Here is a 121,896-nt window from a genome sequence, read left to right on the forward strand (position 1 = left end):
CAGGCAGGCAGACAGGAGGGAGGGAAAGAGTCAGACAGGCAAGAGGGAGGGAGAGAGAGAGTCAGACAGACAGGAGGGAGGGAGAGAGAGAGTCAGACAGACCGCCATATTGTTTCCTCCATGCATCCCTGGTGGGAGGGACTAAGGGTACATCCCAAGTCTCTTAATTGCATCCCCGTTTCCCTCACTTGGGTCCTTTCCTTGCGTCTTAGTCCCTCCCACCAGGGATGCATGAAGGAAACCATGCGAGGAGAGAGGAACGAGGAAATATGTTTTAAGAGACATGAGACGTCCTTTCCTCAGTTGCGTCACGTGAAGCGACGTCTGTTTCTGATGATGGTGCTGATGATCACAGCTGATCAGCTGATCAGTCGGCTTTAACAGCTGGAGAGACTTTAGATAAGTTTGTGTCTGTTCACATGATCACTGTACTTAATAACAGTAACTAATAATACTAATAACTAATAAAGACACACAGTAATCACCACTGTAGAGGTGTTTCTCTCTGTAGTCTGTTAACAAACTGTGTCCTGTGTTCTGTTTATAAGCACAGGATCCATTTCTACCGGCGGAATGCGATCGTCTTATTTATGAATTATTTGCGTCTGTACGTTTTGAAACTGTGACTGTGACTCATTATTAAATAACCCAGAATATGATTATTGTTTCTCTTAAATGATAAAACTCATCAAACACTCAGGAATGATGTAAAAAGTGTTTGGTCTCTCAGCTCTCTCTGACTTTAATTGTATTCATAATAAAGTTATTGAGGGAAACATCAGATCATGAAAACACAAATCTTTCTAATAAATGTAGAAAGTTGTTTGTGGTCCTTTTGTTGTTCAGTCTACAATGAACATTTATTTAAACCAGATGGTGAATCAGAAACCTAATCAAATATAAACTAGAGTTTATTCTGTGATCTGTCTTCACTCTGGTGTTAAACTCAGTCAGTCAGTCCGATCGGCTGCAGCGTCCAATCACATGACTGATGAACAATGAGGGGGCGTGTCGGCCGTTAAAAGACTTCCTGGAAGTCTGTTCTCGTGGTTCCTCAGAGCTAAATTAGAGCTTTGGGACGGCCGTCAATATGGAGGAGCAGAACAACTTCCGGTTCAATCGAGGATCGAAGAAATGACAATTAAGAGACTTGGGATGTACCCTCAGACAGGAAGGAGACAGCTGATCACAATAAAAGAGCTACAAGGAGCTGCCTCAGACAGACAGGTAGACACACAGACAGACAGACAGACACACAGACAGGTAGACAGACAGGTAGACAGACAGACAGACAGGTAGACAGACAGGTAGACAGACAGACAGACAGACAGACACACAGACAGGTAGACAGACACACAGACAGACAGACACACAGACAGGTAGACAGACAGGTAGACAGACAGACAGACACACAGACAGGTAGACACACAGACAGACACACAGACAGGTAGACACACAGACAGACACACAGACAGGTAGACACACAGACAGGTAGACAGACAGGTAGACAGACAGACAGACAGGTAGACACACAGACAGACACACAGACAGGTAGACAGACACACAGACAGGTAGACAGGCAGGTACCTGTGCCTCTATGATCTTCTGCTTGGAGTCCACCACAGCCTGCATGTCAGAGTGATCCTTCTTCAGCTCCTCCTCTACGGCCATCAACCTGCAAAGGTCGCAGGTCAGACAGGTGAGAGAGACAGACAGCTGTACAGACAGACAGACAGACAGACAGACCTGCTGATGATGCTGTTCATCTGGAGATCTTTATCGTCCTGCAGCCGCCTCAGTCTGCTCTCTGTGTCCTCCAACCTCACCTGAGACAGACACACACACACACACACACACACACACACACACACACACACACAGCATGAACACAGTGTCATCAGCTGAGCTTTTCTACAGGTGAGTGAAGCTGTTCATGGTGTGTGTGTGTGTGTGTGTGTCTCAGGTGGATCAGGGATCAGGTGACTCACCTGGTACTCCTGCAGCATGCGTTGGTTCTGCTGATCCTGGACCAGCAGTCGAGCTTCACACTCGTCCTGACGCATTGCTGCAACTCTCAACTTCTCCTGCAGCAACGTGATCTCCTGCTGGTACTAAACACACAGAGAGAGAGTCAGAACCAGTAAGACCAGTAGAACCAGTAAGACGAGTAGGACCAGGAGAACCAGGAGAACCAGTAGGACCAGGAGAACTAGGAGAACCAGTAGGACCAGTAGGATCAGGAGAACCAGGAGAACTAGGAGAACCAGTAGAACCAGTAGGACCAGTAGGACCAGTAGGATCAGGAGAACCAGGAGATTTGCCTTCAGAAAAAGAGACGGACACTTTTCTTTCCAACCAAGTCGACAGTGCCGGCCAAAGGACGACAATTCCGAAGAGCCCCCTCTCTGCCTCACAGAGACAGAGTCTCTGTGAGGCAGACTGTGCAGCGCTAGCAGCCAGCGCAGCCGAGTGGATTCACCGCTCGAAGGACCGTCGGCTACTAAAAGCACCATTAAGAAGTCATCTCATCGTAAGGCTTACTCAGGGTGTCTGGGCTTAGTTAGGTCATTGTGTATATTATCTTGTGTGTTGCTTAAGTTACTGTGTCATTTTATAACTTGGTGTGGATGCTCAATAATCGCCGAGATTAACGACCGAGATCGTTAATGTTGTGTAGAAGTTCCTGTGTATTTCATGCTGCTGCAAACGTGTTGAGATGATTCACCGCTGGTGGGGCCGGAAGTTGTCTCATCGGTTCAAAGGTCAGAACCGCGACTGGGCGAGTCAGAGATCTTCAGCGACATTTCTGTAGATGAGAGAACAATCTCCATATTTCACCGCGGTGGTGAGGATCTGCTTGTTTTGGAGGATTTCTTTGTTTGCTTTCTCTCTTCTTTTACTAACCCACACACACATATAGCGTTAGCTACATGTAGCTCTGGGTTGAGCTAACTACCTCAGACACGTGTAGATAACACAATCTCTATTGTCTCGCCCCATTTTGGAGACTCGTGCTATTTTGTGGTCCTCCATTTAGGCAGATAGTTCTATCTATCTCCAACGTGACGTAGCCACGTTTTAGATTACATCATACGTTGCCCGAGCTGTTTATAGCTTCTCCCCCACACTCGCATATACACACGCACACACACACGCATACCCACGCATACCCACACACGCACGCACACACACACGCACACATGCACACACACACACACATGCACACACATGCACACACATGCACACACACACACACACGCATACGCATACACACACACGCACACACACACACACACACGCATACACACGCACGCACACGCACACAGTCCTACCACAGATTGTTTGTTGATTTAAAGATAGCGTGCTCATAATTGTATAGTATTTGTTGTTAGCTTTAGATATTATTTGAATAGATCATTATTATCAGAACTTAATAAACTCTGTTAAACTTTAAAGAGCAGCTGTCTGCATGTGTAACGTGATTATAGCTGATATCAAACCTTCACTGTTCACTCTGAATGTGGAATAGTACTTTGACTGTTGACATTGTGAGTGAATATTAATTATGAGACTTATGCCCCTGATGTTCTCAGGGTGGAGCCCCATTATTATTAATACTTGTTAATAATCTTACTGACATTAATAATTATATTGATGTCAATAATTTAGTTTTTCATGTTTTATGATAACTCAAACACGCTCCTTTACGTTCCCAACACCCAGCAAGACCAGTAAGACCAGTATAACTAGTAGAACCAGTAGAACCAGCAGAAATAGTTGAACCAGTAGAACCAGTAAGACCAGTAAGGCCAGTAGAACCAGTAGGACCTGTAGAACCAGTATAACTAGTAGGACCTGTAGAACCAGTAGAACCAGTATGACCAGTTGAACCAGTAGGACCTGTAGAACCAGTGAGACCAGTAAGGCCAGTAGAACTAGTAGGACCTGTAGAACCAGTAGAACCAGTAAGGCCAGTAGGACCTGTAAAACCAGTATAACTAGTAGGACCTGTAGAACCAGTAGAACCAGTAAGACCAGTAGGACCTGTAGAACCAGTATGACCAGTTGAACTAGTAGAACCAGTAGGACCTGTAGAACCAGTGAGACCAGTACGACCAGTTGAACTAGTAGAACCAGTAGGACCTGTAGAACCAGTGAGACCAGTAGGACCAGTACGACCAGTTGATCTAGTAGAACCAGTAGGACCTGTAGAACCAGTGAGACCAGTACGACCAGTTGAACTAGTAGAACCAGTAGGACCTGTAGTCTCTTACCTTCTCTATGAGGGCGTCGTCATGGCGGTCGTCCTCCGTCTCTCCGTAGGACGATGCAGAGTTCATGTTGAGCAGCCAGGCGGCCGTCCGGTCCAACGCACAGGGAGACTGAGCCTACACACACACACACACTGTTACTACATGTCAAAGGTCAGAACGGGTCACCATGATTAAGGCGTTACCTTAGCGGCGGGTCTTTGTTTCTCGGGACTGTCTCCTTTAGACGACGACGACGTCTGTCTGAGGCGCGACTGGCTGCTGCTTGGCCAATCGGGACTCGATGACATCATGCTGCCAGAGGCGGGGCGAGTAGGGTAGGCGGGGCCTCCGCCGCCGCTAAGCATGCTGGGAGGAGTGCGACCTCGAGGAGGTCCAGGAGGAGCGGAGGAGGGAGGAGGAGGCTGGTCGATGCGTCTCTGAGGACCTGAGGTCTGACGAGAGGGGGCGGAGCTACCTGAGGGGGAGGAGCAACAACAGTGACATCATCAGGAAAGCTGAACATGTATATATCATTATATATACAGGTGCTGGTCATATAATTAGAATATCATCAAAAAGTTGATTTATTTCACTAATTCCATTCAAAAAGTGAAACTTGTCTATTATATTCATTCATTGCACACAGACTGATATATTTCAAATGTTTATTTCTTTTAATTTTGATGATTATAACTGACAACTAAGGAAAATCCCAAATTCAGTATCTCAGAAAATTAGAATATTACTTAAGACCAATACAAAGAAAGGATTCCTTCAAGTGAAGGAGTTCAAGTATCTCGGGGTCTTGTTCACGAGTGAGGGTAAGATGGAGCGGGAGATCGACAGACGGATCGGTGCGGCTGCAGCAGTAAAGCATATGTATATATATATATATATATATATATATATATATATATATATATATATATATATATATATACATAAATATATGTATATATATATATATATATGTATGTATATGTATATATGTATGTATATATATATATATATATATATATATATATATATATATATATATATATATATATATATATGTATGTATATGTATATATGTATGTATATATATATATATATATATATATATGTATATGTATATATATGTATGTATATATATGTATGTATATATATGTATATATATATATATATATGTATGTATATGTATATATGTATGTATATATATATATATATATATATATGTATATGTATATATATGTATGTATATATATGTATGTATATATATGTATATATATATATATGTATATGTATATGTATATATATATATATATGTATATGTATATGTATATATATGTATATATGTATATGTATGTATATATCTATGTATATGTATGTATATATATATATATGTATGTATATATGTATGTATATGTATATATGTATGTATATATGTATATATGTATGTATATATGTATATATATATATGTATATATGTATGTATATGTATGTATATATATATATATGTGTGTATATATATATACGTATATATATATATATATATATATATATATACGTATATATGTATGTATATATATATATACGTCTCTGGATGTTCAAACGTGGACGAAGCTGAGTGATTTGAGAACCAGCTGGAGAAACAGGAGGAACTGAACAACAGAGATGAGGTCACATGATGAGGTCACATGATTCTACGAAGTCATATGATGAGGTCACATGATCCTACGAGGTCACATGATGAGGTCACGTGATCCTACGAGGTTACATGATGAGGTTACATGATGAGGTCACATGATCCTACGAGGTTACATGATGAGGTCACATGATAAGGTCACATAATTCTACGAGGTCACATAATGAGGTCACATGATGAGGTCATATGATAAGGTCACATGATTCTATGAAGTCACATGATGAGGTCACATGATTCTACGAAGTCACATGATAAGGTCACATGATTCTACGAGGTCACATGATCAGGTCACATGATCAGGTCACATGATGAGGTCACATGATCAGGTCACATGATGAGGTCACATGATCAGGTGATCTCAGTGGATCCTGGTGGTGGTCTTACCTGTGAGGGTCTCAGACAGAGCTCGTCTTGAGTAATCCTCTCCACTGCTGCTGCTGGACATGGCCGACATGGCCGACATCCCCCCCCCTCTCTCCCCCCCCCCCCAGCCCCACAGACATCTGGGTAAGAAACGCCGGTTTGGTTGCCAAGACGTTTTCTGTCCCCTGCGACCCCCCTGAGCCGTCCGAGGGCGTGGCGTCCGTCGGTTGTCGCGGCGACGTGGCGGTCATGTGATACACGGGATTCTGGAAGGAGAGGGGGAGGAGCCCCGTCCTGCGCTGCCATTGACCGTCTTCGAGGCCGTCGCTGGGGGAGGAGTCCTGCAGGTCGACCAGAGACAGGCTGCGGCTCTCATTGGTCAGATCGGGCCCCTCCCTCCGGCCCCCGTTGGTCATTTCAAAACCCGCTTCGTTCTCATTGGGCTCAGAGTACGAAGAACTCGCCGCCGGAGAGCCCTGCACACCTACAGAAAGTGACATCAGAGGTCAGACTGAGGTCAAAGGTCACACACTGAGGTCAGCTCTAATAAGGTTAAAGGTCACCTGATGCCGGCTGCAGACTGGATCCTTTAGTGACGAAGAACAAGTCTTTGTTCTCTGGAGTCGGAGACGGAAGTCTGGTGAAGTCCACCAAACTACACACACATTATTGCAGTTATTACAGTGTGTTACTACAGTGTGTTATTACAGTGTGTTACTACAGTGTTATTACAGTGTGTTACATTACATTATATTACAGCCATTTAGCAGACGCTTTTATCCAAAGAGACTTACAATAAGTGTATTCAACATATTCAAGAGAACTACTAGTCACCAGAAGTCATAAGTGCATCTCCTTTAAACAAGCATCTAAGAGCATAAACCAGAGCAGAAGTACAGAAACAAACTAGTATGAATACAGTAAGTGCAATAAACTAATATGATTACAATAAGTGCTAAGTGGAAGGCTCAGGGTAGTACTTACTATAGTGTGTTACTACACTGTGTTATTACAGTGTGTTATTACAGTGTTATTACACTGTGTTATTAGAGTCTGTTAATACAGTCTGTTATTACAGTCTGTTATTACAGTCTGTTATTACAGTTTGTTATTACAGTGTTACTACAGTGTGTTATTACAGTGTGTTATTACAGTGTGTTATCACAGTGTGTTATTACAGCGTGTTACTAGTGTCTTACTACAGTGTTAGAACAGTGTGTTATTACAGTGTTTTATCACAGTGTTATTACAGTGTATTATTAATACAATGTGTTATTACAGTGTGTTACTATAGTGTGTTATCACAGTGTGTTACTACAGTGTCTTATTACAGTGTCTTATTACATTATTATTGTGTGATTGTGTGACTTTGGTGAATCGTGATGTTGTGCGTTGTCTATAGACATCTGTATTTGATATGAACCGAGCTAAATGCTAATGCTAACAGGACACATGATACTAACCCTCCATCCAGTCCGACATTGCCCTGCAGGCCAATAGAGGGATTACAAGCCGCAAGAGGAGGAGAGAGGGGCGGGGACAGGGGGGCCGGGGACAGAGGGGGCGGGGACACCACACGCTGAGGCTCTGGAGACGACACTGACACGCCCCCGGGATTAACCACGCCCCCGGGGTTAGCCAGAGCCGCTGACACTTCTCTGATTATCCGAGGTAGAGGACCGAGCTTCGACAGGCTCGACTGGAGACAGACAGACAGGTACGGGAGAGACAGATGTCAGATTGTCACCACTCTCTGGTCTGCCGGCTAAATATAAAGCTATAGCCAGCAGGAGGTTAGTTTATCTTAGCATAAAGTCTGGAAACCGCTAGCCTGACTCTGTCTGAAGGTAAAAACATCCACCTGTCAGCTCCTCTAAAGCTCACTGATTCACATGTTGTATCTGTTTGGTTTCATCTGAACAGAAAGGGAAATATGAAAAGAACTGGTAAGGTAAAGAAGTCCTGGGTCACCTGATCAGGTGTGTTACCTGATCCAGCTCGGTCAGCAGGGTGTGCAGGCTGGACAGCTCTCGGCCGAGGTCGATGTATCCATCGAAGCCGGCGGTGTGGTTCAGTCCGTCAGGGTTTGAGATCTCCTGCAGGAAGCGCTGCATGCTGCTCCACTGACGCTCCACAAAGTCATTCATAAACAGCATGTACTCCTCTTTAGTCCCGAACCTGCAGCCACAGGTAAGCAGTAACACGTACAGGTAACATGTACAGGTAACACGTACAGGTACACATACAGGTAAGACGTACAGGTAACACGTACAGCTAAACATACAGGTAACATGTACAAGTAACATGTACAGGTACACATACAGGTAACAAGTACAGGTAACACGTACATGTACACATACAGGTAACACGTACAGGTAACATGTACAGGTACACATACAAGTAACATGTACAGGTACACATACAGGTAACACATACAGGTAACATATACAGGTACACATACAGGTAACATGTACAGGTACACATACAAGTAACATGTACAGGTAACATGTCAGGTACACATACAAGTAACATGTACAGGTAACATATACAGGTACACATCCCTTTAACAGTTAAAAGTACACATGCAGGTAACAATTACAGGTAAACAAACAATACAGGTATTCACCGACAGGTCAAAGTATTTCACAAAAATCCCAATAAAAGTTCCTTCACAGTAAAAGCACCCAAGCCTCATCAAAATAAAAGCCCAGACTTACTTGCTGAAGTTGGCGAGGTTCTGGATGACTTTGGCGATGAGGGTCAGAGTTCTAGCAGAGCGTTCGTCGGGGAATTCCTGCATCAGGTCAAACAGTGACGGCGACATCACCGCCGGACACAGGAAGCGAAGGAACAACGAGGCGCTGATGAGACGCTCGCTGATGTCTGGTCGACCTCGGTTACTGCACTCCTGTCGCCATGACGCAAAAACCTCCTTCAGCTCCCGGGGGAAGACCCTGAGGTAGTTAAAGGAGTAGTTAAATGGATAGTTAAAGGAGTAGTTAAAGGGGTAGCTAAAAGAGTAGTTAAAGGAGTAGTTAAAGGGGTAGTTAAAGGAGTAGTTAAATGGATAGTTAAAGGAGTAGTTAAAGGAGTAGTTAAATGAGTAGTTAAATTAAAGGAGTAGTTAAAAGAGTAGTTAAAGGGGTAGTAAAAGGAGTAGTTAAAGGAGTAGTTAAAGGAGTAATTAAAGTCGTAGTTAAAGGGGAAGTTAGAGGAGTAGTACAAGGAGTAGTTAAAGGAGTAGTTAAATGGGTGGTTAAAGGAGCAGTTAAAGAAGTAGTTAAAGGGGTAGTTAAATGAGTAGTTAAAATGGTAGTTAAAGATGTAGTTAAAGGAGTAGTTAAAGGAGTAGTTAAAGGAGTAGTTAAATGGGTTGTTAAAGGAGTAGTTAAAGGAGTAGTTAAAGGGGTAGTTAAAGGGGTAGTAAAAGGAGTAGTTAAAGGAGTAGTTAAAGGGGTAGTTAAAGGAGTAGTTAAATGGGTAGTTAAAGGAGTAGTTAAAGGAGTAGTAAAAGGAGTAGTTAAAGGAGTAGTTAAATGGGTAGTTAAAGGGGTAGTTAAAGGGGTAGTTAAAGGGGTAGTAAAAGGAGTAGTTAAAGGATAGTTAAAGGAGTAATTAAAGGGGTAGATAAAAGCAGTAGTTCAAATGGTAGTTAAAGGAGTAGTTAAAGGAGTAGTTAAAGGGGTAGTTAAAATGGTAGTTAAAGGAGTAGTTAAAGGGGTAGTTAAAGGGGTAGTTAAAGGGGTAGTTAAAGGGTACATCATATCATACAAAGTGTGTGTTTTCACTGTGTGTAAAGGGTTTGTACAGGGTGAATACAGTGTAAGTCCAGTGTGTGTACAGTATGTTAATTGTGTAGAGAGTACTGTACAGTGTGTGTACAGTGTGAGTACAGTGTGTGTAAGGTACAGTGTGTGTACAGTGTATGTACAGTATGTACTCTGTATATATCTGTGTACCTGTATGAGTCAAGGATCTTGCAGAAGGCGAGTTCACAGCACATCCTCAGGTTAGCCTGATGCTCTGCGAGGTCAGAGGTCGCACAGCGAGATGGGTCGACTTCACAGTTCTCATCTGACTCATATAAAGCTTTAATGAACTCACCTGAACACAGAAAACACAAAGAAATATGTATATGGTTAGGGTTAAAGCAAGACATGACATCTAACACACTTCTGTCCAGAGGATCTCTCTGAGGTTTTTTGTTGTTTTTGGAGAGTTTTTCCTGGACCGATCAAAGGCCAACCTATCACAATAATAAACATCTCTGTCACAATAATAAACCTCTATATCACAATAATAAACCTCTCCATCACAATAATAAACCTCTCCATCACAATAATAAACCTCTCCAACAATAATAAACCTCTCTATAACAATAATAAACCTCTCTATCACAATAATAAACCTCTATATAACAATAATAAACCTCTCCATCACAATAATAAACCTCTCTATAACAATAATAAACCTCTCTATCACAATAATAAACCTCTATATCACAATAATAAACCTCTCTATAACAATAATAAACCTCTCTATAACAATAATAAACCTCTCTATCACAATAATAAACCTCTATATCACAATAATAAACCTCTCTATAACAATAATAAACCTCTATATCACAATAATAAACCTCTCTATAATAAACCTCTATAACAATAATAAACCTCTCTATCACAATAATAAACCTCTATATCACAATAATAAACCTCTCTATAACAATAATAAACCTCTCTATCACAATATAAACCTCTCTATCACAATAATAAACCTCTCTATCACAATAATAAACCTCTCTATAACAATAATAAACCTCTCTATCACAATAATAAACCTCTCTATCACAATAATAAACCTCTCTATAACAATAATAAACCTCTATTTAACAATAATAAACCTCTATATCACAATAATAAACCTCTATATCACAATAATAAACCTCTCTATCACAATAATAAACCTCTCTATCACAATAAACTGGGGTGTTGGGTCACGTTTTGTATTTTGTGTCATTTATCTTGTTTAGTGTTGTGTTTACCGAGGGCGTCCTGCAGGTACTTCTGTCCAATCAGCTTCAGATATTCTTCGATGCTCTTTGTTGCCAGCGTGTTCTCTCTGAAGATCAGCTGGTCATTGTCACGGCAACGGTCCACCTCCGACATCATCAGGTCTGTCAAAAAGTCCTGCAGAAAGGTCGTCCTCATTCAGTCCAACAAAACTTTATTTAAACATCCTGAATGTGCAGCAGTCATGTGATCCTGTATGTGGTCTGGTCATGTGATGGACTCTTTTTCATTTCATTGACTACCACTAACATTTAGAGGAAGTTTACGTTGGACTTTTATAAAGAGAGTTAAACTCTCCCACTCTACTGCCTCTCAGTTGTTCTTTTAAAATAAGACAATGGAACAACATTTAAAAAAAACTCTAAATTCACGAGTTCCAGGTTTTCAACACACATGAGAACACTGAGAGATGAGTTCACCTGGAAATACATGGGATAATTTACAGTAATGGTTTTATTTTGAAGGAGTTCAGGTGTAGTGAAGGTGTGATGATGGGCGGGGTCGTGCATAGTGGGCAGGGTCATGCTCCGTGGGTGGGGCTACCTTGGCCTTCCCCGTGCTGTGCAGGATGTGGACGAGTGCAGAAGCGAGCTCCTCTTTAGCTCTCAGACTGATGGAGGCTTCCAGAGTGTTGCAGAGCAGCAGGTAGTTGGAGCTGATGTACTCTGCGAACTCTTTGTACTGTTCCATCGGCAGGATGACGATACTCTGATACCGAGCTTTGACTCGCACCGTCGGCACAGACGACTTAGCTGAAACAGGAAGCAACATGAAAAACTGACTAAAAGTTCTTGTTTGGAGTCAAACTTTCTTCAGTGAACGCAGTGAACCTCTATGAAGATCTACCTACCTCGGATGGTACTGGGCGTACTCAACGAGTACCACTTCTCCACCAGCTGTCTGCCGCTCACCATCGCAATGGGAATGTTGACCAACCCGACGTAGCTGCTCTTGTCCTTTTTCCTCTTCCTGTCGGTGTCTTTGTAGAGATGGAGAGTGATGGAGGCGACGGACGGCAGGCTGCTGAAGTCGAAACGTTCTCCCCAAAAGATGTTGTCAGTCTTCAGCTTACAGGACGTCCGAGCATAGAGACTGTCATCCAGACACAGCTCACAGAAGTACCTGTAGGACACAAATACTACTGTTAATACCACTGTCATCTAGACACACCCTCTACCTCTATATGTTAGAATGAAGTGGATCAGGCTCTAGATGAACTGGATCAGACTCAAGATGAACTGGATCAGACTCTAGGTGAACTGGATCAGGCTCTAGATGAACTGGATCAGACTCTAGATGAACTGGATCAGACTCTAGATCAGGGGTGTCAAACTCATTTTCACTCTGGGCCACATCAGCATCATGGTTTCCCTCAAAGGGCCGGTTGTAAATGTAAGACTGTATAACTGTAACTACTCCCTAACATATTGTTAAATAACTGTCTCTGCTTTTGATTATTGTTTATTCAAGTGTAAAAATATTGTACATGCAGTTAAATAAATGTAAAATGATATTTAAGCACATTTCTGTTATTATAACATAAATCATTTTAATTTCGGGTTAAGAAACCCACATTACTCTATCAAAGATCAAACGTTCAAAGAAAATAGCAAAGACAAATATCAAACACAAGTTATTACATTAACTTTGTTCAAAGCTATTTTTGTCACCTCTCTGCATCACTAATGTCCCCGTCGTCGTCCCGTGCATGGCAGCTACATCCAAGAGCTCCTCACTGAGATCAGGTCTTATAAACATGGATAGATGCTCTGTGTCCGTGTTGTCTGTGCTTTCATCAACAGCTAATGAAGAAGACGAGTACCTGCTCGTCTCTTCGGCTAGCTGTGTTGTTAGATTGCTGCTAGTTCCTGAACTCGGTCTGCGATGGTGTTTCTTCACAAACTGACATTTGTAAAAGTCTGTATCTGGTCGGAGCTCACCTGCTCACATACCTTTAGCAGCACTGGGCTGTAGCTTCTGTAAATATATTCTGCTGTGATTACAGTCTGCCTTTTAATTCTTGGACAATTTGATGTTTTTCTTGGAGGCTAAATTTAGCTCCGTGTTTGGTGTCAAAATGCCGACGTGAATTGTATCCTTCATCACCGACACGCATCATAGCACAGAAGACAGACCCGTTTTTCTCCTTGAAGCACAAACATGTTTTCACTTTCCCATCTTAAATTACATTTTCTTGCCTCTGCATCAATTTTTCTCTTCATGGACATTTTGGGATTATTTGTCGATCTTTTTCAACTCAATCACATGTTGGAAAACCGCTTTACGGTCTGTTCCCTCTCCTGTCCACCTGTTGTGATAGTTTTAATGTCGGTACACAGACAACATGCTATCTCATAATTTCAACTTTCTATCTCATAATTTAGACCATGGGGATACTTTTATTTTCAAGTCTAACTATTTTTTTTCCAAAATAAAAAAAAAAAATCATTTTTTTTTTTCTTTTTTTTTGCTGCCGGATTCGCCGGGCCTTGAGTTTGACACGTGTGCTCTAGATGAACTGGATCAGGCTCTAGATGAACTGGATCAGGCTCCTGGTCTAGGATCACCTTTTCTTTGCAGGCAGGTCTTTGGCTTCGATCACCCAGACCGTGAGGACGTTCTCCAGCCTCCTGCTGTTGTCCTTGTTGGGATGCACGGCTCTTCTCAGGTTCTCCATCCATTTATCTCTCTCCGCCGCCGACCGACACGAGAAGCACTTCGTCCCCGTCGAGGTCGTTACCTAGGAGACACAGGGGTCAGAGGTCAAGGTCACCAATTTACGGACACTCCGGGGGGGGGTCCAGTGTGTGTCCAGTGTGTTGTGTATGTGTCCAGTGTGTTGTGTGTGTCCAGTGTGTTGTGTGTGTGTCCAGTATGTGTGTGTTGTGTGTGTGTTGTGTGTGCCCAGTGTGTGTCGTGTATGTCCAGTGTGTGTGTCGTGTGTGTGTCCAGTATCTGTCCAGTGTGTGTCCAGGGTGTGTCCAGTGTGGGTCGTGTGTCCAGTGTGTGTTGTGTGTGTGTTGTGTGTGTGTCCAGTGTGGTCCGTGTGTGTCCAGTGTGTGTTGCGCGTGTGTCCAGTGTGGTCCGTGTGTGTCCAGTGTGTGTCCAGTGTGTGTTGTGTGTGTGTCCAGTGTGTGTTGTGTGTGTGTCCAGTGTGGTTCGTGTGTGTCCAGTGTGGTTCGTGTGTGTCCAGTGTGTGTTGTGTGTGTGTCCAGTGTGGGTTGTGTGTGTGTTGTGTGTGTGTCCAGTGTGTGTCGTGTGTGTGTCCAGTCTGTGTCGTGTGTGTGTCCCGTGTGTGTCACCTCGAAGCAGTAGTCCTGTCCCAGGAGGGAGGAGTGAACTGGTTTGATGACCACTGATTGGTCCATCCTGAGCTCCAGTGATGACACGCAGCCGGCGCTTAGCAACGACTCCTGACTCCCACAGTGAAGCCGCCGCATCACACACCTGAAGAAGAAGAAGTCTGAACCACGTCCTCAAGAAGAGTCACTAGCTGCTGCTAGTATAGCATAGCATAGCATAGTACAGCTTACAGCTGGAGAGATGAAGAGCTCATTGTTATTTTCTTCACTGAGAGAAACTGAAATATATTTTCATCTTCTCCCGACTGGCGTTAGAAAGAGTTTCATTGACAAATGGTTCGTCCAATCAGCTGCCAGTATTTTCTGAGCATCATGAGTCTGAGTGTTAAAGGGTTTGTCCCATTTTCACTTCATCAGGATTAAAAAACGGTATCGACATCTTTCACACCAAAATATGAACATATGATAATGCTGAACAGCTGTTACACACACACACACACACACACACACACACACACACACACACACACACACACACAGGATGATCTACTGTTCCTCCGTTAGCTCGATAGCTTTTGTCATTATCTTAAAGAGCTGCTTAATGTTAGTAGCTTACAGCGCTAAGTCTTCTGGGATATCTGTGTGTGTGTATGCTGCTGCTTCTCAACCCTGTTTAGCTAAACATGTTGGCTAACATCGAGTGTTTAGCCTAGCCACATGCTAACATACCAGGCTAACTGTGTGCAGACTGAAGCCAGTCTATCACACACACACACATACACACACACAGAAACGCAGCACGTATAGTCATGTAAATCAGGTGGAAGACGCCAACCCGCCAACACACATGCACACACACACACACACTCTGCAGCCCATTTATCTGTTCAGAGGACAAAGGGTGTTTAATGCGTGCAGAGCGTCGGTGCAGATACTCACCAAGCATCCTATGTGAATGGTGAGGAGGAGGAGGAGGAGGAGGAGAGGGGGGGTTATGGATGCATGTTCTTCAGCAGCAAACACAGCTGCAGGAGGAGGAGGGGAGAGGAAGAAAGATGGAGAACTTGCTGATCCTGATGCTGTTTGGTCGAATGGTCGAAGGCCTCTCTGCCTCTGTCTCTCTGTTAGTTTGCTGCTGCTGATGCTATGCGGCTTCAGCTCTCTCTCTGTCACCAGTTGCCCCTCCCCTGCAGTGAGGCTGCCCTATTTCCTCTCCTCTTCTCCTCTTTCCTCTCCTCTATTATCATTAATATTATCAATATTATTATTATTATCACTATCATCGTTATTATTATTAATATCATTATTATTGTTATTATAATCATTATTATAATCATTATTATTATTATTAATAATATAATTATTGTCATTATTGTCAGTAGATGGGTCATGGGGGATGGGGTCATGGTGGATGGGGTCATGGTGGATGGGGTCATGGGGGATAGGGTCATGGTAGATGGGGTCATGGTGGATGGGGTCATGGTAGATGGGGTCATGGTAGATGGGGTCATGGGGGATAGGGTCATGGTAGAAAAGGGGTCATAGTGGATGGGGTCATAGTGGATGGGGTCATAGTGGATGGGGTCATGGTAGATGGGGTCATGGTAGATGGCGTCATGGTAGATGGGGTCATGGTGGATGGGGTCATAGTGGATGGGGTCATGGTAGATGGGGTCATGGTGGATGGGGTCATGGTAGATGGGGTCATGGTAGATGGGGTCATGGTAAATGGGGTCATGGTGGATGGGGTCATGGTAGATGGGGTCATGGTAAATGGGGTCATGGTAGATGGGGTCATAGTAGATGGGGTCATGGTAGATGGGGTCATGGTGGATGGGGTCATGGGGGATAGGGTCATGGTAGATGGGGTCATAGTGGATGGGGTCATAGTGGATGGGGTCATAGTGGATGGAGTCATGGTAGATGGGGTCATGGTAGATGGCGTCATGGTAGATGGGGTCATGGTGGATGGGGTCATAGTGGATGGGGTCATGGTGGATGGGGTCATGGTAGATGGGGTCATGGTGGATGGGGTCATGGTGGATGGGGTCATGGTAGATGGGGTCATGGTAGATGGGGTCATGGTAAATGGGGTCATGGTGGATGGGGTCATGGTAGATGGGGTCATGGTAAATGGGGTCATGGTAGATGGGGTCATAGTAGATGGGGTCATGGTAGATGGGGTCATGGTAGATGGGGTCATAGTGGATGGGGTCATGGTAGATGGGGTCATGGTGGATGGGGTCATGGTGGATGGGGTCATAGTAGATGGGGTCATAGTAGATGGGGTCATGGTGGACGGGGTCATAGTAGATGGGGTCATGGGGAATGGGGTCATAGTAGATGGGGTCATGGTGGATGGGGTCATAGTAGATGGGGTCATGGTGGATGGGGTCATGGGGGATGGGGTCATAGTAGATGGGTCATGGTGGGTGGGGTCATGGTGGATGGGGTCATAGTAGATGGGGTCATGGGGGATGGGGTCATGGGGGATGGGGTCATGTGGGATGGGGTCATGGTGGATGGGGTCATGGTGGATGGGGTCATGGTAGATGGGGTCATGGTGGGTGGGGTCATGGTGGATGGGGTCATACTAGATGTGGTCATGGTAGATGGGGTCATGGGGGATGGGGTCATGGTGGATGGGGTCATGGTGGATGGGGTCATGGGTGATGGGGTCATGGTGGATGATCTCGGTAGTAAACCGGCACCGGGGGGTCAGCGCTCATAGTATCGGCTCACCTGGTGTCGGCGGCGTTCAGCAGGTCGGTCTTCACGCTGCTGGAGCGACTCAGTTTGGGCTGAGAGCGAGTCCTCCAGAGACATGCTTCAACCTCCGGGAGAGGAAACCCTGAGGAAGAGGAAGAGGTCATCATGAAGTGTCTTATGATGCCATAAACACACTTATAATGGATGATGACGTTATCAAATATCAATACAGAAAAATATCTGATGCAGCTCCAAAGTAAACAACCTTACATCTGATCCAGAGTCACATTAGATGTGACGCACAAACATCATCACCATCATCATCATCACAGGAACCTTCACCAGAAAATATTAGAACACATTTGATCTCATTTATTGAAATATCAAATATGTTTCATGATGCTAACTCCAAAATAGCTTCCAAAACATCACAGGTAGCCAAAATTGTTAGTCACTATTTTATTCATATATATTATTATCACTATAAATATTATACATTTTTATATTATTAAATATTAGTATCAGAATCAGAACCGTTTATTGTCATGGTATGTTGAACATACAAGGAATTTGACATGACGGGAGGTGCATAACATTTAACAATCAACAACAATCAACACAGTGCAAAGTAGAAACATTAAAATTTGCAGAAAGATATAAAATAAAGTGAAATATTAAATAAAGTGCACAAACGAACAGATAACAGGACTATAAACAACAAACAGATAACAGGACTATAAACAAGTGAGATGTAAGTGTAGTGTAAAAGTTTTGAGTGTATTTAAATAAGAACCTAGAAGGGATGTGAAGGGGAGTGACCGGTAGGAAGTTGTCCTGGGGATGACAGAGTCAGTGGGGGACCCGGGCTCTGTTAATGAGCCCGACTGCGGATGGGAAGAAACTGTTCATGTGGCGTGAGGTCTTGATCCTGATGGACAGCAGCCTCCCGCCAGATGGAAGGGGTATGAACAGTTCATGTCCAGGGTGAGAGAGGTCGGCTACAATCCTTCTTGCTCGTTTCAGGGTCCTTGAAGCGAACAAGTCCTGGAGGGACGGCAGATTGCAGCCAATTACCCTCTCAACAGAGCGAGTGATGCGCTGCAGTCTGCCCTTGTCCTTGGCAGAGGCTGCAGCGTACCAGACTGTGATGGAGGAGCAGAGGATGGACTCAATGATGGCTGTGTAGAAGTGCACCATCATTGTCTTTGGCAGGTTGAATTTCTTCAGCTGCCTCAGGAAGTACATCCTCTGCTGAGCCTTTTTGGTGATGGAGCTGATGTTCAGCTCCCACTTGAGGTCCTGGGATATGATGGAGCTCAGGAAGCGGAAGGAGGTTCATCAGGAATTACAGCACTGTCGCTTCCCCACTCACTGCCCTCACCTCCTCCAGGATTCCTTTCCTGTGGACTTCTGCAGCCAAAGAGGCCTTCCAGAACCTGAAGTCCAGGTTCACCTCAGCACCCATCCTCCAAGTCCCGGATCTGGACAGACAATTTGTGGTGGAGGTGGATGCCTCCGACATAGGGGTTGGGGGTGTTCTATCCCAGCGCTCGGCCACTGACCAAAAGCTCCATCCCTGCACCTTTTTCTCGCGTCGGCTTTTCCCAGCCGAGAGAAACTATGACATTGACAACCGAGAACTACTAGCAGTGAAGTTGGCCCCGGAGGAGTGGCGTCACTGGTTGGAGGGGACCAAGCTCCCATTCCTGGTTTGGACCGACCATAAGAACCTTGAGTACATCCGCACGGCCAAGTGACTCAATTCCCGACAGGCCAGGTGGTCGTTATTCTTCACACGGTTCCATTTCACGCTCTCCTCTCGCCCCGGGTCCCGCAATGTCAAGCCTGATGCCCTTTCCCGTCAGTTCCATGGGGAGGAGGAACCTACCTCTGGCTCCTCTTCCATCCTTCCTGCCTCCTGTCAAGTAGCTGTCCTCACCTGGGAGATTGAGGAATCAGTGAGGGCCGTGACTAGGGGTCAAGCCAGTCCCAGCGCGTGCCCTCCTAACCGTCTGTTCGTCCCTCAGGGCCTTCGGTCCGACGTCCTCCAGTGGGCACTGGAGACTTGCCTGCCACCCGGGCATCCAGAGAACCCAGGACGTTCTGCGGCAGCGTTTCTGGTGGGTCTCATCAACGCCTGCCCAGTGTGCAATAAACATAAACTTTCCCACCAGGCTCCGGCCGGCCTCCTGCAGCCTCTCCCAGTGCCTCATCGTCCGTGGTTCCACATCTCTTTGGACTTTGTCACCGGACTACCACCATCTAATGGCCACACCGCCATCCCGACAGTGGTCGACAGATTTAGTAAGCTGGCCCATTTTATTCCTCTACTCAAGCTCCCATCTGCTAAAGAGACCGCTATGCAACAGCGGCTAACCGACACCGCACTCCTCATCGGCCCTGTCGAGATCGAGAGGATCATCAACCCAGCGGCAGTGAGGCTCAAGCTCCCCAGAGCCATGCGCATCCACCCCACGTTCCACGTATCTAAGGTCAAAACTGTCCGGGAGAGTCCCTTGGTGCCGGCTACTTCGTCTCCTCCACCTCCTCGCCTCTTCGAAGGAGGTCCGGTATACACGATTCAGTGGCTGCTGCTCTCCCGCCGCTGGGGGCGAGGTATTCAGTACCTGGTGGACTGGGAGGGATATGGTCCAGAGGAGAGGCAATGGGTTCCGGCGCGTAACATCTGCGACCCCGGTATCATCGCCAGCACCCAGAACAACCTTCCAGGACCAAGACGCCTGCCAGGAACACCCAGCAGGTTCCCGGTGCAGACAATAAGGGCCCTTCCGGAGACGAGGAACCCTACCTCTAGATCCTCTCCGCCCACCCGGCTGTGGACTCTGCGGCCTTGGAGGAGTTCTAGACTCACAGAGACATGTAGACTTACAGACATGTAGACTCACAGAGACAAGTAGACTTACAGAGACCAGTAGACTCACAGAGACATGTAGACTCACAGACATGTAGACTCATAGATATGTAGACTCACAGAAACATGTAGACTCACAGAGACATGTAGACTCACAGAGACATGTAGACTCACAGAGACATGTAGACTCATAGATATGTAGACTCACAGAGACATGTAGACTTAGAGACATGTAGACTCATAGACATGAAGACTCACAGAGAATCACTTCACATCACTTCTCATGCTGTAACACAATATACCTGTCTGTCTGTTTGAGGACCCGTCTGTCTGCAGCAACCTGAACCATCTGACTGACTCTGAATGTGTTTCGTCATGTGTTGTTTAACTCCTTAATTGCATTAACAGATTATCACCTGTCTCACTCTCACTGCTTTTCTCACACACACACACACACACACATTCTCAACTGGTCTGGCTGCAGGACCCACCATCCCATCCTTCAGGACAAGCCGCGACCCAAATGTTCAACTTCTCAAATGTCTTTGATGTAAAGATGGATCAGTCTGAACCTGAGCTGAACATGTCCTCTAGTCGTAGTGTAGGAGCTCTCTAGTGCAGAGAACTTGTTACTGTCAGTCCCCGTCCCACTTGTTTCACGTAAACCAGTAAAACGGCTTCATGCTTTCTTCTGCCAGAACCTCGCTGCACAAATCACACTGAGGTTTTTCCCTCTTTCGTCCTCAATGTAAGAAAATCCATATCTCATGTAGTCGGTGTCGTACTTGCATTTTTCTCAATTAGCATAAAACCACTGTGTGGTGTTCTTCTATGCTGTGAAATGGCACGTGTATATTAGCATTACAAGGCAGTAACACCAAATACTGTTAAGAAGTGTGAATAACTCCGCTGCATAAAAAGACACACTCACTCCATTCTCACACAGAGACAGAATCAGGAGGTCAAAGGTTTTATTGCAGAGAAAGCTGGCAGCTGATTGGTCAGCTGAAGTGAACAAACATACAGTCATGTGATCAAAACAACCTTCCAACAGGCCAATGGGAGGAGAGCACAGTTACCGTGGCAGCGTGACATTTTAATGTCTGTTAGCACTGTTAGCATTCCTCACTGAAACCAAAGGGCTGTGTTAGCTTGGAGCTAACCTCTGATGTCATGTATTCATTGATGTTTGCATAGATACAGAATGTGACAATAGTGCAAGAAAACATACAAGAAGCACTGAACTCTGGGATTTGTAGTTCTTATCAGATTCAGACAGAAAATATTTCAGAGACTTGATTAACAATTATTGATTATTGGAAGAGGAGGAAGGGGAGGTGAGGCAGTGAGCTGTTTAACAGCTGTGCGCTACAGAGCAGCTCTGACTGTTTAACATGTCAAAGAAGAAGAAACATAAACCACAACTACTGAGAGTGTGCGTGTGAGTCTATGTGTGTGTGTGAGAGAGAGTGTGTATCTGTGTCGGTCTTCGGCTCTATTTAAACTTTTTGTTCTCACTAAATACTGTTTCATTATTTGATACGCGATTCCTCAGCCGGGACAGATGTCTCACTGCGGTTTACGGGGACAGACGTCTCACTGCGGTTTACGGGGACAGACGTCTCACAGAGGTTTACGGGGACAGACGTCTCACAGAGGTTTACGGGGACAGACGTCTCACAGAGGTTTACGGGGACAGACGTCTCACAGAGGTTTACGGGGACAGACGTCTCAGGGTTAGGATTGTCATCTCCTGTCAGATCCGGTTCATTGATTCTGGATTAAAATACTTTTGTGATGAAATAAAACATTTTTATAAACACAGAGACCTGATCAGGTGGTTGGTCAGGATGTTTGGACCAATCAGCAGATGTCTCTGTGAGCGTGGAGGAATCAAAGCGTCTCGTCTAACCTAATAAGGTGTTGTCCCCTCCCACTCCAGCAGGTACTGGACCGTCCCCTGAGGAGTGACACGTCGAGCCAAAACCTGGTACCTCTCCCCATTGGTCAGTCGGCCCGCCACTCCAAAATACGAGGAGATGGAGGAGTGGAGGAGGGAGGAATCAGAGGATATCTGGGAGGCGTCAGACAGGAAGTGGGAGGTGTCTGTGGTCAGGTGGTTGATAGCTTCTGGCTCCTCCCCTCTGAGCTCCTCCTCTACCTCACTGCGATTGGCCCATTGACTGTAGCTGTTGCTAGGCAACTTCCTCTTCCTGCTGCCCACCCTCCTCCTGAGAACAGAGAACAGAGGTCAGATATCACAGAGTACAACGGAGAGACTTCCTGTAGACCAGACCGGCACAGAGTACAGGGGTACACTAAAACGTGACAGAAAACAATTAAGCCCCCAGCAAAATAATAACTATATTTTAGAATGGGTTAACAGCTGGTTACCTGTAGTGATAGGTGGGTTAGTTAACAGCTGGTTACCTGAAGTAATAGACGGGTTAGTTAACAGCTGAGAACGGGTTAGTTAACAGCTGGTTACCTGAAGTGATAGACGGGTTAGTTAACAGCTGGTTACCTGAAGTGATAGATGGGTTAGTTAACAGCTAGTTACCTGTAGTGATAGGTGGGTTAGTTAACAGTTGATTACCTGAAGTGATGTACGGGTTAGTTAACAGCTGAGGAAAGGTTAGTTAATAGCTGGTTACCTGTAGTAATAGACAGGTTAGTTAACAGCTGAGGACGGGTTAGTTAACAGCTGGTTACCTGAAGTGATAGGTGCTGCTGGTCGTAGCAGAACCTGACGTGGAGGCATCAGTAGAGTCCTGATCAATACTGACCGATCGACTGGAGCCACTGAACAACAACATGAGGTTATCAGCTGATGTCATTGATTGATTATTGATTGATGTCTGCATCATTGATCTGTGTCTCACCTCTTGAGGCTCTGAAGTTCATCCAGACTGAAGTCAAAGATGTTCGCCATGTGATGGTGAGAAGTCCAGCTGTGGGACGACTGGTTCTACACACACACACACACACACACACACACACACACACACACACACACACACACACACACACACACACACACACACACACACACACACACACACACACACACACACACACACACACACACACACACACACACACACACACACTTTAGTCTTGTTTATGAACAACAATAAACAGCAAACAGTAGAAGAAGAAGATCTAAAATCTTACATTAGGAATCGCATCTTCTAGGAGCCACTTGGACTTCTTCTTCCTCCTCTCAGCTGAAGCACTGCAGACACACATCCTGGTTTAGGACTAGAACGTGGACCACATCCTGGTTTTAGGACTACACACTGGACTACCTCTTGGTTTTAAGACCACAAACTGGACTACCTCTTGGTTTTAAGACTACCTCCTGGTTTTAAGATCACAAACTGGACTACCTCTTGGTTTTAAGACCACAAACTGTACTACCTCTTGGTTTTAAGACCACAAACTGTACTACCTCTTGGTTTTAAGACCACAAACTGGACTACCTCTTGGTTTTAAGACCACAAACTGTACTACCTCTTGGTTTTAAGACCACAAACTGGACTACCTCTTGGTTTTAAGACCACAAACTGGACTACCTCTTTGTTTTAGGACTACCTCTTTGTTTTAGGACTACACAGTGGACTACCTCTTTGTTTTAGGACTACACACTGGACTACCTCTTTGTTTTAGGACTACACACTGGACTACCTCTTAATTTTAGGACTACCTCTTAATTTTAGGACTACCTCTTCATTTTAGGAGTACACACAGGACTACCTCCTGGTTTTAAGATCACAAACTGGCCTACCTCCTGGTTTTAGGACTACCTCTTTGTTTTAAGATCACAAACTGGACTACCTCTTGGTTTTAAGACCACAAACTGGACTACGTCTTGGTTTTAAGACCACAAACTGGACTACCTCTTTGTTTTAGGATTACACACTGGACTACCTCTTTGTTTTAAGACTACCTCCTGGTTTTAAGATCACAAACTGGACTACCTCCTGGTTTTAGGACTACCTCTTCGTTGTAGGACTACCTCCTGATTTTAAGATCACAAACTGGACTACCTCTTGGTTTCAAGACCACAAACTGGACTACCTCTTGGTTTCAAGACCACAAACTGGACTAAATCTTGGTTTTAGGACTACACACTGGACTACCTCTTTGTTTTAGGACTACCTCTTCATTTTAGGACTACCTCCTGGTTTTAAGATCACAAACTGGATTACCTCCTGGTTTTAGGACTACCTCTTCGTTTTAGGACTACCTCCTGGTTTTAAGATCACAAACTGGACTACCTCTTGGTTTCAAGACCACAAACTGGACTAAATCTTGGTTTTAGGACTACACACTGGACTACCTCTTTGTTTTAGGACTACCTCTTCATTTTAGGACTACCTCCTGGTTTTAAGATCACAAACTGGATTACCTCCTGGTTTTAAGATCACAAACTGGACTACCTCCTGATTTTAGGACTACACACTGGTTTACGAGAAGAACTACCGTATTTTCCGCACTATAAAGCGCACCGGATTATAAGGCACACCTTCAATGAATGGCCTATTTTAGAACTGTTTTTATATATAGGGCGCACCGGATTATAAGGCGCATAGAATAGAAGCTACTACAGTCAAACGTTTGACTGGGGTTGCAAGTGGTGTTGGACTAGGAGTAAGCACAGTACCGGTGTTTACCGCGGTGCGGCTTTGTAGTTTACCAGTCGTACTGAAACATTTTGACAGAGCGCCGTGTACAACCAGTATGGATCAACCAATTAACCAATTGATCCATATATAAGGCGCTCCGGATTACAAGGCGCACTGTCGTTTTTTGAGAAAATTAAAGGCTTTTAAGTGCGCCTTATAGTGCGGAAAATACGGTACCTGTTGCCTTTCTTGTGGCCCTGCCCTCCATCGGTCTGAGCACGCTCAGGAAGGAGTTTGGAGGGGGGGTTGGGAGGGACTCTGGTCCTCAGACGGAAGATGCATTTCCTCTTCTTTATCTCCTTTCCACACAGAAACCTCAACACAAACACAGTCATTAATACTTCTGATCACATATATTGATGTAAAGGTCAGAGTTGTAGGAGGATTCTTACTTGCTCTTGTATTTATTCAGAGCATCTAGCAGGTGCTGCCCCCTCTCTGCTGGAGGAGTGTTAGACAGCTAAACAACAGACAGGAGGGTTAGAATCAGGACCTGGGAGTCTGGTCCAGGTTTAGTTTAGTCTAGTCCAGGTTCAATTTAGTCTGGTCCAGGTTCAGTTTAGTCTGGTCCAGGTTCAGTTTAGTCTGGTCCAGGTTTAGTTTAGCACAGTCTGGTCCAGGTTTAGTTTAGCACAGTCTGGTCCAGGTTCAGTTTAGTCTAGTCCGGTCCAGGTTTAGTCTGGTCCGGTCCAGGTTTAGTCTGGTCCGGTCCAGGTTTAGTCTGGTCTAGTACCTTCCCGAGTTGTAAGTGGTCCCAGTTTGCAGAGACTAAGGTGAGGATCTCGTCCAGCTCAAAGTATTTCTTCTTGCTGCTGACTGACAGGTTGTAGAGAACCAGGTGAACCAGGTCCACCCACCGGAGGGACAGCCGGCGGACGTACTCGGATCCTTTATTACACACCGAGCACAGGAAGAGGTAGAACCTGAGGAGGTGAGACAACATCAATCACTGTCTCACTGCATCCACAGGAGGTGAGACATTATCAAACACTGTCTCACTGCACCCAGAGGAGGAGCTGTCTCACCTGTCCCCAAACATCATGGACTCCTGCAGACACTGAGTGCAGGCTTCATGGAACCACTGCTGACACCTGAAGCACTGAAGCATCTTCAGGTACCACCTGTAGACACAGCACAGGTGAGTCAGGTGAGATGTAACAGTGATGAGTGTGTATGTGGCTCTGATTGGTCGGTCTTACTCTCCGGGGCCTCCGCAGTAACAGTAACACTGCTGCTGATTGGTCCGGTGCTGTGAGTCCCAGTCCAGAGAGTCCAGGTCGTAGAGTAAGACCTGCTTCATGGCCGACAAAGCTTTGGCTATCGGACCTTTCTTTAGAGCACCTCCTTTCTGAGGAGAGACAGACGGGTGGTCAGACAGAGAGACAGACAGGTGGTAATTAGATGTTATACTGTGGACCTCCTATCATATGAATGTTTGTACCCGGACAGCCAGAGCGAAGACACAACGTCTACAGAACCAGGGACTGATGCTGCCCTCTACAGCAGGGAGGTGGCAGTGCTGGTGGAAACCTGGGGACAGTCAGAGGGACAGTCAGAGAGACAGTCAGACAGAGAGACAATCAGAGACAGTCAGAGGGACAGTCAGAGAGACAATCAGTCAGAGGGACAGAGAGACAGTCAGAGGGACAGTCAGTCAGAGGGAAAGAGAGATAGTCAGAGGGAAAGTCAGAGAGACAGACATTCAGAGGGAAAGTGAAAGAGACAATCAGAGAGACAGGTTGTTATTTACATACCATAATATACTGTAACACATATCAGTGGGCTTAAATCTATAGTCATGTGACAGTTGACTAGTTTAACCAGCTGCCTGTCTCACTTACCAATGCCACATTTCCCACAGATGAGGATCTGGTTGTTTGGGTTTGATTGGCTGTCAGAGTTTGGCTCCGCCTCCTGACACACAGAGCAGCGAGGCTCCTCCCCCGGCACTCCAGCTACAACATGATTGGAGGAAGATTGTCATTGAGTGAAGAGCGACATCAGACGGACACAAGCAGATGGTGCGACACATTGACCATGTTGATGTCTCTCTCTCTCTACCTGTCTGTCTGTCTCTCACCATGTTGATGTCTCTCTCTCTCTACCTGTCTGTCTCTCACCATGTTGATGTCTGTCTCTCACCATGTTGATGTCTCTCTCTCTCTACCTGTCTGTCTGTCTCTCACCATGTTGATGTCTCTCTCTCTCTACCTGTCTGTCTCTCACCATGTTGATGTCTCTCTCTCTACCTGTCTGTCTCTCACCATGTTGATGTCTCTCTCTACCTGTCTGTCTCTCACCATGTTGATGTCTCTCTCTCTACCTGTCTGTCTCTCACCATGTTGATGTCTCTCTCTCTCTCTACCTGTCTGTCTCTCACCATGTTGATGTCTCTCTCTCTCTATACCTGTCTGTCTCTCACCATGTTGATGTCTCTCTCTCTCTACCTGTCTGTCTGTCTCTCACCATGTTGATGTCTCTCTCTCTCTACCTGTCTGTCTGTCTCTCACCATGTTGATGTCTCTCTCTCTACCTGTCTGTCTCTCACCATGTTTGATGTCTCTCTCTCTCTCTACCTGTCTGTCTCTCACCATGTTGATGTCTCTCTCTCTCTCTACCTGTCTGTCTCTCACCATGTTGATGTCTCTCTCTCTCTACCTGTCTGTCTGTCTCTCACCATGTTGATGTCTCTCTCTCTCTACCTGTCTGTCTGTCTCTCACCATGTTGATGTCTCTCTCTCTCTACCTGTCTGTCTGTCTCTCACCATGTTGATGTCTCTCTCTCTCTACCTATCTGTCTGTCTCTCACCATGTTGATGTCTCTCTCTCTCTACCTGTCTGTCTGTCTCTCACCATGTTGATGTCTCTCTCTCTCTACCTGTCTGTCTGTCTCTCACCATGTTGATGTCTCTCTCTCTCTACCTGTCTGTCTGTCTCTCACCATGTTGATGTCTCTCTGTCTACCTGTCTGTCTCTCACCATGTTTGATGTCTCTCTCTCTCTCTACCTGTCTGTCTCTCACCATGTTGATGTCTCTCTCTCTCTCTACCTGTCTGTCTCTCACCATGTTGATGTCTCTCTCTCTACCTGTCTGTCTGTCTCTCACCATGTTGATGTCTCTCTCTCTCTACCTGTCTGTCTGTCTCTCACCATGTTGATGTCTCTCTCTCTCTCTACCTGTCTGTCTCTCACCATGTTGGATGTCCTTACAGAGGACCCAGAACTTGGAGTTGTCCTCAAACGTGACGAAGCAGCTCTGTCGGGGGGGGCTTACCTGTCCACCAATAAGAGCACAGATATTTACACCAACCAATCAGAGATCAACACCAACCAATGAGGACAAAGTGTGTTTGTATGTGTCTTACCCTCTGTATCTTGCCCAGGTAGTAGAGTCCATCGGACCAATGACAGAGGACAAACTGTCCAACACTCAGACTGGACTCCGCCCCCTCTACCGGGCTCCGCCCTCTCCGACATGCTCCGCCCCCTTGAGTTACCTGAGGCTCTAGACCACAGAAGGCTTCAATCAGGTCCTCAAACATCCTGCAGAAAGAGAGACAGGTAGAGAGAGAGAGACAGAGAGGGAGACAGAGAGAGGACGTCTCACTCGAATACGTCTCACTAATAAACAGCAGAACCGATAACTCTGGACCTCATCAGTACTAACGTCTTATCGGTTCCTCTTTAGAACAGGGTATCGGGGGGGCATCCTTTAGTCTTATATTTTATATATTTATTAGAGCTGGGCAATCAAACTATTTACAACAGTGACAATATTAAAATACATATTGTCGAGTTTTTAAAGTGTCTTTGTTTGGAATATGTTTTAACAAACATAAAAACATGACGTAGATAGGTTTGCAGTTCTCAAGGTGTATATTTAAACTGCATCTCTTACACACATGAAGATAAAGTTATGAACACCGGCTGAATATCTATGATCAGAATCATTATAACTGTGTTATAACTGCTGCTGTGTAAAGGGAATACTGCTGCTAACAAGAACCTGATGTGTTTAAAGTGTTTAAACCAAATGTTATTGACCTTTAGTTCATATAGCAGTACTTTAAAATAAAAGTGCACAAAACACTAACAGATAGAGACAGACAGACAGATAGAGACAGACAGACAGACCTCTCTCTGTCAGTTAGACAGATTGTGGCTGTGATTCATTCCTGAACTGTCAGAGGGGATTTTGACATATCGCATGCTCAGAGCGAGACACACGTTTAACCGACGTGTTAACTACGACCCCCCCCACCACCACCACACACACACACACATACACATACACGTACACACACACGCGCACACACACACACACACACACACACACACACACACACACACACACACACACACACACACACACACACACACACACACACACACACACACACACACACACACACACAATAACGGTGTGTACCGACATGAAGCTCCCGTTTACCGCAGAGAAGCTGTATATGTAATATAATCATATACTATAGAATATTTAATATATCATATATTTGCATCGCGTTAATAACATCACGAGCCACACCGAGCAGAAGACGTTATAATACCTGTCTCACGTCCTCTGGTCCGGTGTGTGTCCACCTGTCCTCCGGTTCTCTGAGCCACAGACGTGGAGGTTGTCCTCCACTGTGTCTCCGTGTCTTCACCGTCCTGTCTGTCTCTGTCCTGTCTGTCTCTCTCTGTCTCTGTTTTCGTGGCGCTAAACTTCAAACTTCGACCGCCGCCATTTTTCACTTTTCCCGCGAATCACAGGAAGAGGTTTTCCCCTCATTTGCATAGCGTCATCACCACCTCCGTCATCAGCGTCGCTGTTTTCACGTCACGCGTCATCACCCGGAAGTAGCGCACCGCTTCGCCCCATTCAGCACTCCGTCCACTTTTTAACACATTTTATCGGTTCAACTTTTATCTTTTATTTTGAAAGTGACGGAACTACATTCAATCATTTATATTTATTTTGTTCACAAAACGTTATTTATGTGATGTAATCAGCTCCAGAACAACAGTTAATAAAAACCTTAAATAAGTTAAAGTTTTCTTAAACTATGTTTAATCAATATGAGCTCATAGATTATTGATCATCTTTAATGAATCAACATTCACATCAATCAATGTGAGCTCATAGGTTATTGATCATCTCAATGAATCATCAACATTCACATCAATCAATATGAGCTCATAGATTATTGATCATCTTTAATGAATCATCAACATTCACATCAATCAATGTGAGCTCATAGATTATTTATCATCTTTAATGAATCATCAACATTCACATTAATCAATATGAGCTCATAGATTATTAATCATCTCAATGAATCATCAACATTCACATTAATCAATATGAGCTCATAGATTATTAATCATCTCAATGAATCATCAACATTCACTTCAATCAATGTGAAAAGTTATTGATCAGAACAAACACAAGATAAATTAAATAACTCATTTATTTAACTAATCGTCACATTTTATAAAACACACAAACAGAATGATGGGTTCAAAGTTTAGGGTCAGAGAAGGAGTCAGGTTTAAGGTTTTGAGGTCAGATATAAGGGTCAGAAGTCAGGTTTAAGGGTCACATATCAGGTTTAAGGGTCAGAGGTCAGGTTTAAGGGTCAGAAGTCAGGTTTAAGGGTCAGGTTTAAGGACCAGATGTCAGGTTTAAGGGTCACAGGTCAGGTTTAAGGGTCAGGGGTCAGGTGTAGGGGTCAGATTTAAGGGTCAGGGTCAGGTTTAAGGACCAGACGTCAGGTTTAAGGGTCAGGGGTCAGATGTAAGGGTCAGAAGTCAGGTTTAAGGGTCAGGGGTCAGGTTTAAAGGTCAGAGGTCAGGTTTAGTATCGGGTCAGGTTTAAGGGTCAGAGGTCAGGTTTAGTATTGGGCCGTATCTTCATCTCAGTGAACCTGAGCGAGTACTGCCAGCCCGTCCAGCTGGACCACTCTACACCGTCAGCGTAGGAGGCATGGCCTCCTCTCAGGTACTGCCCGTTGAGGTTGGAGGTGTGGCAGTTACGGTACCACCAGGCCCCCTGGTAGTAGGCTGCACAGTTGTTCTCTGACTGGTCCTGGTCCCGGTCTTTGGTGGTGAACTGCATCCCAGAATGCTTCAGGAGAGAGTCACCTGAAGGACAGAAGAACACCTGGTAGTCTCGTGTGGTGCTGTTTATTACTACATAGACCAGCATCAGTAGTCTTACCTGTGTCCCTGAGTACTGGTACACATATCAGTACTAGTGTTAATACCTGTAGTCCCTGAGTACTGGTCCATGTATCAGTACTAGTGTTCCTACCTGTGGTCCCTGAGTACTGGTCCACGTATCAGTACTAGTGTTAATACCTGTAGTCCCTGAGTACTGGTCCACGTATCAGTACTACTGTTCCTACCTGTGGTCCCTGAGTACTGGTCCACGTATCAGTACTAGTGTTCCTACCTGTGGTCCCTGAGTACTGGTCCACGTATCAGTACTAGTGTTCCTACCTGTGGTCCCTGAGTACTGGTCCACGTATCAGTACTAGTGTTCCTACCTGTGGTCCCTGACTACTGGTCCACGTATCAGTACTAGTGTTAATACCTGTAGTCCCTGAGTACTGGTCCACGTATCAGTACTAGTGTTCCTACCTGTGGTCCCTGAATACTGGTCCACGTATCAGTACTAGTGTTCCTACCTGTGGTCCCTGAGTACTGGTCCACGTATCAGTACAAGTGTTCCTACCTGTGGTCCCTGAGTACTGGTCCACGTATCAGTACAAGTGTTCCTACCTGTGGTCCCTGAGTACTGGTCCATGTATCAGTACTAGTGTTAATACCTATAGTCCCTGAGTACTGGTCCACGTATCAGTACTACTGTTCCTACCTGTGGTCCCTGAGTACTGGTCCACGTATCAGTACTAGTGTTCCTACCTGTGGTCCCTGAGTACTGGTCCACGTATCAGTACTAGTGTTAATACCTGTAGTCCCTGAGTACTGGTCCACGTATCAGTCATGTCTAGTGTTCCTAGACATAGACTAGTGTTCCTACCTGCGGTCCCTGAGTACTGGTCCACCTCCAGCGGGTACCCGTCCTCATCAGGGTTCACCGAGTCTCGACCAACGGAGAATTCACCGTAAAGAGCAAACGCTGTGGCGTTGTCGAAGTCAGACATGTCGATCCGTAATTCATACCCACCGGATCTGGTGAGGGAGTAGATCTTCTGGAGACCTGAGAGACAGACAGGGAACAGACAGGGAGACAGACAGAGAGACAGACAGGGGGACAGACAGGGGGACAGACAGAGAGACAGACAGGGGGACAGACAGAGAGACAGACAGGGAGACAGACAGGGAGACAGAAAGGGGGACAGACAGAGAGACAGACAGGGAGACAGACAGAGAGACAGACAGAGAGACAGACAGGGAGACAGACAGAGAGACAGACAGGGAGACAGACAGAGAGACAGACAGGGGGACAGACAGGGAGACAGACGGGGAGACAGACAGAGAGACAGACAGGGAGACAGACAGGGAGACAGACAGAGAGACAGACAGGGAGACAGGGAGAGAGACAGACAGAGAGACAGACAGGGGGACAGACAGGGAGACAGACAGGGAGACAGACAGGGGGACAGACAGAGAGGCAGACAGGGAGACAAACAGAGAGACAGACAGGGAGACAGACATGGGGACAGACAGGGAACAGACAGGGGACAGACAGGGAGACAGACAGAGAGACAGACAGGGAGACAGACAGGGGGACAGACAGGGAGACAGACAGGGAGACAGACAGAGAGACAGACAGGGAGACAGACATGGGGACAGACAGGGAGACAGACAGGGGGACAGACAGAGAGACAGACAGGGAGAGAGACAGACAGAGAGACAGACAGGGGGACAGACAGGGAGACAAACAGGGGGACATTATTGAACTTTGCCATAACAATGTGATTAATCGCAAAAAAATCATGCGATTAATCGCGATTAAAAATTGTAATCATTGCCCAGCTGTAATATATATGTGTATATGTGTGTGTGTACCTATCCAGTGTTCTCCTGTAGTCTTTCCAAACCCGTCTCTATAAGCCTTCCAGTCTCTGAAGAAGTTCACTGATCCGTCTTCTCTCCTCTGAATCAACTGAACACAAATACATTTAACATTTTATTTATCTGTGTCTGTGTCTGTGTGTCTGTGTGTGTGTGTGTGTGTGTGTGTGTGTGTGTGTGTGTGTGTGTGTGTGTTCCTCACCGTCCAGCCTCCTCCATCAGTCTTCATGTCACAATAAACTAAGAAGCCGTCGGGTTCGTGAGTCGGAAACACCGAATAAACTCCGTCCTGAGAAACACCGGAGGCCATGACATCAGAGCAGTCTCTGGGTCTGACAGCTGAGAGACAGACAGACAGACAGAGACAGACAGACAGAGAGAGAGAGAGAGAGAGAGAGACAGACAGACAGACAGACAGAGACAGACAGACAGACAGACAGACAGACAGATAGACAGAGAGACAGACAGACAGACAGACAGACAGAGAGACAGACAGACAGACAGACAGAGAGAGACAGACAGACATATTAAAGTGTAATATTGTGTATAAATATATATTAAATTGTATTAATGTGTAATAACATGTATTAATATGTATTAACATGTATTAATGTGTATTAACGTGTATTAACATATATTACATTACATTACAGTCATTCAGCAGACGCTTTTATCCAAAGCGACTTACAATAAGTGTATTCAACATATTCAAGAGAACTACGAGTCACCAGAAGTCATAAGTGCATCTCCTTTAAACAAGCATCTAAGAGCATAAACCAGAGCAGACGTACAGAAACAAACTAGTATGAATACAATAAGTGCAACAAACTAGTATGAATACAATAAGTGCTAAGTGGAAGGCTCAGGGTAGTACTTCTTGAAGAGGTGAGTATTCAGCCTAATGAAAGATGGGCAGCGACTCTGCTGTCCATACGTCAGTGGGGAGTTCATTCCACCACTGTGGGGCCAGGACAGAAAACAGCCGCGACCGGGTCGATCGGCCGTAGGGACCTCTGAGCGACGGGGCAACCGATCGCCCCGAGGCAGCAGAGCGAAGTGGTCGGGCGGGGGTGTAGGGCTTGACCGTGGCCGGGAGATAGGAAGGAGCTGTTCCTGTCACTGCCCTGTAGGCTAGCACCAGAGTCTTACACTGGATGCGAGCTCTTACAGGGAGCCAGTGTAGAGAATGGAGAAGGCAAGTTGTGTGCATCTAATCAGGATGCCTCCTGGCTGCCTCCCACTGGAGGTTTTCTGGGAGGAGACCCCGGGGAAGACCCAGAACACGCTGGAGGAATTATATCTCCCAGCTGGCCTGGGAACGCCTCGGGATCCCCAAAATGAGCTGGAATATGTTGCGGGGAGAGGGAGGGTTGAGTCAGCCTGCTTGGCCTGCTGCCACCGCGACCCGACCCCGGAAAAGTGGTAGAAAATGGATGGATGGATGGAACATGTAATAACGTGTAATAACGTGTATTAATTCATAATAACGTTTATTAACATTTATTAACGTTTATTAACGTGTATTAACCTGTAATAACGTGAGTTACCTCTGTGGGTGGAGTCCTTCTGCAGGTCACTGCTGAGTCTTCTCAGACTCTCTGTCTCCCTCTGGAGGCTCACCAGAGATTCACTGAAACCTGCAACCAGCTTCAACACACCTGAGTGACTGTCAGACAACACCTGTCCAGGTGAAAGAGGGAGACATATTATATCATTTCATTAAATTCATATATTGTGGGTTACTTGTATTTTAATTTAAATTAAATTGTAATTCTGTAAATTCTGTAAATGTGTTTTTAGTTGTTTATTTTATTTCGATTTTGTTTTCTAGTTTTGTCGTCATTTATTTTCTTCAACTTTCTGTCTTTAAACAGCCTTTAAATATATGTATGTATTAGTGGGCAAGTTAACGCGTTAATTTCGCGTTAACGCATTCATTAATTAACGCCGACAATTATTTTATCGCGCGTTAACGCATTTTTTTATTTATTATGATTGTTTTGTTTTTTTTAGTTTTTTTAATTGAAAGACAAGAGACAATACATATACATAACAACAAGAGGATGACAAGAACAGTGGGATAAAAGCCAGCAAACATCCTATAGTCAGTAATTTTAGTGCACCTATATGCTGAAATTCACGGTAAACGCATTTAAACGGCACAGATCGGGAGCGAGCGAAGGACTTTGAAAGTTAGCGGAAAGATTAATGTAGTAGGTTGGAAATGCTACGTGTTAGTTTTTTATTAAAACAGACCCCCCCCACACTTTCTTTGTTAATAATTGAACTATTCTAACACTCTTCAGACTTTATATCGAGGTAATACACGATCACGTCAGTAGATGGCGCTTTGGTGCTGCTGTGGATCCATTAGAGAGAACGTAGCTACAGGCTCCGCTCATGCGCAGCTCAGAATAAAACTAGCTCTGGCCTGAGCATGACGCTAACGTTGGTCCTCTCTCTGTATTAATCCACAGGTAGGCAAAATGTGTTTTCTGTCTGTAACTTGAGTTATGATCGAATGTAAATGCAGTTAAATGTTTTGTAATGTTGTAACATGATTGGAGATGTGTGATAAAGGTAGTTAGCTATATTTTGTAGCTAGTTGTTCTGACGAACGTTGTAATGCTACCTAGCTAGTTCTGTCCGTAAACTTCAGTGTTACACCGTAGCTGTTAAATGTTAGTAGAACTGGATGTGGAATATATTTGGATTCATTTGAATTTGTTCACACCGTGTTGTGTAAATTGTGAAATGTTATGATCTGCAAGGCAGCTCAGAATAAAACTAGCTCTGGCCTGAGCATGACGCTAACGTTGGTCCTCTCTCTGTATTAATCCACAGTTAGATCAGTTGGCTACACAGTGCTTCCTAGCCTGTGTAACCTTTGCTGCCGGTCCAGATTTCCCCTAGGTCTGGTGCCGGTAACATTAACGTGAGACAACATCCGGTTTCTTCAGACGAACATCCGGTTTTCAGAATAAGATGCCAACAAAGTATGAATTATATTCACATTAAGTATAAAACATGCTGCCTGCATCTCGTGAACCAAATGTTATTGCCCTTTTGTTCATATAGCAGTACTTTTAAAATAAAAGTGCGCAATACACTACTTTTGAATTCATTATTGAACTTTGCCATAACAATGCGATTAATCGCGATTAATCGCAAAAAATCCATGTGATTAATCGCGATTAAATATTTAATCGCGCCCAGCGCTAGTATGTATATATTGTATATTTGTATATATGTACATATGTATATTTGTATGTATGTGTGTATGTACATGGAATAGGGTAAAATATAAATCACCATTTGATTTCTTACATTCTTTTTGAATGATTTTTAAATGTGAAGATGAATCATTTTCTAAAGCTAACGTTTGATCTTCAGAAGCAAACAGTCAAAATAAACTAAACGTGTATTTAGTTGTATTTCTGTCTGAAAGTATCGATGTTATTTTAGGTTCTTCTGTATGTCGTTTTGTATGTATTTGTTATTATTACATAATTACCTGTATGATCCGGCTCTGCTCGCTCTGCAGTCCGTCCAGTCGCTGGTCCAGAACACCTTGACCTCTTTTCAGCGAATCAGATTCCAGCCTCAGATTGTGGGCGTGGCCTGATAACACCTTCAGCTCCTCAGCCAGCTTGTGGTCCAATCCCGTGTCCTGCCAGTCCTCTGCCTTGTGATTGGACAGCGCTCTGAGCAAAGACGTCTGCAGAGCCTCCCAGCGCAGGAAGCTCTCGCTGTAATCCGGACAGTTGGGGTCCAGGAAGATGCTGATTGGCTCTCCGTCTGTGACCCGGGAGACCGACACCAGGGCGCCAGACTCTTTGTGATTGGTCGAGATCACAGGTGAAGTGGGGGAGGAGACTCGGCCCCTGTTACCATGACAACAGATAGACAGGTAGGTCAGACAGACAGACAGAGAGATAGAGAGACAGGTAGGTCAGACACAGACAGACAGACACACAGACAGGTGTGTTTACCTGTTGATGAAGGGCAGAGGATACTGGATCAGATACAGGATGATGACTGTTGCTGTGACGACAACTGCTATGACGACCAGCGTGACGACACACCAGAACAGGAAGCTGCAGCATCTCTGAACACACACACACATATAAACACACACACACACACACACACACACACACACACACACACACACACACACACACACACACACACATATAAATACAAACAAACACACACACACACATATACATGTAAACACACACACACACACACATATAAACACACACACACACACACACATATACACGCACACACACACACACACACACATATAAACACAAACAAACACACACACACACACATACACATATAAACACACACGCACACACATATAAACACACACACACACGTATATAAACACACACACACACACATACACATATAAACACACACGCACACACATATAAACACACACACACACGCATATAAACACACACACACACATACACACACACACATACACACACACACATATATAAACGTCACCGGGAGGAGAGCAGACTTTAAGTTAGTACTTGAACACGGCCAGCCCCAGAACCCAGAACCTGGGGTTCTGACATCGGGGTTCTGATCTCGGAGTTCTGATCTCGGGGCTCTGATCTCGGGGGTCTGATCCCAGGAGACAGCCCTGACTCCCCCATTGGATCCTCCAACTGTTACAGAGGTGGGACCCCCCGCTGTGAGTCCTGGTTCTGGTTTGTTCTGGCTGGAGGACCAGATTTAAATATAAGTCGGCTTCTGGTTTGTGCGTCTCTGGATAAATGAACCAGCTGGTCTGGTTGGTGTTTCAGTAGACCTGATGAGGTCACGCTGGTCTTCCTGCTGGACTCAAAGTGATGAGCTCAGGTTTCACACATTGATCCTTTAAGACGAACATCAGGGAACTACAACATTAATCTGAACATGGTGGAAAAGTATGGGGGTTGTTGTGAAGGAGGTTGTGGTTTTGAGGGGGAGGTTATGGGGGTGTAGTGGGGTAACATGTCTCCTGCAGTGTAAATCTTGTCTCTGAGTTTAATCTGAAGATCCTCAGAAGATTTCAGTGAAGGCGACAGCTGCTGCAGATTAGAGACTCCAGATTAACAGGATTTAACTCACTGTAGATCTGTTACTGTCCTGTTTGTCTCTCTATCTCTCTGTCTGTCTTGTTACCTGAGGGGTGATGGTGGATGATAGGGGACTATGAGCTCATCGTGGGCGTGGTCTGATAGGCTAACTAACAGGCTAACGGCTAATGTAGCAGCCACCTTGTGTTTGTTTGGTTGTTTGCTGCCGAGTTCTGAGCTGCTGTTGTTCATGATGGTCCACCTGTCGTTGAGCATCATCCTGAAACACAAACACACCTCAGTGAGTCCACCTGCAGGAGTCTGAGGACACTGCTGCTGCAAAGACGCATGGGAGCTGTAGTTGTTAAAGGTTTTATCTTTGTTGTCTAATCATTCATTTAATCACTGTGAATATTCATCTCTAGTCCTGGATCTCTAAATCTGATCACTGAATGACTGATTTCACACAAAACCTGATGAAGGATCCTTAAAACCTCCTCAAGGAGACCCTATCATGCACCATTTTGTAGACCTTTAGAACCTCCGAGATTACACCAAAAACTCTGTAGATTTACAAGCTATTTATGCATCTCTGGAACCATTTAAACAACATAGAACCCTATCTGTGACATTTAGAACAGACCAATAAATACTTGTTGTTAAAGACTGGCCAGTAAAGACTTGTTATAAAACATGTGTCAGTAAAGACTTGTTAGTAAAGACTTGTTATAAAACGTGTCAGAAAAGACTTGTTAGTAAAGACTTGTTCTAAAACATGTGTCAGTAAAGACTTGTTGGTAAAGACTTGTTCTAAAACATGTCAGAAAAGACTTGTTAGTAAAGACTTGTTCTAAAACATGTCAGTAAAGACTTGTTAGTAAAGACTTGTTCTAAAACGTGTCAGAAAAGACTTGTTAGTAAAGACTTGTTATAAAACATGTCAGTAAAGACTTGTTATAAAACATGTGTCAGTAAAGACTTGTTAGTAAAGACTTGTTATAAAACATGTGTCAGTAAAGACTTGTTATTAAAGACTTGTTATAAAACATGTGTCAGAAAAGACTTGTTAGTAAAGACTTGTTCTAAAACATGTCAGTAAAGACTTGTTAGTAAAGACTTGTTCTAAAACATGTGTCAGTAAAGACTTGTTAGTAAAGACTTGTTCTAAAACATGTGTCAGTAAAGACTTGTTAAAGACTTGTTGAAGCTGACCTGAGTCTCTGAGCCTCTGTTTCTGTCAGATTCAATTGAATTTGACTGATTCCTCAAAGGGTCAGCGTCACAGCCTCACAGTTTAACCTGATCACTTATCTTTTGTCACAATAATATAAATAGTTTTCTGTCTGATGATATTTTTAAATTGTATTTATGTTTCAAACATAAGATGTGAGAACACAGATCATAGATTATAGATCACTTTAATGCTTCACATGTCGGTTATCTGATAAAAACAATTATATTAATAGATACTGTAAAATATATAAATAATATCAGATCCTTATAATTAGTAACAATCTGTTCAATTCATGTTTCATTGATATATTTACAAGTTATCTGTTGAAAATCTGAAATACTTTAAATTAATTAAAAAACTGAGTAAAGTTCATTTTTGACTTCATACGATTTCAACATAAGGTCCCTTTAATGGCTGTTCTGGAGCTTTCAATCACTTCAGGACATTATTTGATCATTCTGCTCTTTAAATCCAACATGAAGGACATTTCTATTATTAATACTTAACACTAAGTAATACTTATTCCTATAAGTATTACTGAAAGGTTTCTATGAATAAAATGAATTTAGTAATAAATATATGATCACTTATTGATCACTGATATAAATAATCAATAATGTTACCTCACTGTCTCCAGAGTCCAGAAGACGATAATGTAAAGACACTTTATATATTCCTTTAAAGACTGTCACGGCAACACCAACCATCTGCTGTGCAGCCGGGCGAGAGACACCGACTTATCCTAAGAGAGAGAGAGAGAGAGAGAGAGAGAGAGAGAGAGAGAGAGAGAGAGAGAGAGAGAGAGAGAGAGAGAGAGAGAGAGAGAGAGAGAGAGAGAGAGAGAGAGAGAGAGAGAGAGAGAGATTTTTTGATTTTTTAGAAACCTTTATTTTCTTAAAACATGAAAAAACATTGCCAAGGCAATAAATTCGACCCAAATCAACAAAACAAAACAAAAAAACAATCAAAACAGATTCTCTTCATCATATTTTCAAGGAGCATTGAATATTAGTCCATGTTGTTCATGTTCAGGCTCTTTAGACTCTGTTTCACTGAATGATGGTCCTGAGACATTCAGCTCTGCAATAAATCCTAGATCTGGAAATAGATCTGTAGAATCAGAAGCTTCCTCTCCTCTGTCGTCCTCCTTCAGCATCTCGACCTCGTCCTCCGTCAGTCTCTCCGCCAACCTACTCAGGATCCTCCTGCTCTGCCGGATGGACTTCAGCCAGAGTAGAGAGGCCACTGCAGGTGCGTCTCTCAGTCCAGGAACATCTACCTCCACCAGTGTCCTCAGGGTGGTGGTCCCAGAGGAGCACAGCATGCTGCTCAGACCTGGAGTCGTGCCACCCTGGATGTCCATCTTGGCTCCGTTCACCAGCGGTTCCTGAAGCAGCCAGTGTGAGCACATGGGCTCCGGTCTCTTATTCTCCATTAGCTCCATCTTTGTTCAGCTCTTTCTTTAATATCTGAACTATTTTTTTCAGTCTGAAGCCTTCTTGCTCTGTGAGACCTCCTCTGTCTTTACTCCTCATGTGTGCTCTGACAGAGTTTAAGAGCTTCTCTTTGTCAGAGATGTAGTCCTCCACTTTAGCTCCTCTTACATTTTTACTCTTCATCAGATAATCTTATATCTCCTCCACACTGTAGCCTTCAGAGCTCCTACAGCTGCCAGCCCTGTATTCAGAGGGCTCACTGTCAGCAGCAGCGTCCTCCTCCTGACTGGACTCAGAGTCCTTCTCCAGACTGGTCTCACACTCAGCTGCTCCTATACTTCCTGTCGTTGCCACTTTACAAAATTATAATTTTCAAATCCCAATTAAAATCTGGCTTAAAATCTTTAACAGTGTCATCCAGCCCATTGTGCTGTATGGTAGTGAAGTATGGGGTCCACTCAGTCATCACAGTTATACCCGCTGGGACAAACATCCAACAGAGTCTCTACACGCAGAATTCTGCAGACACATTTTACACAGAAACACACCAACAAATGCATGTAGAGCAGAACTAGGCCGATACCCACTGATCACTAACATTCAAAAGAGAGCACTCACATTCTTCAATCACCTTAAATCCAGCCCCCCAGACACCCTCCACTCCAAAGCCCTCCAAAGCCAAGAGCTGAGCCCAGAGAAGAGTCCCCTATGTCAGCTGGTGCTGAGACTAACTGCCTCCTCTCAGACACACGGGGGCCAGTCTCTCAACAACACTGCTCTCCAAACACCAACCAGAGTAAAACACATCATAATGAGATGTAAAGAAGCCGATCTGGAGCACTGGAGAGAGGAAACTGGGGGCCAAAGCAGACTGGAATGTTATCTGGCCCTAGAAAGAGACTATGAATTGGCAGAGTATCTCTCTACTGTCAGAGATATAAAGCAGAGACAGAACCTCACCAAGTACAGGCACAGTGACCACAAACTGGAGATTGAAACAGGACGACACAAAAAGTCATGGCAACCAAGAGAGAACAGAACATGTGGTCGCTGTGTGACCGGTGAGGTTGAGACGGAGATGCACGTCCTCCTAAAATGCGAAACATTCCATAAAATTAGGAACATCTACCTAAACAAATTTGACTCTGTGATTTCAGATTTTAAAAAATCTAGTGATATCTCAAAATGAAAACTCCTCCTAGGAGAAGGAGATAGGGCAGACCTTGCTGCCCAGTGCATATTGGCTACAACCTGAGGGATAGTAGGTGACGCTTTGGCGATGCCGTTTCTGGGCGTTCATGCCAATGGAGCAGATTTGAGTTTGGGTTGAATTGGGAGAGAGACGGAGAGGGAGAGAGATCTATCTATCTATCCATGGATCTCTCTCTCTCACTTCGCTCCTCCCTTTGCTTCGGTGTCGGAGAGCTGCGGTGGCCTACAGGTAACGTGGGAGCAATGGGGGCTCTGTCTCACACCACTTTTGAGATGTTGAATTAATATTATTGTTATATTGATATTGTTGTGTGCTGATGTTATTGTATGTTTAATCTTCTGATGCTTTGGCAATACTGTTTTTTAAACTTTCATGCCAATAAAGCAAAATTTTAATTGAATTGAATTGAATTGAGAGAGAGAGAGAGAGAGAGAGAGAGAGATTTTTGGAAAACCTTTATTTTCTTTGAACATGTTTCTTTATCATTTAAGACGGTTAAACAAATAAAGTTGTCTTTAGACTGTGAGATCTGACTCTCACTTAGCACCATCTTTGTTCAGTTCTTTGTCCACTTTGTGAACTATCTTCTTCAGTCTGAAGCCTTCCTGCTTCGTGAGACCTCCTCTGTCCTTGCTTCTCATGTGAGCTCTGGCAGAGCTGGAGAGCTTCTCTTTGTCAGAGAGGTAGTCCTCCACTTTGGCTCCTCTCACATTCTTACTCCTCTTCAGAAACTCCTTGATCTTCTCCACGCTGTAGTCTCCAGAGCTCCTACAGCTGCCAGCACCGTGTTTAGAGGGCTCACTGTCAGCAGCAGCGCCCTCCTCCTGACTGGACTCAGAGTCCTCCTCGCAACTGGACTCAGAGTCTTCCTCCAGACTGGACTCACACTCTGCCGCTCCTCCACTTTCTTTCGTTGCCACTTTCTTCGCCTGCGAGCTTCCGCTGTCTCCTCTCTGTTTCCTCTCTGTTTCCTCTTCAGCTGAGGGGCTTTGAGCTGCTCCTCATCTGCTTCCATGTCCACCTCCCTACCCGTCTCCACCTGTCCTCCAGTACTCTCCCTCACCTTCTGAACCTCACTTGCCCCGTCCTTCCTCACCTCTTGTCCCCCACTTGTCCTCTCTTCTCTCACCTCCTGTACCCCACTTGTTTCCTCCCCCCTCACCTCCTGGGCCCCACCCGTCTCCTCCACCCTCAACTCCTGGGTCACACTTGTTTCTTCCACCCTCACCTCCCGGGCCCCACCTGTCTCCTCCACCCTCACCTCCTGGGCCCCACCTGTCTCCTCCACCCTCACCTCCTGAGCCGCACCTGTCTCCTCCACCCTCACGTCCTGGGCCCCACCCGTCTCCTCCACCCTCACCTCCTGGGCCACACTTGTCTCCTCCACCCTCGTCTCCTGTGCCCCACTTGTCCCCTCCTGTCCCTCCTGCTTGTCCCCTCTGCCCTCCTCGGTACCTTTCTGGTTCTGGTCTTTATTTGAACTGTTTTTCTCAGGACAAGCTCTACTCAGATGTCCTTCTTTACCACAACTGAAACATTTAAAGTTATCAGTCTTTGCAAAGATGACATAGTCAAAGTCCTCTACTGTGAGTTTGAACACGAGGTTGACCTCCCTGCTCCTGTTGTTTGGGATCATGAGTACATTTAAAGACACGCCTACTTTATGATGTTTTACAACAACCCTTTAAAGACACGCCCACTTTAAGATGTTTACCAAAACAACCCTTTTAAAGACACGCCCACTTTATGATGTTTACCAAAAACAACCCTTTTAAAGACACGCCCACTTTATGATGTTTACCAAAAACAACCCTTTTAAAGACACGCCCACTTTATGATGTTAAACAGCAAAACTAAAACACATTAAAACAACCACCATTCCCATTCCTGTCGTTCATTCTTTTGAACATCTTGCCTTCAAACTCTCTGGTCCCATGCCCTCCTGTGGTAACTGCTGTTATGTACCGTCCTCCCAAGCCAAACCCCTCCTTTCTCTCTGACTTTTCTGATTTTCTGACCCAGCTATGTGGGTACAATAGCACACTCTCCTCCTGTTTTGATCAGCTGGCTCCCATTAAAACCAAAACTGTCTCATTCACACACTCAGCTCCCTGGTACACTCCCGAACTCCACCATATGAAATCCCGTAAGCGCTAGCTTGAAAGACTCTGCAAGAAAACCGGTTTAACAGTCCATCTCCAAGCCCACTCTGACTACCTTCAACAACACAAAGACGCTCTCATCTCAGCCCGGTCCACCTACTACTCACACCTCATACAGTCTGGCTCCTCTAACCCAAAGGCTCTCTTCTCCACAATGAACAAGCTTCTCAAACCCAGGGACAACACCTCCACATCCTTCACAGTCAACAAATGCAATTGCTTCAGCACAGGACATGTAGCAGCCAGGGATCGAACCGCCGACCTTGCGGACAACCTTCTCTACCCATTGAGCCACGGCCACCCTTAAACTGGCTGCTGTCACCCCCATTCTCAAAAAACCTGGACTTGACCCTGACACCATAAGCAATTTCCTGCCCATCTCCAATCTTCCCTTTCTGTCAAAAATACTGGAACGCGTTGTCGCCACACAACTCAAAGCCCACCTCATCTCCAACGATATGTTTGAACCATTTCAATCCGATTTCCGCTTACAGCACAGCACTGAAACTGTACCATCCCGTTAGCTTCCTCATGTCTCTGTGTGTGTGTTCCTGTGTCTCTGTGTCTGTCTGTGTGTGTGTGTGTGTGTTTTCCCTGATTACACTCATCCCACTCACCTGCCCAGTCCACCCAGCTGCCTTCAATCTCCTCATCACCCCACACATATATACTCCCCTGCTTTCCCTGTTCTGGTTGTCAGATCGTCCTTGTTCGTGCCCCTGTCTGTGCCAGTCTTGTGTTTCCCTCGTGCGTGCTCCTGGTTTGTTTCTATGCCTTTTTGTATTGTGTTATTTTGGATATTTTTGCCTGCTCCGTTGGAGTCGCTTTAAGTTTGTTTTTGACCTTTTTTCCAGTAAAGATCCTGAAGTTTAAACTTCACATCGTCTCCAGTGTCTGTCTGCGCTTGAGTCTCGGACCTGCCCCTCGGACGTGACAAACAGCCCTCCTCAAAGTCACCAACGACCTCCTCCTCTCCTCAGACGCTGGTCACCTCAACATTCTCATTCTCCCCGACCTCACGACAACATCAACCACAATATCCTTCTCTCCCTCCTCGAATCCTCCCTCAAAATTACATTAGTCATTTAGCAGACGCTTTTATCCAAAGCGACTTACATTTCTATCACATTTCTACACCGTAGGCTCAGCTACGGGAGCAGTTTTGGGGTTAAGTGTCTTGCTCAACGACACATTGACATGCGACTAGCAGAGCCGGGGATCGAACTGCCGATCCTCTGATTGAAGGACGGCCCTGCTATCCACTTAGCCACAGTCGCGCATATGTAAATCATATCTTACAAACAGACCTCTTCTGTTCATCCTCTACTTGCTCCCTCTTGGTAACATCATCCGTCAACATGGTCTCCACTTCCACTGCTACGCCGATGATGTCCAGCTCTACATCTCCACAAAGGCCATTACCACTGCTACTCACTCCACTCTCACCAGCTGCCTCACTGACATTACATCATGGATGCAAACCAACTTCCTCAAACTTAACTGTGATAAATGTGACATGATCATCATTGGTCCCACATTCAATTTCAATTCAAAATCACAAATTACAAATTTGCCTCAGAGGGCTTTACAATCTGTACACATTTGACATCCTCTGTCCCGGAACCCTCACATCAGAACAGGAAAAGCAGGAGAGCAACAGAGGAGGGATCCCTCTCCCAGGATGGACAGAAGTGCAATAGATGTCATGTGTAGAACAGGATAACAGAATTACAACACATTCAATGTAATTACAACACATTCAATGAATGACAGAACCACGGCAGGAGGCAAGACCTGGTCCAGGTATAACCCGGATCCACAGGAACCTGTGAGGCGAGAAAGCACAGAGACTCTGGTGAAGAAGCAGGTCAATAATGTGCATTAATGGTATCGGTAATATGAAATAGTAATGTGAGTAATAATAAAAGTGATATTAGCAGTTGGAGTCAGCAGGGCCATGGTAGGAGGAAGGACCAGGGTCCAGATGAAACCATGCTCCATGGAAACCTGTGAGGAGAGAAAGCACAAGGACTCCGGTGAAGAAACAAGTCAGTAATGTGCGTTAATGGTATCGGTAATAGGGTTAATAATGAAGATAGTAGTAGGTGTCAGCAGGGCCATGGTAGGAGGAAGGACCAGTGTCCGATTTGCAGAAATCCAAAGTGGGATGAATCCCGTCCCTCCTAAGCAGACCAGGTTGTCCCCAGAAAGTCTCCCAGTTGTCTACGAAGCCCACATTGTTTGCTGGAACGATGCCATGCGGCTAAACATTTCATCATTGGTCAGATTCGGGAGGGGGTCCGACATGGCTTTGGCGTATGTACACACAGATTCCACATTAACTTCAGTGATCTCAGAGAGCCGTAGTCGGGTGTCATTACCGCCGACGTGAATAACAATCTTACTGTATTTACGGTTATCTTTAGCCAGTACTTTCAGATAGGACTCAATGTTGCCTGCTCTGGCCCTGGGTATACATGTAACTGTAGCCTCTGGTTTCGCTAGCTTCACGTTTCTCAGAATAGAGCTGCCTATGACCAGAGTTGGTCTCTCAGCTGAGAAACCAACTCTGTCGGGTGGGGAAGACCCATTTGAAACGCGAAGTGGCTGCTTGCGAGCCGAGTGCTTCGCTTAAGACTCAAGCCTCCCGCGAGCAGCCACCCGGCCCCCTGGCTGCTCGGGGGCTGCAGGGAGACGGCTAGCAGGAGCCACGCCTGTTTGGTCCGCACCGGCTACGCCCGCAGTCACTAGCGTCTTAGCTTCCATGGTGCGGAGCCGTACTTCTATCTCACTAAGCCTCGCCTCTAACCGTTGAGTTACCTCCACCGTAGTATTAGTTATTTTACTGTAACATAGTATTTTGTCAGTGTAGTATTAGTTATTTTACTGTAACATAGTATTTTGTTGGTGTAGTATTAGTTATTTTACTGTAACATAGTATTTTGTCAGTGTAGTATTAGTTATTTTACTGTAACATAGTATTTTGTCAGTGTAGTATTAGTTATTTGACTGTAACATAGTATTTTGTTGGTGTAGTATTAGTTATTTTACTGTAACATAGTATTTTGTCAGTGTAGTATTAGTTATTTTACTGTAACATAGTATTTTGTCGGTGTAGTATTAGTTATTTGACAGTAACATAGTATTTTGTCGGTGTAGTATTAGTTATTTGACTGTAACATAGTATTTTGTCGGTGTAGTAATAGTTATTTTACTGTAACATAGTATTTTGTCGGTGTAGTATTAGTTATTTGACTGTAACATAGTATTTTGTCGGTGTAGTAGTAGTTATTTTACTGTAACATAGTATTTTGTCAGTGTAGTAGTAGTTATTTTACTGTAACATAGTATTTTGTCGGTGTAGTAGTAATTTTACTGTAACATAGTATTTTGTCGGTGTAGTAGTAGTTATTTTACTGTAACATAGTATTTTGTCGGTATAGTATTAGTTATTTGACTGTAACATAGTATTTTGTCGGTGTAGTAGTAGTTATTTGACTGTAACATAGTATTTTGTCGGTGTAGTAGTAGTTATTTTACTGTAACATAGTATTTTGTCGGTGTAGTATTAGTTACTTTACTGTAACATAGTATTTTGTCGGTGTAGTATTAGTTATTTGACTGTAACATAGTATTTTGTCGGTGTAGTATTAGTTATTTGACTGTAACATAGTATTTTGTCGGTGTAGTATTAGTTATTTGACTGTAACATAGTACTTTGTCGGTGTAGGAGTAGTTATTTTACTGTAACATAGTATTTTGTCAGTGTAGTATTAGTACTCCAGGTCCAGCATTGGTTCCCTCAGTCTGAAGACCTGCAGCTCAGGTTACCGGTCTCTCTGTGGTGGTCCTGGTCTGGTCCTGGTCTGGACTGGTCTCCAGACCCCCAGGACCCTGAACAGGATTAGTGGTTAAAGACAAAGGACAGATGCTTTTAGTACTTTTACTGCATTGATCTGAATATGTGATCAATAATCAGAGGAATAAACAACAACAACAACAACATGAAGACGAGAGGAGAACAGGAAGTGAGAGGGAAACCTTCAGGTCATTGAGTGGAGTTTGGTTTGTTGCCAACAGGCTGCCCCTCCCTTCCCCTCTGTTAATGACAAACACATGTGGACCCCCCCCCCTCACAGGAAGTCTAACAAACAGAATGTTTTATGAAACAGAGGACTGGTTTTCACAGTAAAAGCCTGGTTCTGGATCAGTTGTTATTGATCTGAAATGATTCATTGGTTGTTGTTATTGATGCTCCAGCTGACTCCATCATTTCTGCTGTAAATATATTTATAATAACATAAAACATTATGTTCCATTTAAAAGCTCTTCTGGATATTTTATTGTTTCACATGATTTTATTCTGCTGAAGAAGATCATGCTGTAAGATCGAGAGCTCCAGAAGAAATGTGAACCTGATGGTGGCACAGTTTTATATATATATATACATATATATATACATATATATATATATATATATATATATGTATATATATACACATATATATATATATATATATATATATATATATATATATATGTATATATATATATATGTATATATATATATATGTATATATATATATATATATATATATGTTTATTAGTGCTGGGCAAGTTAACGCGTTATTATCGCGTTAACGCATTAATTAATTAACGCTGACAATTATTTTATAGCTCATTAACGCATTTTTTAATTTTGAAAGTCCGTTGCTCACTGGCAGCGGTGGAGGAATGGAGACTACTGGACATCGCTGCAATAAACTCAGCAGACACTTACATGTTAGTGCACCTATATGCTGAAATTCACAGTAAACGCATTTAAACGGCACAGATCGGGAGCGAGCGAAGGACCTTGTTAGCAGAAAGATTACCGTGAGACAACATCCGGTTTCTTCAGACGAACATCCGGTTTTCAGAATAAGATGCCAACAAAGTATGAATTATATTCACATTAAGTATAAAACATGCTACCTGCATCTCGTGAGTTAAAGGGAAAATACACCTAAATTGTGGGTAAAGTGTCTTTATTCTTTGATCGCTGGGTCACCATTATCACCTCTGAGTTACAGCATCATAGTGATGAAGAGTAGAGGGTCCGTGTACGTTTTAGTCATCTGTTTTACCCTTAATTCGGAAAAAACAAAATACGGAAATACCATGGTATTCTCGTTTTTCGTTTCAAACCAAAAACGGAAAAACCAAAGTCAAATAACGAGCCGGGTCCGTGTACGTTTTAGTCATCTGTTTTACCGTTAATTCGGAAAAACCAAAATACGGAAATACCATGGTATTCTCGTTTTTCGTTTCAAACCAAGAACGGGAAAACGGAAATGGGCGGTCGTATTTCCGTTTTTGGTTCTGAATTCAAAAACGGAAAAACCAAGAACCAAAGTCAAATAAGGTCCGTGTACGTTTTAGTCATCTGTTTTACCGTTTAGACGAAAATACGGAAATACCATGGTATTCTCGTTTTTCGTTTCAAACCAAAAATGGAAAAACCAAAGTCAAATAACGAGCCGTATTTCGGTCCGTGTACGTTTTAGTCATCTGTTTTACCGTTAATTCGGAAAAACCAAAATACGGAAATACCATGGTATTCTCATTTTTCGTTTCAAACCAAGAACGGAAAAACGGAAATGGGCGGTCGTATTTCCGTTTTTGGTTCTGAATTCAAAAACGGAAAAACCAAGAACCAAAGTCAAATAAGGTCCGTGTACGTTTTAGTCATCTGTTTTACCGTTCAGTCGAAAATACGGAAATACCATGGTATTCTCGTTTTTCGTTTCAAACCAAAAACGGAAAAACCAAAGTCAAATAACGAGCCGTATTTCGTTTTTGCAAATCCTTTTTTTGTTTTTTCCTTTAAAACGAGACGCAGAGCACAACAGGTAACCCGGAAAGAAGAATATTTCAAAATAAAAGTGAAGGCGATATAATGACCGTATGCAAGAAAGGAATACATTAATTTGATTTAGTCATATTTACCTGTGCCTTTAGGTTATTGATACAGATGTATTTAATGCTGATTATTTCATCTGATATTTGATGTTTATGGTTAATTTGCATTAGTTGTATACATCATGTATTTACATGTTATATTTGTGTCATTTAAGAACTCAACATAGCAGCAAGACACACCAAGAAGCAAAGTAACAGAGTAACCAAAAATATTAAGTATTAAAAAATGCACAATATATACAATGAAATAGAATAGTGTTAAATGAACTAACTAGGTGAATAACAGTAGTGCAAAAATCAACCCCAGCAAACAACAGTGAAGCAGTGTGTAGTTATGTGGAGGATGATTTGGCCAGAGGTGATTTATTGTAAAGTGTTATTGCAGAGGGCAGGAATGTTTTCCTGTATCGGTCCTTGTGACAGCGGAGCTGGATCAGTCTGTTGGAGAAAGTGCTCCGCTGTCCCTGCAGTAGGTGGTGGAGAGGGTGGTCCGCGTTATCCAATATGGATAATAGTTTCTTCAGTGTCCTCCTCTCCACCACCTCTTCCAGAGTGTCCAGTTTGCAGCCAATGATGGAACCGGCCTTCTTAACAAGTTTGTTAAGTCTGTTGGTGTCTCCGGCTCCAATGCTGCTCCCCCAGCAGACTACAGAGAAGTACAGTGCACTGGCCACAACAGACCGGTAGAACATCTCCAACATCTTGCTGCACACGTTGAAGGATCGAAGTTTCCTCAAGAAAAAGAGTCGACTCATCCCCTTCTTGTACACAGCGTTGATGTTGGTCTGCCAGTTCAGTCGACACCCAGGTACTTGTACTCCTCCACCATGTCCACGTCCTCTCCCAGAACTCTCAGCGGTTGTGGAGCCGTCGTCTTCCTCCTGAAGTCGACCACCATCTCTCTGGTCTTGGCCACGTTCAGATGCAGGTGATTTCTACCGGCCCACTCCACAAAGTCATCCACTACTGCCCTGTACTCCTCCTCCCGTCCGTCCCCTATACACCCGACCTCTGCAGAGTCATCAGAGAACTTCTGCAGATGGCATGACCCCGAGTTGTACTGGAAGTCAGTGGTGTACAAGGTGAACAGGAAGGGAGACAGAACAGTTCCCTGTGAGGCTCCAGTATCACTGACCACCCCATCAGACAGCACACTGCCCAGTCGGACAAACTGTGGTCTGCCCGTGAGGTAGTCAGTGATCCAGGAGACGGTGGACGCGTTAACCCCCACCACCCGCAGCTTCTCACTCAGCAGCACTGGTTGGATGGTGTTGAATGCACTGGAGAAATCAAAGAAAGTGATTCTCACAGAGCCACCGGATCCATCCAGGTGTGACTGAGCTCGTTGCAGCAGGTAGATGATGGCGTCGTCCACTCCCACATGAGGCTGGTATGCAAATTGCAGAGGGTCCAGTGAGGATTTCACCTGCGGTCGGAGGTGGGCCAAGACCAGCCTCTCCAGCACCTTCATCACATGAGATGTGAGGGCAACTGGTCGGTAGTCATTGAGGCCAGGTGGTGTCGTCTTCTTTGGTACAGGAACCAGGCACGACGTCTTCCACAGCACCAGGACTTCCTCCTGCTTCAGGCTCAGGTTGAAGAGATGTTGCAGGACAACAGACAGCTGGCTGGCGCAGGTCTTCAGGACCCTGGGGCTGATGCCATCAGGTCCAGCAGCCTTGCCTTGGTGGAGTCTCTCCAGCTGTCTCCTAACCTGGCCAGTCGTCACAGAGAGGGGAGGGGGGTCATAGTGTCGGTGGTGGCAGAGCCCTTTGAAGTGGAGGGCTCTGAGTCCATGCAGCTCACCAGGGGGGACAGAGGGGGAGGTGGGGGTGTTTGGGAGGTGTGGTGTGTGGAGGACATAGATGAGGGCTCTGAGCTAAACCTATTGAAGAAAGAGTTTAGCTTGTTTGCCCTCTCCAGGGAGCCCCCTGGTTGTCTGCCTCCAACCTTGAAGCCGGTAATCTACTTCATCCCCGTCCACACCTCCTTCCCGTTGTTCTGCTGGAGTTTGGCCTCCAGCTTCCTCCTGTAGGAGTCCTTGCACTCTCTGATCATCAACTTCAGGTCGCGCTGCTCTCCTGAGCTCGTCCCTGTCCCCAGACCTGAAAGCTGCTTTCTTCTTGTTAAGAAGAGCTTTCAGGTTGGACCCATATGTGGGTTAAATGCTGTAGTCCAAATAAAATGACTTCAGTTTTAATGCCATTGAGTTACAGAAAGTTTGACTCTAGAATGTTTTCATTTGTGTTCCCTAATCTCAGAAGACAAGAGCAAAAACCAGATGAATTGGTTCTCTTTTCTTCTTTGCTGCCATGTTACCGGTCTCGTGACCCCTCAGATTGATCTCTGGAGCTGTAGGCGGATGCAGACCGTCAGGATGAATTGAGTTGGGAACCAATGCAACAGACTACCAGCTCTTTAGCATGTTGGACACACCAGCATGACACTGTCTCGTAAAATTAAGTTCCCATTCAATAACACTGGTCTGCAGAAGACTGCTGTGGGAGGAGGGCTGTTGAAAACTGCGACCGCGATATGAGAGAAAAACATGTCCCTCGAAATGTAATTGAAATTGCAGTTTAATGATATTGGAATGTAATTTTGTAGGAAAAAGGAATGTTTCTAGTGAGATACAATATTAGTTTCCTCTTTCGTTGTAAATTGGATTAATTTGCTCTATCATCACGAAGGTCAAAGGTCACATTTTGCCTGAGTACACTGTGTTGGCCTTCATAGTGGTTTAAATGATCAGATCCCCTTCCAGGTAGCAGGTGCTTGTGATTCTATACAGGCAGTATGACCCGTCTCCTTTAAATAAAAAGTTTGGAATTTTATGTGGTACTTATTTCGCTTTCAAGTCAATAAAGTAGTAAAGGAAAAACTAAGTTTGCTTGTGTAATGCATGCACAGAAAACACATTGTGATAAGTGTAACCACAAATATTAACAATATCTGATGTAATTGATCTTGTTTTGAACAATAAGATTCAACAATAATAAAAAGTTCAAAAACATTTATTGAATTTCAATATATATATATATATATATATATATATATATATATATATATATATATATATATATATATATATATATATATATATATATATATATTACATTGCAAATAATTGTACTATTTGCAAATATATAAAATATACTAAGATTGTACGTCTAACAATTTGCAAATTAAATCTTTAAACACACTTTCAAATAAATGTAATATAGTGCATTTTCGAGAAATATAACAAAAATATACTTAACAGAGAGCAAAAAAATTCTGATTTAAGTTGATATGGTACATGTATTACTAAACAAAACAGAATGACCATGTTTCAAATTAAAACAACACAGAACACTGAACCATCAAAACAAATTGCACCGCTGCAGACTCTCGCTCACTAAATAGAAACACAAACATGCTCCACATTATGTTCCTTTCTTTTGGTTGAACTGCTCGTTGTTACACTTCCGTCTGATGACCGCTCGCACGTCCGAGGCACTCGTCTGCGGAAACTCTTGAATAACAGCATCTGTTAAGAGAAGAGACGAGAAATGATGTCACACAGCATATTCATACAACATTTTCTTCTATTTTGACCACACAGGAAATCCTGTTGAACCAATATTATTTTTTGAACAGTAAATCAGGAACCTCCCACTGGAGGTTTTCCAGGCACGTCCAACTGGGAAGAGACCCCGGGGAAGACGCAGGAGGGATTACATCTCCCAGCTGGCCTGGGAACGCCTCGGGATCCCCCAGAATGAGCTGGAACATGTTGCCGGTGAGAGGGAGGTCTGGGTCAGCCTGCTTGGCCTGTTGCCACCGCGACCCGACCCCGGATAAGCGGAGGAAAATGGATGGATGGATGGTAAATCAGGATTAACATTGAGGAACTATATCAATATGATATGCCAATATTCCTACCAGTGCAGGTCAAACATATATTTCATCATGGGTGGTGTGTTGAACATGTGATCCTGCTGCTTTATAAATCACAGAAGCTTTAAATTGTCTACATACGACTCAAGACAATTACCTACCTGTTATGGCCTGCACTTTGGCAACGTCCAGTTGTCTTTTAGGACGTCCCACTTTCCCAGACTTCCCAGTCAGGGTGGACAGTACAAGGACCTCCTTTGTGAACACCAGAGCAGCCAGCTCCTGGCAAAAAAGGGTCATGATCGATTAAGCCGCAGGAAGGCCCTCTTTGAAACCGTCACTGTGCTGCCAGCCAAGGCGTGCTGTATACGAGAGAATCAATGGAACACATTAATATACAGTTGGAAGATCTCTCCCTACCTATTAGGAATTAATAGACCTTATTCACATATGAATACAATGTGCTTCATTATTTAAAACACTGCTAGTAGTCTGTACATCCCTCTATGGAGCGGTACCACCAGTGGTGTAGAGGTTCCCACTCTCTACTAATTCACATGACTGATGTGTGACACATGTAACCTAGTAAATCCCATCACTTTATTTCTGACACATTTGAACTTGAACAGCAGACGATGCTGGGGAAGACAAAAGGAACGTGGTGTCATTTTTCTATAGCCCTTACACTGAGCAATCAACATTTACTTCACAATGACAAGTTAAAGCAAAAAAGTTCAGCATTGTTTTCCTTTCTCAAAATCACAGACATGTTCTATACCTATTCAACAGGTGTGAACTGAGTTTTTTGTGCTGTCGCAATGACTTGTTATAACTATTAGTGATATTAGGATCTTAAAATTTTTTCTGTAATACAAAACAGTACATGTGGCTGGTTACATTGACTTACCATATACTTCAGAATGAGATGTCCATCATCTTCCTCAAGTTGGATGCCTGGAGGATGGCCGCCCTTTAAGGGTTGAAAGCACTTGTCGCCTGAATAAAAGGATTACAGTTGTTGAAATATCCCTCAAAACATCAATAATTACAAAAAATGTCTAGAATATATATAGGACCTATGGTGACCTTAAAATATACACTGACTCCATTATACATTCTCTTAATGGAATAATGAATTATCTTAGTTCTGCTTACATGACCCTACTACCTTTACTTATAGTTATTCTCATAAAGCACAACCTGGTGATTACCTTCACTTTACTGAAGCCTGCTTCTGGTGAACTCAGACTAGACTTACACAAAGTGAGCTTCTGCTGTTGCTCTGTAATGACTCAGCGTCATTGACTGAGCGGCAGCTTGCGTTACATTATGAGCGACGGTAACATTAACCCCTTGCTGTTTGAGAACATCTTCAACACCATTTACTAACGTGATTTCAATGTTAGCTTTGTCTAATTCTACCATACTGAAAAGATTTAAAAACATACTTGCAACCAGTCAGGAATATACAGTTGGCATTCAGCATGGCCAGTCTACAACTCATTAAATAGTCCATTAACATTTGCATGTTTGTGAAGTCCACACGCTACTAAAACAGTCTAAAAGCTACTCAAATTGAATTCACCTAGCATTACACTTGAGAGGAATATCATGTTAGGTTAATGTTAACATACATGTCACCTTCACATTATGTTCCTACACAACTAAGCTAGCTCTTGTAACGTTAGCTAAAGTAGCAACTAAGCTAACGTTAGCTGTTGTGACGTTAGCTAAATTACAAACACACAATTGATAGTCAGCTAAATGATTTTTACTATCAAACACTGTTTTAAAGTGTAAAGAAAACTCTGTTTTAGAACAAATACAACACACATATGGTTATAAATTGCTTACTTACCGAAAACTGAGACCTGTGGACAGACAGCAGTGCACGAACTGTATTGCATCAATGCACCGATTAATCGAAAACTTAATTATTGCTGTGTACATAGATAAATGAATATTAAACAGCATGTAGTCAACTACTGATGCTAACGCACTCCCATCGGCCCAGATTAATTAATTAATTAATGTATTCCTTTCTTGCATAAGGTCATTATATCGCCTTCACTTTTATTTTGAAATATTCTTCTTTCCGGGTTACCTGTTGTGCTCTGCGTCTCGTTTTAAAGGAAAAAACAAAAAAGGGATTTGCAAAAACGAAATACGGCTCGTTATTTGACTTTGGTTTTTCCGTTTTTGGTTTGAAACGAAAAACGAGAATACCATGGTATTTCCATATTTTGGTTTTTCCGAATTAACGGTAAAACAGATGACTAAAACGTACACGGACCTTATTTGACTTTGGTTCTTGGTTTTTCCGTTTTTGAATTCAGAACCAAAAACGGAAATACGACCGCCCATTTCCGTTTTCCCGTTCTTGGTTTGAAACGAAAAACGAGAATACCATGGTATTTCCGTATTTTGGTTTTTCCGAATTAACGGTAAAACAGTTGACTAAAACGTACACGGACCTATCAGCCTCTGTGGTTGGCCGAAATTCAATAGCCCCTCCTGGCTTGGGGCAGTTATCATCTCAGTGTTTGGTTGAAGTCGTCCGGACTCCTCCTCAGGTCCTGGTGGTCAGTTGTCCATCCCTCTGTTCTCTGCTGCACCTCTGTAAAGACTCACTCAAAATGTTCCCTTTCTGACCCTCAAAACTATTCATACAGTGTTTTAATACCTTTAGTGACTATACTTCTATGGTTTAATACATTCAATGAGTAAAATACTGTAACATAATATCCTCTACAAGTAAGAATATTGTAAACATAATACATTCCATAAGTAAATATTTTGTGACTTTTTAACCTATTTTGACATTATTATTATTGTGACACTTCTACTCACCACTAGGGGTGTTATTTAATCCTACTAATAATGCTTTTAATACTGAAATCCTTAACAACACCAAATGTTATTCACCTGTTGTTCATAGAGCAGGACTTTAAAATAAAAGTGCACAATACACTACTTTTGAATTCATTATTGAACTTTGCCATAACAATGAGATTAATCGCGATTAAAATGTTTAACCGTTGCCCAGCACTAATGTTTATATAAAGATTTGCTTTAGTCCGATGAAAATACGCTTTTATTTTCCGATGACAATAAGCTTTTATTTTGAAAGAGCACACAGGAAACACTCATGTGTGTTCGTTTAACTTGAAAATGTGCTTCTGGTTTGAATTTGTTTTTTTCTTTCAGAGGGAAAATTCAAGAAGCGTAAAAGACAGAAAGAGAAAAGAAGAGAGAAGAGAAGAGGTCAGACGGCCGGTTAGTTTCTTTATTCAGACTGTCAGTTAGATTGTTGTTAGTTAAACTGTTAGTTAGTTAGTTAGTTAGTCAGACGGTTAGTTATTTATCAGGAGATTGATGGACAGAAACAGGTGAGAATAAAAGATTGAAACTTGATCCATTGAATGTGAGCTGATGTGATTTAAAGAGTTTAAACTTCTTTAATGACTGAAATATGTTTTAATGTTAAATATGAGATTTCTGGTTTCATTGTTGTGATTCAAACTTAAAACAAATGAATCATTAATGTGACAATAATCAATATATAATATATGATGTCTTTAATCATGTAGTGATTATTATTATTACTGGTTCAGATCAATATTATATTAATATTGATCTTAATGGTTTCATGTTTTCAGTAACTCAATCAATTTTAAATGTGAACTAGAGGAGGAATGTGATGTGTGTGTGTGTGTGTGTGTGTGTGTGTGTGTGTGTGTGTGTGTGTGTGTGTGATTGTGTGTGTGTGAGAAGAAAAAGATGAAGAGGAGGAGGTGAAGAGGAGGAGAGGAGAGGAGAGAGGAGGAGGAGGAGGAGGTGGTGGTGGTGGTGAGGAGGAGGAGGACAAGAGGAGGCTGTAAGGAGAACAGAGATCCAGCAGAAATTGAGAACCTGGAGAGAGGAGTCAGGTGAGAAGTGATCACATTGATTATTGATTATTGATCAATAACAGCAGGTTCACACTTTACTTGTATTTCTGCAGGTTTTCACATTCCGGAAGCAGGACCAGATGTGGATTCAGGTCTGGAGGTGAGATCCAGTTCTATAGACCTGAGGTCAGAGTGGCTCTAATCAGGAACACCAGGATCCAGACCTCAGTCCAGACTGTAGACCTCAGAGGGTCTGAACTGGGTCAGGATTCCATCCTCACAGACCAGATGGATCCAGGATCTACTGAGACCCAGAGGGACCAGATTAGACCAACCAACGTCAGACAGACCAGGACCACAGAGTCCACCTCAGAGGTCAGTTGGAGATGCACTTTTACAGGGTCTCTGTCTGATCCTGAACCTCCTATTGATCTGCGTTTCTACTGTGGTCCAGGTCAGGTCCAGGTCCACAGCAGGCCCAGAGAGAACTGCAGGTTTGGTCTCAGATCAGTCCTCAGAGACCAAGACCAGCAGGAGGAGTTCTGAGAGAGTCCTGGGTCCAGAGTCCTGCAGAGAAGAGGGCGAGCCACCCAGGATCAGGTCCAGGCCTGACACCAGGACCAGGAGGAGGAGGAAGATCCACCCGTCTGTGTTCAGAGGCCGAGGTCGGATCAATCAATCAATCAATATGTCGGTATTGATCAGTTATTTAAACCAGCTGTCAATCATCTCTCTCTCTCTTGATAGGCCAGCTGCAGCTGTCAATCACTCCAGAGGTGGGACAGCTCCTCATTCACAGTAAGTGATGCAGCAGCCAATCAGAGAAGAGCTTTCATTCTCATCAATAATAACATACCTGATTCAATACTGATCAATACGACTGCTCTAACAGTCAGCCAGCAGGGGGCAGCAGAGCTCCTTAATGAAACCCCAGGAGGAGGTTTTTTGGGTCCCTGAGGAGCTCTCTGGGGGTGCTTCTCAAGTCTTTTAATTGTCGTTTCCTCGATCCTCGCTCGAACCGGAAGTTGTTTCTGCGCCGCCATATTGACGGCCGTCCCAAAGCTCTTATTTAGCTCTGAGGAGCGAGGATGGAGGAGGGACCTCTGAGGAGCCATGAGCGAGGACCCACGAGAACAGACTTCCAGGAAGTCTTTTAACGGCCGACACGCCCCCTCATTGTTCATCAGTCATGTGATTGGACGCTGCAGCCGATCGGACTGACTGACTGAGTTTAACACCAGAGTGAAGACAGATCACAGATTAAACTCTAGTTTATATTTGATTAGGATTCTGATTCAACATCTGGTTTAAATAAATGTTCATTGTAGACTGAACAACAAAAGGACCACAAACAACTTTCTACATTTATTCGAAAGATTTGTGTTTTCATGATCTGATGTTTCCCTCAATAACTTTATTATGAATACAATTAAAGTCAGAGAGAGCTGAGAGACCAAACACTTTTTACATCATTCCTGAGTGTTTGATGAGTTTTATCATTTAAGAGAAACTATAATCAAATTCTGGGTTATTTAATAATGACGTCACAGTTTCAAAACGTACAGACGCAAATAATTCATAAATAAGACGATCGCATTCCGCCGGTAGAAATGGATCCTGTGCTTATAAACAGAACACAGGACACAGTTTGTTAACAGACTACAGAGAGAAACACCTCTACAGTGGTGATTACTGTGTGTTTATTAGTTATTAGTATTATTAGTTACTGTTATTAAGTACAGTGATCATGTGAACAGACACAAACTTATCTAAAGTCTCTCCAGCTGTTAAAGCCGACTGATCAGCTGATCAGCTGTGATCATCAGCACCATCATCAGAAACAGACGTCGCTTCACGTGACGCAACTGAGGAAAGGACGTCTCATGTCTCTTAAAACATATTTCCTCGTTCCTCTCTCCTCGCATGGTTTCCTCCATGCATCCCTGGTGGGAGGGACTAAGACCCAAGTGAGGGAAAAGGGGAAGACATTAAGAGACTTGGGATGTACCCTGGGTCTTTGAGTAACTCTTCGTGTTCAGTTTCCTGAATCAAACTTTATTGTTCTCTAAGTTTTCTGACAGTGACAGTGTTTCTTCTCTCCACAGTCCAGAAGGCCAGAGGGCTGATGAGGTCATGTGACTCCTATGTGAAGGTATCAGACATACATACAGACAAACATCAGATTATAAAACACAAATCTTTCTAATAAATGCAGAAAGTTGTTTGTGGTCCTTTTGTTGTTCAGACTATAATGAACATTTATTTAAACCAGACGGTGAATCAGAAACCTAATCAAATATAAACTAGAGTTTAATCTGTGATCCGTCTTCACTGTTTACATGTTGAACAAAATCTCATCAGTCCGATCGGCTGCAGCGTCCAATCACATGACTGATGAACAATGAGGGGTATATTTGTCTTTATTACGCATTTGGAAGCAAATGTCTCGCACTGCAATCAAAAATCAAGTTTGTAAGTGAAAATATATAAACTGAGAATTATTTATTTCTTAGTTTTGTTTATGAAACTAGAATTCTTGGCTGCAAAAAAAAAAACTACGCTTTCAAAACGAAAAGCTACGAGTTGAGCTTGGATGTAGTGGGCGGGGCATACGCTGCTGAATGAGCCAGGTGTTTCTATTGGTGGGTTGACTTGGCTCTTGGTATCTGCGTAAACACAGACGGGAGGTTACTGTGATGAGCGACATGGAGGTAAGTTGACATTATATTGCTCTGTTTTGTCAACATTATTTTAAATGTAGCAGCACTTCACTTTGTTCTCATGTTGTTAGTGTCGTGGAGTCTCTTTTTTTAAAGACATGGAGGGCTGCTGTGTTGACATGAAGCCTCACTTTCTCGGTCGGAGAAAACCAAGCTCATAGGATTTATTTTAAATTGTGTCATACATGCGTAGCTAACATAGCCACGCCTAACAAATATACCTTCATATAGCGTGTCGGCCGTTAAAACACTTCCTGGAAGGCTGTTCTCAGAGATCCATCCTCGCTCCTCAGAGCTAAATAAGAGCTTTGGGACGGCCGTCAATATGGCGGAGCAGAACAACTTCCTGTTCAAGCGAGGATCGAGGAAATGACAAATAAGAGACTTAGGATGTACCCGTAGTGAGTTAAAGGTCACATCGTCCTGCTCGCAGCTGATTGGTTCATCCCAGTGGAAGACAAGAACTACACAAGGAAACTAGAAACTGTTGACATAAGTGACCATATCTGGACTGAGGAGGAGTGACGTAGAGACGCCGTATACGTCTCTGGCAGAGACCTGTCAATCGCTGTGTAGCCCCGCCCTAAAGCATCCCCTGCTTTATGGTCTGTTTGTGTCACGGGGCATGATGAGGACTCAAACGCAGACAGTCAGGTGTAGTGAAAAAGGTTTTAATGATAACCAAAAACAAACAGGGAATCCAGGGACAAGACAAAAGACGAGGGGGAAAAGGCAGAACAGGCAGACTGGAAAACCGGGAACAGGACGAGCAAAACGGGCAGGTAGGTAGGAAAACAAACAATGATCTGGCAGTGGGTGTGTGTGCGGCAGGGGTTTAAATAGTGAAGGAGGCAGAGTGAGCAGGTGAGAGTAATGAGCTGATGAGGTGAGTGTGACTGGCAGGTGCACTGAATGAACTGATTAGGTGAGTGAGGAGCTACAGAAAGAAACAAAGACACAGAACACACAGGGCAAAGCCTGATCGTGACAGTTTGACTCTAAATGGACCATAATGTACTAAATGAACATCATGCTGTATTGAAGAAGACTTGAAACTAGAGATTGAGACCATAAACTCATGTTTACAATGTTTACTGAGGGAATAAATCAAGAGAGAAGTAGAGTCATTTTCTCATAGACTTCTATACAACCAGAGGAGTCGCCCCCTGGTGGACACTAGAGAGAATGCAGCTTTAACACATGAAGCTCTGACTTCACTTTAAAGAACCGGAGGTTTGTCTCCAGGTTCTAACCCGTTCAGATCCCAGTGGACTCTTCTAGGACGTCTAGATCTACGATTTTTTTCCTTCACCCAAATGCACAAACATACAGTATTTGATTGGGTCTCTTTAAGCCAATCACAGCGTTCCACATCACCTGAAGTTAAACCGGTTGTGTGAACTTCTGTTGGCTTTCATGGCGCAGCTTCAGCTCTGAGCCCTCTAAATGGAGCGGGTCCTGGTCCTTTAAGGGCCCTACAGATCAGAAGTGACACACACAGACTAACATGTTAGCTTCATTAGCTCTGGCAGAAACCCTCAGGAGACGCACACACACACATGCACACTCACACACACACACACACGTTATATTTATAGTAGATATAGATTAAACTGACTCCTGCTCTCTCTCTCTTTCTCCCCGGGGGTCCACACGGTTACCATGGGGATGAGAAGCTGCCCTTTAACTATGTGATCCTCACAATACCTCCATCCACCCCTCCTTCTATCTCAGTGTAAACTCCTCCTCTCTCTCTCTCTCTCTCTCTCTCTCTCGTCACACTGAGATCTGACTCTCATTCGACCGATCACATCAGAGGACGAGCAGCAGCTGCACTCGTAGTATCAGAAGTACTGTCAGTAGTAGCATCAGTAGATGCAGTAGTATTAGAAGTACTGTCAGTAGTAGCATCAGTAGATGCAGTAGTAGTATCAGAAGTACTGTCAGTAGTAGCATCTGAAGTATTTGTTCCTCTTCAGCGGGTCATGGAGTCTGACTTTGATATTTTCACATCAACATTTGACTTTTTTTAGGAAACATTTTAGAGGAAACAAGGTTTTTAATCCAGTTCAGAACCTTCAGAACCTGAATAAAGGAAGACTCCTGGTTTAAGATCTGCACGTTGTTGGTTCAGCTGCAGGTTGAACTGTGATACAAGACCACCTGTTCTGGTCTGGTTAGGTCTGGTCTCTCCTGGTCTGTTCTGGTCTGAGAAGAGGCGGGATGTTCTGGAAGAACACGGCCTGGTCGTGGGACGATGCAGCAGATAATGATGATGGTGGTTATTTGCTTGCAGCAGACCTCCGGAGGGCTCCGTACTCCACTTCAGATACTGACCTGAACCACATCCCCACCACTAAAACCACAACGGCCGCCACAACCAACCTGAACCACATCACCACCACTGGACTCAAAGTACTGACGAACCACAGTCTGGACCCCACCAACCCCACCTACAGCAGCTACGTCTCCACGCTGTGTGTCGACATCAACCGGCGTCAGGCGACCCAGCAACTACCGGTGAGTCCTCCTCCGCTGTCACACATACAGCGTTACAGACTTCAGCAACACAGGGGTCATTAAATAGACAAAGTCAAACTTGGTCTTGACTTGAGACTTGACCTGTCTTCATTTAGGACTTGACCTTGCATTTGCTGGTCTTGACTTGGAACTTGTTGATGTAGACTCTGGTCTTACCTTTGATATCTTGGGAGCTGCCTTTCTTTGTTTGAGATGTATCTTGCTTGACTTACCTGTGGCCCTGTGGTGTTTTGGAGGTTGGTGGAGAAGGTCTTGAAGCAGACTGATTGAGTGAGGTGTTGAATATGTCTGAGAACACTGAAGATGTATCTTTGAATCTATGCAGGTGTATCTTTGAATCTATGCAGGTGTATCTTTGAATCCATGCAGGTGTATCTTTGAATCCATGCAGGTGTGTCTTTGAATCCATGCAGGTGTATCCATGAATCCATGCAGGTGTATCTTTGAATCCATGCAGGTGTATCCTTGAATCCATGCAGGTGTATCTTTGAATCCATGCAGGTGTATCTATGAACCCATGCAGGTGTATCTATGAACCCATGCAGTTGTATCTATGAACCCATGCAGGTGTATCTATGAATCCATGCAGGTGTATCCATGAATCCATGCAGGTGTATCTTTGAATCTATGCAGGTGTATCCATGAATCCATGCAGGTGTATCTTTGAATCTATGCAGGTGTATCTATGAATCCATGCAGGTATATCCATGAATCCATGCAGGTGTATCTATGAATCTATGCAGGTGTTAATGCATTTTGTAGCATCTCTACTTAGCCAAGCTGCTAACTAGCCAAGATGTCATTGACCAATCAGATGATCACAAACAGACTGTGTGTGTTTGACTGTTTTTCTTTAAAGACTCAAAGATTCACATGTGATGAATTATAGAGTGAAGCTTCTTCTGCTCCCACACACATGTTTACTGCATAATAACACAGCACCTTATTCCCTAAGACCTGAACCCATCTGATCCTGAACTAAACCTAGACCTGATCCTGAACCCTCAAACAGTGAGGACCAGGATTAGATGTCCTCACTATTATGGTCTGAAGCTCACATCGGTCCTCACAAGAGCAACAACTCTCAGGAGGACGAGTGTGTGAACCAGCTTCACATGTCATGTATAATACATGATGCATTAGTTACCATAGCAACAGAGCTCCAACACACGTGTGCTGCTTCAGAATAAGAGCCTCAACATCATTTTGTTTTGAAAGGGGAAGCTAGAAAAGAGTATCAGGCGATAAAGAGATGTTTTAAGACAAAGAGTTTCATCAAATGTTCCAACAGCAAAGACTTCCTGTCTCACTGTCACGGGGTGTGGTGGTGGACTCGAATGCAGGACCAGAGGTAGTGAGAAACAGGTTTTAATGAGTATTGAACCAAAATAGGAATCATTACCAGAACACAGGGAGTCCAAGCACAAGACAAGAAATGAGGGGGGAAATCCGGCAGGACGAGGCAGAGCAGGAAGACTGGAAAACCGGGACCTGGACGAGCCAAACGGGCGGGTAGACATGACAATGGTCTGTCAGTGAGTGACTGAGAGGCAGGAGTTTATACTGTGACTGATAGAGGCAGGTGATGAGGAGGGAGTGCTTGATTAGTGACCAGAGGCAGGTGAGGGGAGGTGTGCTGATGATGAGGGAGGCAGACAAGTGCACTGAATGAGCTGATAGGTGAGGTGAGTGAGAAATAAAAAGACAGGAGAGAAGGGGCAGAGCTGTGACAGTCACAGTGAACCTGAGTCCACTTTTGTGGGTTCCAGTTCAAGTCATTGCAGGTCTGTGAGGGACTAGCTGAAGACCGTCAAAGTCCAGAGTTGAAAACAGTCGATCCTGAATGACAGCGTTCACACGGGGAGGGGGAGTGTGTGTGTGTATAGGTGTGTGTGTGTGTGTGTGGGGGGGAACCAACAGTCAGAAGAATAGCAGGAAACACACACTCACAAACAGAGTGTGTATCCGTCCGATAAGACTCACACTTCCTGAACTCTCTGCTCTCTAACATCCAGTAGACTGTTGAGTCTCTCACACACTGGTCCACCTAGACCACTAGACCAGCTGGACCTGGGACAGACCTTGTTCTGTAGATCTGGATTGGACTTGTTGTTTTTTTCCCCTGGTTTTGTGAAGTCTGGATTTGGATTAGTCCAGATTCTTTGTCTCTGAAGCCTGGAATAAATCTCTTTCTTATAATCTGGACCAGGGTCAGATCTATTTCTGGTTCTGTAAATTTGGACCTGGTTCAGACCTGACTGCTCTTGTAAAAGTTTGGGTTAGACCCGGATCTGGCTCTTTAAAACTGAGCTGGTTTCCATCTGGCTCTGGTTTTTGTTGAAAACTCTTTCTGTAAATCTGGACCTGGATTAGACCTGGATCTGTGTTTATTATTCTGGATCTGAATCAGACCGGATCGTCTGAGCCCTGGATCTGAAGATGGACGGGTGGACCTGCAGGATTTGAAATCAACGTGATCTGCTGTGATGCACACGATCCACAGTCTGTGTCGAGTCTGCATCGGACAGAATCTGCCTCAGGTCTGATTATTGATTCTGATTTAGGGACCAGTTCCCTTTTTTATTTGGACTCTGATGAAAGTTGAGTTCTGGATCAGAACTCTGTTCATTCTGTCTTCAAACTCTCTGGAGGAAATTAAGTGGGTTAGGGTTTGGGGGTTTGTGGGGTTGGGGGGGCGTTCAGCTTCGGATTACTTACTACAGAGTTTCCTTCAGGTTTTTCTGAGACTAGTGGATCCTAGACCCTCTAGGGGGGTCTGGGGTCATGAAGAAAATGTTAAGGTGAGCCACCAGGACTGTTGTCCTTTTAGGTGTGTTTTCAGATCCCAGTAGAGTCCAGTAGGACGCAGTAGAGTCCAGTAGGACCCACTAGAGTCCAGTACTGGTTTCAGGTTTCTGATACCAAGATGACATTAAATCGTCAGTTTTTTTAATGGAGTCGGTGTGACAGACATTCACCAACAAACACAAACATCACAGCAGGAAGTCTCTTCTGATTGGCTGCACAGTGTGATGTCACTACAGGCTGTTTGGAGGTTTTTGACAGGAAATGACAGAGTTGTTTGTGTGACAAGTCGATCAATAATTCAAACACATTAAAACTGCATGATGGTACTGAGAAACTGTGTGACTGTGTGTGTGTGTGTGTGTGTGTGTGTGTGTGTGTGTAAATGTGTGTGTTTGAACAGGCTACACAAACATTCAAAGACAAACTTGAACTCTTCAGTTCGGAGCGATGTGTTTAATCCGCCCTGAGATTTGTCTTCAGGCCTCCTCTCAGGCTGAAGCTTGTATTCAGCCATGAGCTGTAGAAGTGTAAGAAGTCACCGTGATGTCACCCGTTGGTTTGTGGAGGGCTGTTTTGAAGCCTCCAGTTCGGCATTTTGACCGAAGCCATCTTGTTTTCCTGAAACCAGAAGGAACACCAGAGGGGGTGGAGCTACGAACGACTGAACGCTGAATACGATAATTTTAGGGAGCAAAGTGTTTCGATCCTCTTTGATGAAGTGAAAACACGTCGTAAGACAAAACGCAGGGCAAATAAATACCCAATGTTCACTGCTGCCGTGGATGAACCAGGATCCTCCTCAACACTGGGCCCACTGAGCATGCTCAGTAGCGTTTCCTTTAGCCCCGCCTCCCAGCCTGTTTCTCATTAATACCTCATTAATTTAATACCTGATGATTAAAATAAGAGTTTGTACCTCAGAATAAATACATATAAAGAATGTTATTACATATAATGATTAAATAGTATCATTTTATGTTATTACATATAATGATTAAATGTTATTATATATAATGATTATGTTATTATATATAATGATATATGTTATTACATATAATGATATATGTTATTATATATAATGATTATGTTATTATATATGATTATATGTTATTACATATAATGATTATATGTTATTACATATAATGATTATATGTTATTACATATAATGATTATATGTTATTACATATAATGATTATATGTTATTACATATAATGATTATGTTATTACATATAATGATTATATGTTATTACATATAATGATTATGTTATTACATATAATGATTATATGTTATTACATATAATGACTATATGTTATTACATATAATGACTATATGTTATTACATATAATCATTATATGTTATTACATATAATCATTATATGTTATTACATATAATCATTATATGTTATTACATATAATCATTATATGTTATTACATATAATCATTATATGTTATTACATACATCACTGTGTTTAAATATCAGACGTCTCTGAGGGCATGTGAACCAAACTGAACCTTTAGAGAAACACAAACACTGAGAGTCTGAGTCCTCTTTAAAGACCTCCTCCCTGGTGTGTCTACTCAGACCCTGCAGGAGGTTTAATATCAGCCTGTCAGTCTGAACTCAGGGACATTTAACTTCCTTTATGCAGAGAAAACTCTCAGGAGGGGTCATGGTAACAGACATACCTCCAGTCCGGATCTGCATGTGTCAACATGGCCGAATACATCAACAGTGTTCATCCTCTGGAGAGCAGGAAGAGCAGCAGTCACTAACATCGACAGTGTTCATCCTCTGGAGAGCAGGAAGAGCAGCAGTCACTAACATCGACAGTGTTCATCCTCTGGAGAGCAGGAACTTCATTCATCCTCTAGAGGGCAGGAAGAGCAGGAACTTATTTTATCTTCTGGGGAGCAGGAGGAGCATGAATATGTAACTTGTAACAGATAATCTCAACAGTAATAAAGTGTCACATCAGTTTCACAGTTCTGGTTTATCGTTTTCAGGATGTATCGGCAGCCACAGAATCAATATATGTATATGTATGTACAACTAGATGGATGTGTACATGTATATCTATGTAAAGATACGTGTATAAGTACAAGTATGTATGTAAAACTACATGGACGTGTATAAGTACATGTATCCTATAGATCCAGCTGAACTGAACTCTCTTTGTTGTTTCCAGGTGAACGTTGTTCGGGGAAAAGATGGTTTTGGATTCACGATCTTCTCAGATTGTCCAGTTAAAGTCCAAGCTGTCGACCCCGGTGAGAAAACCCACTATTTAAATATTATAAACAATGCAAACATGATCACTATTATACACATAAACATTATAAACATGAACATTATAAACACTATAAACATAAACATTATGAACATTATAAACATGAACACTATAAAATGGACATTATAAACATGAACACTGTAAACATGAACATTATAAACATGAACACTATAAACATAAACACTATAAACATGAACATTATAAACACTATCAACATGAACACTATAAACACTATAAACATGAACATTATAAACATTATAAATACTATAAACATAAACACTATAAACATGAACATTATAAACACTATCAACATAAACACTATAAACATGAACATTATAAACACTATAAACACTATAAACATTATAAACACTATAAACATTATAAACATTATGAACACTATAAACATTATGAACACTATAAACATTATAAACACTATAAACATAAACACTTTAAACATAAACATAAATCAGAAAGCAGTCAAACAATAATATAAATTGATAAACAGCTCACCTCCCTGAGTCCTAGACATAAGTTATGTAGACTAAAGCTCATGAACTTCTCCGCCACCTGATTGGACAAGGACTCACTAGCTGGGCTGTGATTGGTCCAAACTGTAGAACAAACCACCTTCAGTTGAGATCTGTAGCAGTGAGTTTACGAGGCTTTATTTGTTTGTAGGAGGTCCGGCTCACCGGTCTGGTCTCCGTCATGGAGACTCGGTCCTGCAGCTGAACGGACTTCCTGTGGAAACCTGGAAGTGCGTCGACCTCGCCAACACCATCAGGTAGCCCCGCCCCCTCAGAGTCTGACCTACTACCTGTTATCTGTTAGTGTTTACTCTGTTTAATTAGAACTTCATATGGAAAATAAATCCACCTTTTGGGTCTCAGCAGTCCTCCGTACTGTCTGAAGGCAGACGAGTCTAGTCTCAGGATTAAACAGCTTCACAAAGTTTGCATTTAAAACCAATACAAAAAATAAAATAACTCGATTTTTTTCGAGACTTACACCCATTAATTTTGGATTGAAAACACAAGTTTGATGAATGTATTTAGATTTTATTGTTGACTTTAATATTTTTCACATCAACAATAATAACCTGTCAGTCTGTATTCAGGAGCTGCTCGTCTCAGATCGTGTTGGTGGTCTGGAGAGGTGGTTTACCTGAGCTCAGGTCAGGATGTGAAGCTTTGCTCCGCCCACCAACACATAACCAGGTGAGTCTCTATAAATAAACAGTCCGACACCTGCTGGTCACAACAGGAACTGACCGTCTCCTCGTCGTTTCCTAGACAACAGGCAGGAAGCTCCTGCCTCACCCCGCCCACAGTAAACATGGCCGCAGATGGGGTCAAGGGTCAGGGGTCCGGTCTAGTTGGGGGGCTCTGGGCTCTCTGTGGAGGGACAGGAAGGAGGATCATGAGGAGGAGGAGGAGCAGGAGGAAGATCAGGAGGTGACCGAGTACTCATCTCGCGCCACCACACTCAAGGGCACCCGCGTGACATCATCAGACGGAGACAATTACATCATCCTGTCACCTGTCAATCCAGGAGGACAGGTGAGTCTGAGGAGGCGGGGCCTCTCAAAATGTGTCTTCTCATCGAAGGTAGAACAACCTTCGGATCCATCTGAGCCTGACTTAATATCTCACTAGAACAGGGGTCGGCAACCCGCGGCTCTCTCAGCCCCTCTGTTGCGGCTCCCTGAGTCTTTGACAAAAAACATTAAAATAAATAACTTTTTTTTTTTTTTTGCACAGTGGACTGAAGGCCTGCATAGTTCTGTGTTTAGTGCTGTGTCCTCAATGTAGCCCTACACATGCCACTGTATTTTTTTTCTCCTCTTCATAAAAGTTAAAATAGCAATAAAATGTCAATAATTGTCTTTATCCTTGTTCTATTATTTCATAAATACAACAAACTATAGTTTTTGTATATATAATATAACTATATATAAAACGTATATAAGCTGTGATATCGAATAGCTTTTGCGGCTCCAGACAAATTTTATTTGGTGGAAAATAGAGCAAAATGGCTCTTTGGACAGTAAAGGTTGCTGACCCCTGCACTAGAACCTTTCATCTGACTCCAAAAAACACCTAGAACATTTCGAACCATAACATTACTGATAGTGTTTCTCCTGAACCCAACATAGAACCTTTAACATTCAAACATGGTGCAGAACCTTTAATCAGACCCAAACAACACCTAGAACATTTCATGAGAACCATAAAATTACTGATGGTGTTTCTCCTGAACCCAACATAGAACCTTTAACATTCAAACATGGTGCAGAACCTTTAATCAGACCCAAACAACACCTAGAACATTTCATGAGAACCATAAAATTACTGATGGTGTTTCTCCTGAACCCAACATAGAACCTTTAACATTCAAACATGATGCAGAACCTTTAATCTGGCTAATAATCTTTCCCCTCCACTAGAACAGAACTGATAACCTTTCTCCCCACCAAGAACCCTGAAGCTTACGTAGAACTTTCCAAGCAGACACGATCAGTCCGATAGAACGTCGTCATCATGATGTTTGTTCTTTCACAGTAATCCTAATAATGTTCCGTCTCTGTGTTTTAGCTGCTGCAGCCGGTTTATCATGACAGTAATGGAACTCTCGGTAACACCACTCTGACTATTGATCATTCATGAATATATTGAATATATTACCTGTGTATTGATGATATATAAACATGGAACAAAACGTTCGGAAATTAGTGTTTGGTAGATCATTTCTCTGTTGTAACAATGATTATTGGCAATAAATGTTATACCGTTGGAAAGCCTGTTTATTTACCTTTCAAACGGTGCCCCATTCATAAGGAACATGCATTTGTGGGATGTGCAGCACAGCTGAGTATGTGGGTTGCGCCCATGAAAACTTTGCCAAATCTTCTCTGCCAATGCCAAACAGCTTATTTGCTTATTTGCTATTGACTCTTGTTTGGTGTTGTTTGGTGGATTGAAGTCTATCAGTAACAAGGAAGAAACAAGACATATTGGCAATTTCACAATTTATTCATTTAACAAACAGGAGCCTCAGTAGCGTGTGGAAGAACCATACACAGCCACAGCGTTCTCCCCGTCTTCTCCACACTTTGACCCTACGATCCAACTTCCTTAGGCAGAATCTGGACTCATCGCTGAACATAACGTTCCTCCACATGTTCAGGTTCCAGTGCAGGTGTTGCCGACACCAGCGCAAACGGGCCTGACGGTCAATAGCAACAGCAGAATAATCTGTTTGGCATTGGCAGAGAAGATTTGGCAAATTTTTCAAAGGCGCAACCCACATATGCACCGTTTGAAAGGTAAATAAACAGGCTTTCCAACGGTATAAAATGTATTGCCAAGAAGCATTGTTACAACAGAGAAATAATCTACCAAACACTAATTTCCGAACCTTTTATTCGATGTTTATTACTGCTGTTATTTTGTTGTTGATCACCAGGGCGTCTGTACCAGACTCACCCCAGCAGAGGTCAGAACCTCCTCCACGACCCTCCACACGGATCGTCGCGGCGACTTATCGGTGGCTACACCTCCACCCTGCCCCCGCCCCCCTCCTCTTCATCAGCCCCGCCCAGTAACTACGGCAACTACCAGAACTGCACCATCGTCCAATCACATCTGCCCTGCCCTGCCTACGGAACCTACGTTACCCTGGAACCCAAAACCCTCATCTTCCCCATCTTTGTCCAGGTAAGAACCTAAAATCTAATCAGGTTCTATGTATTAGAACCTTCTTATATACGGTTGTATTAGACCAGTTTTATATATCAGACTCTTCTTATATACATTTGTTACGTTCCCCGTTCTGGCATCTAAGGGATGCGGGGAGTAACGGTGTTATTTTCCCGGGGAAAGAGACTGAGCAATTGATGACGGTTTAACGAAAAAGTGTTTATTATGATAAGGCTAGCTGCTTGCACGGCAGCAACAGATAACTACTTTCTGGTAACAGAAAGCAACAGTATACAAACACCACAGCCCACACGCCTGGTACAAAGGTGCCGATGGTCCACCGAAACACACACGCAGCTCCACTGCTACGCGTTACCCAAAGGGTGTCTGCTCTCACACGCACAGCCTCACTACTGTCTGCCCAAGAGAGAGAGAGAGAGCCCGTCCTGCCAGAGATCCTCTCCTTTTAGCCACCAGCCACAGCTAATCGCGATTCAACGCAGCCGCGTCCAATCAGTCGCTGCAGCTGGCATCCGGGACAGAGGGTGGCACCCGAGAAGACTGAGGAAACAGAGGGAGAGCACAAACACAAACACGGCACGTAACAACATTACATTACAGTCATTTAGCGGACGCTTTTATCCAAAGCGACTTACAATTCAAATTCTACCACATTCATAGGCGCAACTTTTGGGGTTAAGTGTCTTGCTCAAGGACACATCGACTAGCCGGGGATGGAGCCTCTGATTGAAGGACGGCCCTGCTCTCCACTTAACCACACTCGCCCTTACATTAGACCCGTCTTCTATATGATTCTATGTATTAGAACCTTCTTATATACAGTTCTATGCATTAGTGTGGTGGAAAAAAACTATTCAATAGTACCGAGTGAGTCCTATAATACTGAATACTGAAACAAGAAACATGGAGGAAAGAAGTTTGTCTTTAAAGTATTTATTCTCTGGCCAGAGAAGGCTTCACCGTCATACAGACTGCAGGTCAGTCTGCAGAGGATGAGCCAAGAGTTCAGTTTGTCTCCTGCTCTTAACCATCTCAGCACACAGTAGGGGGAACATCAGGTATTTACAGTATAACAATTGATCAGCGGTTTCAAGCTCCCCATTGACCCCTCCAGTCACCCCTTCCTCTTCTGAGCCTCGTCACACAAAGATCTTTCTTTATTACTCTTGCCTATCTCTGAGAATCCTCACGCCTCAACATTCTCTGGTTAAACTGCAACCCCCATTTGGTTACTTCCCCTTATCAAAGATAACCCATATGGTCCTGTTACCACTCTCCTGTACGGTTCTATGTATTAGACCCATCTTATATATGGTTCTATGTATTAGACCAGTCTTATATACGGTTCTATGTATTAGACCCTTCTTACATACAGTTCTATGTATTCGATCCGTCTTATATAAAGTTATATGTATTAGACCGTTCTTGTATAAGGTTCTATGTATTAGACTGCTGGTCCTGAGTCTTTCTTTTGTTGTGAGGTTGGGTTCTTGATGTGTTCTGTTTTCAGCCCCTAGACCTCTGCAGCCCAGACAGAACATTGCTGATGTCAGAGGAAATGGTTCTACACCAAGCCCACCTCTTGCCTGCAAAGGTAACTGTACTACAAGTATTCCAGTACTACTACTACCAACGAACTACAAGCACACAGGTACTGTAACTGTTCCAGTACTATTGCCAAAGAACTACAAGTACTCAGGTCCTGCAAGTGTTCCAATACTACTGCCAAAGAACTACAAGTACACAGGTCCTGCAAGTATTCCAGTACTACTGCCAAAGAACTACAAGTACTCAGGTACTGCAAGTGTTCCAGTACTACTGACAAATAACTACAAGTACTCAGGTACTGCAAGTGTTCCAGTACTACTGCCAAAGAACTACAAGTACTCAGGTACTGCAAGTGTTCCAGTACTACTGACAAAGAACTACAAGTACTCAGATACTGCAAGTGTTCCAGTACTACTGACAAAGAACTACAAGTACACAGCTACTGTAAGTGTTCCAGTACTACTGACAAAGAACTACAAGTACACAGTTACTGTAAGTGTTCCAGTACTACTGCCAAAGAACTACAAGTACTCAGGTACTGCAAGTGTTCCAGTACTACTGACAAATAACTACAAGTACTCAGGTACTGCAAGTGTTCCAGTACTACTGCCAAAGAACTACAAGTACTCAGGTACTGCAAGTGTTCCAGTACTACTGACAAAGAACTACAAGTACACAGCTACTGTAAGTGTTCCAGTACTACTGACAAAGAACTACAAGTACACAGTTACTGTAAGTGTTCCAGTACTACTGCCAAAGAACTACAAGTACTCAGGTACTGCAAGTGTTCCAGTACTACTGCCAAAGAACTACAAGTACACAGGTACCGCAAGTGTTCCAGTACTACTGCCAAAGAACTACAAGTACTCAGGTACCGCAAGTGTTCCAGTACTACTGCCGAAGAACTACAAGTACTCAGGTACCGCAAGTGTTCCAGTACTACTGCCGAAGAACTACAAATACAAAGATACTGTAAGTGTTCCAGTACTACTGCCGAAGAACTACAAGTACACAGGTGCTGCAAGTATTCCAGTACTACTGCCAAAGAACTACAAGTACTCAGGTACCGCAAGTGTTCCAGTACTACTGACAAAGAACGACAAGTACACAGGTACTGTAAGTGTTCCAGTACTACTGCCAAAGAACTACAAGTACTCAGGTACTGCAAGTGTTCCAGTACTACTGACAAAGAACTGCAAGTACACAGGTACTGTAAGTGTTCCAGTACTACTGACAAAGAACTACAAGTACTCAGGTACCGCAAGTGTTCCAGTACTACTGCCAAAGAACTACAAGTACTCAGGTACCGCAAGTGTTCCAGTACTACTGCCGAAGAACTACAAGTACTCAGGTACCGTAAGTGTTCCAGTACTACTGACAAAGAACTACAAGTACTCAGGTACTGCAAGTATTCCAGTACTACTGCCAAAGAACTACAAGTACTCAGGTACTGCAAATCAGAGCTGAAACGAGGAAACTAATCTACTACTTATATTTTATTTGATTCATCGTTTCAATAATTAGTATTAATAATAAAATACTGCTCTCAGAATAGTACTACTAGTATTACTGCATTAAAGACACAAAGTGATTATTGATCCGAAAGTCTGCAGACTGAACCTGATCCTGAAGGCCATGAAGACCTGAACCAGGATCAGTGTCACACACACACACTTACACCTACATACGCACACACAGACACACACACACACACACACCTACACACTAGAACATGATGTCACTGTCAGACATTTCTCAGGTTCACATGACTGTGAATATTTAAATATCAAACAAACATGCTGTGATGATGTCATGACAGCTATTAATGGTTTAATTGACAGTTACACTAAAACATGGAAGAGCAGCGCTCACTGCCATGGCTTGGTCAAGATAACTGGCAATTAATGAAAAAACGTGACTTTGCTCTCAAAAGGTCTCCAGTCACAAAGACTGATACTGATCATCTCATTTATACAGGCCTAAAAAACAAAGTTGTCACGAGCTACGCAAAGCCAAGATGAATTACTTCTCAAAACTTATCGAAGAAGCTGAGGGTAGTTTAACCAACTCTAACACCCATAAGTATCAGAGAATAAAGGAACTGAGAATAAACAACCAACCTATCTCTGATAATGCAACAATTGCAAATGAATTCAATGCTTTTTTTGTAGACTCAGTACAGGAACTCGCAAACAATTTTAAACCAGTAGAACCTTCCCCGAGACCTGGAAAACAGCCGTTATCAGTCCAATCTTTAAATCTGGTGAGCAAGACTTGACATGCAATTACAGACCCATCGCCATCCTCCCAGCTGTCTCCAAGATACTGGAAAGAATTGTAGCAGAGCAACTCATAATACATCTCGAGACAAATCAGTTACTGTATCAACAACAATGTGGATTCAGACCCAAACATTCTACTGAGACTGCAAACTGTCATGTAATTGAAAAAGTAACAGGTCTTTTGGATAAAGGTCATGCTGTGGGAGCAGTTTTATTTGACTTAAAAAAGGCTTTCGATACCGTTAACCACAGCGTCTTGATATCCAAACTTCCCAAATTTAAAATTTTCTGATCATGCCTCACAATAGTTTGACTCGTACCTCAGGGGAAGAGTACAATGTGTGAGAGTCAATGGGGAAAAGTCCACCATCCGTGCCAATAGCATGGGGATACCCCAGGGGTCAGTCCTAGGTCCTGTGCTATTTAGCAAGTACATCAACGACCTACCTGAGAGCTGTCCTGGGGTTGGCTGCCAGATGTATGCCGATGATAGTTATTTATACATCTGCCAGAACATCTAGCAAGGCCGCTGACCAGCTTACTGAATCCTTACATTCTGTATCGCATGGCTTGAGTCCTCTCACTTAACACTGAATGTAAAAAAAAAAGTTTCAATTTGTTTTTCAATAACGACACGAAACGAAAATGCAAGATTTATGGTAGAAATAAAGAATGAGGTCATCAGTGAGGTTGACAATGTGAAGTACTTAGGAATCATCTTAGACTCTCATCTAAGATTTGATAAACAAGTGCGTAATATCAGCAAAAAAGTTAAATCAAATCTCAACTGCTTCAGATTCATCAGAAAATATCTGCCATTCAGTAGAACCCAGCTCTACATGCACGCCATGATATTCTCACACCTATCATACTGCATCACTACCTGGTCACAAGCCTCACAATCAACCATACAACCCATCATATCACTGTAACCAGACATTAAACACAATCAACTATACAACCCATCATATCACTGTAACCACACATTAAACACAATCAACCATACAACCCATCATATCACTGTAACCAGACATTAAACACAATCAACTATACAACCCATCATATCACTGTAACCAGACATTAAACACAATCAACTATACAACCCATCATATCACTGGATAACCAGACAATAAAAATTATGGACAAAAACCAATGAGGTGGCACCATTGTCACATCTTAGAAAAACACTATGTTCAGCTTTGAAAGCTTCATAAGCTATTCCAACCTAAAGCTTATGTTTAAATGCCTACATGGTGACGCTCCTTCACTGCTTCATGACTTCGTTACAAGACACCAGCAGAGTGAACACACGGGCCTCAGGAAACGGGAACTGTCGCATTGCATTAAAGGAGCAAAACTATGGAACGGTCTACCAACTGAGTTGAAAATGCAACACAACTTTAATGTTTTTAATAGAGGTATTAAATCATGCCTAAAAGAGAAACAACATTGTTCTCACACCTAACACCCTGTAAACACACTTGCACTTTGTGTATGTATCTGTGTGTGTATCTGTGTTTTCTTTCTTTTTTTTCTATTTTAACTTTGTTGTGGACAGGTGTTGTAAATTAGCATTTCGCTACATACTGTAGCATGAGCGGGTCCTGCCCCGTTTCTAGGCGGGGAAGTAGTTCGCACCTAACACGTTTTCACACAAGATTCACATACAACAATTTCAATTCAATGAAACAGTTACAGTGGCTACAATAACTCATTCTAGCATTCCTCTCTGTCAGCCTTCACTGATTTTGTAATGAGGTATTCTTCAGTCAGCTCTCTGACATTCCTACTTTTATGGGGGGTCTATCTTTCCTTTTTATGCTATCCTCTGATAGCAAAAGGGTCTTCTGTCCTCCTAAGTGGCTAAGACAGAAAAAGGGTCTTATTTTGGGTAATGTTGGGAGTAGAACCTCTCTGAACTGTGGAAGACCGCACGTCTCTCGCTGCTGCGTGCCAAAAAGTCAGCTGGATCCGGTTTACAATCAAAAAGTATTTAATAATTGCAGAGGCTAAACAGTTGCAATCTGAATTAAAATATTGATAGAAATATGTTTCATGAAACAGAGACCACATACACGCATCCCACTCACAGGTCTGGCCCCTCCAGGTACTGAAAAACAAGAGCGGATGTGGTCTGAGGAATGCTCCCTAAAACATTGTCTTTTATATCCCGACAGTCGGAAAGTGTCCGAAACTGTCCTAAAACGTCTGAATGATCCTCCGTGTCAATCAGTGATTGGCTCCATTTGAATTCTGCTCCTTCCCTGGATCGATCCTGTGGCAAAACATCCTGAGCTCCTCCTCCTCTCTGTGACCTGCTGGTCAGTTGTCCGTCCCTCTGTCCTCTGCTGCATCTCTGTAAAGCCTCACTCAAAATGATTCCTTTCTGACCCTCAAAACTATTCATACAGTGTTTTAATACCTTTAGTGACTATACTTCTATGGTTTAATCACTCCTGTAAAATTTGCCTAAAACGCCTATCCAAAGCGTACCCAAAGTAAACTGACAGCTCTTATTGAACCATTGGGAGTACATGTATGGTTTTAGTCTCTATTGAACGGTAACACTCTGAAGTTTCTTCACAAACAGTCAGAATCACTGTAAGTGCTACTAGCATTGAGCTATGGACTTTACCACACACTGAAAAAGAAGGATTTTATTTCCGCATGGATTTGTTTTGACCAACAGATGGCAGCAGTTATCTATGGCTGGGACTTATGACCCGGAAAACACAGTCCTACGACAGGATGGGGTCATGGTACCTGGTAGAAGTTAGAATTTGATAACAATACAACAGAAAATTAATATTTTACACTTGGTTTACTAAGAGTGCGGCCGTAAAAATGCATTTGGAGGCTCGTGTCAAAATGCATATACTACACTTCAAAATGCATATACTACTATAAACTACATGTCCGAAATTCAAACTATAGTTTATTTATGTCAATGTATGGTTAACTATAAGATATTTAACCATTGTCAACTTTCACAGATTCTTAAAAATTCTCATGAACCAGACTTTGCTCTTGATAATCGGTCTCAGGTACCTGAGTCACGGTTCACAATTTCAGTTTTGAAAACTTTCCCAGGATTCAATCTGATAAATCTGCATATCCTTGTCTTCGTAATTTCATTGGCTATATGGAGCCTGAGTTTGAACAGGATCTGTTTCCAATTGGCTCGAGCTTTACCCAAAGAAGAAAGGCGGGCATTGTCTTTCAAAGCGGACTCTCGTTGGCTGTTCCAGAATGTGACCGGGCTATAGAGGCTCCTATTGGGTCAAATGAGGTGTCAATCTAACCGGCGGAATGCAGCCTCCATTTTGCGATGAAAATCTCTGCTCTGTTGACATGACAAGTGAAATAATCACCGAATTATGATCGCGAGTTATCATATCTGCTGGCTAATTTGAAATGATGTAACAGCCCCCCGTGGGTCTTTATGGACCTACTAATGTGTTTTGGACTAAATCTTTTACTGGATTCGACCGAGTGGACCCTTAGCGATCAAACAAGACCGTTTTTGCTGGACGAGCAAGCACAAGGGGGACGTTATGAATCATAATCGGTGAGTCACGGCGATATTTTATCAGCTATTTTTGGAGTGCTTGTTTGACAGAGACGTTAATGGACCTGCTGTTATTGTATCTTGAAATGGTTTGCATAAATCGAATTACAAGAACCGTAGCTTTCTAATGAGATATCACATTAATACTCATCGTTACAGAGCAGTTGTGTACATAACACAAATCTACACTTAACATAGATTCAATGAGTAAAATACTGTAACATATAATATTCTCTATAAGTAAGAATATTGTAAACATATAACACATTCCATAAGTAAACATATTTTGACATTCTTATTATTGTGACACTTCTACTCACCACTTGGGGTGTTATTAAATCCTACTAATAATGTTTTTAATACTGAAATCCTTCACAGTAACTAAAGGGTTTTCTTTTGGCCATCTCTGAGGGGGTAAGAAGTCTATCCCATTCTCTAGTTGGGGGAGAAGCCCCAATCTCACTGTTTTCTGCTGCTTTCTATGCTGCTCTAAGGCTGGCACCTCCTTCATTTCATGTGTCACTCACACATGAGTCCTCCTCTCTCTAGAGCTGACACAGAATGTAACTGGTTTGATCCTGCTAGAACCAGAAGCACTGTAAGGCTCAAGTGACTATTTTAAACAAAGTGTCTAACTTTAAACAGTTTATATGTTAAATCACAGCAATCATAAAATAAAACAATTCACATTATGATGGTTATAAAAAGTGTAAACAAGCTATATGTTATGCTGGTTATACTTTGAAATCAAAAGGGTTGCAGGTTATAATAGCTATACTTTATGCTTTCATACTTTTCTACGATCTTTCTACAAAACACTTAACACAGTGCATCTGGGCTTTGTGCGTAAATGTATGTTACAATTCTATTGCTACTGTGTGAAACATATCAAATAAAATAAACATTGTGTGTGTGTGTGTGTGTGTGTGTGTGTGTGTCAGGTGACAGTGTTGATCTACAGTGACCTCATGCTGTTCACCAGAGAGGACGAAGCCGGACGCTGCAATGTCCTACAGAGTCCACTGTACCTGAACACACTGCAGCTCAGAGAGGGTACACACATATATTACATTACATTACAGTCATTGAGCTTGACGCTCAATGACGCTTTTATCCAAACAAACTTACAATAAGTGTATTCAACATATTCAAGAGAACTACGAGTCACCAGAAGTCAGAAGTGCATCTCCTTTAAACAAGCATCTTAGAGTATAAACCAGAGCCAATGTACAGAAACAGACAAGTATGAATACAGTAAGTGGTGAGTGGAAGGCTCAGGGTACTTCTTGAAGAGGTGAGTCTTCAGCCTGATGAAAGATGGGCAGCGACTCTGCTGTCCTGACGTCAGTGGGGAGTTCATTCTACCACTATGGGGCCAGGACAGGAAACAGCCGCGACCGGGTCGATCGGCCGCAGGGACCTCTGAGTGACGGGGCAACCAATCGCCCCAAGGCAGCAGAGCGAAGAGGTCGGGCGGGGGTGTAAGGCTTGACCGTGGCCTGGAGATAGGAAGGAGCTGTTCCTGTCACTGCCCTGTAGGCTAGCACCAGAGTGAAGTTGTGTGGGAGAACTTGGGGCGATTGAACACCACGTGTTCAGAGGGGAGGGAGAGCTGGAGAGGGGGGGCTGAGAGAAACAGATTACTGACCCGCAAGTACACGCTCTAGAAGTCTTTGCTTGACAAAGTTTGGCTTGAAAAAGTCGCCCTGTTGCCTTCGTTTGCCCGACGCTTGGAAGCTGATGCTTCCAACCACCAGCAGTGGTTAAGGACAGCTGTCTACTGATTGCTCATTGTCTGCCAGGAGTGCAAGCCACGCCCCTGCCACTTAACGGCGCAATTGACTAGGTGAAACCAAAACACATCTACACACATCTACCACAGACAGAGACTGCAAAAGTATTAACACTGAAGCAGCCTAGGTACAGCTAATAACAACATGTAAAGGCAAGAACAATATACTGAGTCTATTCTAGGTGAGTCAGGAGTTCAGTATCCCTCCAGAAGCCTATACGCACACACACACACACACACACACAGAGACAGCCTGCTACACATTCATGAGGAGGATATGTGAGCTATCTAACCATTGTGTGTGTATATGTGTGTATATGTGTGTGTGTGTGTGTGTGTGTGTAGTCCCTTCCCAGCCGCTCCACATCTTCCTCCAGACTCCTCGTCTTCTCTTCAGTCTTCAGACGTTCAGCATCGATCAGAGACTCAGAGTCAGTCTGTGTCTCCGTGACAACGTCCACCTACAGCTGGTCGCTAACCACCAGGTGAGACAGGAAGTGACACGCGACCAACAGGAAGTGACACGTGACTAGTACACATCACTTGTAAACCACATACACTCTAATGTAAATGCTAAACCCTCTTCCTGCTCCTCTCCCTCCCCCTCCTCTTCTCCCTCCTCTCCCTCCCCCTCCTCTTCCTCCTCCTCTCCCTCCCCCTCCTCCTCTTCTCCCTCCTCTTCCTCCTCAGCTCTCAGACCTCCCCTCAGATCTTGGCATCCTCTCTCTCGGTCAGTGTGACCTCCTCCCTTGCTCCTCCTCTGATCCTCCCCTCACCCACTCTTCTTCCTCCCTATGTGACGCCCCCAGCTCTGCCTTCTCCTCCTCCACTCCTCCCATCTTCTCCACTTTCTCCCCCTCACCTCCTTCTAGGACCTTCACCACCACCCATAAGCTCCTCCCCCAGCCTTCCTCCTCTTCCTCCCAGAGGAGTCCAGTGTGGAAGGAGAGAGGAGGAGCAGAGGAGGAGAGGAGGAAGAACAGGTGTGAGGAGGTGGAGGAGCGGCAGCAGGGGGAGGGGGAGAGCGCCTCGGAAACATCAGAGAATGTGGGAGGAGTCAGGGGGCGGGGCTTCAACAGGAAGGAGGAAGAAGAGGAGAGTGATGATGAAGAGGAGGAAGAAGAGTTAACCTTCAGACCTGCAGGTGAGTTCATCTGCTCCTGAAACAAATCCTGAAAGCAGTTGAAGTGTTGAAGAGTAACTCTTCTTCATGTCCTCTAGTTCTGCGTCGTTCTCATTCTGAGGGTTCTCTGCTGAAGGAACCTCGATCGCCTCACTTCCTGTCTGACAGCACTCACTTCCTGTCTGACATCACCATCCACAGACTAACCCGCCACGCGACCTCTGACCTCGACCCTGACACAGGCCACGCCCCCCGCCCCCCCTCTATCCACGCTCTGAGGAAACAGCTGACCAAAGAAGGGGGGTCACTGCACCACATGCTGGTGCTGCTCAACGGCACCAAGGTAGAGACCAGCAGAGACTACCATAGACCAGTAAACACTACCATAGACCAGTAAAGACTACCATATACCAGTAAAAAATACTGTAGACCAGCAAATACTACTGTAGACCAGAAAAGACTATATAGACCAGCAAAGACTGCTGTAGACCAGCAAAGACTACTATAGACTAGTAAAAACTACTATAGACCAGAAAAGACTACTGTAGACCAGTAAAGACTGCTGTAGACCAGCAAAGACTACTGTAGACCAGCAAAGACTACAATAGACCAGCAAAGGCTACCATAGACCAGTGAAAAATACTGTGGACCAGCAAAGACTACAATAGACCAGCATAGACTACAATAGACCAGCAAAGACTACTATAGACCAGCAAAGACTACTATAGACCAGCAAAGACTACTGTAGACCAGAAAAGACTACTGTAGACCAGTAAAGACTGCTGTAGACCAGAAAAGACTACTATAGACCAGCAATGACTACTATAGACCAGCAATGACTACTATAGACCAGAAAAGACTACTGCAGACAAGTAAAGACTGCTGTAGACCAGCAAAGACTACTATAGACCAGCAAAGACTACTGTAGACCAGTAAAGACTATTATAGACCAGCAAAGACTACTGTAGACCAATAAAGACTACTATAGACCAGCAAAGACTACTGTAGACAAGTAAAGACTGCTGTAGACCAGCAAAGACTACTATAGACCAGTAAAAACTACTATAGACCAGAAAAGGCTACTGTAGACCAGTAAAGACTGCTGTAGACTAGCAAAGACTACTATAGACCAGCAAAGACTACTGTAGACCAGTAAAGACTATTATAGACCAGCAAAGACTACTGTAGACCAGTAAAGACTACTGTAGACCAGCAAAGACTACTATAGACCAGCAAAGACTACTATAGACCAGTAAAAACTATTATAGACCAGTAAAGACTACTGTAGACCAGTAAAGACTGCTGTAGACCAGTAAAGACTACTATAGATCAGCAAAGACTACTCTAGACCAGCAAAGAATAGTAGAAAACAATAAAGACGGTTAGAGAACAGTAAAGACCAACAGAAGTATAGTGTGTAGAAAACATTTGAGAGCAAACCAGCAGAGACCAGTAGAGTGTGGAAGAGGGATTTAAAGTTGAGTAGGGTCTGGTAGAGTCCACCAAGGACCAGTAGAGCTCAGTAGAGTGTGATAGAAACAAGTAGAGTGTGGTAGAGTCCACCAGGGTTAGGTAAAGCTCAGTAGAGTCTTGTAGAGTCCACCAGGGATTGGTAAAGCTCAGTAGAGTCTGGTAGAGTCCACCATGGACCAGTAGATCTCAGTAGATTCTGACAGTCAGTTGTTGTTTTGTTTGTTCAGGATACAGAGTTCAGAAACCTTCAAATGACAAAGAAGACCAATAGTCTGTATGTACACACACACACACACACACACACACACATTCATACACACACAGTTTGTTTGTACTTCTTGTCTCTCTGACTCATCATCTCTTCAGTGCCGCTGACGTTCGGAGCCGCCTCCTGTTTCTACGGCGATGGAAAAACAGCACCTGTTCCCACAGTAACAGTTTGGAGAAAGCTCTGAGAAACAACAGGTAGGAACTGATGAGGACCCTCAGTGAGTCCTACTGGGTCTTGTTGGTCCTGTTTGGGTCATACTGGGTCTTATAGGTCCTGTTTGGGTCATACTGGGTCTTATAGGTCCTGTTTGAGTCATACTGGGTCTTATTGGTCCAGTTTGGGTCATACTGGGTCTTATTGGTCCTGTTTCGGTCATACTGGGTCCTACTGGTCCTGTTTGAGTCATACTGGGTCTTATAGGTCCTGTTTAAGTCCTACTGGGTCCTACTGGTCCTGTCTGGGTCATACTGGGTCTTATTGGTCCTGTTTGAGTCATACTGGGTCTTATTGGTCCAGTTTGGGTCATACTGGGTCTTATTGGTCCTGTTTCGGTCATACTGGGTCCTACTGGTCCTGTTTGAGTCATACTGGGTCTTATAGGTCCTGTTTAAGTCCTACTGGGTCCTACTGGTCCTGTCTGGGTCATACTGGGTCTTATTGGTCCTGTTTGGGTCATACTGGGTCTTATAGGTCCTGTTTGAGTCATACTGGTTCCAGTGGGTCTGAGGTACCTGTGTTGGGAACGTAAAGGAGCGTGTTTGAGTTATCAGCAAATATGAAAAACTAAATTATTGACATCAATAGAATTATTAATGTCAGTAAGATTATTAACAATTAAAATAATAACGGGGCACCACCCTGAGAACAGGGACCAATAACCAAACTATAAACTAAGTCTCATAATGTCAACAGTCAAAGTACTACACATTCAGAGTGAACAGTGAAGGTTTGAAGTTGAGCTATAATCACAATACACATGCACAGAGTAATCACAGACAGCTGCTCTTCAAAGTATAACAGAAGTTCTAATAATAATGATCATGTCAAATAATATCTAAACTAACAACTACTACTGTACAATTATGAGCACGCTATCTAACATCAACAAACATCTGTGGTGAGAGAGAGAGTTTGCGTATGTGTGTGTGTGTGTGGTTGTGTGTGGGGGGGAGAAGCGAGACACTACTCAGACAATGGCCACGTGGGACTACACGTTGAAGACAGATCGAACTATCAAAATGGAGGTGTAGTTTCACATGTGACCACGTCTCGCGACACCACAAAATGGCGAGAGACTCTAAAATGGCGTGAGACAATAGAGATTGCGTTATCTGCACGTGTCTGAGGTAGTTAGCTCAACCAGTATATACATGTAGCTTAACGCTATATGTGTGTGTGTTTGTAGAAGAAAAGAGAAAGCAAACAAAACAAAATATATCCTCCAAAACAAAGCAGATCCTCACCACCACGGTGACATCCGGAGACTGTTATTCCATCATACAGGAACCCGGCTGACGATCTTGGACTCGCCCAGTCGCAGTTCTGATCTTTGAACCGATAAAATAACAGTTACCGACCCCACTAGCGCTGAATGACCTATCTCAACACGGTGACCCGGCATCGCCCATAGGCCATCAGACCTCTGGAGCTTGTCCAGAAAGCTGCAGCTCGCCTGGTGTTCAATCGCCCCAAGTTCTCCCACACAACTTCCCTTCTCCGTTCTCTACACTGGCTCCCTGTAAGAGCTCACATCCAGTTTAAGACTCTGGTGCTAGCCTACAGGGCAGTGACAGGAACAGCTCCTTCCTATCTCCAGACCATGGTCAAGCCCTACACCCCCGCCTGACCACTTCACTCTGCTGCCTTGGGGCGATCGGTTGCCCCGTCGCTCAGAGGTCCCTGCGGCCGATCGACCCGGTCACGGCTGTTTTCTGTCCTGGCCCCACAGTGGTGGAATGAACTCCCCACTGACGTCAGGACAGCAGAGTCGCTGCCCACCTTTCATCAGGCTGAAAACTCACCTCTTCAAGAAGTACTACCCTGAGCCTTCCACTTAGCACTTTTTGTATTGTATTAGCACTTATTAGCATTTATTGCATTTGTATTAGTTTGTTTCTGCACTGTACTTTTGCTCTGGTTTATGCTCTATGATGCTTGTGTAAACAAGGAGTTGCACTTATGACTTCTGGTGACTAGTAGTTCTCTTGAATACCGATGTTGAATACAGATATTGTAAGTCGCTTTGGATAAAAGCATCTGCTAAATGACTGTAATGTAATGTAACAGTATGAATACACAGTATAACGGGACTCAGTCGTCCGCAAGCAAATACAACAACACGTTATAACAATACATTAACTTAAGCACAACAAACAAGGTAATAAACACACAATGACCTAACTCTGCCCAGACACCAAGCTAAACTTCTTAAGGTGAGATGACTTCTTAGTGGTCGACGTGGTCTTTCGAGTCCTTAGTTAAACTCGGCACCGGAGATTTAAGGGAATTTCTCCCTCATGATCGGAAAAAGAGTTTGTCCTTCTCTTTCTCTGAAGAATGTGTTTTCATTCTGCAGGCAAATTGTCCGCTTGTCTTTTTCAGAATCCGAAACAAAACGTATGTAAAATGACCGATGATTTTCTTTTAAAAGCAGCAGAGCTGTGTTTCGTGCTTCCCCGCTCCGATGCGAGTCAGACGGGAGAGCGGTGCGTTCAGGTGCACTCTGGTGTTTTATAGACACGGTGACATCCGGTCGTAGAACCGGAAGTCCGCTGCGCAGCTCCAAGCTGTTGACCAATGGGTAGCCGGTGCTGCGTTTGGGTGAAGATTTCACAACTAGCTGTGATTTTAGCTTTCTTGGAGCTTGATGTTATCTTTCAACTTAAATCAGGCTTTTGGCTGAACAAGCAGGCCCAAGTCTTTTCCTTTGTTCAAATAGGCACATGGTAAGGCCCAACACCTGTGTTTTGTTTTTCAGACCATCTACAGGTGAGGTGCTCAGGTGGGCGGCGAGTTTGGAGGCTCTGCTGACCAATCAGTGTAAGAAAGACGTCCTTTTGGGGTCCATGTTGAGTCTGTTGAACTTGTTGTAGACCACTTCCTGAAGGGGTCTCGAGTCCTGTGACCCGGTCTGGATGCACCCTGGTCTAACCCTTCTCCTTACTCTGTTCCCATTGGTCAGATGGTCTGGCAGTGTTCCGTCACTTCCTGAGGTCAGAGTTCAGCGAGGAGAACCTGGACTTCTGGTTGGCTGTGGAGAGATTCAAGAGGACACACCCCCTCAGCAAGATGGCCGCCAGAGCTGCGGAAATCTACGATGAGTTCATTTCTACCAACGCATCGAGACAGGTACCTGTCTATCTGTCTGTCCTCTGATTGGTCCTCTGATTGGTCATGTGACCCCGCTGCTCTCTGTCTCCAGGTCAACGTGGACTCTTCTGTCAGAGAATCGACCAATCAGAGCCTGCGTGTGGGCGTTAACCACACAACCTTCCAGCTGGCTCAGGATCAGATTCTGGGCCTGATGGAGAGCGACAGTTACCCACGATTCCTCAGGTCCCGCCTCTACACCCAGCTGGCCAATAAGGGGAGACAGACCACCACAGAGACGTCCAATCAGAGCGCAGCTGGGTCTCTACCTGTCAGCCAATCGTGAGTGAAGAGGAGACAGAGGCTGACCTTCATCTGATTGGCCATCGAGAGCTGGCCGATGAAAATAAACTTCAATTGCATTATGGGAAATGTAGAATCCAGTGTTTTTTACTGCTCAGATCTGGACCGTTTTGTTTTTAAGTACTTTATATTTTTAGTACGTTATACCTTTAATCAGACGGATGGAACCACTTTAGAATTCTTTGAATAATCAATTTATAAAAGCTAAACTTATCCAGCAGATTTAATCTCATTTGAGTTGTATTTGAACTTTTAATGTGAATCAGAATATTAAACAAATTCTGATATATATATATATATATATATATATATATATATAAGTGAAGTTGTAGACGTTTGTGTTATTAGAAGAGCAGATTTAAAGTTACTGTAACAGAAGATTAATAAAAACCTGTTGGATGAAGTTTTACAATAAATGATGACGTTGGACTTTCTGCTTCTTCTTTAGTTTTATTTTTAGACAACCAGCAGCTGGTTCATTGTTTTCTTTCATGTCAGATATGAAGTGTAATTTATCTTTAATCGAAACACAAAATATAGAAAACAACAGATTTTATGAATCAGCAACTAGTTTCAACCTTATCGGCCACTTTTTCAATATCTTTAAACTTCAACATCCAAAAACTCAGAATATTGTCAGTTATAAAGATAATAATGATAAATACATAAATACAATTAAAAATATGTATTCCAAGAGCTTAAAATGTTCTGTTGCATTCATAAAAGTCCAATAACACTCAAACAAAAACACGTTTTTGTCTTCTCATTTTTTTAACAACCAGTTAGTTGAACTGGTTTAATTAACTGGCTGAATCTTTGAGGTTTTATTAATTCATTTTTCAGACACACCTGTCATATTGTGTCCATCAACAAAGAGAGAAATTATTTAATGTTTGTCTCTAATAATACATTTTCAATTATAAAAATCCTGTATTTAATTCATGTTTCTTTTAATATCTGCCCGTAGTACATTTTAACATATCCTCCTGTTACTAAATACATGTATGCACAAAAAAATACCTTAATACTACTAAAAATAATAAAGCTTTCTTACTTTATATTATTTAAATACTGAGAAACAGACTGAAGATGTTTTATTAGAGAGACAGAAAGGAAACATACAGAGACATCATGGACCGACAGAACCCCAGTCCATCAGGGACAGATAGAACCCCAGTCCATCAGGGACCGACAGAACCCCAGTCCATCAGGGACAGATAGAACCCCAGTCCATCAGGGACAGACAGAACCCCAGTCCATCAGGGACAGATAGAACCCCAGTCCATCAGGGACAGATAGAACCCCAGTCCATCAGGGACAGAAAGAACCCCAGTCCATCAGGGACAGACAGAACCCCAGTCCATCAGAAGAACCCAGCGGTGGTTTCTACCCGGCCAGGATGTGTTTGACGAACTCGGAGTAGTTAATGAGTCCATTGGCGTCCTCTTGCCCCACCATCAGCCGGTCCACCTCGTTCTCCGTCATCTTCTCCCCCAGCGTGGACAGGACGTGGCGGAGCTCGGCCCCCATCACCGTGCCGTTGCCCTCCTTGTCGAACACCCTCAGACCCTCCACGAAGTCCTCAAAGGTGCCCTGCTCTTTGGACCGGGCCACGTGCTGCAGCATTGGCAGGAAGGCATCAAAGTCCAGCAGCTTGACGTTCAGCTCCTCCGCCTTCGGCCTCCCCAGCAGCTTTAGCACCTCGTCGTTGGTGGGGTTGTGGCCGAGCGCCCGCATCACGTCTCCGCACTGAGCGAAGGTGATCTTCATCTCGCCCGCGGGCGTCTCGTCAAACAGCGTGAAGGCGTCTCTGAACTCTTCGATCTGGTCGGGGGTGAACTCCACCACGATGCTCTTCAGGTCCACCTCGGGAGGTTTGGATTCCGGCTCTGCTGGTTTGGCTGGTAGAGGAGGCTCTTCCTTCTTCGCCTCCACCTTCTTCACCTCCGTCTTCTTTGGTTCCACTTTCTTCGGTGCCATGATGCTGCAGAGAAGACGGACAGAGATGAAGGGTTTTTATAACGGCCAGAGGCGGAGCGACCGGGCGATTGGGGCAGGAGAGAGATAGACAGAGAGAGAGAGAGAGAGAGAGCGCGCAGCTGGCCATAGATGGAAGAAAACCAGAATAGAAACACTTAAAGAGAAGATAAGAGTCAGAAGATAAGAACCTGAACCAGCCTGAACTAGGTCTTCAGTCACACGCGAGGAACTATGTTCTTTAGTTAAGATGAATCTAATGTGACCTCATCCTGTTGTCATGTGTTGGATGTTATGTCTTAACTAGGTCTCACTGTAAATCTGTGTCTAAGTTCATTAAAGGTTATTTACATGAATTGTATTTCAACCTATATCCTAACTGCAGTCATTGCATCATAGTCCTCGTGACCTCAATTTTAAGGAAGGCAGCTGGTCTGGAAGTAGATTTTAATCTTTTAAAACTGTGTGGAACTGGTTTAAATGGAAAAGACCAGAACCTATGTGCTCACTACCCTGGTTACTAGAGGAACCTCTGGTTAACGGAGCCAGGATGGACATCCAGGTCTCAGCAGCATGCTGTGCTCCTCTGGGACCACCACCCTGAGGAAAGAAGTGGATGTATCTGATCCTGACTGACGGGGGAGGAGGTCAAGATGCTGCAGGAGTACGGCAGATGAGAGGAAGCTCCTGGCTCCACAGATCTCTTTCCAGAACTAGGCTTTGTTCCACATCTGAATGAGGTCTCAGGACCATCATTAATTAAGTGGAACAGACTGTAAACTTGTGGACCTGCACACAGCTAAAGGAGAAACTGTCTACGTACAATGTGTAAAAACACTGAACAAAAGCAAAGTGACCGGTAGAGCTGACACAGTGTGGAGACAGAAGCTGGATGTGGACACTTGTGTGAAACCTGGTTGGAGGGTTTTTATACAAACCTATTAAAAAGAGAACTGGAGATCTACAGTGGAGGATTTGACTGTTAACGCTTTATCTCTGTTATTACTCCCACTGTGTTTAGTCTATGTTTATTCTGTGAGGCAGTAGAAACCGTTTTTCACTGTTTTTATGACCTTTTTAATTGTTTTTAGACGGTTTGGTGAAACCTGGTCTCAGACTACCTTCATTCTCTGTCTCTCTGTCGATTTATTCCGGTCTCTGTATCTGTGTATCACATTAACATTCCCTGCTGTGATAAGGACAGAGATTACCCACAATGCTCTGGGTGTCCTTCAGCCTTTAAATAACAGTGATGACAGAGTCCAGACCTGCAGAGAGCTTCACTTTATTTTAGAATAAAAACCTGATTAAACTCAAAGAATCGTATTATATTTTGATTTAATGGAACAATAGTATTATGATATAATATATAAAGGTATATATACATATAATATGACAGCATAATATTATACTTATTATTAAGATTATACTATAATACATAATATAATACCTAAAGATCATTCTGAATATTACAACCCTCTATCAACATAATAATTAATAAATATCAATATTACAACACTTAACACAATATTCATAATATAAATATTACAACACTTTATCACAATATTAATATTATTACAACACTTAATCATTATGTTAATAATTACATTAATTACATAAAATGAACGATGTGATGATGTGAAGTTATTTGATACTTTATTACATTCAACATGATCAGGTACAACTTTTAATGCTGATGATGTCATTACTTTGAACTTGTAAAATATTCATGAAAGCTTTTTGTTTGAGAAATTTATCATACCGTTCTTCTGTTTTCTGTCTTGTATCACTAAACCTGCATATAATCTAAACCCTCTTCCCACGAAAAGGCTGGGAACCGGGCCCTGTTCTTCTTCTTCGGACAACATCTGTGAGGGTTACGGGGGGGGGGGGGGGTTGAAGGGAGAGGAGACGAGATAACGTGCATATACACTCTGTTTTGTCTTTTTATTTTGTTAGACCTCCGAACCATCCGTGGGGACAGAGCTCTATCCATTCAGCTGAATTTTGATTGAAGTGTCTGTTCATTAAATTTGATTTTAATACTTTAAGAAGTTCCATCGTGATTATTTCTCACAGAGAGGTTAAAACGATTTTTTTCCACCACACTTTTGACTTTGACTCAACATTGATACTGATCCCTCATTGGTTCCTGAGTTTACGCAGGTGTTATTGATTGAAAGAACTGACAGCAGGGACAGCACTGGTGCATTCTGGGTTATCAGTAGGATCTGGAGACACAGAAACTTATCAATTAGTAAAAAGCAGTGATCAGTGATCATAAATGAATGAGATTAAGTAATTGTTGTTGTACAACATAATAAACTTAACATCTAAGCAGACAGTGGTTAGATGAACTCATATGATGTCACTACCACAGTACTGGAGACAGTTTTCCAACAAACAATCAATACCTGACAAATCTTTTAGAAGTTTGTCTCCAATGGCAGAATTCAGATCAGCAAATATTGCCTCTTCATCCCTGTCTGCATCCACCTGCACACACACACACACACACACACACACACACAGACAGACACACACACGCAAACAACAACACAAATAGACACTAAGTGTACTTCTGTCAGCGGGTGTACTTGGTTCGGCAAGTATAATTGTGTCAGCAGTGTCAGCTGGTGTACTCGTGTCAGCAGGTATACTCCTGTCAGCAGGTGTACTCGTGTCAACAGGTGTACTTCTGTCAGCAGGTGTACTCGTGTCAACAGGTGTACTCGTGTCAACAGGTGTACTTCTGTCAGCAGGTATACTCCTGTCAGCAGGTGTACTCGTGTCAACACGTGTACTCCTGTCAGCAGGTGTACTCATGTCAACAGGTGTACTTCTGTCAGCAGGTGTACTCGTGTCAACAGGTGTACTCCTGTCAGCAGGTGTACTCGTGTCAACAGGTGTACTTCTGTCAGCAGGTGTACTCGTGTCAGCAGGTGTACTCCTGTCAGCAGGTGTACTTCTGTCAGCAGATGGAGACGATGTCTCTCTGAAATATCTCCAGGCGTCTCCGCAGGGCGTGGCTATTGTCTCCTAGGAGACCGAGTTGAGTGCCTCGTTGCTGCAGACGACAGCGCAGAGTCTCATTGGAGCAGAGCAGCAGTATCACCAGGTCAGGAGAGCCAATCTGAACACAGAGAAGGCAGGTAGAACAGAGTTAATCACTCCATTATTATTGTGATTATTAAGTAGTCTGTGTTTTACAATATATTATTCACTACCTTTTGCTTCTAGAGTTGTTTATAAAGTATTGTATTAGCTTCCAACTGGGACTGGTTTGTTCTATCTGCTGGGCCCCTGCAGACCAAACCCTCTTATCAGTCTGCTGTATCTAGTCCTGTGGCAGGTTGATCTAGAATTGTTCAGTAAAAATGCTGCAATCTGTTCGTATATCTTTTATGTGTGTAAAATATTGTAGATCAATCTACATCTCTATTCTGTTCACCTGATGTTGGTTTCTTTCAGACAATATTATCAGAAATTGCTCCATAAACTTTCATTGTTATGCAGATGATAACCAATTATATCTATTGATCAAGCCAGACGAGACCAACCAGTTAGCTAAACTCCAATGATGAAGTTCCTGATGTTAAACTCAGATTAAACTGAAGTTATTCTTCTAGGAATCAATGATCTAATGATATAGTTTCTCTAGATGTTATTGCTCTGCATCCAACAGCACCGTAAAGAATCTCAGAGCTATCTTGGATCAGGATTTGTCTTTTAACTCACAGAAAACTAATTTCTAGGACTGCCTTTTTTCACCTACATAATATTTCAAAAAATCAGACACATGCCGTCTCAAAGCGATGCAGAAACATGAGTTCATGCATTTGTTACTTCTAGACTAGATTACTGTGATTCCTCATTATCAGGCTGCTCCAATAAGTCTCTTAAATCTCTCCAGCTGATTCAGAATGCTGCAGCTCGTGTACTAACAAGAACTAAGAGAAGAGATCATATTACTCCTTTATGAGCTTCTCTGCACTGGCTGCCTGTAAAATATAGAATATGATTTAAAACCCTTTTACTAACCTACTAAGCCCTGATTGATCAGACACCATCATATTTTAAAGAAGAACTTAAGACTTTCCTCTTTGATGACTGTTATATTTAGGGCTGGTTCAGATTTATAGTGAGGGCTGGTTCAGGTTTATAGTTAGGGCTGGTTCAGGTTTATAGTTAGGGCTGGCTCAGGTTTATAGTTAGGGCTGGTTCAGGTTTATAGTTAGGGCTGACTCAGGTTTATAGTTAGGGCTGGCTCAGGTTTATAGTTAGGGCTGACTCAGGTTTATAGTTAGGGCTGGTTCAGGTTTATAGTTAGGGCTGGCTCAGGTTTATAGTTAGGGCTGGTTCAGGTTTATAGTTAGGACTGGTTCAGGTTTATAGTTAGGGCTGGTTCAGGTTTATAGTTAGGGCTGGCTCAGGTTTATACTTAGGGCTGACTCAGGTTTATAGTTAGGGCTGGTTCAGGTTGATAGTTAGGGCTGGCTCAGGTTTACAATTAGGGCTGGCTCAGGTCTATACTTAGGGCTGGCTCAGGTTTATAGTTAGGGCTGGCTCAGGTTTACAATTAGGGATGGCTCAGGTCTATACTTAGGGCTGACTCAGGTTTATATTTAGGGCTGACTCAGGTTTATATTTAGGGCTGGCTCAAGTTCATAGTTAGGGCTGGTTCAGGTTGATAGTTAGGGCTGGCTCAGGTTTATAGTTAGGACTGACTCAGGTTTATAGTAAGGGCTGGTTCAGGTCTATACTTAGGGCTGGCTCAGGTTTATAGTTAGGGCTGGTTCAGGTCTATACTTAGGGCTGACTCAGGTTTATAGTTAGGGCTGACTCAGGTTTACCTTGGACCAGCCTCTAGTTATTCTGCTATAGGCCCAGATGGCTGGAGGACTTCTTAGGATACACTGAGCTCTTCTCTCCTCCTCTTTCTCTGCATGCATTAATGTCCAATTAATTCAAGTTACTAACTTGGCTTGTGAACTAACTTGTGAACCAGCAGTTAACTGGTTTATATCTTTCTTTGATTTTAGTGTCTTATGGAGTTTGTTACCACTGAAGCTGACACTAATATGAATAAAAGGTCTTTGTCAGGCTTCTCCACATTTGGAAGGAAAGTGAATTTGCTGAAAATGTTGTATTTTTCTAAAACAACACAATCCAGAGTTAAACCTGCTGCACAGATCAGCAGCTTCCCTGATTTCAGACAGAATTGTCAGCTTGTTTCACTCTGTTTCTATCTTCAGTCTGACATTGTCTCCAGTCAATTTCCATGGTGTGGGTGGGGGGTTTCACTAGAAAACAACGTACCCGCCTGCATCTAACATTATTTTAATTCGACAGGTGATATGTTGCCATGACAACATACTCTGTGTCGGTGTTTTAAGAGTGAAGCGGAGCAGGTTAATATAGAAAGTTTAAAAAAACAGAACTAGCCTACGATGTCTGACAACATTGAAAAGACATGTATGTGTAAAATAGCAGCATTAGTCCCGCCCCTGGCTCTGATTGGCTAATCTTTAGTCCCTCAGCAGGAACCAGTGTTTCATGTCACGATGCCAGACTAATCAGTGCACTCGAACCCGGTGGAGTGGGCTGATTCAAAGGTCTGGACCCAATCAAGTCAGTACCTGTTCCTGGAAGCTGAGAGCCTGGTGGACATCTTGAGGGAATCCGTCAGTGATGAACCCTCTGGCCTCCTGCTGACCAATCAGCTGACGCCTCAGCTCTGACATGGTTTCATCCTACAAACACAGTGAGACAGTTTGTTCACAGTGTTCATGCTAAATCACAGCAGAGTGTTCAGTATCTTTGTTAAATTTGTGGGTTTAGGTTGGTTGACTCTGACCCGTGGTCCCAGCTCTCCATGACCCATCATTTGTGAAATAACCTCCCACTTCCTGCTGGGGGAGGCGTGGCTTAGCAGCTGCCTCCTCAGCAGCTCGTCCAATGAGATGACTCTGAAGCTGAAGCAATGAGCTAGCCTCACTGACTGACTTCCCTTCCCACTTCCTGGACCACCTGATGGGAATAAGATAACATAAACCTCATGGTCCTCAGTTTGACCCTGGTCAGGGATTTCTATATGTCACTCCATTTGTTTATCATCACCCTAATGATTTAAAAAAACAAGCTGGAGCTGAGTTCAGAAATTGTACCGATGATGAAGATGATTAGGGGGCGTGGCCTCTGAGGAGGCAGGATGCTGACTTCCTGCAGGAGTCCAGAGCTTTCCGTCATCTCAGAGTCCGAGTCGATGGAGAGCTGAGAACGTACCGGAGGAGGAGGACCAGGAGTGGGAGCTGAGAGGAGAGACATGAGAAGAGTCACATCAAATCTTACACTCTGATTGAGGAATCACTTTTTTGCCACGGCAAACTATCTAAACAGGTGTACTGACTGGACTCCTGAACCAACTGAACTCCCTGAGAATGGTACCCTCGGAGAACTGAACTCCAGGATAACTGAACTCCTGGAGAACTCCAGGAGAACTGAATTCCAGGAGAACTGAACTCCAGGAGAACTGAATTCCAGGAGAACTGAATTCAAGAAGAACTGAACTCCAGGAGAACTGAATTCCAGGAGAACTGAACTGGAGAACTGAACTTCAGGAGAACTTCAGGAGAACTCCAGGAGAACTGAATTCCAGGAGAACTGAATTTAAGGAGAACTGAACTCCAGAATATTTAAAGTTTAGCAAAATCAAACTCCTTAAGAACTGAACTACTGGAGATTTGAACACCTGGATAATTGAACTACAGGAGAACCAAACAGCAGCTGAACTCTTTGCCAATAATCAAACTCAGTAAACCTCAGCATTTTTCAGTTTCTTACCGTCTGTGCTGAATGTCTTCGTGTCTCGTAGTTCCTTCCTCTGAGTGTGTACAAGTGGGGTTACTGTAGGTGCAGGTGAAGCTGGGGAAAGGAGTTTGGGTTCAGGACCTGTTTCGGGGGGTCCAGATGGTGTTCTGTTGGTGATGGAGAACACCTGGTGTGTCGATGAGGCTAAGACAGATTTTTGGGCTTAATGGAGGGAAAGTGTGACCCATGCGTTAGTAGGGTTACTGTGGATGTTGGGGATGTTATCTGAGGTGAAGTAGGTGATATATTGAGTTTTGGGGGTGTTGTTTGGGTCGTGGGGTGGATGTTTGGGGCATAGAGGGTGTTGTGTAGGGTTTTATAGGGGATATAGATGTTGTTTTGGGGGTTACTGATGTTCTTATAGAAAATATTGGAGGTGTTAGTGGTATTGATAGTGTTATAAGAGATATTGATGGTGTAGTTGGGGGTATTGAGGATGTTAATGAGGGTATGGGTGTTGTTTTGGGGGGTATTGATGGTGTAGTTGGGGGTGTTGTGGATGTTAATGAGGGTATGGGTGTTGTTTTGGGGGGTATTGATGGTGTAGTTTGGGGTATTGTGGATGTTAATGAGGGTATGGGTGTGGTTTTGGGGGCTATTGATGGTGTTTGGGGTGTTGTGGATGTTAATGAGGGTATGGGTGTGGTTTTGGGGGGTATTGATGGTGTAGTTTGGGGTATTGTGGATGTTAATGAGGGCATGGGTGTGGTTTTGGGGGGTATTGATGGTGTAGTTTGGGGTATTGTGGATGTTATAGGAGGAACAGATGTTTTCAGTGGAACAGACTTTGTTATAAGGGGTAGAGATGCTGTTTTTGGTGACCTGGCACTCAGTTGTCTCTCTAGGTGGATGAAGGTGTCCCAGGTGACGGCCTCAGGACCCCCCAGCTGTCTGGTTGTGATCAGGCAGCTCTGCAGGAAGCTGATGGGGTCCTCAGGATGATGATAAAGAAGACCTGTTAACAAACTCTGAAACACAGATTCAAGCGTGGCTGAGTCAGTAACATCTCCTCATTTTCTCAATTAGACTAAACTAAACTAACCAACAACAACAAAAAAGTTTGGATTAATCTTTATTTTTCTTCTCTGACAGAATGTTTTTCTCATGATATTCTGTAGATTTTCATTTTCTGGTTTGTGAAAGTGTTACATATTAACGTTTTACTTACCTTACGTTATCATTATTATTATTGTTGTTCTTATTTTTATCATCAGTAAGCAGACTGACACCATAGCTGGTGTCTGACAGTCTCCGTCTCTCTCTCTCTCTCTGAGTGGAAGGAGCGTGGTTTTGAGAGCGATACTAGCGATTTTTCGACATTTTTATTCACTGGGTAATGTTGGGTATGATAGTGTAGTGTGTAGGGTTCACGGGGTTTGTGTGCACAGTTAGGGGGTTTTAGGGACTTTGTTTGTGGGTGTTTGTAGCTGATCAGCGCGAGCTGTCGGCTGCTAAACGCCACCATGAGCCTGACGGATTTGACCAGGAAGCACGGGGTGAAGATCCCGCCGCTGTTCGGGTGTTCAGTGGAAGGAATCAGCCTGGCAGTAGGTGAACTTGTTGGCCACAGCTGCGTGAAGTCCGCAGCGCGGATGAACAACGCTGTGGTCATCTTTTTAGATAGCTTAGAAGCTGCGGAAGTGGTGTTGGAGAACGGGATCGAGGTGGGTGAACACTTCCTGCCCGTTTACCCTCTCAGCTCACCGGCAGTAAAAGTTACTGCGTCCAATGTTCCTCCGTTTATTAGAAACGACGCAATAATCAGAGAGCTGTCCAAACACGGGAAGGTAGTGTCTCCGGTTAGGAGAGTGTCCTCTGGGTTTAAAACTCCGCTGTTAAAACACGTGGTGTCTCACAGGAGACGTGCTAATGATCCCTAACGACAGGAGCAGGGAGGTCAACCTCGTGTTTAAAATCACTGTAGAGGACTTTGATTATGTAATTTTTTCAAATACCGATGATTTTAAATGTTACAGCTGTGGGAAAGACGGACATCAGAGCAGAGCTTGTCCTGGGAAAAACGGTTCTCATGAAGACCAGAACCAGAGAGGTACTGAGGAGGGCAGAGGGGACAAGCAGGACGGACAAGAGGGAACAAGTGGAGCTCAGGAGGCGAGGGTGGAGGAGACAAGTGTGGCCCAAGAGGTGAGGGTGGAGGAGACAAGTGTGGCCCAAGAGGCGAGGGTGGAGGAGACGGGTGGGGCCCAGGAGGTGAGGGAAGAGGAGACAAGTGATGTCCAGGAGGTGAGGGAGAGAACTGGAAGACAGGTGGAGTCAGGTAGTGAGGTAGACATGGAGGGAGATGAGGAGCAGCTCAAAGCCCCTCAGCTGAAGAGGAAACGGAGAGGAAATAGTGGAAACTCACAGGCCAAAAAAGTGGCAAAATGTGACTTTGGCAAGGCTACAGTAACATACCTCGGTCGTGTGGTAGGACAGGGCCGTGTAGCCCCAGTTCAGGCCAAGGTCCTGGCAATGGCCGGATATCCACAACCCACAACCCATGACAAAGAAGGAGTTGCAAAGGTTTTTGGGTTTAGTGGGGTGCTACAGGAGTTTTTGTAAAAACTTTTCAACTATTGTGTTTCCTCTCTCGGAACTACTCAAGGCCAAGGTGAAGTTTGCGTGGTCGTTTGAATGTCAGGGGGCTTTTGATAATGTTAAATCTCTGTTGTGCTCTTCTCCCGTGCTGGCTGCTCCTTGTTTTGAAAGAGCGTTTATACTCCAAGTAGATGCCAGCCAGGTGGGAGCAGGTGCCGTCTTGCTTCAGGGTGATGACCAGGGATTGGTGAGGCCAGTCAGTTTTTTCTCAAAGAAGTTTAACAAGTACCAGGAAAATTACTCTGTTATTGAGAAGGAGGCTTTTTCGCTCATTTGGGCACTGCAACATTTTAATGTGTATGTAGGAACAGGAGAGCGGATTTTGGTGTATACAGATCACAATCCGTTGACTTTTTTGCATTCCATCAGATGCCCAAACCAGAGGCTGACACGATGGTCGTTGTTCCTTCGGGTTTACAACCTCGACATCAAACATATTAAAGGAAAGACAATGTTATTGCTGATGCGTTGTCACGTGCACCGTTGCATTGATTAGCAGTATGCCGGTGATCCCTTGGGACACCGACTTTAAGGGGGGGGGGTGTGACGGTCCCTGTCTCTAATCACTGCAAGTATGCTTTTGTCCCTCTGTCCCTAGAGAGCAGATTACCTGATGCAGAGCACCTGGTCCGGGAAGAGGGAGGGCATAAAAACCCTGCTCTAGCGTTGCTCGGGGCGGGTTTTCTCTCCGGCGTATGTGGAGTGTTCCCAGCCAGTTGCCGGTTATTTTGGTTTTGGTTTCCTTTGGTTTTGCTGACAACACGCACACTTCATTCCACACGCATTCACGTTGACACTACTGATGTTATTGACTGACACACTTCATAACTTTAACTATTTCTTTATTTAGTCAAATAACTACTTTACGTTACCATCATTTGTTGTGTCTCTGCCGTATTTGTCATGGCCTAGGAGCCGGGTTATGACAATTATTATACATTTACATTATTACACACATTGTATATCTATGTTATTATATATTTACAGTATTACACACATTGTATATCTGTTATTATACATTCACATTATTACACACATTGTATATCTGTTATTATACATTCACATTATTACACACATTGTATATCTATGTTATTATACATTTACATTATTACACACATTGTATATCTATGTTATTATACATTCACATTATTAAACACATTGTATATCTATGTTATTATACATTCACATTATTACACATTGTGTATCTATGTTATTATATATTTACATTATTACACACATTGTATATCTATATTATTATATATTTACATTATTACACACATTGTATATCTATGTTATTATACATTCACATTATTACACACATTGTGTATCTGTTATTATATATTTACATTATTACACACATTGTATATCTATGTTATTATACATGTGTGTGTGTGTGTTTGAGGCCCACGGCAGAAGAGCAGCATTCTCTAGGTCCAACTGAATGGATTTCAACAATGGAGAAATGCTTGTGTGTGTGTGTGTGTGTGTGTGTGTGTTTGGATGGGGGAGGCAAGATTTGGAACCCTCTCTTTGGTTGCTATGGCAACCATGATGTAAGCCCAGAGGGGGAGTTTGTCCTCTCTCTTTCTCTTCCATTTTGCCAGTGTGTGTTGTGTGTGTGCGTGCGTGTGTGTTTGTGTGTATGTTAGTCAGTGTGTGTGTGTGTGTCAGTGTGTGTGTGTGTTGGTGTTTGTTAGTGTGTGTGTCAGTGTGTGTGTGTGTATGTTGGTGTTTGTTAGTGTGTGTGTGTGTCAGTGTGTGTGTATGTTGGTGTTTGTTAGTGTGTGTGTCAGTGTGTGTGTGTGTTGGTGTTTGTCAGTGTGTGTGTGTGTGTCGGTGTGTGTGTATGTTGGTGTTTGTTAGTGTGTGTGTGTGTTGGTGTTTGTTAGTGTGTGTGTATGTTGGTGTTTGTTAGTGTGTGTGTGTGTGTGTGTGTGTGTCAGTGTGTATGTGTATGTTGGTGTTTGTTAGTGTGTGTGTGTGTGTGTCAGTGTGTGTGTGTTGGTGTTTGTTAGGCGATTTGTTTTCAACCAGCTGAGGAAACTTCAGTCGGTGGAGAAACGAGACGACAGTGAAGAAGTAAAACAAGAGAAAAGAGAAAGAAGATCGTCAGGAAACGAATAGAAAGAAGAAGAAGAAGAAGAAAAGGAAGAAGAAGAAGAAGAAGAGCACTTTGTGATGTTGAGGTGAAGTAACTAAAGCTTGAATCAAACGTTGTGTCTCTCCAGCTGTTTGTTGTCTCCACGAGACTTTAGTTGTGACTTTGAAGCCAAACTTTACAAAGTGAAACAGTGATTCCTGTGTGTTGGTGTTAAATGTTGCTGTTGCTCAGTCTGTGTTTCCTCTGGCGGCCACTAGGCGGTGATACACTGTTGTGTTTCACTGAATGAAGAAGAGCTGTGAAGCATTCATGTGTGTGTCCTTTGTGTTGTGTGTTGACCTACTTCTGCTGCAGCTCCACTTAAACCCGGACTCTCCAGGTCCAGTCCTCCTCCTTTAACACTTTAATACTTTAACACTGACAGAAGTTTGGAAGTGTTGGATGTGCAGGACAGAAGTGGTCACAGCGGTCGGCCCTCGTAAGTGTTTCATCACTTCATCCAAAGATTAGTTGTTCGTAAATATTTACAATGTTTGAGGAGTAAAACATATCTGGATGACAAAAGACCAACATGCTTTTCATGATATAACTGGCAAGAGTTTACTTTACAAAATGCTATGCTAGTTAGCATGATTGGATATTTCAAACGCATAATAAACTAAATACAAAAACACAAATATCTCTTCAGCCCGATCTGATGTTCAGAGTTTATTTAGTTTTGTACAAACGAAGATACGTCTTTTTAATGAGTTCCGTTCTGTTACAACTTGTGATGTAAAGTCATTTAAGGCAGTGGTTCTGATGGACCCCCCCCCCCCCCCCCCCCCCCCACACACACACACAGTACATTACAGTCATTTAGCACAGTGGTTCTCAACTGGTCTGGCTGCAGGACCCACCATCCCATCCTTCAGGACAAGCCGCGACCAAAATGTTCAACTTCTCAAATGTCTTTGATGTAAAGATGGATCAGTCTGAACCTGAGCTGAACATGTCCTCTAGTCGTAGTGTAGGAGCTCTCTAGTGCAGAGAACTTGTTACTGTCAGTCCCCGTCCCACATGTTTCACGTAAACCAGTAAAACGGCTTCATGCTTTCTTCTGCCAGAACCTCATGTAGATAAATATAGGTGGACAGTTTCACTTTATTTCTATGTATTCATTTCAAACATGTAACCAATAAGTAACAAACAACGCAAGAATAATAAGTAAAATAAACAGTAAATATAGCAAACTTAATATTTAAAAATGAATATTATATGTCAGAATAGGAGAAGGAATAAATACACGTACCTCCATAACTTAAACAATTAACTCAATATTTATCAGAGAAAGCTTTGTGACACGTATATTACTTTTTAATATCAATTCCAACCTAATGAAGTCATATTTTCACACGTTTAAGATTATGTTATATATTTATGAAACAGCAGCAAATTATACGAGAAGAAATAGACATGAAACATACGAGATATTATGTTATATATCTATATATATCTATATAGATATATCTATATATCTATATAGATATATCTATATATAGATATATCTATATAGATATATATATAATATCTATATATATAGAGAGATATTATATATATCTATATATATCTATATATAGATATACTGTATATAATGTTATACGACAGTTTCATTGGTCTTATTATTGACCTTAGTGGTCATGTGAACCCTTTGACATTAGAAGCCCGGCTTCGAACCACCAACCTTGTGGTTAATAGAGGACCCGCTCTACCACTGAGCCTTCGTCCATCTAAAGCTTAACTTTCATCAAGTTTAAAGTACTTCTGCTTCACATCTTTGTTTGACGTCATGAGAAGTTGTGATGACAAGTACGACTTAAGTTTTTGACCTTTTGACCGTCTCAAGGAGGGTCTGTGTCTCACTTCCTGCTCTTCTCTCTTCCTGACCAGATTTAGCCCCTCCCACTGATGACAGCAGTGCCTTTAGTCCCGCCCACAGCCCCATCATGTCTGACAGAAAGCTTTCAGGTGTAGCTCCTCCCTCTCTGTCTTCACCTTCTCATCAGAACGGGAGAATCAGGGGGAAGGCTCCTAAATGCTCTCCACCCCCCCACCGTAACGGCAGTCTGGAGACCAGACCGCGACACCACAGTCCCAGCAACACCAGCACCAGAACCTCAGCCTCCACCTCACCCCTCAGGACCCTCAGAGGCCTAATGACTCCCGTGCCAAGTCCTGGTCCTGGAGGCAGCCACGGCTCCACCAGGCCTCGGATTCAGAGCCTGGGCTCTACTCTGAGCTCCAGGACCAGAACCATGACTTCCAGAATCAAGGTAACGGTCAGCTTCTGCTGCCATAAAACCATCAAACACTTCTCAGATTGATCCAGAATGGGCCAGTGATCTGGTTTGTAGTCCAGCACACAGCACCCTCTGTCCTCAGACCCTCCACTCAGATCATTACAATATAAATAGATTGTAAAAGTATGTGAAGAAAGGATCTGGGAGAATGTTGAGCATCTTGGGCTGTAAGACCTGATCCAGATAGGACCTGATCCAGAGTAATGCATGTTTGATCGGGGTTCTTGAAAGTGTAATCTTTAGTTCCTCATATGAGAACATGAATCACGTTAATAACTCGTGGCTGGTCCTTGTGTTGTTGCTGCAGCGTAGAAGCAGCCAGCCGGAGGAGCCGGAGGCCTTGTTGGACCTGATCCTGGAGTGTCAGGCTCAGAGACTGGAGGACCAGAGAGCCAGCCTTAGTCTGTTGCCTGACCCAGGACCAGCCTCTCCCTGTGGAGCCTGCAGCCCCGAGCAGCCCACCTCGCCCAGTCCGGACTTTTACTACATGCTCATCCACTACCAGGTACCAGCATGTCCTATGGCAATACTATATATATATATATATATATATATATATGTGTATATATATCAGATAGATATATATAGATAGTAGATATCCCTCCTCTAGTGATAAACCAGGCTGCACCAACATGCATAATGCTATTGAGCCCCGTGACACTACTCCTTCACCAGCCCAGTTCTCCAGACCATCATTCCTGCTTTGTAAAAGAAAACAAAAGCCCAAACAGAGAATCAACTCAGAGAGGATTTGGCTTTTCTGCTTTTTTGCTGCATTGAAAACGTACCGAACAGTGGCACCACTGTATCGTACTGAACCGAACCGAGAACTTTGTGAATATTTCTATGTATATGTACCCACCTCCCTATATATTCCGGGCATTTCACTGGCTTGTCTTCCCGTCTCACCGTGTCTTCCCGTCTCACTGTGTCTGTCTCTAGTCTGACAGGATGGAGGACCAGAGGTGCTCCCTTCCTGATCTGGATGATGTGGTCGGTCCGGTTCCTGAAGGTCAGCAGGATTTGTTCAGCTTGATTCAGAGGGTTCAGTCCAGGAGGATGGACGAACAGAGAGCCTCACTGCTGCCGATGCCCTCTGAGGACCACATCAACATCCACCATCCTCAAAACCATCAGTGATTAGGAGTCTGAGAGAGTCCATCAGAGCCCCACTGAGCTTCTAGTGCTCTTCAAAGACTACAAGTTCTGTTCCTACATATCAGACTGTGGGACAGAACAGGGATCTGGTCTTCTGCAGGATTCAGACTGAAATCAGAATCCAGACTGTGTTGATGTGGAAACCTTGAAGACTCTGAACTGATTCCAGACCCTGAAGGTCTGACCTGAGACCAGCCGTCTGGGCTCCTATGATGGCCTCTCAGTGGTTTTAGAGTTCATGTGTTTGTGAGTTGACATCATTACACATTAAGACCTTTATCTGGTAAACATGGACATAACAAAACGCAGACTTTATGATGTTTTAATCATCTTTACTAATGTTTGGAGGAAATACATTGAACATTACTCATTACAGAGATCACCTAGACCTGAACCTGAACCAGGTCCACACCTGAACCAGGTGCACACCTGAACCAGGTCCTGGGCCCCTGTGTTGTCTAACCATAACCCCTCTGTCCTGTAGAGTTGTTAAAGTGTAACATCTGAAGACATCTTGTAACATTTTACTGATATTTAAACATCAGATTCATGAATGAACAGAATGTAAACTCATATAAACATGAATTACTTTCATTTACTGGAACAATGTGTCAGAGTTTAATTTTTCATGAAAACAAACTTTTATGTGCATGAAGAATAAAAGAGAAACTTTACTTTAATGAAAGTACAGAAGTTCTAGTAGCTAAATCAAAGTAAAAGTACTCATAAGTAAAATGTACCTTTATGGTTGTTGCAGCAGCACAAAGACAGAAATGAGTTCCAATAAACAGAGTCAAAGAAATTAACAATGAGAGGTTTATACAACGTTACATGACAGAAAGGATCAGGAAACTCAGTCAGAGTGAGACCTCCTCACCGCCTGCTCTTTGAGACTCACTGCGCATGCGCTGATAGGAAACAGGAAGCAAACAAGCAGCGTGCCGCCTTCCGCCCGCGTGTACTCGCAGAGGAACGTTTGAGACGGTGAGTGATTCAAATAATATTATTATATATATTATATGTTACATTTCAGACCCGGACCCGGACTGAGGTCTGAGTCTGGAGACCCGGTGTTACACACTAACTGGTGTTCAGACATACTGGTTCCACTGCTCGTGCGTTGTGTTCACGGACCAGCAGCTGTTGTTGTTCTCTGAGTCTCTTAAATTATTAAAAACATCACGTGCAGAGAGCAAACAACCAATAACATCCGGATCAAAGGAAAATGAGTCGGTTAATACGTCATCTGATTACGTAGACAACAAAGGAACAAAGAAAGCACAGATGAACAAGATAAACAACATCTACTGATCGATAAGTGAGACAAACCTGATCGGTATCTTTAAATGTTTATTAAATGTAATCCCCAGGTGAATCTTCCTGTGTAGAACCCATGTGTTGTTCTCACTGCACTGATTGAATCTTAAGGTCACAGGTTCGATTCCCAGTGTGTCCTTGTTGAGATGTTATTCTGTTTCATTGTTCTAGTTGCTGTGGTTACATAGAGATAAACATGGATCTACCATCACGTTACATAGAATATGTAGAACCGTCTGTTCCTTCATGGAACATCTCGGAGACGAGAACCGTTAAAGCTCAACGCTGTTTCATTTGGTTTCTTGTTTTACAGCTTCAACAACAAGCAGCTCCTTCACCTCCTCCTGCCATGAATCCTACAGCAGGTTCTCCCTTCCATCAGAAGAGGAAGAGGTCAGAAGTGGAAGAATGTCCTTTACCTGTGGATATCGATACACCTGAGAGAGTAGAGAAGAAGAAGATGAAGAAAAGGGAGGAAGAGGAGGTCAGTCTTCCTCCCTCTGCTGCTCATGTAGATACAAGCAGCCAGAAGAAGAAGAAGAAGGAGAAAAAAGAGATAGCGAAAGTCAGTCTTCCTCCCTCTGCTGCTGATGTAGATACAAGCAGCCAGAAGAAGAAGAAGAAAAAAGAGAAACAGGAAGTGGTGGAGGAGACGCCGGTCACCGTAGAAACCAGTGAGACAGAAAAGAAGAAGAAGAAGAAAAAACACAAGACCGGGCTGATTGAAGGAGTATCCACGTTAACAACAGACCATAACAACACCAGAATGAAGAAAAAGAAAGATGGGAGTGTGGTGGAGGTAATGTTAAAGGAAGGAGAAATTGTAGGAGAGAAGAAGAAGAGAAAACAGCAGAGGAGAGGAGGAAGAGGAGCAAAGAAGAGTCCAGTAACAAGAGCAGCTGTAGTGGAAGAGCAGTGAGTTCCTCTTCTCTTTTTTATTATTTCACAAAAAAGAAAAGAAAAGCTGGTGTCAAATAATGTTGTGAGACACAGTGGTAAGTTTGTGAGACGCAGTCGTAAGTTTGTGAGACACTGGTAAGTTTGTGAGACACAGTGGTAAGTTTGTGAGAGACAGTGGTAAGTTTCTGAGAGACAGTGGTAAGTTTGTGAGAGACAGTGGTAAGTTTGTGAGACACAGTGGTAAGTTTATGAGACGCAGTCGTAAGTTTGTGAGACACAGTGGTACGTTTGTGAGAGACAGTCGTAAGTTTGTGAGACGCAGTCGTAAGTTTGTGAGACACTGGTAAGTTTGTGAGACACAGTGGTAAGTTTGTGAGAGACAGTGGTAAGTTTGTGAGAGACAGTGGTAAGTTTGTGAGAGACAGTGGTAAGTTTGTGAGACACAGTGGTAAGTTTGTGAGAGACAGTGGTAAGTTTGTGAGAGACAGTGGTAAGTTTGTGAGAGACAGTGGTACGTTTGTGAGAGACAGTGGTAAGTTTGTGAGACACAGTGGTAAGTTTGTGAGAGACAGTGGTAAGTTTGTGAGAGACAGTGGTAAGTTTGTGAGAGACAGTGGTAAGTTTGTGAGACACAGTGGTAAGTTTGTGAGAGACAGTGGTAAGTTTGTGAGAGACAGTGGTAAGTTTGTGAGACACAGTGGTAAGTTTGTGAGACACAGTGGTACGTTTATGAGACGCAGTCGTAAGTTTGTGAGACGCAGTCGTAAGTTTGTGAGAGACAGTGGTAAGTTTGTGAGACACAGTGGTAAGTTTGTGAGAGACAGTGGTAAGTTTGTGAGAGACAGTGGTAAGTTTGTGAGAGACAGTGGTACGTTTATGAGACGCAGTCGTAAGTTTGTGAGACACAGTGGTAAGTTTGTGAGAGACAGTGGTAAGTTTGTGAGAGACAGTGGTACGTTTGTGAGAGACAGTGGTAAGTTTGTGAGAGACAGTGGTACGTTTATGAGACGCAGTCGTAAGTTTGTGAGAGACAGTGGTAAGTTTGTGAGAGACAGTGGTAAGTTTGTGAGAGACAGTGGTAAGTTTGTGAGAGACAGTGGTAAGTTTGTGAGAGACAGTGGTAAGTTTGTGAGAGACAGTGGTACGTTTATGAGACGCAGTCGTAAGTTTGTGAGACACAGTGGTAAGTTTGTGAGAGACAGTGGTAAGTTTGTGAGAGACAGTGGTACGTTTATGAGACGCAGTCGTAAGTTTGTGAGACACAGTGGTAAGTTTGTGAGACACAGTGGTAAGTTTGTGAGACGCAGTCGTACGTTTGTGAGAGACAGTGGTAAGTTTGTGAGAGACAGTGGTACGTTTATGAGACGCAGTCGTAAGTTTGTGAGACACAGTGGTAAGTTTGTGAGACGCAGTCGGAAGTTTGTGAGACGCAGTCGGAAGTTTGTACGATGCATTCATAGCATTGTAAGACAAAGTATCATTACAGGGCTAAAATAAGATACAGTGGTAGTGCTGTGAGGAACTGTGTAACATACATTCTTAACGTTGTAATGTTATAGTTGTGAGGTGAGATACAGTTGTAACATTGTAAGTTAAAGTTGTAACATTATAGTCCGAACATAAGAAAGTCGTAATGTTGTGAGATACGGTCGCAACGTGAAATACAGTCGTAAGGCGAGAAGCAATCGTGACATTGGGAGATACGTTCGTAAAGTTGCGAGATACGTTCGTAGCGTTGCGAGATACGTTCGTAGCTTTGCGAGATACGTTCGTAGCGTTGCGAGATACGTTCGTAGCTTTGCGAGATACGTTCGTAACGTTGCGAGATACGTTCGTAGCGTTGCGAGATACGTTCGTAGCGTTGCGAGATACGTTCGTGAGATGCAGTCGTGGCATTTAGAGGTGCAGTCGTGGCGTTTAGAGGTGCAGTCGTGGCGTTTAGAGATGCAGTCGTGACGTACTGAGACGTGAGATACGGTTGTGACGTTCAGAGAGGAATCATGTATTGATACAGTCATACCGTTTTTTTTGTTTGAAAAATTTGTACCGTGAGATGAATGGTATGCTATAAAAGATATAAAGATTTTAAAAAGAAGGCAAAGCCTGTGTTAATAAATTCAGAGTAGAGTATTATTCTGGTACATGTGCATGATAAACAGTGTACTACCTGTGTTGTCAGGGTGGACTGGGCGTTGTTGAAGGAGCTGCAGGAGTTTGTTCCAGACATCAAGAAGAAATCAGTCGATCAGATCAAGAAACTGCTGAGATACGACCTACATCGCTTCAAAGAGTTTAAACAGCAAGGTACTAGTATGGTGGAGAACATTCATAGTGATCACGGTTCAAGTGATCAACTGCTTATATGGATCAAAAAGCTTGAGACTATCATTCCTTTATGAATGCTGGTTACAAAATGTGCTTATAGGAATCCAGTTCTCTTACAGTGGTTATTTTGGGTCTACATAAGAACCAATGGAAAGCATTTTAAAACAACTTTAGGATAACGTGAATCATTTTTTGTTTTTCACTTTTCTCCCATAATACTTTGCCTCGCGGTAACCCTTCTTCTCTCCGGCTAGCTACCGGCTGGTGCTGCTTGCACATTGAAATCATGACGGGGAAAAGAAAGTAATTTTCTCTGAATGGAAGACAAATGGTCCACGGGAAACTCCCTGTGGTTGACTCCGCCCTCGTCGAGTAAATTGATAATGCCTGGTCATGGAGGAGCCCCAGCAAAAGAGTTAATCTGCATACAGCGATACAATGAAATAGTTATTAAATGACTTTATATTATTCATATATGAATGTCAGTTAGATGGTCATCTGCATGAGCAATAAAGAAATCTATAAACATATAATTATCCGTTCAGTGATCAATTTGACAGAATTCTTCTGTATGGCAAACACTTAAAACTACTGAGATACAATTTGTAGAGCAAGATACTAATACTGCAAACAACAAGGTACTAACATAGCAAACACTTAAAACTATGCAGATACCATCTGCAGCGTTTCAAATAGTCTAAATAACAAGGGGCCTATACGGCAAATACTTCAAACAATTATGTACTAATATAGCAAACACTTCAAACTGCTAAACATGACCTGCAGAGCTTCAAATACTTTTCACAACAAGGTATTAATACTACAAAAAGTAAGGTACAAATACAGAAAGTATTTCAGACAGCAAGTTAATAATTCGGCAAAAACACCAAATATCATGATAGTAATACTTCACATACGGAAAGTTCACCTGTTCTTCTCCCTCCAGGTGTGTCTCTGCGTTTGGGGCGGTGCACTCAGCAGGAGAATCGGAAAATCAGAGAGAATGTGGCAGACTTCTTGGCTCTGACGGGCATCACCTCGGCCAATCAGCTTCTGTTTCCTGAGCGGTACAAAGAGCAGGAGGTGGAGATCAAGAAGCTTAGAGTACGACATCACTTCCTGAAGAGGATCGGTACGTAAACAAACACAAACCTGGTCACCCTGTAAACAAATACAGAAACATCTTCATCATGATGGTCCTCCTGATACTGCAGTGTTGTAGTACTGTAGTATTTGCGGTACTGTAGTATTTGCGGTACTGTAGTCTTTGCTGTACTGTAGTCTTTGCGGTAATATTTTACTCCTTTATTGAACTTTCTGCCTCCCCCGTCTCTCTGCCTGTCTGTCTGTCTCCCTGCCTGTCTGTCTCCCTGCCTGTCTGTCTCTCTCTCTGCCTGTCTGTCTACCTGCCTGTCTGTCTCTCTCCCTGCCTGTCTGTCTCTCTCCCTGCCCGTCTGTCTCTCTGCCCGTCTGTCTCTCTGCCCGTCTGTCTCCCTGCCTGTCTGTCTGTCTCCCTGCCTGTCTGTCTGTCTCCCTGCCTGTCTGTCTGTCTCCCTGCCCGTCTGTCTCTCTCTCTGCCCGTCTGTCTCTCTCTCTGCCCGTCTGTCTCCCTGCCTGTCCGTCTGTCTCCCTGCCTGTCCGTCTGTCTCCCTGCCCGTCTGTCTCTCTCTCTGCCCGTCTGTCTCTCTCTCTGCCCGTCTGTCTCCCTGCCTGCCCGTCTGTCTCCCTGCCTGCCCGTCTGTCTCCCTGCCTGTCCGTCTGTCTCTCTCTCTGCCCGTCTGTCTCCCTGCCTGCCCGTCTGTCTCCCTGCCTGCCCGTCTGTCTCTCTCTCTGCCTGTCTCTCTCTCTGCACGTCTGTCTCTCTCTCTGTCTGTCTCTCTCGCTGTCTGTCTCTCTCTCTGTCTGTCTGTCTCTCTGCCTGTCTGTCTCTCTGCCTGTCTGTCTCCCTGCCTGCCTGTCTCTCTCTCTGCCTGTCTCTCTCTCTGCCTGTCTGTCTCCCTGCCTGCCTGTCTGTCTCCCTGCCTGTCTGTCTGTCTCCCTGCCTGTCTGTCTCCCTGCCTGCCTGTCTCTCTCTCTGCCCGTCTGTCTCCCTGCCTGTCTGTCTGTCTCCCTGCCTGTCTGTCTCCCTGCCTGTCTGTCTCTCTCTCTGCCTGTCTCTCTCTCTGCCTGTCTCTCTCTCTGCCTGTCTGTCTCCCTGCCTGCCTGTCTCCCTGCCTGTCTGTCTCCCTGCCTGTCTTTCTCTCTCCCTGCCTGTCTCTCTCCCTGCCTGTCTCTCTCCCTGCCCATCTCTCTCCCTGCCCGTCTCTCTCCCTGCCCGTCTCTCTGCCTGTCTGTCTCTATCCCTGCCCGTCTCTCTGCCTGTCTGTCTCTATCCCTGCCCGTCTGTCTCCCTGCCCGTCTCTCTCCCTGCCCGTCTCTCTCCCTGCCCGTCTCTCTGCCTGTCTGTCTCTCTCCCTGCCCGTCTGTCTCCCTGCCCGTCTGTCTCCCTGCCCGTCTCTCTCCCTGTCTGTCTCTCTCCCTGCCTGTCTCTCTCCCTGCCTGTCTCTCTCCCTGCCTGTCTCTCTCCCTGCCTGTCTCTCTCCCTGCCTGTCTCTCTCCCTGTCTGTCTCTCTCCCTGCCTGTCTCTCTCCCTGCCCGTCTCTCTCCCTGCCCGTCTCTCTGCCTGTCTGTCTCCCTGCCTGTCTGTCTCCCTGCCCGTCTGTCTCCCTGCCCGTCTGTCTCCCTGCCCGTCTGTCTCCCTGCCCGTCTGTCTCCCTGCCCGTCTGTCTCCCTGCCCGTCTGTCTCCCTGCCTGTCTGTCTGTCTCCCTGCCCGTCTCTCTCCCTGTCCGTCTCTCTCCCTGCCCGTCTCTCTCCCTGCCCGTCTCTCTCCCTGCCTGTCTCTCTCCCTGCCCGTCTCTCTCCCTGCTCGTCTCTCTCCCTGCCCGTCTCTCTCCCTGCCTGTCTGTCTCCACAGCTGAGGGAATTCCTCGTTCGTGTCAACAGGTCTACATGAGAGCCAAGAAGATTTTTGACGACAGGAACTACATGGGAAGGTCAGAGGTTAAATGAAACCTAAATCTGTATCTATACGTGTGTTCTCCAGCCAGAACATAGAGACACGGAGGGTTGATGTTCTCTGTGTGTTGATGTTCTACCTGTGGGTGTCCTCACTCAGGTTCTCAGAGGAGGAGGTGCATTCTCTGATGAAGTTACAGACCCTCCATGGTAACGACTGGAGGAGGATCTCTGAGACGATAAACCGCAGCGTGTTCTCTTTAGAAAAACGCTTCGCCAACATCGGTAAACACCCGACTCCTGAGGTTCTGTCAGGTTCTGTTAGAACACATTTTCATTCATGAGTTCACTGCAGCTCTAACAGGTGTGATGTATTGATCAGTGATCAGCATGGAAAATACAGTTTAGTCCCGCCCACCACTAAAATCATAATGTGATACTAACACTGATCACATTTTAACGTGCAGAAAACTGTCGTAGAACGTGTTACCTGTGTGTGTGTGTAACCTATGCGTGTGTGTGTTACCTTTGTGTTTTACCTGTATGTGTGTGTGTGTGTGTGTGTGTCCGTCCAGCTGCAAATCACGGTCCCTGGAGTACAGATGAGGGGTCCAGATTGAAGCAGGCTATAAAAGATCACCTTAAGATTCTGGTCCGTCAGAATTCTGCAGATCCTGGTCTGACCATGAAGCAGCTGTGTAACAACCTGCCCTGGAAGGAGATCAGTCACAAGGTCGGGACCAGATCCTGGACCCAGTGTCGTATCAAGTGGTCAGTACACCTGCTGGGTCTGGTACTGATACTTCTACTTTAGCGTACTGGACCGGTAATCTGGATCACATGGAACCAGACACATGAGGAGGTTCAAGTGCAACACCGAAACTTGCAGATACAAATAGTTGTGATGCCACAGTGCTGGTATGACACCTGAGTTTCAGGTCCAGGTCTTCAGGTCTTTAGATCTTCAGGCTTGATGTATAATGTTTGTGTTTCAGGTCTGATGTATAATGTTTGTGTTTCAGGTTCTCCTTCCTGAAGGTTAAACTGGCTTCAGGTGTGAGCACCTTCAACAAAGGACCTGAAGGAGTCGAGGCTAGAATCCAGCTCATCAACACGTAAGATCTCATAACACACATCCTTTCAAACTAAACTCAACCAACAGCTGCTGTTTCCTGTCCACATGTTTTCTTTTGAAAGACCAACAGGATATAACCCCTAATCAACCCTCGATTCTTTTCAATTCAGGTGAAAAGTCAGGGGTCATCTTTAAATGTTATTAGCTTTAAGTGTATTCATCCCTTAATATTTTATAATAAACAATCCATTATCATCACTCTGGTGTCAGTGTGAGCAGCAGAACATCACAGGTTAAGTATCACTTAATGTTTAGCTCATTCAAAAATAGTTTTTCACTTTTGAAACTTATCTAACAACTTAAATTAATAATTAAGTTAAACAAAGAAAATATTTTCCCAGTTTGTTCTGAATCAACAACAATAATGTGTTTTAGGCTGTACAACATGCGTGTGGATGACGCAGCAGAAATCGACTGGGACGAGGTCGCTCAGACTGTCGGGTGAGGTCAAACGTCAGCTGATGGATCAAGAGATAAAAGAGAAAATAAAGAGTTAAACCAGTAACATTAGTAGCAGTAATACTTGTGTTTATGTAGTATTACTATTCTACTAAGTGTGTTCTTGTGTTTCAGGAAAGTGACTCCTGTGTGTGTTCAGAAGAGTTTCCACAGCCTGAAAGTTTCCAGAGTGCCCAACTGGACCAGTTTATCCTACGGAGGTCAGTACTGCAATACTTTATATGTCAGCACTGCGATACTTTATATGTCAGCACTGCGATACTTTATATGTCAGCACTGCGATACTTTGTATGTCAGCACTGCGATACTTTGTATGTCAGCACTGCGATACTTTATATGTCAGCACTGCGATACTTTGTATGTCAGCACTGCGATACTTTATATGTCAGCACTGCGATACTTTGTATGTCAGCACTGCGATACTTTGTATGTCAGCACTGCGATACTTTATATGTCAGCACTGCGATACTTTATATGTCAGCACTACGATACTTTATATGTCAGCACTGCGATACTTTGTGTCAGCACTGCGATACTTTATATGTCAGCACTACGATACTTTATATGTCAGCACTGCGATACTTTGTATGTCAGCACTGCGATACTTTGTATGTCAGCACTGCGATACTTTATATGTCAGCACTACGATACTTTATATGTCAGCACTGCGATACTTTGTGTCAGCACTGCGATACTTTATGTGTCAGCACTACGATACTTTATGTGTCAGCACTGCGATACTTTATATGTCAGCACTGCGATACTTTATATGTCAGCACTGCGATACTTTGTGTCAGCACTGCGATACTTTGTATCAGCACTGCGACTTTATGTCAGCGCTGCGATACTTTATGTCAGCGCTGCGAGGGTGTACGTGTCAGCACTGCGATACTTTATATGTCAGCGCTGCGATACTTTATATGGCAGCGCTGCGACGGTGTGTGTCAGCACTGCGATACCTTATGTCAGCACTAGGGGTGCTTTATCTTAGTGTATAATGTACTTCATAAAGTACACAGCGTCCCGTTCATGAATATAAACATTAAAGACGTAACCTGTGACATCACTTCCTGTTGTCCAGAGGTCATCGACTTCTTGCAGCTGAAGGTGGCTCCTCTCCTGGAGGAGAAGCTGAGGAGACTCGGCCGACAGAAGAAGCAGGAGGAGACGCAGGAGGAGAGACACTTCCTTCTGTCCGACGTCATCTCCTCACACGATGAAGACGACGACTTCACCGAGTTGGACAACAGTCAGCTGACAGCCGGCCAATCGGGACGCAGATAGCTGTAGTGATATCACTTTCTGTCAGAGTGGGACTAAATATTTAATCCTCACAGTTCACCATCAAATGTTAATTTGTGTCAAATATATATATATTCCAACTAAGAATATAAAGTGTGTCCGTGTGTATTTAGTGAAGGATGTCACATTAACTCTGAGAGCAGAGATGAACTATGACAACAAACAGACAAACTGTTATTTTGCTTTATTATTGCTGCTTAAAAACAATTAATTCTGTCAGAAAGGACGTTTAGTTTTTAGTGTGTATTTACAGAGCAGGAAGTGACATCACAGCTGACCAATGGAGACACATTCTGATCGGATCAGTGGGATTTTATTTTGAAGATCCTAATGATTGATTTTCAGGCTGTTTCTGATATTTTATGTCTTTAATGTTGTAATTAAAGATTTTTTGACAAATTCAAGTCTAAGTTTATTTCATTTACATAGAACTTTAAAAAAAAACGATTTATGAGCATAAAAATATGTAAAACTAGAGTTTTAATGATCATCTGGAGAATTTAACGTCAAAGATGTTTTAATTAATTTATTAATTTACAGACAACATTAAAGCCATTAAGTGTCTAAAGAAACAGGTTTAGATATTTAATAAATTCATTTCTTTTAATAAATTCATTTCTTTAATAAATTAATTTATAATCTAATCAGAATTTATTTGAAATAATAAATATTTTACACAAACATTCAGATTCATACAAACGTCACATGAGTTCATCGTCACACAACTACATGGCCATGAAGTCCATCTGAAGAGGTGCATTGTGGGTAGTGGAGGTCATCTGAAGAGGAGCATTGTGGGTAGTGGAGTCCATCTGAAGAGGAGCATTGTGGGTAGTGGTCATCTGGCCATGATGGCCTGCAGGCTGCTGGTTCTCTTCATGATGTTCGGCACAAAATGGAGTCCTGAGGCTCTCTCGATGGTTTCTATGGGAACCAGGAAACGCTCCAGAGGAACCTGCTCATCTATTGGTTCGTTGGGTAAAACGTACGACCGAAGCTCCACCCCTTTACCATCTCCCTGCTCCAGGATCAGCACCTGAGGAGAAACAGGAGAACCAATCAGCTGACAGGTCAACACCTTCATCATCATTATTGTCATTACCATCATCATCTAAAGTCTTGTTATCTTGAAGTGTTTCTGTAACTAGACCTCGGTAACTTTTGGTTACCAGTCATGCTGTATGTATGCTGCCATACACTTTGGCCAAGTGTATGGCAGCAGTGTTGCCGAAGGATGAGAGTGGTACTACTCATGCCACATTTACTGGGAGGTTGGTATCCTCATGCGTAAGAGGGTTTCTTCTGTTTGTTCTGTTGACAGTGAGTGGAGTATTACTGGTTGTTTCTGGTTCCCACAATGGTGACATTGTAAGGTTGATTGAGCAGCGTGCTTGTCATGTCGACCCCACGGGAAGAGTCCAGATGCAGCCGGAGGTTCAATACTTAAAACAGCATGTTTTTGGATGACACCCTTATGGCTGTCATCTTAAGGAAGGGAGTGTTACGTATGGTTCTATGTCCTGCTGTGAATGTTTGTGCTTGGATGAGTGTGTGTATTCTGTGTCTTTTGAGTTCTAGGTGCAGCTCCCTAACACTCCCAAACACCTCCCCCTCTGTCCCCTCTGTCCCCCCTGGTGAGCTGCATGAACACAGAGCCCTCAACATCAAAGGGCTCTTCCACCCTCCCCCCCCTCTCTGTGACGACTGGCCAGGTTAGGAGACAGCTGGAGAGACTCCACCAAGGCAAGGCTGCTGGACCTGATGGCATCAGCCCCAGGGTCCTGAAGACCTGCGCCAGCCAGCTGTCTGTTGTCCTGCAACACCTCTTCAACCTGAGCCTGAAGCAGGAGGAAGTCCCGGTACTGTGGAAGACGTCGTGCCTGGTTCCTGTACCAAAAAAGACGACACCATCAATGGCCTCAGTTGCCCTCACATCTCATGTGATGAAGGTGCTGGAGAGGCTGGTCTTGGCCCACCTCCGTCCGCAGGTGAAATCCTCACTGGACCCTCTGCAATTTGCATACCAGCCTCATGTGGGGGTGGACGATGCCATCATCTACCTGCTGCAACGAGCTCAGTCGCACCTGGATGAACCGGTGGCTCTGTGAGAATCACTTTCTTTGATTTCTCCAGTGCATTCAACACCATCCAACCAGTGTTGCTGAGTGAGAAGCTGCAGGTGGTGGGGGTTAACGCGTCCACCGTCTCCTGGATCACTGACTACCTCACAGGCAGACCACAGTTTGTCCGACTGGGCTGTGTGCTGTCTGAAGGGGTGGTCAGTGATATTGGAGCCCCACAGGGAACTGTTCTGTCTCCCTTCCTATTCACCTTGTACACCACTGACTTCCAGTACAACTCAGGGTCATGCCATCTGCAGAAGTTCTCTGATGACTCTGCGGTGATCGGGTGTATAAGGGACGGACGGGAGGAGGAGTACAGGGCAGTAGTGGATGACTTTGTGGAGTGGGCCGGTAGAAATCACCTGCGTCTGAACGTGGCCAAGACCAGAGAGATGGTGGTCGACTTCAGGATGAAGACGACGGCTCCACAACCGGTGAAAGTTCAGGGAGAGGATGTGGACATGGTGGAGGAGTACAAGTACCTGGGTGTCTCCATCGACAGCAGACTGAACTGGAAGACCAACATCAACGCTGTGTACAAGAAGGGGACGAGTCGACTCTTTTTCTTGAGGAAACTTCGATCCTTCAGCGTGTGCAGCAAGATGCTGGAGATGTTCTACCAGTCTGTTGTGGCCAGTGCACTGTACTTCGCAGTAGTCTGCTGGGGGAGCAACATTGGAGCCGGAGACACCAACAGACTGAACAAACTTGTTAAGAAGGCCGGCTCCATCATTGGTTGTAAACAAGACTATCTGGAAGAGGTGGTGGAGAGGAGGACACTGAAGAAACTATTATCCATATTGGATAACCCAGACCACCCTCTCCACCACCTCCTGCAGGGACAGCGGAGCACTTTCTCCAACAGACTGATCCAGCTCCGCTGTCACGAGGACAGATACAGGAGAACATTCCTGCCCTCTGCTATAAGACTTTATAATAAATCACCTCTTGCCAAATCAAACACAAGACTATAACAATGCTACACTGTTGTTGTTTGCTGTTGGTGATCCTTGCACTACTGGTTTTTTTACCTAGATGGTTAACTTATACCATTCTATCTTATTGTACATACTGTGCATTTTTTATTTTCTTTACATTTTATTCAAATTTTATTATATTCTGCTCTGTTATCTTATTGTATTGTATATATTGAGCATCTTTCATCTTTTTATGTTTACTCTGTAACTTTGTTTGCTGCTGCTACAAACAAATTTCCCCCTGGGGATGAATAAAGTATACATCTATCTATCTATCTAACGAGTGATTGAGGGCACCTGGATGAAGACGTGGGTTACCTATATAAGCGCCTCCTTGCTCCGCCCTCGCTCCCTCCCTCTCATCTGCCTGGGTTAGGGCCTGGTCTGCAGTGGGATTTGCACACTAGTTTACTTGTGTCCTGTAAATGAACTGGCAGCTTGGTTGTGTTTAACCTAACTTGGTGTTGTGTCCCTCCTTATGTTGCGACTCCCGAGCCGGTCGGAACAGAAGAGCTTCAAATGTTTCATTGAAATGATTCTGGATTCTACGAACAATCTAATGGACAACATGTTAAAGGACTCGCAAGATCTCAAAACCAGAAACAATAAACAATCATCATCAGACAGTCAGACTCACCTTGAAGAAATGCGTTGGCACGGCGACGTGGTTTCGTCCTAAAACTTGATATCTGACGTAGAGTTTCCCATCAGCCTCCTGCCTGAAACACACACACACACTTGGTGATGTCGTCCTGTAGCCCCTCCCACACCACAGAAGAAGAAGCGGTTACCTGGGCAGGTAGAGCGGTCCGGTGCAGACGTAGACGTTGAGGTAACGTTTGGTGAGAGAGCGACACAGTTTCTCCAGATTGTTCCAGGTTTTCTGGTTCAGGTGAGGGTTCTGTGTGTGACATCATCAGATCAGATAGTGTTGTACACACACAGAGACACACACACTGACTGTGCGTGTGTGTGTGTGTTCACCTGTGGGGCCACGTTGCTCAGGTAGAAAGTGTCTTCCATCGCTTTCTGACTCCACTTGTGATTGGCTGCAGCTGCCAGGTGACCTCTGTCGAAGCCACTCCCCCTAAAGTCTGCGTTGGTCGACCTGTGGAAAATGTGCACGCTGGGGGGGGGGGGGGTCTCATTTGTTGTGTAAACCATAAAATAATGTAAACATGTATGAAAATGTGCAAATATGCTAGGGCTATCATAGGGCTGTGCACTTGCTCACTTTGACATTCTGCACCACAGCTTGAACAGATGACTCAAAGGATGCACATCCTAACCACATAAACATGCTATTATAATAATAATAATAATAACGGTATGACAGTAGACTAGCTATCGGAAGCGGTAAGCCCAAACTAGGACATAAGCATCTATGACAAGTAGACGAACAGAACACATAAATACCGAAGACTCCGTCACATTCTCTCTCGGCCTGCGCTCTTCACAGAGACAACTAGACTTATTTTCTCTCTTCACAGAGACACGTAGCATTTTAGCACTCCTTAACGGAACATTTAGCATTATAATCTTTAAATGTTGCAGAAATGAATGTTGACATGTTTTATATGTCAGGTAATGAGTTGAAACACAGAGGTGGGTGATAATTTATACTGTATGCTTTAAATAACAGTCAAACCAGGCGGGGTCATTTTTGACCCCAGAGGACAACAGGTGTATGGCAATCGGGAGGACAACACAAGGGGTTTTAAACGTGACATGACATAATAGCATAAATCTCAACACATAACATATATCGCACCTTAACGGACAAATAGCATTATTATAGCGTAACCTTCGGCGGTACATCACATAAATACATCTGCTTGCTTGTTGTATAAACCTGTAGAGGAAATAAAACTCCTCTGATATGCCCACTCAAGGGATATAGAGAAATCCAACCTGAGTACATTTTGTGCTCCTAGTGAACCCCCCCCCCCCCCGCTGACACAGCTCTAAGACGGGGCTTCTTCCTGTGACGTGAAGGTGAGTGTGTATTCTTCCTATAAACCTGAGACTGGTGATAGACATTAAAACGATATAAGATAAAACAACAAGGCTGTTCAGAGTGGGGAAGTCCACCCACAGGTACGACCTGCCTCAGAGTAGTTCAATCGTCTACTCGACTCGGCGAAGTGAACCTACGTTAACCGGACCCCTAACCGGCGGGAGGCGGCAGTATCCTGGTGAGACTAGATGGTCTACTAAAGACGAGAGACCTACAGCAGACCGGCCGAGGCTCTCGTGTCATACTTGATAGAAAAGCTCACCGGGGTATTTGCTGAAGAGAGAAAACGCAACACATTACTTTCACCCGTCTTCCTGTTTATTTCTGTCTCACCTGTCGTCCTCTTTGAAGTTGCAGTACTTCCTGTCTGATGAGCCGCTCAGGGAGGCGGGGTTTAGCCTCTCTATTACCCAGGATGCAGTGCGTGTGCGGGGGTCGTACGAGGTGACGTAGGACTCTCTGGTTTTGATGTTGGCCAATGAGGGAAAGCCGTACTTCATCACGGCTCCTGACCCACCTGGACTCACCTGGTCAACACACAACAGGTGTGTTAGGGTAGGGTAGGGTAGGGTTAACCCTAACCCTAACAAGTCGAGATAGAAAGCTTCAGTGTTCATTTGTTCACACTGAATAAAGTTTCATCAAAGCAGACGATCATATATTCAGTTTTTACATTAAATGATTATCATCAACAATAGAAGACGATACACATGACATCACTTCCTTGTACACGCGTGTGTACAAGGTAAACACAGTAAACCCTAACCCTAAACACATGACTACATGTGTGTAGTCATGTGTGTAAATACTGCGTGTGAGTGAACATGTACATCACTGTCTGAAGTTATAGCATTATTATTCATATTGTTTACTGTGAACATCACTTCTCACTTGTGTTCCATTTAAAATCTGAGGAAACTTCAAAAATAAATATAATATAAAGTTTTTTGAATGATGTCATTGTTTCTCTTTTTTAAACTAACAATCACAGAAACAAACTTTACTTCACTTCTTCATTTGAGCTTCTTTTGAATAGAAACCTCATCTGATATGTTCCACATGTGTTATAACATATAATATTATATAATATAATACACACACAAACACACACACACCGTTAGCTCGGAGGCCTGGACTCTCGGTACCGGGACCACCGGGACTCGGCTCAAAAGACCTGGATGACCCGGATGAGGACCGTGTTTCTCCTCCTCCTCAACCCGGCCGCTGAGGCTCAGCAGGCGGATCGCTGAAGCTCCGATTCCCGCTCCAACCAACAAGGTCGCTCCGGTCCGAAACCACCGTTTCATGCTGCCAGAATATCATCTGCTAGGGACGCGGTCTGATGACGTCAGGACTTGACGTAACCTACTTCCGGTAAACCTATTTCCTTCTCTTTTTTTTATTATAAAATAATGTATTTATTGAAACATGAACTTCTTCTATTTACAAGCTTCAAACTGAGTCTGTAGTAAAAATATACTTAGTCTGTTGTAAAAAAGATACTTAGTCTGTAGTAAACATATACTTAGTCTGTCGTTAAAACAATACATAGTCGGAAGTAAAAGCAATACTTAGTCTGTAGTTAAAACAATACTTAGTCTGTAGTAAAGACAATACTTAGTCTGTAGTTAAAACAATACTTAGTCTGTAGTA

General features: G+C 43.7%; 8 protein-coding genes and 2 long non-coding RNA genes across 20 annotated transcripts in view; 3 read left to right on the forward strand and 7 right to left on the reverse strand.

Annotated features, from left to right (window-relative positions):
* Nucleotides 1-15,779, reverse strand: part of LOC142939273 (disabled homolog 2-interacting protein-like) — a 17,870-nt gene extending 2,091 nt beyond the window's left edge. The window contains 18 exon segments of the mRNA XM_076082531.1: nucleotides 1,588-1,675; nucleotides 1,747-1,826; nucleotides 1,989-2,111; nucleotides 4,275-4,388; nucleotides 4,457-4,728; nucleotides 6,325-6,427; nucleotides 6,429-6,787; nucleotides 6,867-6,958; nucleotides 7,767-8,002; nucleotides 8,292-8,481; nucleotides 9,021-9,257; nucleotides 10,263-10,407; nucleotides 11,348-11,492; nucleotides 11,919-12,127; nucleotides 12,226-12,497; nucleotides 13,943-14,115; nucleotides 14,678-14,822; nucleotides 15,617-15,779. Coding sequence (XP_075938646.1) covers nucleotides 1,588-1,675; nucleotides 1,747-1,826; nucleotides 1,989-2,111; nucleotides 4,275-4,388; nucleotides 4,457-4,728; nucleotides 6,325-6,427; nucleotides 6,429-6,787; nucleotides 6,867-6,958; nucleotides 7,767-8,002; nucleotides 8,292-8,481; nucleotides 9,021-9,257; nucleotides 10,263-10,407; nucleotides 11,348-11,492; nucleotides 11,919-12,127; nucleotides 12,226-12,497; nucleotides 13,943-14,115; nucleotides 14,678-14,815 — 2,976 coding nt within the window. The 5' untranslated portion in view covers nucleotides 14,816-14,822; nucleotides 15,617-15,779.
* Nucleotides 15,780-21,215: 5,436 nt separating this feature from the next.
* phf19 (PHD finger protein 19) lies at nucleotides 21,216-29,681 on the reverse strand. Its single transcript, XM_076082534.1, has 14 exons — nucleotides 29,512-29,681; nucleotides 28,312-28,489; nucleotides 28,139-28,220; nucleotides 26,788-26,901; nucleotides 26,388-26,476; nucleotides 26,146-26,294; nucleotides 25,972-26,067; nucleotides 25,680-25,869; nucleotides 25,339-25,406; nucleotides 25,124-25,261; nucleotides 23,433-23,493; nucleotides 23,141-23,226; nucleotides 22,971-23,060; nucleotides 21,216-22,489 (listed from the first exon to the last, which is right to left on the reverse strand). The coding sequence occupies exons 2-14, from the start codon at nucleotides 28,486-28,488 to the stop codon at nucleotides 22,171-22,173; spliced, it is 1,659 nt and encodes a 552-aa protein (XP_075938649.1). The 5' UTR covers nucleotide 28,489; nucleotides 29,512-29,681; the 3' UTR covers nucleotides 21,216-22,170.
* A 1,143-nt stretch (nucleotides 29,682-30,824) lies between these two features.
* Nucleotides 30,825-40,748, reverse strand: fibcd1a (fibrinogen C domain containing 1a). Its single transcript, XM_076082485.1, has 9 exons — nucleotides 40,377-40,748; nucleotides 38,272-38,406; nucleotides 36,976-37,091; nucleotides 36,498-36,867; nucleotides 34,531-34,663; nucleotides 33,186-33,322; nucleotides 32,978-33,074; nucleotides 31,986-32,165; nucleotides 30,825-31,087 (listed from the first exon to the last, which is right to left on the reverse strand). The coding sequence occupies exons 1-9, from the start codon at nucleotides 40,746-40,748 to the stop codon at nucleotides 30,825-30,827; spliced, it is 1,803 nt and encodes a 600-aa protein (XP_075938600.1).
* Nucleotides 40,749-53,245: 12,497 nt separating this feature from the next.
* Nucleotides 53,246-56,821, reverse strand: LOC142939219 (uncharacterized). 2 transcript variants are annotated; one of them, XR_012949936.1, is made up of 6 exons: nucleotides 56,060-56,821; nucleotides 55,814-55,851; nucleotides 54,863-54,951; nucleotides 54,117-54,317; nucleotides 53,728-53,889; nucleotides 53,246-53,605 (listed from the first exon to the last, which is right to left on the reverse strand). It is a non-coding gene; the product is annotated as an uncharacterized LOC142939219 (long non-coding RNA). The 2 variants fall into 2 exon arrangements; XR_012949935.1 differs by having other exon boundaries at nucleotides 55,814-56,821.
* On the forward strand, nucleotides 56,258-57,874 carry LOC142939220 (uncharacterized). Its single transcript, XR_012949937.1, has 3 exons — nucleotides 56,258-56,537; nucleotides 57,163-57,231; nucleotides 57,730-57,874. It is a non-coding gene; the product is annotated as an uncharacterized LOC142939220 (long non-coding RNA).
* Nucleotides 57,875-62,788: 4,914 nt separating this feature from the next.
* Nucleotides 62,789-88,079, forward strand: LOC142939218 (regulator of G-protein signaling 3-like). 2 transcript variants are annotated; one of them, XM_076082459.1, is made up of 17 exons: nucleotides 62,789-63,085; nucleotides 68,101-68,182; nucleotides 68,881-68,986; nucleotides 69,320-69,419; nucleotides 69,495-69,761; nucleotides 70,797-70,836; nucleotides 71,668-71,918; nucleotides 73,432-73,515; nucleotides 80,261-80,372; nucleotides 81,457-81,596; nucleotides 81,802-82,255; nucleotides 82,333-82,577; nucleotides 83,935-83,981; nucleotides 84,074-84,172; nucleotides 86,956-87,017; nucleotides 87,160-87,326; nucleotides 87,400-88,079. In XM_076082459.1, the coding sequence occupies exons 1-17, from the start codon at nucleotides 62,789-62,791 to the stop codon at nucleotides 87,631-87,633; spliced, it is 2,787 nt and encodes a 928-aa protein (XP_075938574.1). In that variant the 3' UTR covers nucleotides 87,634-88,079. The 2 variants fall into 2 exon arrangements, with proteins under 2 accessions (XP_075938574.1, XP_075938575.1); XM_076082460.1 differs by lacking the exon at nucleotides 62,789-63,085 and adding an exon at nucleotides 65,114-65,646.
* Nucleotides 88,080-89,036: 957 nt separating this feature from the next.
* Nucleotides 89,037-89,630, reverse strand: LOC142939246 (myosin light polypeptide 6-like). 2 transcript variants are annotated; one of them, XM_076082495.1, is made up of 2 exons: nucleotides 89,616-89,630; nucleotides 89,037-89,573 (listed from the first exon to the last, which is right to left on the reverse strand). In XM_076082495.1, exons 1-2 carry the CDS (start codon nucleotides 89,628-89,630, stop codon nucleotides 89,037-89,039), a joined length of 552 nt encoding a protein of 183 aa, XP_075938610.1. The 2 variants fall into 2 exon arrangements, with proteins under 2 accessions (XP_075938610.1, XP_075938609.1); XM_076082494.1 differs by having other exon boundaries at nucleotides 89,037-89,630.
* Nucleotides 89,631-92,598: 2,968 nt separating this feature from the next.
* On the reverse strand, nucleotides 92,599-97,729 carry LOC142939238 (uncharacterized). The gene is made up of 8 exons (XM_076082486.1): nucleotides 97,721-97,729; nucleotides 97,320-97,465; nucleotides 96,848-97,092; nucleotides 96,471-96,641; nucleotides 95,795-95,938; nucleotides 95,485-95,657; nucleotides 95,267-95,380; nucleotides 92,599-92,760 (listed from the first exon to the last, which is right to left on the reverse strand). The coding sequence occupies exons 1-8, from the start codon at nucleotides 97,727-97,729 to the stop codon at nucleotides 92,599-92,601; spliced, it is 1,164 nt and encodes a 387-aa protein (XP_075938601.1).
* Nucleotides 97,730-105,597: 7,868 nt separating this feature from the next.
* Nucleotides 105,598-115,525, forward strand: LOC142939286 (transcription termination factor 1-like). Its single transcript, XM_076082558.1, has 11 exons — nucleotides 105,598-105,677; nucleotides 106,324-106,925; nucleotides 109,090-109,214; nucleotides 110,182-110,367; nucleotides 112,190-112,268; nucleotides 112,391-112,515; nucleotides 112,806-113,001; nucleotides 113,253-113,345; nucleotides 113,741-113,806; nucleotides 113,939-114,024; nucleotides 114,906-115,525. Exons 2-11 carry the CDS (start codon nucleotides 106,360-106,362, stop codon nucleotides 115,106-115,108), a joined length of 1,725 nt encoding a protein of 574 aa, XP_075938673.1. The 5' UTR covers nucleotides 105,598-105,677; nucleotides 106,324-106,359; the 3' UTR covers nucleotides 115,109-115,525.
* Nucleotides 115,296-121,589, reverse strand: endog (endonuclease G). 8 transcript variants are annotated; one of them, XR_012949945.1, is made up of 8 exons: nucleotides 121,359-121,586; nucleotides 120,577-120,770; nucleotides 119,211-119,352; nucleotides 119,018-119,127; nucleotides 118,864-118,945; nucleotides 117,732-117,947; nucleotides 116,885-117,013; nucleotides 116,024-116,162 (listed from the first exon to the last, which is right to left on the reverse strand). XR_012949945.1 is itself a non-coding variant. In XM_076082560.1 (7 exons), exons 1-7 carry the CDS (start codon nucleotides 121,548-121,550, stop codon nucleotides 116,954-116,956), a joined length of 996 nt encoding a protein of 331 aa, XP_075938675.1. In that variant the 5' UTR covers nucleotides 121,551-121,586; the 3' UTR covers nucleotides 116,065-116,953. The 8 variants fall into 8 exon arrangements, 6 of the variants coding, with proteins under 6 accessions (XP_075938676.1, XP_075938675.1, XP_075938678.1 ...); XR_012949944.1 differs by having other exon boundaries at nucleotides 116,065-117,013; nucleotides 117,103-117,947; nucleotides 121,359-121,589; XM_076082560.1 differs by having other exon boundaries at nucleotides 116,065-117,013.
* Nucleotides 121,590-121,896: the final 307 nt, after the last annotated feature.

The sequence above is a fragment of the Anarhichas minor genome, unplaced genomic scaffold, assembly GCF_050575085.1.
Source record: "Anarhichas minor isolate MPS153535 unplaced genomic scaffold, ASM5057508v1 ptg000095l, whole genome shotgun sequence".
Taxonomy (NCBI): Eukaryota; Metazoa; Chordata; class Actinopteri; order Perciformes; family Anarhichadidae; genus Anarhichas; species Anarhichas minor.

Bases quoted from the DNA above. Each gene is read 5' to 3' on its own strand.
- fibcd1a (XM_076082485.1), bottom strand. From the start codon at position 40,748: ATGGAGCTAATGGAGAATAAGAGACCGGAGCCCATGTGCTCACACTGG. The intron at 38,407-40,376 runs GTCTCAGGACCA...GCGTCTTTGCAG, and splicing joins GATTTATTGCAGAGCTGAAT to CAGCAGTGTCCTCAGACTCC. The intron at 36,868-36,975 runs GTAAACACACCT...TCATGGTAACAG, and splicing joins CCTCTGCCCTTCATCAACAG to GGGCCGAGTCTCCTCCCCCA.
- LOC142939218 (XM_076082459.1), top strand. From the start codon at position 62,789: ATGTTCTGGAAGAACACGGCCTGGTCGTGGGACGATGCAGCAGATAAT. The intron at 73,516-80,260 runs GTAACTGTACTA...TGTGTGTGTCAG, and splicing joins CCCACCTCTTGCCTGCAAAG to GTGACAGTGTTGATCTACAG. The intron at 80,373-81,456 runs GTACACACATAT...GTGTGTGTGTAG, and splicing joins CACACTGCAGCTCAGAGAGG to TCCCTTCCCAGCCGCTCCAC.
- LOC142939246 (XM_076082494.1), bottom strand. From the start codon at position 89,630: ATGGCACCGAAGAAAGTGGAACCAAAGAAGACGGAGGTGAAGAAGGTG.
- endog (XM_076082560.1), bottom strand. From the start codon at position 121,550: ATGAAACGGTGGTTTCGGACCGGAGCGACCTTGTTGGTTGGAGCGGGA. The intron at 118,946-119,017 runs GTAACCGCTTCT...TGTGTGTTTCAG, and splicing joins GGACCGCTCTACCTGCCCAG to GCAGGAGGCTGATGGGAAAC. The intron at 117,014-117,731 runs GTACTTGTACTC...TTTTTGGTACAG, and splicing joins CTGTCGATGGAGACACCCAG to GAACCAGGCACGACGTCTTC.
- LOC142939286 (XM_076082558.1), top strand. From the start codon at position 106,360: ATGAATCCTACAGCAGGTTCTCCCTTCCATCAGAAGAGGAAGAGGTCA. The intron at 109,215-110,181 runs GTACTAGTATGG...TTCTCCCTCCAG, and splicing joins CAAAGAGTTTAAACAGCAAG to GTGTGTCTCTGCGTTTGGGG. The intron at 113,002-113,252 runs GTCAGTACACCT...TTTGTGTTTCAG, and splicing joins ACCCAGTGTCGTATCAAGTG to GTTCTCCTTCCTGAAGGTTA.
- LOC142939238 (XM_076082486.1), bottom strand. The intron at 97,093-97,319 runs GTCACCAAAAAC...CACCATCAATAG, and splicing joins GAGAGACAACTGAGTGCCAG to CCCCCAAAACCACACCCATA. The intron at 96,642-96,847 runs GTAACCCCCAAA...AATCTGTCTTAG, and splicing joins TATTTTCTATAAGAACATCA to CCTCATCGACACACCAGGTG.
- phf19 (XM_076082534.1), bottom strand. From the start codon at position 28,488: ATGTTTGAGGACCTGATTGAAGCCTTCTGTGGTCTAGAGCCTCAGGTA. The intron at 26,902-28,138 runs GTGAGAGACAGA...ATCATGTTGTAG, and splicing joins CTGTAAGGACATCCAACATG to CTGGAGTGCCGGGGGAGGAG. The intron at 26,068-26,145 runs GTAAGACCGACC...CTGTGTCTACAG, and splicing joins TACTGCGGAGGCCCCGGAGA to GTGGTACCTGAAGATGCTTC.